The sequence below is a fragment of the Corvus moneduloides genome, chromosome 9 (assembly GCF_009650955.1).
Source record: "Corvus moneduloides isolate bCorMon1 chromosome 9, bCorMon1.pri, whole genome shotgun sequence".
Taxonomy (NCBI): domain Eukaryota; kingdom Metazoa; phylum Chordata; class Aves; order Passeriformes; family Corvidae; genus Corvus; species Corvus moneduloides.
Window position 1 is genome coordinate 8,273,809 of NC_045484.1, and position 144,179 is coordinate 8,417,987.

The following is a 144,179-nucleotide window of genomic DNA, read 5'->3' on the forward strand; positions in this document are numbered from 1 at the left end:
TCTAGTCTCTGTTTGTAGGTGGCCTCTCAAGGCATCACATGTAGCAGGTGGAAAATCTTAGTCTGTTTGTCTGTAGTGGTATTTTCTACATTAGGAAAGATGCGAAGTAAATATTTCAATCAACCAGACTTGCCAACTGCCATCTTCCCCCAAAACCAAATACGATAAATAGATGTAGAAGACATGCTGGCACATAAAGAAGATTGGAAATACAGGAAAACTTAAGCTGTAAACTGACACAGTGTCTGAAAACTGCTTTAGTGCCTTCTGCTGTGAACTGCTTGTTTGCAAAGCCATTAATGCAATGTTCATTTGATTATTCCCAGGACTTCTGTACAGCACCAACACTGACAATCCCTTTTTGTTGGTGGTGGTGGTTTTTTGTGTTTTTTTTTCTACTTGAGCTGGAATTTTAATTAGAATAATCTTGTTTGGAAGAATTGGTGCTGACATGTTGAAGCACAAAATTAGTTTTATATAAACTGTGTAGTATATTTGATAGTGTTGTCAGAACAGCATTTTATGGAGTGTCCTTCATGAGGCAATTTGGCACACTATGCAGCACATGAAAATTTAGTGGGTATTTTATAGCCCACAGGACCCAAGTAAGAAAGGAGGCAGAGATTGTAAGATAGATGGAGCTGCAGAAATAAAAGAATTACTATGAACTGTGGCAAAACAGGGTCAAGGGACAAACAAGGTCAGGTTTGGAGCAGAATTAACGGGTGAGAGAGGAGATGGATCTGAGATCTGACTTACAGTGAAATGTATAACCAGCTGAACAAATTGAAGAATTTTGCAGTGCTCTGTGTGTCAGCAACTTCCTTTTACAAATCTAAGAGCCATTCATTTCTAAGAAACTCAGGTTAAATCCCCTGCTAGGCTGAATAGTGCAGTTCCATTGATTGCAATGGGACTATTCCAGTTTACCCACTGATGATCTGACTTGCAGTTTTTCCTGGTAAAGGGATCACAGACCCTTTTTTTAATATTGAAAATGTCAACAACTTCCGTGCCTCTCTTTCTTTCTTTCTCTCCATTTCACTCTCTCTCCCATATACGCAAACAATGATAAAGAAGGCTGTTCTACTGAACACTTTTCTGTCACCTAATTTACTCTAAAAGATTAAAAGAATTGTCAGAAATCTGAGGTGTGAGAAAAAACAGAACGAGTTTCTGTCTAGAAACAAGGATAGAGTCAGAGCAGGATCAGTCTGGTCCAGCACCTTGTGGTTGTGATGGTGGTGACCAACCTCTGCAGGAACACGGGTAGACTAGAGGTCTGAGCAAGCACACAGCAGTGTGTCCTCTGAACATTCTTCTGCCTTTGAGGGATTTCTCAAAGCTAAAAAAAGTGTGTTAGATATGTCCTGAAGCAGAGATCTTTGTTTTTAGTGGGACTCATGGAATTTCTTTAGTCATTTTTGTCCATTGTTTTTCAACCCATGTAGTATTGTAGCTTCTGCTGACTTCTTTGGAAAGAAATTTGTAACTTAACTACTACATAGCTTAAATACATGTTATATGAAAAAATATCTCACCATTCTACACTGTGCAAAGATGTTTGATCTGATCCCAGCGCTGCAAATTTATTTGGTTTCTTCCCCTCTCTCTTCCTTTCCCCTTTGTATTGGAAGCAGCAGTGAGCAATCAATGTCTATTCACCGTCTCCTCTCCACTCACAATATTACAGGACTCCCTCTATTCAGCCTTCAGTTGTCTCCTTCTCAAACAGAGAAATACTAATCTGCTCAGTTGCTCCTTTTACAAAAGCAATTCCATGCATCTGATTCATGCTCCTATAGCCTTTCCCTGTGCCTTTTCCATCTCCACAGTGTGCTTTTGGAGAGGAAGCAGGCCCTGTTTCATGCACTGGCATTATAGCATTGTCTGTCCCAGTCTTCATTACTTTTCAATAATTTCTAACTTTAAGTTTGCTTTCTAACCATTACTGAGCACTGAGCTGATGTTTTCTCAGAGGTATTACCTGTAATATGAAAACCTCATTCCTATGTGACTGTCAGTTGAAAGACTATAATTCCATAATAATGTTGGGATAGTTTTTCTCCTGGCTGTATCATCTTCACTTACTTGCCCTGAACTTTATCTGTGACTTTGTCACTAAGGAACTTGCCTTCCCAGGGTCCTCTGCAGTTCTTCAGCAGCACTGGCTTGACAACTATCCATTGTTAGACACAGGATAGCAACATCACTCTAATAGGGGCATGCACCATCCTCTGGGCATAAAAATGACTTGAAGGCATCTCCGTTATGGGAACAAACACTGCGTCCTGTTTGCTTTTTCTTTGGAGATTTTTTTTATTTGACTGAAAAACATTAATTTACAATGCAATGAATGTTTACCTGGATGCTCTAATCCAAAAGTGTGACATTCATTTCAGGTGGTGAGGGAAATGTACAGTTTCTCTGTGGACCAGGGCTTCTTGCCTATGATTCTCTAGTCTAGTAGCTAAAGCAAGAGCTGAGGAATTATAAAACCTGCATTTGAATTCTGTACTTCTTTGTTGTCCAAAATGTAGATAAATAATTCTCTCATCCTCTGCTTTCTTCCTGTTTCTGGACTTTAGAAACAGGAGGTCTTTAGAAAAGTCTGAGGTCTTTAGAAAAGCAAGCTTATCTTTGTTATTTTACTATCTAATGAATGCATTTTTATTATTCTGTAAATAATAGGGACTGCTGAAGCAGAAAGGCTGTTTTATATGCATAAATTTTTGTTTTAGAGGTGCATTCTCAACACCATTAAGACACAAAATGATGGAATAAGCAAAAAACATGATCAAGTTCAATAACTAGATCCTTCAAAAATAATACCAAAGTACCTGAATAGTCTCCCTGCCCAAAACTTTGAATTTTTATTCCAAGGTAAATTACAAACAGCAGTTAAAATTCTGAATGTATTTGAAACCAAATTAAAAAAAATAAATAATGGGTTGCTTTTTAAAGGAAGACATTTAACTCAGACCTCCTTAGTCCTGTTGTGACATTACTGGAAGTACTGATTGCTCTGTGGTGATTTTAATAGTATCACTTGATTTTGGCCTGATTTCCTAAGGATATAAGTTAATCATCACTCTGGAAATAATTTTGAACTTACTGTTGACTTTAAAACTATATTTTGAAATGGATTAATTATAATAAATTCCCATAAATTTTGCAAAATACCCTGGCAAACAACCTCTTTAGAGGAATGTATGAAGTTAAAACTCACAGTATGTTTTGCACCACAGAATTCACATTACAGAAAAGTTGAGGAATGCCCAAATCTTGGATAGACCTTCATTTAGGTTGCTATTTTGAAATTTAAATTTTATTCCCTCTATTGATTCCGCAATATTAAACCCACCTCCCATAGCATCCAGTAAATCTATTAATTTTTCGCTCCTGTTAGGATCCCATATTGGTTAATGAGAGGTATCTTCATAATGCTTTCCTTAGTTACAGTCTTCTTATGAAACATAAAGTTAGTCCTCTTATGCTCTGAAAAATCTTTCTCCATTTGTTCCAACACTCATGGAACTGCTTGTTACATTGCATATTTATTAAATATATAAAATATGGGATGATTAAGTCAAAATGAAACATCTTTTAAAAGTGTTTCTGTAGTTAGTCGTGAAAATGACAAATAAACTGCTACTATGCTGAAAGACACTGCAATAAAAATCTCTCCACCAGAAAATTTTCCAACCACATTCTGCAATAACTTTGGCAATACTGGTCTTCTCTGCCCAAATAGAACAATTCTGGGAAGGGCAAATACTCCCCTTGAGTGTCATCAGTGGGTGGGTTAAATGTGGAGAAGAGAGACAGGAAACATAAATTCTTTTTTGGCTCAGGAAGAAGGAGGACTGCAGAAAATTGGAGACGTGGAGGATATTTTTATTAAGTACCCTGAAACCAATTTTCCCTTGGAAGTACAAAAGATTTCTGTTTGCTACATGCTCTAGTGCAGTGGCTCAGATACTGTGCTGCCTGTGACAACAGAGGAGGAGGAAACATAGAAGCAGCAAACTCTTACAGAGGAGACACAAGACACCACTTTGATTTTCTCATTCAAGTTTTAGTAGTTACAAAGACCATGAGACCCATCAAGGTAATGTAAGGAGTCAAATGACACAGGCAGAGTCAACTTCTCCAGATCTTCAGGTATCTGAAGCACCAAAATTTTGTGTCAAATTTCATAACCAGTGGTTTTACTTTCTAAGGTATCGTATTTTTCATATCCTGTGTTGACAATGCGCATTGAGTTTTCTGCTTTTACTTTTCCAGTAGATAAAAATGAAACAAGTTCAGCCTGAGCAGTTTGAATGAGGTCCCATGATAAATTTGCTTTGGGATACACAATTGATACTGAACGTCAGTGATAGGAAAATACCTTACAGATGTAAAAATTGAAGCTAAACAAAACAAGCTTTAATAAACGTTACGTGATTTCTGCTTTTTCCAGCCCTTTGCTTTGTTTACCATCCAGTCCCTAAAGGTTTATAGCCCGGTTCATTAAGCAAAGGTCATGCTAATCCTCCCTCCTCACCTCTCACCAAGCACAAGTGCTGTGCTGCAGCATGAGTGGTAGAAATACCCAGGTTGCCTCAGCAGGCTTGTATTTGGCTTTCAAAATCCTAATCAAAACTGGCGTTCTATTGCCCCCACTGATTATGTCTCTGTTAAAACCCATGCACTCGTGTCTTGAGCCTTTCAAGTGTTTACACCTATCCCTTCTCCTGCCCCAGTACTCAAGAGTGAGTGTGGCTTTGCCAGTTCTTGGGACAGTCAAAAGGCAGTAATGAACTGCAGAGTTAAGTGAATTCATTATTCAGAACCACGTATGCTTGCAAATGTGTTGCATTTTGTGAAACGCATGACAAAAACAGAATTTAGAGAACTTGGTAGAGATGAATCCCATTAAAAAATAGCTTAGAGCATTTAAAAAATGAGAACAGGTCACAGGAAAACATGTTTCTACCCTTCAGCCCCCATGGGGATATCATCGTCCACTCTGCTTTCTTCAGCCCAGTCAAAGGTTTTCTATTAACTTCAGTGAAACTTTGAACATTCCTTTGCTTCTAATTGCTAGATTTTGTTTTCATTTAAATAAACATTGACATTAAATAAGTTCCAGTAAAATTAATTTAGAGTGGCTTCCCTTGAAAGGCCTCTGACAGCCTGAGTGCATTTCAGTCCAGGTGAAAAATAACCAAGAAGTTGCTGGAGCATTTAGACACCACTAGCAAAGATTTTCAGTAAAATATGGGCTGCCTGTTTTGAATAGGCTTTTTTTTTTTTTTCTCCATATAGCAACAGCTGCTTTTCAAGGCTTTGGCAACAAAATACAACTGTAAGAAGCACTTCAACCTTCTCATTTCGCATTAGGAAAGTTTAAGGCAAGAGCTCCCTTCAGGGGCTCTCCAGCTGGATAACCTGATAGAAAAAAACAATACCACCTAAGAAATGCAGAGTTATGGTCAAGCTGAAAAGGACTTGTATTCACAGGAAGGACATCTAAAGAAATTTAACTAGAATTTAGAATGTTTTCAGTTTCCTGCATCCCTTTTTTTTTGACTCGAGAACCTCAAGAGGACTAAGAACGTAATTTCCTTTAAACAAATACCCATGGCTAAATACTATGATCCATTGGCACACTGGTCTTACCTCTCAAAGTACTACAGGCATTTTCTTGCAGAGCAGGACTGTTTTTCACTTGGAAGTCTGCAGATCCTGTGTAGAATGATTACCTGGATACACTGGGGTGCGCTTCTTAAATATGCTGAGTCTAGGGAGATCCTAACTTCTGAGATTCTGTTAGTGTATTATTTTGAAATCAGGAGCTGTGGATTATTTTAGGCTTTCTTGTGCATGGCTAACGAAAACATAAATTGATGTCAACAGATGTGGTGAATAAATTCTTAGTGTATTGTCAGGGTACAGGTGATTACACACCCTGATAGGTTGGAGGGATTAGGTACTTTCTGATTTTTGTGGGTGGTTTTGCAGATGCTGTGGATTTGATTACTTGTCTATGCCTTTCTATAACTCAAGCTGAATTGAATCAGAGGAAGAGTTGATGATGTTTTATAAAGTTATAGCCTGCTGCAGAAATCTTATTAATTTTTTTTTCTAACTCAGATGAGATTTTCCTTTGCACTGGTTCACTGGTTCCTTCATTCCTCGTGTCTTTGGAATCCAGTGTGCAGGGATATTATTCTGGTTATTCCATGCCTAGAAGATGCATGTTCTGCCCATGTACCTGCCATGGTAATTGCTCGTGGTATGGTTAAAATGGATTGATGTCCTAGGATATCACACGGACTGTTTTAAAAGTACTGCCAGCTTTGCACACATTTGAATTATTGTTCAGGTACTTTTGAAGGAAAGAGCTCCATCAGTTCTGACAGAAATTACATTTCTTTCATTTTTGATATTGTTATGACAGACGTGAATTTCTAACTCTTGCTGGATTAGGACCTTGGCAGATTTTTTAGCTGCTGGATCAGGACAAGAACTCACAAGGTGCCTCATCCTTGACCTGAAGGAGTACCTCCAGGGTGAAATAATCCATCTACTCATTCAGTTTTTGGAACTTCATTTGAAACAGCAGAAAAAGCTGCTAATTAGCACTAACAGTGATGGTGCTTTTTCTGTCCTGGAATCCTCTCCTAATGAGATTTCCTTTCAACTTGCTACAGCGCAGTGGCTGCATTAAAGTGTTCAGTGTATGCAGCAGCTTTGAACCTTCATTTTGAAAAGAAAATCTTCATTGAAGTGACAGTCCTCCACCCACCCAAAAATCACAATTTTGAACACTAAGTGAAATATTAATGAGATTTAGTGCAAATTAATTGATACGGAGAGATGAGGAGCTTAAAACCCCACTTATTTTGATGACTGTTTCATTAGTTTGTGAGGGAGGAGGGGTTGCTCTGTTCCTTTCAGAGGAAAATTTCTGGGACTTCTCTTTCATGTGTCACATACGTGCTATTTTCTGTAATATCAATTATACAGAGGATGCTGTTGCAGAACGTTTATTATCATTTGTCTGCAAAGGAAAATAGCCCATAAAGGAACTTTAGTTTGATGACCAAGGTGTTGCAGTGCAGAGCCAACAGTTAATCGTTGGGGTAGAGGGAAGGAGGCAGAAGAGCAGGGAGCAGCAGGTTTGCACAGAGCCTGCCAGGATCACCCCAGCACTCCAGCAGGATGACTTGCAGCGCGGAAGGGAAGGGATGTGTGGCCCCTGTTTGTGCTGCTCTCTGGATCCAGTCAATGGTTCTGTGCCTGAGGAAACCATGGAGGTTTGGGTTTGCAGGTTCTCTCATGTTTGCATATTTACAGCTCTTGGCTACCTAATGGAGCTGGAAATGAAAGGAGAGGTCGAGTCTGTTAAAAGCAATATCAGTGAGAGAAGACTGGGATGATTCTTTCTTTCAAACTTTTCCTTTTCCTAGTTTTCGAGGCTTAGGAGCTGACCTTGTCCTATGTCAGTTTTCTTCAGCATTAAACACTAACATGATTTCATAGTATTGACATAAAAGAACAAACCTTAACCATTTGGTTCTTTCAAGGGAATGAAATTCTTTACAGTCTTTTACATTCTTTACAGTCTTACACTGATATGTTTCACACTTAAAAACTGAATGCTTTTATCCAACCGTTGTAATCTTCATAAGTGATAAAATAATTATATATAATTATAGAATAATATAATAATTATTTAGTTAAGGATATTAGCTGGTGGTAGAACAGAACCTGAACTAGTGACCAGAACAAGAACTTTTTTAAAAGTGAAGTTGACTATATGCTTGTGTCTTAGTAAATATATGTTCAAGGAGAGACAGATTTCAAAAAGTATCCAAAAACATGGTGAAAATTGATAATATGCCATCATGGAAGTAGCACTGTGTTAGAAATATGAACAGATTAGGAAAAGTGTTGATTAGTTGCTAATTTAAGGAATCTTTTTATGGTTTTGGTGGAATTTCATGTTTGACATTTCAAATCTCCTTTTCAGTTGTTTGAAAAACAGTTCAACCATAAAAAGAAGCACGAAAGGGCATGACATATTGACACACAAAGATGTGGATCACTGAGTCTCTTGAATTTCCACACCTTATGTTGGCAAGTTCTCTTGAAAATTGTTCTTTTCCCAAATATCAGGACTTCAAACTCAGCTTAGATCTTTTCAGCCATACTGGGTTCTTTTCCATCATATGCAGCTCACCCCAAACAAGTACTCTGTGGGCTAAATTATGGTCTCAGCTACACTTGCACAGCTTCACTTGTTACAGCTGATGTCTGTAGTGACACCTGTGCAATTCCATTAGCCTTTCAGTGCCACAGGTCACTGTCACCAGGAGCAGCAGCTGGAGCTAATGGGATTTCTCTTAATGGGAGAACAAAAGTTGCATGACAACATTTTTGAAGCTGGTAATCAGGCATTAGATGATCAGGGCTCATCTCAGTTGGCAGTCTGGATACTTTTGTGGTACTCATAGCTGGAGGAAAACATTGTTTATAAACAGCCAGATTCTGAAACGACCACCCAAACTGGGCAGTATCTTGCTTACTTGAGTGAGGTGAGGTACTGCTCCATGCAAATAAAGTGTTAGAAGGTGGCCCAAAGTGGATGCAAGTGATAGAAAGCAGAGATATGCAGTATGTGTGTCATCTCACACGGATTCATTTCCAACAGACTATAGTTAAAGAGTGTAAGCACAAACCTAAACAACATAAAGATCCTGTTAAAGTACTTTATCTATGCTGCTGTAGCATGCCTCTTTTGGCACTTCCAACACTGGATAGTAAAAGGTTGTTAAGGGAATGGTTTACTTTATATCATGAATGCAGCTAGAGAACAAGCAGTGCATTGCTTGTTTTCATAACAAAGGAAACAAAAGTATGAAAAGAATGACACCCCTTCACACTTAATACCTACAGACTTTGTTTCACCAGAGTAAGCTCGAGTGAAAACAATTATAAGAATTCTCTTCTATATGGGTTAGGGACCCTAATAAGTCCCTAATTGCTGATGTCAGGGTACCACTAAAACAATGAATCTGTTTTGGAGCCTGGTTGCCATAAATTCCTTTCCCTCACCCTAGGAACATTCTGCTTCCCCAGCTTTGCTGCTGACATGTCTACAGTAACAGGCCTTTCTTGCTATGGGGGGAGAAGCAGGAATTACAGGAGCTGTATTCTCAAATGGCAATTTCTCTGAAAGTCAAGGCGAGGAGAGGATGCTTACTGCTGAGAAAATCAGGCCTTAACTGCAAAATTTGGAAAGCTTTGAGTGATGAAAAGAAGGTCTGAAGCTTATTCAAGCACTGCTTCCATCACACTCTGGCTGTATTTTGTGGATGAGCCTGTGGTAGTGCTAAGCTGAGTAGGCAATTTAGCATTCACTGACACAGCCCTGAAGGCTGTCATTGCTTTGACCTTCTCAACGCCCTCAACCTGACATGGATGCACCAGGCAATCATTTAAGAAGCCAGGAGAAAGGTAAATCAAGCATGATTTTGAGTCGTTGCAAAAAGGATAATGATACATACTAAAAGTAAACATTAAATAGAAAAGAATAATGCAATGCCTAAAATAAAGCAAATCTCTGAGAGGACAGAAACTGGGGTCATCACAGTTAGATATCCATGGAATTGAAATCATGCTCTGTGAAACAGACAAATCATTTTTGTGAAGTGAGTGGCAGTGATGGGAATCCCTGGCTGCTGCATGAGCAAACTTCACTACTCAGTTCAGTCAATTTATGATTAAATAGTTGTGTGGAGAGCCCCTGTTTTAATTATATTTTATATCTTGAGAAATGTACACACCGTGAGATGTTTCTGTGTACATAGAGCCTATCCAAACCCCTGAGCTAGACATTAGCTGTCAGTGATGTGCCCAGGGAAACATACGTGTGTATCCCACGCAGGAGGAAAATGAGCAACTATCTCTTTTTAACTCTTTTAGTGATCAAAAGTACACATTGGGAAGTAAAACCAATCCAAGACAGCGAGAGGAAAAAAGTGTGAATAGAAACATTTGTACCCTGCCAGTCTGGGACTGAATACTCCCAGCCTGGGCTCCCGAGTGGCTTTGTCTTCACAGCTTCCTCATGAGGTAGTATTTGATATTCTTTGCGGAAAATCAATCTTCTGGCAGAATTTTTCAGGAGAACTTCTATCAGGGAAAAAAGTCATGAGTACTCTGATAATTTATACTGCAATAGTGTATAAGTTATTGCATAAACATGAATTAAATCTATGCTAGAAAGCACAGCATCTAAAACATAAAACAGAATACTGGCTCACATGATTGACAGATTATCCTCAACTGCAGAAACGATCCGTCAAGCCCTGGATTTAGACTCTGGAATTCTTTACCTTTGCTGTCAGCCTTTTGGATAAATCACATCTCTTCGTTTTGCCTTTCTTTTTGCCCTGGAAAATAAAGGTAATTACACTGATTTATCAATGAGAAATGTTATAAAACGATAAATATTTTAGCCAGCAGTGTTTTCATTCATTCATTGTAGTGGGATTTGGTTCTCATTTTTTGCCAGAAGGAACAGAATATTAGCATCAGAGTTAGACCAGAGCCCAAAAGAAACCAGTTCAACAAATACAGGCAGAGTATTGCTGCAGGATAGGCTTCTGGTACTTCCTATGTTATGAGATATATCTTATTTTCCAGCTGAGAGGGTCTTATCCAAACCCATGGAAGTATAGATAATTCTTTTCTGTGTTTCCACTGAGCACTGGATCCAAAGTCACATTAAATAAGATGAATAGAAGGTCCCTGTTAGTGATGACTACCAGGGACTGATAATGGGAAAACCAGACAACTGTATGGTTCTTGTGTGACAAGGAAAAGACAGAGGCCAACAATTTATTTATGGCCACTGTTTCTCTCCATAGAATATCCTCTCTACCACGCAGTCCTGAGGCTGTCTGTTATCCACGCATGATATCCTTTGCATTATGCTCTCATCTCGTAAACTTTAGACGTACACACTGGCAATGGAGGCAAGTTCCCCTGGGGATTCTAACCCACTCTGCAGTGCTGACAGAGCTGTTCCTAGGCTGGGGCTGCTACACTGCTCTGCTCCATAGCACAATTCTAGTTACAGCAAAGAGGAAACTGCAAGGCAGACTAGAAACAGAGAAGAGTTCAAAATTCTTAAGGAGCTGAGGAATGCAGATCAGTGTATAACTCGGGAGGAATCTCAGGAGTCAGGACTGACTTTGCACCTATTTGCAACTTAAGTGGATAAATCTGTTTGTGCAAACTAGGTAGAAAATGGTTATTAAGAGCTGTCTGACTTACAAACGTTCATGTCAACCAATTAAAGAGCATAAAGGGAAAGTCAAAACCAGCAGTATCAATAGAACACTCTGACAAAAAAGGGAAACTATTTCACCAAATTAATTAATCAAACTTATTAAACAATTGGCTAGTCAAAGAAATTTCATCATATTCTTTGTCAACCTGTGTGCTGATTTAAAAAGAAAACTGAACCCTTTCAGCTCTCAATATTATAAAAATCATGGAAAGACATAGAAAACTTCCCTGCTGTCCCCCATTATTGAGCTGTAGCAACACTGGGAATAGAGCTGAAACCTTCAGCCTCCAAGGAGAAACACCTGGAATATAAATCAAGCCATCTTCTCTAAGCCTCTGTGACCTTGGCAACATCAGTAAAAATAAGTAACATTTTATTGCTTTCTCTTTTTTTGTTACATATGTTCAGTTATACACAGTCATATATATAACCTTTTTTTCTTTCATTTTTCATCGTTTGCCCTCTACTCACTCCGTAATCTACTGGTAACAGTTTTTTGGAGGTTTTTTTGAAATGTAGAAAAGGGCATTTCTGTATGGCTGGCAGGAATGATATTTTATAATCCTGCTTTTTAAAACAGGTGTCTTTCTGCCATTCTGTTTGAAATAGTTTAGAACAACTTATGAGCAGCTGATTCACAAAACCAGGGAGAATTAAGTACCTCAGCAAGATTTAACCTCTGGAAAACATCCTCTGAAGTGCATTTGTTTCCTAATTTGCTCATTTCTGCCAGCTTCACGTGTTCTTGTTATCCACGGGCTGTGCACAGTTCCAGTCAGGTACAAAAAAGGCATTTTCCAGTTGTGCAGGTCCTACAATTTAAGGGAAAAAATATGGTGATGTTTTTCTGCCTCCAACAAAAAAGAGGAGAAGGAATAAGCACAGTGTTCTTGTGTAAGTGAGCACATAGCAAGAATCAGAGATCATTAGTTGTGCTGCTACAGCTGATTTGCACAATGTGTGATCTAACTCTACCTGAGTAAGCACATGTGCACACACTCTGCACATCTTTATGCATAAACCCTTTTTACTTGTTCAAAATATCAAGGATTCTGGCTGATATGACATCTTTAAGGGCATTATTAACTTTTTTTCTGTATCTTTTTGATTGCTGTATTGCTTTGATAGTACATCTAAGGAAAAAATAGCTACACTGTCTTTAATTCAAGAGGTAGAAGGGAGGAACTGAAAACCTCTGGGTTTACTCCTGGGTTTTTCAGCACTTTGAAGATCCTCGATTCTCCTTTACAATACTATCAAGGTTAAAAAAAAAGTTTTGAAAAAATGGATTCTCATGGGTATGTACCACATAGGTACTCCAAAGTACAGCTGCAAGAATTTCTGAAGAGGAATTAGAGGACAGTCTTTAAGTTCTGCATTTAAACAGAAAGAGGTAAACTATTTAAAAGGAACTGAACAAGTTTTGAATTGAGTGATCAAAAGAGGGAAATGCACATGGCACTAGTGCTGGGTCTGACAGTGTCAGATTGCTCATGCAGTGCTCATATTCATTCATAGCTTTTTTCAATCGCTCTCAAAACCCCAAGGAAAGAAAAATAATCTCTCTGAATAATTTAAAACTGTTCTCTTTTCAGTCATCAGTCCTTTTGTTCTTGTGTATATCTATAACCTCACACCAGTCACTTTAATTTATCTATAGCTGTGATATAACCATCTCAATGTCTAAAGCAGTGGGAGAGCAAAATGGAAAGGAAGTATTTGTACCATTTTAAGGAAAAGGGAAAAAGAAGGCAAAAATCCCCTAATCTGTCTAGAGATTTACAAAGAGGAGAGTGATGCAAAGACTTCCTTTACAAGAGATCCATTCATTTGCTGCTCAGTACCAACTAAAGAGGGCACCTAAAAAGGCATAAAAGTGAATATATCTTTATTTAAGATGAACATATTTATAAGGCTGGGTTTTTTTCCCCTCATTTGATTTATATTAGGCTTCTAAAATGCCCCATTTCCAGAGACTCACCCAATATGATTAGCATCATTATTTGTATTACGAAGTACCTCAGAAGCCAGCAGTGAAATCAGCAGCCTTTTGTACTAGACATTGCGTGAACTGTCCTTGCCTTGAAGAGCTTACCTAATAAAAAAGAAACTAAAAAGTAACTAAAGACAGGAGAAAAGAAGTAATTCTGTAATAGGAACAGCCACAGAAAGATTATTTTGAAATGCCCAGGAAAAACCCTAAATTCACAGGGAAATCGAGCCACTTTCTGAGGTCCAACTCTTTGCTTTGACCAGAAGATTCTTATTTCTCTGATGTAATTAATGGCTCAATTTACAACCTGTAGTAATTTCTAAAAAACATTCTTTATAGTAGAACTGCTCTGGCATCCATCCCATAGTAATCACTTTTGTAAATTCAGAGCAAAAAATGTGGTGTCAGAAAAGTGAGAGACTGGAGGCAGTACTAGAAGAAACCGATTTTGAGACAGGTAGTCTAAAATCCCAAGAAAGGCCAGATCTCCTGGGTTCTAATCCTGAGCATAAATATATTAAACATGAGAAAATCTTTTGCAGGAAATATTCCATGGTTTGTTTCCTTAATTCCATGTGAGTTTAACAGCAGGACTTCTCAGCTTCCCAAGCAGCAGCTGAGGCACCTCGGCCTGAGGGAGCCTGAGGCCTCCCACCTCTCATTTCAGCCTGTTCTCCAGAAGCCAGGACTCTGAGGAAATGTGCAGAAATCTTCATGCATTGAAGTTGGGCATATGTTGAATTATACCAGAAAATAGGAGAAGTGACAAAAGGGTAAAAGAAAATGATTGTGAATTTAGTCAAGTTAAGCTGAGACTTCAGAACAGACATAAAGAATGAAGATCAAGGGAAGTGGTAATATGAAAGAGAAGATGTTTCAATAAAAGCAGAAGGTCATGTCTATCAGGCTGCTCAGGCTGGTCCACAGGAAGTTGCAAGATCTATATCTGCACAGTTTGGAAAGGATCTGGAATTTTTTATTTTGGTACCATGAAGATATTTCTAATGCTGTTTACACATCTTTTGATTTTACATACTGCATCTTAACATGTGGACAGGGCCAGGCATAATCTGCTCTTTGCAGGGTGATTATCCATGCAGAATATTATCCTTGGACAAAGTGAGGATCAAAGAAAGAAATGATAGGGCCATTTTTGCATATATCTATATATTCATGGCTCTCTATCTCGATAGGGGAACTCATTCTTTTAAGAAAATGAAGGAGGATCTATTTTAATTTTTTTTGGAAGCTTACTAATGAACTGCAGAACAGATGTATCTCGGAGACTGTCATCAACCCCCTGAGTAGCAATGATTTGAAACAGTTTGTCAGATGTACTTGATCATGATTAAAATAAGACAAATTAACAAGTTTCACCTCTCTTGATGGAGAACAGATAACTGTCATTCAGTGGTTCTTCCATTGTGGACTAATTCTTTATTTTATTCCCAAATAGGCTTTTTATAAGCTTATTGATATTCAGCAGTAGGAGAAATGCAACCCTCTTGTCTGACACTTTGATGCTCCTTCTCAGCCGCAGGAAGAGCTCAGCCCCGAGGCCCCCTGGCCCCCCAGCTGCTGCCCCAGAGTGCAGCTCCAGTTAAACTCAGGTGGGAGGGCTCCTCCTCTTGCCGAGCGCTGCCTGCTCCCACCCTGCTCCCTGTGTGTGGGCAGCCTTGGCCCTGAGCTCTTCTGTGCCTGATGGGTGCTGGCCAGAGCTGCTGCTCCTGGGGCCGTCCTGCTCTGGCTGGGGCTCCGAGGGCTGCACCCACCAGTGAGTTCCCCTTGCCCGGGGCAGCCTCGGGCCATCTGCCCTGATGGACACGGCCCTGTGGCCCAGAGTTGCACTGAGTAATACACAGCTTTTATTTACCTCCTAAGGAAACCTCCCTCCTTCTCTTCAGATAAAATGAAATGAAAGGCTTCAAGACTATATATTCCTTAAAGTGTCTGTATAGGAAGAAAGGCAGAGTCTTACATGATTTGTTGTCCAGGTAACAACACAAAACTCGTTTCTGGTTCATAGCTGGAGCCCCCACAGGGTTGTTATTTTTTTAAGGGTGGATTGTTTGGTTAAGAACGGAACAAGGGGGTGTTGTGGTGAAAGGGGCAAGGAATGAGCCCTCAAGAACGGTGGAGGGGTGCCCTCAGGGGTTGGCAGCCAACCTAAACCTCTACCTGCAATGGCAGCCCACAAAGCCAGCCTCTGCTAGCCTATCATACCCAGATAGCTGTGGCAGCACTTGTTTGGTTCCAGCATTCAATTACTGTTTGCTATGAAATGGGACACTCTCTTTTTAAACATTTATGCTATTAATTAATTGCAACAGGAAGGCATAAATGTTTGTTTCTCACTCAGCCACCCACAAGATGGATTATGGCCTGTGTGGAGCCTGAAAAAGACTGAATAGAAATATACTCATTTAAATATATTTTTTGTGAGGAATATAAAATTACATGTTTGCTAAAAATATAGGATTTTTCTCCATCCGTCCTCCCTTTGGTAGTAGGTACCCATCAGAAAAAATGTGACTTGCTAATGTGTAGTAGGAAAACACCTAGTTCTTGATTTAGGCCAAGCTAACTTAGGCTTCAGATCATTAACGAAACTATTTTGAATTGGAGAATATTGGTGCCAATTAGAATAGTTAGGTTAAAATAAGTGGATATTATAATTGTGGTAATATGAACTGAGTAAATGAACATTATGAAAATGAGGTTGCTGTTACTTTGTTCCCCAAGTAGTCTTGTCTAAAGTAACTTACTTTTTGATAGTGTCACACGTCTCTTACTGGTTGAGAAAAGGAAATTTCTGGAAATCAGAAGATGAGAAAGCAGTCTGTAAAATGCTTGAGCGTTAAATATAGTCAGTCTCATGGCTGCCTAACTCTGCAAGAGGTTACTTATTTCCTGTGCTAAATTTGGATGACTGTTTTAAAAGACTATTCTCAAGGAAAATTATGGAAAGACTTATTGTGCAAGCACAGATGTGAGCAGAAAAATATCCCAGGACTTTTCAAAGCATTCCTTTACCAGCACATTCTACTGCAAACAGAAAAATTCAGAGCCCAACAGCTTATGTTATAGTTAGCTTTTATGATCCATTGACATGTCTAGCTTTTGCTCCATCATCTGAACATGGTGTCAGTAAGTGTAAAATCCCTCTTTTGCTGTTTTGGTGTCCTAGGGACTCTAGTTCTAATATAACTTGATTTTTCTAAGGTCAGTAAAAAGCTTCCTGGTCCCAACAGTTCCAATCATGTACAGGAGAGCTTCTTTGTATGGGGAAGCTTGTGACATTCTCTCAACTCCTCAAGAAAATCAGTGTTAGGATGCTTTCAATTTAAAGCACTGTAGGGTTGGGGGTTTTTAACAGAAAAAAGATTGCTCCCACAAGTATTAATCTTCCGTATTTACCTCTTAGGGTTGCGTGTGTGCTAAAATATATTTGGAATAATTGCTAAAGATGTGGTTGATAAGCTTAATCTAAAACAAGCATTGTGAAGTAACGCTAATGAAATTTAGTAGCTGAAGGGGGGAAATATTTCTTTGTTGAAGTCTGGTAATTTTGGAGCTGAAAATGCTTAATGTTCTTTAAGGAAAGGGGGTAAAAAAGGTACTTACTTATTTTAATACTAAGCAGTTGTATTTTTCTAACAGCTAAGTTTAAGTTGACACTGCTACAGTTAATCTCTTACTCCATCTGTGTGTAACCACTTCATGCTTGGGACAATATTTACCAACTTTTCAGAATGAATCACATTTAAGCAACAACAAATCTATTGCAAAGATGAGTTGGTGTCTGCCTCTTACCACAGCCTCAGGAATCCCCAGCATTTTCTGAACCACAATGTGGCAATCAGCAGTTTAGGTATTTCAGGAAAAAAAATTACATGTGTGCTTTGTTGAACCCTATTCAGGAAATGGAGTAAGCTGTTTATTCCTGACTTGTATTTTAGCACAAAATCTGAACCTCTGTAGTATTAAAAGGGGACCAACCTTCCCCTGTCTCTCTCCACAAAGTTCTCCTGCAATTTTCTTTGGATGTGCGTGTGCACGTTCATATTTAAAGGTGTGCTCTCTCTGTTGTTAATACTTGTGCCATTAGACTTCTCATAAATTCAAAATCTGGCTCACTGGGTGGGTCACATGGGGTCCCAGAGATGACAGGGGTGTATCAGCCTCCAGTGCCTCAATTCCAAACGCAGGGAGGAGCAGCTCTGGAGCCAAGCATGGGCAGCACAGCTCTGAGAGGACAGGAGCAGCAGTGACTTCTGTTCTGTTTCAAAAAGCAAAGTAACCAGCTGTGACCCAGCATGCTGCTCTGACTCTGAGCCCTGCAGCCTCGCTGTTTTACCTTACAACTCTTTGTTCTACTATTGTGAGTTTAGGTTTTCACTTCTAGATCAATTAAACAGTTTCAGATTTGAAAGATTTGGTTTTTGTTTTATCCATAAATGAGTAAATCACAATGATGTCTAATCTTAATCCTAATCTTTCCTCAAAAGGACTGAGAAACAAATAGTAAATTTTCATAAGTTTAGAGTTGGAGTTTTTTTAGGTATACGTGAAGTGGACAAACACTCTATGCTTCTATATGTTGAAAAAAATCAGGGGCATTGAGTGGTTTAATTACAACCACCATCCTATTTCTGAGTAACTGCATAATAAGATTTTGTTTGCCTTGTAGTCTTCTCTAAACCCAGGATAACTTTTTTTAAACTTAGAAATCAAATTTTAAGTCATAGTTCCTCTTGGGTGGCATTTGTAATGCAGTCTGATCTCCCTTCCCTGCACATATCAATGCATATTTTATGGAGTCTTATCTTAAAACTAGAGCCACTGCTACTCTGAAGTGAACATCACACTCTTTTTAGCTATAGATAACTAAATCTATTCAAAATATTTCTCTTTTTTTCTGCACTAGTAATTGAGGGGGTTTTAATTAGTCATGTGATAGTTATAATATCAAGCCCGATATTATTAAACCCTCACATTAAGATGTCAAATGAAACCCAGAAACTTCCGTAAGAAACCTGATCTTCAACAAGCACTCTCATTAGTAATACAAAGCAGAATTGCTGTTTACTCAATGACAGCTCTCTTTAACAGACTTATTGGGAAAATTTAACTCTTCTGTAGCATCCAGGACTTGAATTGATTTTGAAGACATTTTTTTCTAAGCCTTTTCTATTGCTTTGCAAGGCTTTGTAGTACTGGGAAGAAATATGAGAGATGTAAAAGCTATATATCACACTTTTAGATTGAATTATGTCTGAGATTCTTAGAGTGGAAAAAGCAAATGAAAAAGGAGTATGTTTTTCTCTTTCATTTTCCTTTCTCTGCACAATCTAACAGCTCCCATTAGCCAGGTCTCTTTAGTACAAATGCACGTTTAAGAAACTGATCTGTGACAGGATGTTAGTCAGGTGATGGCAGTGCATGACACACTGCTGAATTATAAAGCTGGCTTTCAGGAGGGAAACTTTAAGTCTTATTTGGGGATCTTACCAGGGTCTCAGTGTGAGCAGGACTTGAGGGGGTCTAGGAGAGCTGGCTAGTCAAGGACAGCTTCCTTGGAGCACAAAAACTGTCCATTGTAATTGCAGGAGGTCAATGAACGGCCATTCCTGCCGAAAGACATGCTCAGAGTGGCAGATTCAACAAAATTTGGTAAAAATTTTTAAAAACATTGTTTTGTTGTTTTCAGAATTAATTTTGTTCACTGTCAAGCTGATAAAGGAGCATTTAATGTCAGACTGTCTCAGCCCAGGATTTTTTAACAGACTTGAACATTTGTTCTGGTCCATTCAGGACGGCACTACTGTTCCCTGGGTTGGCTTGCCATCCTTGTTGCCCACTTACACGAACCCTTCCCTGCCTCCTCTGAATTGATGACAGTGTTTTAGCAGAACCACTTCCACTTGTGTGCACCAGCAGGTCACAAGGAATGCTGTCATATTAAAATTCTAGGATACTTCTTTATTTTTTTCCCCACTACAGGTTTAAGCCTGCATGCACTGAACTGTGAATATACCTGCACAGATTCAACTCCCATTACCAGTAATGGTATTCCAACGCCAGCAACAGCTCCTACAAAAAATTAATTCCCTACCCCCACAGTCTTTTTGTTTTTATCTCCCTGTGTGTTTCAAAAACCACAGAGTTCTGGAAAAGTGGTGTTCTTCAAGAAGTTGCTGCACTGATAAATTTATGCTGAAACTACCCGGTAGTGCCACACTTTCAATCCCAGTGTTGAACTGCAAACCAACAGCTTATCTGCATCTTATTGAAAGCTATCAGTTTTGAGCTGTGATGCCCTCTAGACTAACAAATAATGTACAAAGCAGGTTTCTTCGCTTTTCTCTTTAGGGAATCTCACAGAAGTATAAGGACTTTTGCCTTCTATTTTCAGTGAAGTCAGGTCTCATTACATTCCTTTGGGTCATGCAAGGAACTGCTGTGTCAAACATATTCAGACAACACTGGGAAATAATACAGTAGGATGACCTGACTAAAAATGATAGTTTTCAGTAAGTGCTTTCAACACTGACTAAAAAAGTAAATTAATCCTCTCTGCTCTCACTCAGCAACATGGGTGAGCTGCTCTGTTTAATTCATACCCTACAAAAAGGCAGCTTTTTTTCTTTGATGAGGCAGGCTCTGGGGGGCGACAAACAGCAGTGGGGTTTCACCTCAGCAATGCAGATGTGTTCCAGTGGAGTTGGTGCTCACCTTATGGACTTCAGAGAAAAGTTTTTTTCCAGTTGATTTCTCTACCTGATGGAAGTGATGCAAAAGGACTGCATCAGATATGCTGTGCAGCATAATTTCAGTCAAATACTTTCTAGCTGAAACCCAAGGTTGAAGGTTTAGGGTACTGCTCGCTGTCCCAAAAGCATGGCTATTGCAGAGCTGGAGCACAGCTTGGTGTGAGTGGCCACATCCTCTGTGTCCAGTTTAATACCTTTGTCTGCCTGTGTAACACTGCAGAATTGGATAAAGCATGTCAGGGGCAAGCTTTACCTCTTACAGCAGCTCCTCTACCTTTCTGCTGTAATTTAGAGCAGGCTTCAGGGAGTTTTTTTAATTATGAAAGTACCTGTATGATGTTTGGCTGTCTAGGCTGGAGGGGATTGAATTATGGCATAGGCTCCCTTTCTCACTTGCTCGACAGGTGTAGTATGGATTCTCATGGCTGAGATTCTGATCCTGAAAGAAGGTTTTTAATCAAGTTAGTGTGAAATTCAATGTTAGTCTCAAATGTGTATTTGTATGGCATAAGGTTAAGGAATAGAGTGATAATTTTGCATGGTGACAACTTCAAAATCATCTTTGAAGTAGAATGGGAGACATGCTGAGTCTCATAGCTTTGCATATGGAAGGGGTAAGAACTGTTTTTATCATTTTTTACCTAAAATTTTAAAGATAGATTAGAATTTAAATGTGTTAGCACAAAACTTGTAGGTTGTTCTGCTCTAAAAAGGTTAAACTCAATGGTTTTAAAAAAGGTTCAACTTCTTTAACAAGAAGTCTTCAAATGCAAGCACTGTGGAGTAGTAGGTAGGAGCTTAGTATATAGAAAATAGTAAGGAAAAAAGTCTTCTTGAATTCCATCCACTTATCACTCCTCACAGCTGTTGCTGTAATTTTCTATAGTCAAGTGACACTTTAAAAATATCCTTTGTCTTCATGATTGCTAACAAATTAGAAAATTCATGAAGTACTGCAGAAAAATAGAGGTATTTTCTGAGCCCCGAATCTGCCACTCTATGTCCCAGTGAGATAGTGCCAGTCTAGAATGTTTAAAACCTGCTTAGAGAGGGATATTTACTGGGCTGTGAGGCATTGGGATGGACTGTCCAGAGAAGCTGTAGCTGCCCCATCCCTAGAAGGGTTCAAGGCCAGTTTGGATGGGGCTCTGAGCAGCCTGGGATACTGGAAGGTTCCCTGCCCATGGCAGGGCACTGGAACGAGATGAGCTTTAAGGTCCCTTCCAACCCAAACCATTCTGTCATTCCATGACATTCCTACTTCACTGCTACAGTCCTCTAATGGAAAGTATTGAGGGAGGAGGGTGGGAAGGATGAGCTGCAGCCCTCCTAGAACAGGAAATGGGTAATCTATCCAGCCATGGTTGTACAACTCTTTCTCATTTTGGATGGTACAGATCAGTCACATGGCATGGGACAGCCAACAGATGACTGGAGATTGATTGCCAGAACTGAAGAAAATGTGAGTATTTAATAGCTTTTTTTGAGCTTTAGATGCAATTCCTGCAGTAATACTGGAGGAGCTTAAATAGAGAATTTTACCAGTTACCAATGTTCGCAAATACGGGAAGATGTACTTGTTTTTATTGAATGCTGCTCTGTAACTCAGACAGAAACTTCTTTCAAAGACTGAAAAGACTTTTAAGTTTATTACTAGATATTTAGGTTTTTAAAAGAATACTATTTTTTTTCCCCCAAGGGAGTTGGATATTTGATAACTGCTGCAACAGAAAGAAGATATTGCAGAGGTGTCTGCTCTGTCTGGAAGGCTTCAAAAGGTAATTTTCTGTGAACTCCAATTTTCCTAAGCCTCTAGACAATATTGCTCTGAAGAATGTCACAGTGAAAACTCCTTGTGACGTAAGAACATTTTAATGTGTGCTGTCTTTTTATGAAATGTATTTGAAAGGTGCAGTTACTGAAGTAGGGCTATGCAGCTGATGAGAGATACATGCTGGAAAGCTGTCACATGAAAATTGGGGAAGAGGATGAGGGAAAAGAGCATGGTCTTAAAAGAGTGGTGATTACAATTCATATTTGAATCAAGAAATATTTGATGAAGAGTGAAATTTAATTTCTCATTATCTGGGAAAAAAACTAAGTTGTTTTTGTGAATCTGGTTAAGTTCCAAAGTCCTAATGGTGATAGGAATGAGTAGGGGAACAAACTTTTTAAGGTACATGTGTGTCTTCTTACTTTTTGTGATCTCCTCATAACCACTATATTTGATGACATTTTGGGAAATATTGTCACCTTTTGAGAACAGGTTCCCCTCTCTGATTTCAGCCTGCGTGTGAAATTGTACATCTCCAGGTTCTAACCCCAACAGAATCTGATAATGAATAAACCACAGCTCTCCTTTCAAGTTCATGGAGTTTTCTTCTAAGTCCTGAACTCCACAACCAAATTCCTTGGCTTCCTCAGTCCTCTTATTTGAGTTGAACTCCTTGGATTGCTTTTTTAACTTCCTATGACTGTGTCTGCTCTCACTTGTTTTCAACTTGTCTCAGCCACATTCTACATGGAAATAAACCCTTTGTTTTGAACTCCAGTTGGTAAATGTGTTGGCCATACCTTTGGCTGCTTTACAGTTGCTGCTCTGGTATGAAATTCTCTGCAAATAATTTGAAATTTAGCATCCTTTGCCATGTGTCTCTTACCATGAGAGGAAGTTTTGAAGAGTAAGGATGGGGGAAGTAATCTTGGTTAAGCAACTGTTTCACAGTATAATAATCAATTTAAAGGTTTGCTATGGACCTGATACAGTGCATGACAGCCTGATGGGTAAGCTTTTCAGAAGTTACCATATGTTGATGGAAGGAACAAACCTGCATATTGACTTAAAATATTTTTTCTTTGCGATGTGTTCAGTGCTACCCGATGATTTTTTCCACTCTCCCTTAGCACGCTTTGCTAAGCAAGGGAAAAATGGAAAGTTTCTGTTGTTACTGCTTTCTATCATAACCAGCTCACAGAACCATGTGCCCTGAGTGGAGAGTCCTCAGTTCTCTCAAGTTATCTCTGCTGTTTGGTTAACTTGTTACTCACACTGAATATCTGTCGCTCCAGCCTTCTCCTGAGGTTACTTTCTCCTGTGCTCTGTTGTGTTCCACACCTGCTGTCAATCTTCTCAGCAGACATTTTGCTAATGTAATTGGTTTTTACTTCCTTTAGTTTCATAGTTTACACATAGGTAGAAGCATCTTAAATCTTCATTATGTGCATCCTTACACACTGGAAAAAGTTATAGTTCTTTAAAATGTTGCATTCTTTGTTGCTAGGGAGACACCAGCATGAAATTGTACTCTTTGTGCTTCCAATTTCTCTGCTAATTATTGTTAAAAGAAGCTGGGAAGAGACAAATCTATGGGAATTTGCTGCTATTAATTTCATTTTATTTTAATGCAGTTTGATCTGTGTTATTTGGTTCAGAATGTTTTTATGTCATTAAGTTTCTTAGAGATTCACTGGTTACTGTGGAGCTCTGAGGTTAATTGAGTAATCATTAGTAGCAAGCATTGTCTGGTAAAAATGAATTAAAATTGATTGGAATCCAAAAGAAACACGCATTCTCTTTTTGTCATATGAAAGGGGACAGTGTGGTTCCTCTAATAAAGACATTTATCAAGTGACCATCTGGTTAGCCTGTATCATGGAGCATGCAGCAATATTTCTTTTCATTTTGAAAAACAAGCCACATATTGCAACTAACTGGAATTTATTTGAACCTCTGATTTATGGAGCCAATTTAGATTTATGTCTGTTTGATGTCCATTTGAAATCAGCTGGTCCTAATTTTCCTGACAGTATTTTTATATGTTCTGTGAATATTTTATATATCACCAGAAATAATACAAAGTCTTAATCACTGTGGAGCAGGTGATAACATTTTTGTCTTTTTGTCCAACTCTGCTTTGGTAATACCATTTATTTTTCCTTTTATGGCTGTTTAGTGAATGTTGATTGCACTGAAAACCACAGTAAGAAAATGATGAAACTTCATCACAACAAGAAAATATTTATCATGTAGGTGGCTTATGGTATCACAGAATGAATAGGGTTGGAAGGCACCACTGGAGGCAATGCATTCCAACTCCCTGCTCCAAGCAGGATCCCCTGGAGTGGATTATTCAAGATCGTGCTTAGAAAGCTTTTGCATATCTCCAAAACCTCTCCATATAGCTGTACTCCATGAAAATATAATTACAATTTGAAAAATTATAGAGGTTGTCCCTGATGGACATAATAAGAAATAATTTTTTAATTAGAATGGGCTGGTCTAGGTTTGAAGAGAATTAATGAAAGTCAGACTGGATATTGAATAATATCAGTTCTTAGGGTAGCTTAAAATAATGTGAAAACCCCTGTAAGAGGGACATAGGAAAGAGGCGGAGTGTGCTCTCTGTCAATCATGACCATGGAACTGGGTGCAGAAATGTTACTGCTTGGACACAATTCTCTGCACAGAAGCTGTTTGCTCCTTGTGCTCTGTTTTCCTGCCAGATTTAATAGCTGAAATCTTAAGACAATCATATTTAATATTCTCAGGGAAACTAATGTGTCTTTTGTAGCAACTAACTAGCCAGCAGCCTTCTAGCCATCATAGTAGCTAGCTAGAGAAAAATGATTTTTAAACTTTGCATATGGCAAGAATGGAATGAAATTGCTTTCTTCCACAAAAAGAGAATATTTAAACTAGACAATACAGAAACTAGGAGATGCTTTTATCTTCAACCATGCCGTATTTATTGCAATGCATATTTTTTATTGTGTCACCATTTTCTGGTCTTTGGTATAAACATACCTAAACAGTATATGTGTCTACATATATATGCAAATATAGTGCAAATATATATTATTCCATATATATTTTTTCTGTATATATGTGTATATAAACATAGTCAGCTATTACTGTTTTTCCTTTCACTTTTATTAATGAGGAAGAGTTATTTTGCATTAAAACCACTAGATTAGATAGATGTTTGATGGGCTAATCTAAAGTCTATGATATTCCATGAAATGTGGGGGTTTTTTCCTGTTAAAAATATTATTTATGGGAAAATGTAAGCCATAAATAGCTCTTGCTTAACCAGGTATGGTTTGCATGAGAAATCGTAAAAGAGCACGGAATGGCTGCTTTAACTTGGAATGGTGGAAATGATGCAAATGCTACCGTGGTGTGCAAGTTGCTGATTTAAAGCTGGGAGACAGCTTGATTTACTCTTGCCTGCAGGCTAGGAATAGCAGTAAGCTTATTTTGACTATAAATGGAAAAAGTACGACATAAAAGTCACACAGTAAAACATTTTGCTTATATCCATTGGAACTTGTTTGGCTGCATAACTCTGGCAGTTTCTTTGAATATATCTTTCCGTGTGTATGCTATCTCTGCCTGTGTTCTGTGCCACTACATTTCGTCTGCACAGTTCTCTCATTTATCTTTTTCTTGTTCCCTTGACTAAACCAGAGCTCTCAATCTACCCTGACAGTGTGTGGATGTAAAAATTACAAGAAATGACCCACACTAGACAAGTTTATCACAGCTCTTTCTGACTGAGTCATGAGGAAGGATCTTATTTTGATTCACCTGCTAGACCCTGTGTCTATTCATTGATTTATGTGTAGCAGGGAATGTTAAGTTCCCCAAAATGAAGTGTCTGATCCTTAGGTTTAAGTAAGGGAAAAGAGGAATACATTTTCCCATTCTCCAGCTATAAGCTGTGTACTACTTCGTTCTAGAGCTCTCAAATGCATGTTACAATTTTACGCTTTATCGAACCTTGAGTAATTGCATTATGCAAAACAATTTGTAAGGTCCTGAGTGAGGGGAAGATCTTGAGTGTGAACGGTCAGAAACAAAGCCATTAAAGGTTGGGATAAGATCAAATGACCTGCTTATAATTGCACTTAGCTAGTGGTAAAAGATGGGAAACTAAGGCACACTTCCTAAAATGGGGCCAGCTCAACTAATCACAGAGCAGTTTTTCCTCTCTCCTTTTATTACAATTACAAAGGACTAGTTGTTACTACATTGGCAGGACATCAATGAAAATAGTTTTTGACCTGAAGTTTGTCTTGTTTGCTATAGCCACAGTCAGTTTGTTCACCAGCTTGTGCAGTGTTACCTAAACCAGATGAATAGCTCTGGTGTGGTTTAGCTAGAAAGTATTTTGAAGCTGGATGTTTCATCTCCTCCAGACACAATGTTTTTAGAAACCCATTGCTGGTTGCATCTGCCATTTTGTATGAAGAATCCATTAGGATTCAGTTTTCTTCTAATTTCTACAGCTTCAGAGCACAATGTATGTCCCTGTAACACATGGTGCAGAGAGCTCCAAACTAGCCAGGACTGGTGTGTCTGTTCCCAAGACCTGACCTAGTACCTACAGTTCGAGCACAGAGAACACTCACCTGTGCCACACTGGTGTTTCAGGTAACATGGGAAGCTCTGTCAAGCGCCTTAAATGCAGCAACAAATGAAGCCATGAAGGCATGTTCCTATCCTCCAAGGCATTAACCCATGTCTGGACTTTGCCATGGCTCCCTCTGGGGAGGTGGTGGATTTCACTAAGGGCAATGAACACCTCTGATGCCTTAGGAGGTCTCCTAGACACAGAGACTGGACAGGAGTAAAAGAATAAAATAGGTCTGTATTTGAAGGGCCTTCAAAGGTACACCCCGGGAGCCACAGGCTAGTGCCAAGATGGATCCCAAGATGGATGACAGGTCACGAGTTCTTCACACTTTTAGAGGTTTGGTTGATTTGCATATCAAGGTTAATTCTCCAATTAAAGCTTCAGTTCAATGATGTAATTTCCCCTCTGCTTGCCCCCCTTAGAAGCTCTTTGGATTATACTTTTTGGGCCTAGGATGGTCTGGGTGATCTTGGAGAGCATGCCCAGAGAGGCTTTTGTTATGTCTACCCAGCCTGAGAGAGCAGAAACCAACAGGCCACAAGAAAATTCAGAGTTACACTCTAAGCAGTACAGGATTTGAAAAACACAAAGGTCAAGATCTAAGGCATCACCTCAATGGAGAATTTTCGTCTTCAGGATTTACAGACTTGGAAGCAGCTTGAGCCCAGAGGACAACAGACTTAATGGAATGTGTATTCTACATGAGCACCTCTGTACAGAGGTGGCTTTCTTGGTCTGCTTTCTCAGGGTGTATGGGTTGCACTTATGCAGTCTGAATTGTATTATTGAAAAAACCTGTTATCCAGCATGCCATGTTGAATTGTCTTGTGCATTCCAGGACTAGGAAGAGGGAGAATCATTTCCTTTGACCTGCTGGTCACAGGAAACTTCTCATGTTCCTTCATTCCTGAGCTTTCCTATGACTTTTTGATCACAGAATGTGTTTATTCAAAATTAAAGTGTATCAACATGTGAGTGTAAGCTCAAGCTGGCATGTCCCTGGTGACTTTATGGCAGATATTGCAGGTACAAAGAGTAGTACCTTTAGCTTTAACAGCACCTGGCAACAAGACAGTCTTGAAAGTATCTGTCCCTCATGAAGCCTACAGTTAGGGCTTAAAATTTATTCCTTCTGTGTGCTACAGGTTCATTTCCATGTCCATAAGGCAGACGCTTTTCAGGTTTTGAAAATCCTGTCTTAACTTCTTGACAGTACTTGCATGAAAAACGATGTGATGTAACTTGTTCCAGGCTATGATCAGTACAGACAAATGAATTTTAAAGCACCACTCATTTACCTAATGTAGTCTGGTATGCTGGAATAATAGTGGTCATGGTTGCTCAGTCGAAATAATTTCTGTGATTATGAATTGGTTTGAAGTTGACATCACATAATTAGTCTTTCAGAGGAATGACAATCCCTTCAGGTGAATGGTACAGCATGAGTGTGAGCTTTATACATTGCTGCTGCTTCTGCTGTTTACCTGGATGAACCTTTCAAGGCAGAAGATTATGTACGTGAGAAAATGGCAAAAAAGTACTGTAGAACACACTGTGCTGGTTTCAGCCAGGAGAGGGTTAACAGACTCTTAGGAACTGAGCCTGTAAGTGCTTACAGTGAAGAGCAGCACTTACTGCTGGGAGTAACCCAATTGATTTCTGTGAAATAATAGAAATCAATGTGGCTGCTCCCAGCTGTAAGCTCTGCAGGCCAGATTCTGGGCTACCTACAACCAACGACAGCGGCTTAGCATTTTAGCCAAACCTTAGTAATGAGCGTTAGTGTGCACTGTTTAGACCTTAATCTACATTTTTGAAAGACTGATTTAATTTTTAAATTTATTTTCATAAAGCATGTGTAGTTTGGGGTTTTTTTTAACCACCTGCATTTTGTCCCATGGGTTTTCCAAGACAAGCTGGAACACATCATTGAAATGTCCTAAGCAAAGGGTGGGATTCATTAAAAACCCCTAAAATATTAGCAGATACTTCATTAGCATGCAGGCATAATGTTCAAATTGCAAGCAAACTTTCATTTTTATTCTTTCTCTCCTGAAGCCCACCAAAAGCCTTGTTTCTGAAAAATAACTACACAATATTTCACAGCAGCTTTCCAAGCAGGTTAACCTTCAAGTGGAGACCAGGCATGGAAATACCTACCCCCAGAGAAGAGTTTTTTGCAAGTAATGAGCTCATGTAAAATTGGGTAAGCTGCAGTACTGATCAGTAATCTCAACCAATGCACAAAGCCAGATGTAATAGCACTCTGAATCTTTTCATCCAAGCCTGTCCACAAAAGGCAGAGGGATTGTTTTACACGAGACAACTGATAGGTGCATGTGTTCAGGACCATGTTATCACTGCCTCCTTTCCAGGCACTTTGGCAGAAGCACAATTACAGCTACACTTATCTCTTTAAAAAACCCCAAAGTTTTACCAATTGCAATATGTTTCTCTAAAATCCAGATACCAAGAGTCTTTAAAACTGGAGAGCACTTCATAAATTCGACTTCAGTGAATGAGATAGTGATATATGTAGGAATATATCAGATATGAGAGAGGCCTGCAGTTTGCTAACAGCAAGCCCCAGACTGTCTGATTCCCTGTACGCACCCTCCTGGCACGGAGTGCACACAGGTTCATAACATCCACACTGGAAATGTAATAACCGCAGCTGTAATGTGCTTTTACAGATCTGATTTTTCATTTTTGTGTGAGAAGGGGTGAAAATGCAGGCTGGAGATTTGCTGGAGACTTTGCACTTGGAATAAAAATATCAGTTTGGACTGAAGCATGAGGTTGTTGATTATAGAGCTAAAAGTTAAACCTGTAGCAATGACATGCTTGAATTACTGACACATTGAAGAAAGCTACTTCTAAATTAAGGACGTTCCATATATTTCCCACTAGAAATTGTTATAAGGACACACAAGATCAGCGGTGGAATTTATATTATCTTCTGATATTTCATGTTGAACTAATAGACATTTATTTTGGTAACTGCAAGCCACACAGCACGCTGGTGTCATATTCCAACTGGCAGATGTAACTTTACACAGTCACAAGTGACAACTTACTAACAATGATTGGGAATATTTTCAGATGCGAGAACCAATAGCAGCATTTAATTTGGACAGCAAACTGAAATGGTTTAAAAAAATAAATAATTTAAAAATTGAAGACCAGTATAAAAGTTATATTTTTAAAATTTTTGTAAAACTTACATTCAACTGGTAACATAGGAAATTATTGTGTGTATGTGAGAGATGCAAACATGTTCTCAGTTTTAGGAGTCTGAAGGTAATTGCCCCCTACTGAGGTCAGCTTTTTGGAGTTGGTGAGATTTAGGTTTGGGAGTTGTGGTGAAAACGGTTGCTTTTCCACCTGGCGGTGTAGTGTTTTCCATGGACATTGACCATGGATAGCTGTGACGTTACTTGTGTTTATCTCATTTCACAATGCCTTATTAAAAGATGATAACAGCAATTAAGCATGAGAGGTTCTACCCTTGAACAGCATGATCAGTTATTACCTATGGTGGATTTGAAGCACCAATTTTACTTTTTACCTCAGGTAACTCATTTTCCTCCTTTTGCTGTAAGTTGACAGATACTGTTGTTAGCTTGAGTTCCAGCTCCAGGATGGTGGGGCCGAAGGAAAAACATCCTAAGCCCAAAAGAGCTAAGTCCAAAGGTCATATTAAGGCCAAAGGTCATATTTTTAACCTTTGTGTCAGGGCCTCTTGAAGCACAAATTTGGGGGCTCTGGCTGGAGTGAGATCTATTCCCCACAACACGGTGTATGAAGAATATCCCCTGTTGGGGAGAGGGAATGGAACACACAGCTCCCCAAACCTGATAGACCAATCTCTACCTCATAACTAATAGCAAAAGTGTTTATATTTAGTAATTTTTTCAAGAAGTGGTTTTTATTAAAAGTTAAGAAAATGGTGAAGTGCTGAAAAAGCAAATGCAGAAATATTGTATATGGTGAACCTGTCACTGGGAAGACATTCATTTATGCATTGTGTGCATGCATTTATTGAAGGGAAAATAATATGCTTGCCACACTTGTCATACAGAAAATAATGAGCTATATTGTTCATTAAAATCCAGTGTAGATTTCTAGAAGCAGTGCATTTATTAAAAAAATTTTAAAAGACCCAAGTCCTTGTAAAATTTTCTTGAATTTAAGTAAGATTGAGTCACAGTTGCTGTAAGAATTTTCTACTTGCTCTAGAACAGCAGAGAGCTGTAAAGAACTTTGGAAAGTTGTAAAAATACATTTATCAGGAAAGTTTTGTGAGAGATCCAGCTATGACCTGTCATGTAATCATTGAAAGAAACTAATCCAAAATGGCATGAATCTGAAATTTCCCAAAGGGACTGAAATGTTGAATGAAGGACTTCAAACAAAGGGTTTGTTTAAAATGGAACATTTCAGTGCTGGCGGCTGTTTTAAGTGAGTTTGGCTGGTTACTCAGATGAAGCAGAAAGTGCTGGAGAAAAGCTGTCATATAGAAATGGTGACAAGAATAAGAAATATCTCTCTTGCATTGAATGATCAACTTTTACCAAGAAAAGTAAAAAGATGTCAGGAAGAGAGTTCTAAGCACACAGTAGCTTCATGCTGCTAGTTTATGTCTTACAGCAACAGCAACAAAAGTACAGACTATTGAGATGAACAACGATATTTGTATCTTTCTTTGTTTAGTGTTTTCTCAGGTACTTTCCATATTTCACAACACTGTTGAATAAACTGAACAACAGAAAACAGTTGTGGGAGGAATATAACTGATGTGTTATTTTCCAGGGAAATGTTGTAAAACAAAGGCAGGAAATGTTGAATATAGCTTAGGTAAGGTTTGAGGTAGAAAGTGAAGATATACTTAGGGAATAAATGCTGTTGAAGTAGTTGAGGCAGTGACAGAATTTCAGAACACTTAAAACCTGTTAAATTCAGAGAGCTAGCTGCTACAGGGAAAAAACCACAGACCTCAGTGGAGATGTGTCCAGGTTTCATCCTCCATGAGGGCAATCTTGCACTGAGCTCCCTCCAAATTTGGTGTGGTCAGTTGATGATCGCTGAAATAGCCCTGATACATCAAGTCAGTGTGTCCTTCCCTAATAAAAAATGCACCCAAATTGGATCTTGTCACAAAATGACACTGAAAGTGTTGTCTTTTGATTACCAGCAGAGAATGTATGTATTAGTTTTCTATGCTGTACAAATTTGGGCTTTTGAAGGGTTTCTAACAAATAAAATAGGAAATCACCTTGAAATTACAGTACAGAAATTACCATTCTAAATCAAAGCAGATGATGTGAAGCAGGACACTGGTTTAAATCCTTTTGCTAGAGAATATTGCCTTGAGAAAACCCTCTCAACAGACATTCAGAAGCACATTTGTGCATGTTTTCTGGACACTTGATTTAATACGAGTTGTGCAGTCTATAGATTTCTGAGTTCATTTATGCAGCAGTTACTGCTTTCAAAGGGCTATGCTGTTGGAACAAATTGTTTTCAATTCTCAGCTAAATTTGAATCTTTTGCAAAGCAAATCAGCTCTGTTGTGCTATTTTTGAGGGGTGTCATAGTATAAAGAATTTGTACGTTTTCCTAACAGTCACATCAACATGATCTTCTTTCCTGGAAAATCAGCATGGCGAGCGCCCAACAACAAAAATCTGGTAATATTTCTCAAGAAAGATGGACTTAGCTGATGGTCTAAATAATTGATTAAGTGCTACTACTTGCAAAATGAAGATTAAAACCAAAGAAAAATCTGTAGCATCTTTGCTCTGTATTTTCTAATTTGAAGGAGTGCATGTTTTTAACACATCCTGCACATAAACTGTGTGATACAAGCAGAGCATAAAAGAGAACATATATCCATTTAATTATTAGTTTTCCTAATGTACACTTTCTGGTATTTTAATTAATTAACCTTTATGTGTCTATTTTTGTTGGGCTCAATATGTAAAGTCTTTTTGAATCAGAAGAAATCCATTAAATCCTGTTTCTAAGCTTCTGAAAATATTTTCTCTCTCCCACAGATCTTGTTTTGTTTCTAAATTCTAGCAGCTATTTCATAGACCATTTTAGACAGCAGATGTCATTTGTTTACCTAATTCACTTCTAGAGGTTTTATGTGTAAATCTATGGCAAATACAGTATTTTTCCCTGGCCTGCCAACTTTGGGCAAAGTGAGTGCATCTGTCACATCTCCCAGCCAGCCAGCACCAGCTTTTAACAATGCCATCATCCACATTGGTAATTTTCCTTTATTGCTTCTACTGCATGGCTTTTCAGCTCTTGACTTCTGTACCTAGAAGTGAGCCAGAGAAACCACATGCTTTGTACTGCTATGGGTGTTATACCCAGGGCAAGAGGAGCCCTCTCTGCACCCTCATGTTGCAGCGCTTCTCTCCTGTTTGGCTGAGAACCTCCATGAGCAATTCTCTCTTGTGGCCTCCAGGAACCCATATTATTCTGGCACAGAACACAAACTAAGGCTCCTAAAGATGACATGTGAATACCTGCTTGATGAGAATTTATCTTACAGATCACTTTATATTTCTCTCAGGGTTCTTCTGCTGCTGGAAAATATCCTTGATGTTGGTTCCTTGTCTTAAAATGAAATTGGTTTGTGAAAATTAGTTTTAGGAAGCATGTTTTCCAGTTCCAACAGGTTCAGATAACTGGCAGTGCCACTCTTGAAATTATTCAGATACACTCTTTTGTCAAAAGCTGGTAGTAAATAAGAACATCCCTTTAGGAACTGGTAGTTCTGCAAAAAAATTGTATCTTCAAATCCAATATGGAGAATTATGCTCTGGGTTTGACCTTTACCTTCTGATTCTGGTACTGAACTCTTCCTCCATGTTGGTACAGCAATTTGTTTACAAATAAATGCTGGCCAACTGCTAGACTGGATTGACAGCAAAAATGATAATATGCTTTGGGTTGGAAAAATCACCTTGTTCTAATCCTCCTGCCATGGGCAAGGACACCTTCCATTATCCCAGGTTGCTCAGAGCTCCATCCAACCTGGCCTTGAACACAGCCAGGGATGGGGCAGTCACAGGTTCCTGGGCAACCTGTGCCAGGGCCTCACCACCCTCACAGGGAAGAATTCCTTCCTTATATCCCATCTCTTTTACTCTCTTTTGGTAAAAAACCATTACCCTGAGTCTGGTCCTAGAGGCCCTGGAAAAATAACATTTAAAAAATTAACTGTCTTAGAAGCACCCTTTATGCATTGAAAAGCTGCAACCCCAGCTCTCACTGCCTTTCTCCACAGGAGAGCTGCTCCATCCCACCCACAGTTTTGTGGGCGTACTCTGCACCTGCTCTAACAGGTCTGTGTCTTCCTAGTACAGGGGGCCAGAACTGGTCACAGTACTCCAGGTGGAGTCTCATGAGAGGCAAGGTTCTTTTTCATTGCCTGGTTATGATTTAACTCTGTCCAGTTGTTACTCTCTAACTTTCAGTACTTTTAGGATCAGGCAACAGCTGACAGTTGTTTTAGGAGAAATTAAAGAAATTGTTGTCCTACATGTGTTTATGAAAAACAAGAAGCCTTTTCAGGGATGCTTAAAGGTGAAAGGGTGGTTTCTGAATGAGGAACATGATAATAGGTCTGTCTCCTTGAGAAAGCAAAAGTCAGAGCAAGGGTCTGGACAAAGGATTTGATTTCAGATAGAACAGCTGTGTGAGCATCCTAAGGCATCTTAGATGGGATGAAAGGGGCGTTTTTGAAACTGAGAGAACAGTGTCAATGAAATGCAGTATTTTATTTTTGTACATGTGCCTCTAAACCAATTAACTGTTGGGCCCTTCTTGCTTGGAGCACTGCAAAACCATTGCTTCTTCAATGCTTATTGTGTCTTGTGATTTCCGCCTCCTGAAACCTTGTTGCTTCATTCCAAAGGAATGGTAATTTACATACGGGGTAGAAGTCAACTTTCAGAATACTCTGTATTCTGATCTGGGCTCTAATGAAGTGAGGAAGTCATTTTTCCACTAGGATCTCTGGTAAGATTTAGGGTATGAATTTGGGAGAGCCATAGTAAAAGGCATTCAATAATTTTTGGCATGGAACAGAATGTGACCAGGAGCTCGAGACCATTAAGGTAACTACAGCACTAATGTTTGTATGCACAGGTCACTCTTAATTCTGAAAGCAACAGTAAGACTTTGGACCTTGCTTATCTGGGAGTAGTGACTTTAGCTACATCCCTTGGTCGTTCTTTTCTCATATCTGCCATGTTGTACTGAAACAATTTTTTAAAGTATATGGCAGACTTACACATTTTGTTTTTCCTTCCTTGGCTGATTTCCTTGTATTTATTTGGCTTCTGGCAGAGAGAATTCTCCTTCTGATTTCCTTCTTAAAATGAGTGTAAAGGTATCTTTCCTGGAGAAGACCCAAGGGTTTAACATTGTCGAGCTGCTAGAGAAAAAGCTATGATGATAATAATTAAACATACCTAAATATGCTTGCAGCTTGGTTTAGAGAGCTGAAACTTGTATAATTATTCTGATTTAGTCTGCCACAGGCAAAATGCTTTTCTTTCATCCTGTACAGCAGCTTTTCTGTTTATGGCATTTAAAATAGAACTGACTATTTTTTTGTGTAAAGCCAAACCTTCTGCTTCTGGTCTTAATTCTTTCTTAAATTTCTGGCACATCATTTTCCAGTTACTTCTGCCTTTGAGTGTTGCAAATCTCTATCTGGTTACCTATATAAAATTCAAGCTGCTGATAATATTCCACATGTCAACCAAATATATGCTTATCAGTTCATTACCAATATATGTAAGAGTAAATTTCTTCCAAAAATCCTTCAGTTTCTTTCAAATTTGGTATACAGCTTAAAAAATTCCAGAGGATTCTTATGCAGCTTTCTCATTTGAACAATTTTTTCATACTAGATTCATCCTTGTTTTAGGGGATGGTTAGTTCAAAGTAATAATAAAGGGATTGGGAAATATTTTTTGTATTATTTATTAGATAACTCACTAGGCATTTTCATACATTAGAATTCAGCTTTGGGTAGCAAAAAAAAGAAATCACTGACTTGCAGTGTAATCAAAGTGTCTGTGATTGTAATTTAGAGACTGTTTAAACCAGGAGAATAACCATTCTGGCAGGGTTTCATTCTAAAACAGGGTTTTGAGGAGATGTTGAAGAAAAAAGAGAAAAAGAAAATTATAGGGATTGAATAAAAGTATTTTCTGTGTAGTGTGTGGGATAAATAATCATCTCATGGATGCCAATAGCATATTTGTAATTAATATTCCAGTACAGCAATTGTAATTTAATTGGCGAATAACAATTGCAAGCCTCAAGGTGAACTTGGAAGCTGCAGCCTTCTGGCTGATACAGAGCCTACAACCAGCTCTGGTAGCATGCCATGATCTTATTCTGGGAGTATATGAACATAAAAAAATATATTTTAAAGCATTTTGAAAGAGCTATTTTAATCATTTAACATTTCTGTATCTGCACATAGTAGCAACGTCCAAAGGCAGTGTTTGTGCTGGATGTTCCACTGTACCAGACTCTTAGAAAACAATTGAGCTCAAAATCTATTGTGTATCATTCTTAAAAATAAAAAAAATTCTTAAAATTCAAAATCTATTATATATAATTCCTAAATCAGTGGGCAGCTGATGGGGGCATTACCCATGGAACCTAAATAGAGGTGGCCCACACTGTACTCGGTGAAAGGATAAATGCTGAGATTTAAACCAATTTGTGAAGTTGTTTCGAATACAAGCAGAATTCACATGCAAACAGGAACTTAGGGTTTGAAAAATTAGTTGGAGATACTTTTCTTCCGTATTTCACTCCCAGCTTTAGAAGAACTTTTCCCTTCCTGGGATACTAAAATGATCCGAAACAATGTTAAAAGTTTCACTCCTTTCTTTCATTGATCCAGTCATGTAAAGAAAATGCAGATCACTATGCTCAGGCTGTGGAAGTTAAGATGTTACTGTGTCCTACACACAAATATAGGAAGAACAGACCTTTTACCCCAACTAGATTTTAATTCAGATTTAAAACAGTCAAATAACATGGAAAATCAAAAGCTGAGCCTTTCCAGGAGAAATCCAATTGCTTCCCCTCTGCTGTGGTCTAAGCAAAATGGTTGCTGTCCCCACATTCATAGGGAAATTATTAGACACTTAACTTTGCCCACTATAGAGAAGGCAACAATATTACAGGATGGCTTTAGCTTAATAGTGAATGATGAATTGGATTTATTGGAAAGAAACCCTTGAAAAGTCTTCAGATAATTGATGCAGTCCAGTGCCTTAATTGTGTCTCCCCTGATGGGCTTTTTAGAGTCTTTGCCAGGAGTCAGAGATGAACGGGACTTTTAGCCTTCTCTTTCTTCTGTAGTTGTTTATTAAGTGTTATCAGCGAAATATGAGCCACTAATGTGACCCAGACATAGCATGAAGTAGAGAATGCAAGAAAAGCCAAATTATCAAGATTACACAGTCTTTTAAAGGTAAATCACCCAATGAAAACTTAAAATGAAAGATATTTTCACTTTTCTTCCAATGTCTAATAAATTATCTGGTCACGTAGACAGGAACTGCAGAATTCTTTATCCAACCATCCCAGACTACTTCTACTGCAGAATATGGAGTAGTAGTAGAAGAAGAAGAAGGTCTGGAGAACAAAAACAATCCTCCATTTTGATGTTTTTTTGCTTTTATCTACTTATTATATTAATAAACCCAAAAACTCTAAGTTTCTCACCCTGTGACAATCTTACCTAGTATTCTATAACCTAGTTCACACCAGTGTAGATTCTAATTTTTCCCAGAGGGTAGGCAATTTTCTCCATGGATGAAGGTCAAAAACAGTGTTGTCCAGGGGGGTAGAACCCTTCAAAACAGGCAGAGAAATATTCTCTGCACTCTGGGTTCCCACAATAATTAACAAAATTCTCATGTAATCTGAAATGTAGCTAAAACTTCTTAAATGTATGGACAGGTTTCTGTGGTGTGTGTCAGCTGTGGGTAAGGGTTTAGGTAAGTTGCACCAAATTTTCACTCTGCCACTCTTGCCTTTATGGTACGTTTTAATTGGATTGAGGTGCCAAGTAATTAAATGAGCCTCCATTGCCTCTGGGTTGCCTGCTGCCTGCTGTACAAAAATGGCATCACCTGGAGCACCTACTCTGTTTTCAAAATTAGAGTGAACACTGCTTTTGAAAGAATCTATTAACTGAGCAGAACACAAGTGACTTGCAGAGGATAAAAGGTCACTCTTAAAATGAGCAGGTTTCCCTCTCATATTTTACCCTGTTGAATCTCAAGTACCGCTAGGGTAAAATTTTGAAAATAACTTGGGATTAAGTGAAATAAACTAATATTCCTAGTCTAATTTAGGACTGTTTTCAAACAAATTGTACCCACATGTGAAAACAGCTTTCCCAAATTATCTAGCTCATATTCAATAAACTGGAAGGCTTGTTTGGTGCTAAACTGTAAATGCCTGACAGTCAGGGACAGACACTGCGTATCAACTTACTCTGACTTTTGATGGAAATGTCAGACAATGCTTTTAAGGCTGAGTTTAGGATCCAAATCTCATAAGTGTGTGTCCTTAGTGACCCAGAGTTGTTCCTTGTTTTATATAGCAATTTCACCTAACATTTACCCACCTGATGAGCAGCTTTTCTTCCTCAGTGTTTACTTTGCTGGCCTAAATAAGCAAAGCCCTCCAGCTCTTCTTATGACATATCTATTTCTCTGACCTGGTCCAGGGTCCAGTCTGAATTAATAATCTTTGAGATGTGTGATAGCTCAGATGAGGTCTCACCTATGTCTTGAAAAAAAGTATTTTTATTTATTCATCTCTTTGTTTGCTGGAAAGGCTGAAAAAGGGTGAGGATTACAATTATTTTTTCTATGCTCCATTATTTTTGGGACTCTTTTGTGTGTTTTGGCTAATATGTTTTTGTCTTACTCTTCCTCAGCAATTCCTCTCAAATTGCTCACTGCAAACATTCTGGTTATTGGTCCTCAAGGCTACGACCTTGCACTTTAATTTTGTTCCATTTCTAGTGCTGTTTTCCTTGAAGTTATCTGAATTGTGTGTCACCACCATCTTGTGATCCTTCTCTTCATTAATCCCTCCCAAATCTGAGTCATCAAGAAATCTTCCACATATTTTTTTGTTACTTTAATGTCTGAATACAAATTTAAGAAATTGAGTAAAATTGGGAAAGTCCCTCTAGTTAATCCCATTGCCATGCCCCCTTTAGGCAATTCTTTAATGAGGTCTTCTCCAGTATATTACTTATGCTGGTTTATAAAGCCAAAATAGACTGGGTTGCATTTGTCTTTACACCTGGGCTGGGCATAAGTCTGCCCTGCCAAACTAATTTGCTATCATTGGTAAATGATTTCCCATTGATTTCATTATTCATTCAGTTCTATGTCTAATTACCCTTCAAGCATTTTGTTTTTACTTGTTATTGAGAGTTTATTGGACCTAAAGATCCCATTCTTGAAGTGTTGTGGTTGTTTTTCACCAATATGGTGTTGGTGTTGACTTTGCAGCTTCGTTAAAGCTGGAGACCATCCTCACTCAGAGTGTGACTAAGTACACAACATTGTTTTACTGTAGTTTCTACTTTACTTTGTCAACCTTGGCTGCTTTTTTCAGTCTTACACTTAACCATTCTCTTCTACTGAAAACAGAGACCCATGTGATTTGCTTCCAGGTCAAACCTAGATTATCTTTCATCTCCAATCCACCCTCTTTTCTTAGCAGCAAGCTGCAGCTTTCTCAGTTTTCAATTTCTTTTTTTCTTTTTTTCTTTTTTTTTTTTTTTTTTTTTTTTACAGGATGTGACTCATCTAGATTTTTGCAGCTTTCAATTTATCCCTATTTCTGGACTTAAGACAGAGTACTATTTTTTTCTTGTTGTTGGTAAATATTCCGTTGAAGCTTTTACTATTTTTGTTTATACTGTTCATTCACTCAGGTATCACTTTGCTATTTGCTTAGTGTTTCCATCCTTAAAGTATCCATTGTTAGATCACATGGTTGAAAGAATATTGTTCTATATTTTTCTATATCTCTAGACAGAAAAAGCAAAGATTTTTTGCTCACTATTTGTAGCTGTTTTCCCATAGGGAATGTCTGGTACGTTGTCGTACAACTGACACTAAATCTTTTCTAAACCATTGATGAGGTTTCTTTCTGTGCTTTAGTCTATCACACAATGCCAAAGGTAAAATTTCTCATTTAATCTTATTACTGGTGCCAGGGGATTAATGTCAGGTGGCACTTGTGGTGACAGTGAAAAGATTAAAAAATAATTCTATTAAACTTGTCTCCTGCATTTGATATTTGAACTATTAATAAGAGGGATTACCTTCTTTGTAGGGTGGGGAAAAATAAGCTCAGCATAATTGTCTTACTAACCAAAGGCCTCCTTACTTCTAATACAGGAAAGATTATATTTCATAAAGATCTCTGATTAAGACATTCACTGAGAGTTTAGTCAGATTAGGCTAATGGGAAAGATCAACATAATAGTTCCTTCATTTTCTGAGGATGAACGTTACAGGTTTTCTGAAAGTACACAAACATACTTAAAACACACTCTCTTTTCAAATTCCCTGTTTCCATATAGTTTGGATTGTTATTTCTTCAGCCCGATTAATCACAAGGGAGAAGTCAAAAATACAAATGAATACAATAAAAGAGAAAAAATTATTTACAAAAAGATTCCTATTGAATTTTTTTCTTTAGTAATTTAGCTACATTCTTATTTTTCCATTGCAAGAAAAAGTAGAGGTTTAAAGATCCTCCAGCAGCTCTCAGACATTACATGCAGGTTGACAGCTGGGAATAATTTATTATCATTTTTGTATATTGAAAATGAAGGAGAGGTGCATGGTTTGTGCAATGAAGTAGGCCCTAGTTTCAGTGTTTTCCTCACATTCATGCTTCTAAAAGAGGAGTAGAAAGATTCTCTCATTTTTAAAGATGTGACCAGCACAATAATATTCTGTATGTGCCCAGTTTTCAAATACTTTGGGCCCAGTTTTGCTGCATATCTCCAACTGAATTGCTCTTCTGGGTTTCCTTCAGTTGACTTCAGGCTCTGATTCATTGAGTCCTAAAGCAGAAGCCCAAGTGAGTAAAGGAGTTCTCACATTTTTATATTCTTATAATTAATCATAATCTATTTAAAAATAGATACTCCCATAGTAATGACCAGTGATAGTAAATACTATTTTTGAAAGTGTCTACATTTCTAAAAATCTCTTCTGTGACAGAATTTTAGAAACAATTAACAAATGCTGAACTTCAATTCTAAATATTTAGTAGTGTATTATATTTATTCCTGAATAAAAGTCAACCCATAACAATTTTTTGATTCATCATTGGAATTTTCTGGAACCCTCATTGCCTGAGGAAGACTTAAATTCATAACAGAGTTAGCACAAGGTTAGCTGCCAGCCTTCTTCCTTTCCTGTTGCAAAGACAATGTTATTTCACCATTGCTTAGGAGAGACTAATGAACTGGCACAGACATTAATTTTTCATCTTTTTTTATACTTCTATTGAAGAATGAGGAAGGAAAAAATAGGGTTTTTTTTTTCATGCAGTATAACACAGGAAAACTTCCAGCAAATAAATTTTGATTATTTTTTTTTTTAATCCATCAGATTCTAGGCAGAGTTTTTAGATAAACATTTCAGCTGTATTTTATCTCTCTTTTACCAGAACATCTGTTTCTGAGTTCTCAGTAGGTGTTTTGTTTACCCTGTGTTCTGGTCCGATTGCCTAGGCAAGAGTCTGCTTCCCAAGGATTTACGTGACTGAAACTTAGACTGATGGGATCATAGAGAAAAATATCACAAACCTTTTATTGTTGGAGACTATTTGTTCCTGTTTGAAAACCAAAATCATTAATTTGCATTTGCAGCTACTTATGTAGCCGTCTTCCTGAAATATGCACTGTCTGAGTTTATTGGAAGGAATGTTTGGGGAAATATCAGCACCACAAATTCAAACCATGAAAGGTGGGGGGAGATGTAAAGGAAAACAATGGAGCCATCCATGTCTAGACAAGGGCAATGGGATCCATGAGGGAGGCTGGAAAAACTGTATAGAGCAGGAAAGTCTCCTGAATACAGGATAAGAAGGGCCAAAATTATTTGCTCTCTGTTGTATGACTCTGTTGGACAACAGTTTACATTAGAAAATAACTAGATCAACTGGAAATACAGTTCTAAAGTGTTTGCCTCTATGAGGAGAAATACACCAAGTAGCTCTTATGTTCAAACCAACTTTGCAATTTGAGATTTCAAGGGCTTTGTAAAACCAACAGTTTATGCCTTTAGAAATTCAATAAGAGGGAATGCATAATGGATAAATTCCTGGCTAATTCTGACTGGGGGAAATGTGAGGGAAAACTGTTGTGCCGTACCTTGCTTCACGTTTGTTCTTATAGTGCAATGTGAAAGCAAGTGCAAGCATATATTGTTTGGGTTTCATTGAAAACAACCCAAGTAGAAAGAAAGTTAAAAAAATGATCATTCTCAGTTTTTCTGAAAATTTGAAAAGCTTGTCTTTGAGGAAGGATGCTGATGGTGTTTCTGGTAATTGTTCATATAAACCTTTTCAGAAATTTAAACAGCTCTTACTTAAACTACTATTAACATTAGGAAAGTGTTCCAGAATTTTATACCTTCTTTAATTTTCAGCATCAGTGTTTCAATGGCTGGTTTCTTATCCTTTGGTGGCAACGTGGACACTGGCATTTACTTGTTCTAGCTGTTATTCCCTCCTTATGCTTCCCCTTCTTGCTCACTTATTTTTATAGAAAATGTTATATTGTCACAACATCAGTCTTGGTTTTGCCAGGTTCTGCAAACCACACTACTTTGATATAATTTGTGAAGTAGATAATGCACTCCTATGCTCATAGCAATTGCTTTTTTCAGTCTGTATTCCAGCTTGAAGCCATATTTTTGAGCACAGGAGACCCAAGCCATATTTCTGACATCCAGATGTGCTGTTTGAATGATATCTCACCTCTCACTTATACAACAGTATTGATCTTTCTTACCTCTTCTAGAAATATTTTTTCTGATAAACTCAATATCCTTTTCCAAAGCAGACTTAGACTGATGATTCACAGTCACATAGACAAAGAAATATGAGTGATTTGCTGCAGATGAGCACTGGCTTTTCTTACAGGAATTTTCTCAGTCCTGAAATGCACTATCATTAGTGTACTCTATATTAATGCTATTTTATTCCATTTTCTATATTCTAAATCAAGTCTTTCAATTGCTCTTGATTTTTTAATCCTCTGTATTGAAAACACTCTCTGAAAACCATTTTTATTATCACCCTTGTCTTTGAAGCATTACTAGAGTAAATATTTAACAAAATTAGGTCCACAGTGACCACTGAATAACCTGTTGAACAATAGTTCTTCAGGCTGAGCAGCTGAACTTTCAGTGCAATGTCTTTTCCCTTGTCCCTTTAACCAGAAATCTCAGTTTTGTTAGGCAAAGCATGTGCTTAGCTTCATGCATTGGGCTCTGTGACTGGTGTCAAATTAAACCTAAACCACTTCAGAATTTTACTAGAACTTAACATCTACTTTGAGTCTGTGTTTCCAGTGTAAAACAATAGCATCGATGAAAGAGAATTTGCTTCAAAAATTTGGTAATAATATTTCGTGGAATAAGAAGACAAGGTAAGGTGAATTATGACAAAAATATGGAAGTACAGATGTCAGGGATTACATGAATCTGAGTTTTGTGCTCAGATAGCTGAAACTCTGAGTGATCTGGTGCTACCCCAGATCTGAGAAGCCTGCTCTGCCTGCACACCCATGGCAAGGTGACCTGCGTAGTGGGTAAGGAAAGGGCTGTGGTTTGGTCTACCCGGACTCTAAGAGAACCTTTGACACTGTTTCTCACACCATTCTCCTGGAGAAGCTGGGAGCCCATGGTTGGGACAGGTGCACTGTTTGCTGGCTAAAAATCTGGCCAGGCCCAGAGAGTGGTGGTAAAGGAAATTAAACCCAGCTGGTGGCCAGTCACAAGTGGGGTTCCCCAGGCCTCAGTACCTGTTTGGCATCTCGACTGATGATCTGCATGAGGGTGTTGAGTGCTGGTCTGCTGGAGGGCAGGAAGGCTCTGCAGAGGGATCTGGACAGGCTGGATCCATGAGCCAAGGCCAGTTTTGAGGTTCAACAAGGCCAAATGCTGGGTCCTGCACCTGACTCTCAACAACCCCATGTAGTGCCCCAGGCTGGGGCAAGAGTGTGTCCAGGTGGCCAAGAAGGCCAAGGGCATCCTGGCCTGTGTCAGCAACAGAGTGGTAGCAGAACCAGGGAAGGGATCATTGCCCTGTCTTAGACACTGGTGAGGCCACACCTCAAATCCTGTGTTCAGTTCTGGGCTCCTCACTACAGAAAGGTTTTAAGGCATTGGAGCATGTCCAGAGAAGGGCAACAGAGCTGGGGAAGGGTCTGGAGCACAAGACTGATGAGGAACAGATGGGCAAACTGGGGATGTTTAGCCTGGAGAAAGGCAGGTTGTAGACAGGTGGGGTCAGTCTCTTCTCCCAGGTAACAAATTATGGAATAGGAAAAAATGGCCTGATGTTTGTATCAGGGGAGATTTGTACTGGATATTAGGAAAAATGTCTTGACCTAAAAGGTTGTCAGCCATTGGAACAGGCTGCCCAGGGAAGTGGTGGAGTCACCATTCTTGGAGGTATTTAAAAGACGTGTAGTTGTGGCATGTGGGGACGTGGTTTTAAGTGGTGGACCTGGCAGTGACAGGTAAAGAGCTGGACTCAGTGATCTTAGAGGTTTCTTCCAACCTAAATGATTCTATTCTATTCTATTATCTTTTGGTCATATTTACAGAAAGTATATTTCTGAGCTTTGTCAGCCTGTTTATTAGAAGTTCATATTTCTCCAACACTAATAAAAGTTTATTTTCTAGATGTTGTGCAGTGTATTGATTAGTCTGCAAGAGCAGTTATTTCTTTCATTAGCTAGAGTAGAAGGAAGTGATATATAGAAATGTTATTCACTGAGACTAGTCTTGTAAGCTTAATATTGTTTTTTTACAGATGATCTCTTCTTTGTTTTTAAGTCCATTGAGTTTGATATGTTTGACTGTGTTGTTTTGTTGTATTTCATGTAAATAGAAATAACTAATATAAGTCATTATAATTACATACACAGCATGGTAAAGAGGGAAAAAGAAGATAGTCAGCAGGTAATGAGCCTTTCATAAGGTGTGGTGACCTGAGGTTGCTTAATTCAGGCCAGAAGTGTGCCTGTGCACCGGGCAGGTGTGTGTGACCTGAAGTCACACTGCCCCTGGATCTGGTTTGCCTGTATAAATTTCCACTGAGCTTCTGCTGTGCCACTGCTCACTGCAGGCTGCCAAACATCGGGAAATATCAAAAAAGAGAAGTGCATTCATTGCAAAAGAGATGCTCCTAGGAATGTAAACTTTAAAAAGGCATCCATAGTAAGCCAGCTTCATCTAGCCAAATATCCCACATCTGGCTGCAGCCCAGGGAAAAGTACAAAAGTAAGGAAGCAGCATGATGTTTTGCCCAAATATTCCATCATCAGACTCTAAATTTTCCTAATCCAACAGCAATCAATTTGTAGCCTTTTGTTTGTTTGCTGAATGGAGGCTGTAGACTCCCTTGAAACATCCTGGCAGCATGAGATACTCTCAAGTTCTCTTACCTTCCTGTGACAACTTCTCTTGCAATTCAGGAATTGACATTCCTAAACAAGCTCATCTGCAAGGTACGGCAAAACTAAAAATAGCTGCAAGAGAAATTCAGCCTTGGCTCTCATAATCCTGTTTGTACAGTTTCTTCAAAGTCTGATGTGGATCACCACTGAGTGTTTTGTTGGGGAAGATCTACAGGGGATAAAAATCAAGAGAAGGCATGGTGGAAATCTCATGCAGTGCAGGAAGATAGCTTTCCAAACTATTCTTAAGCTCCAGTAATTTCATGTTGTGAAGTTGAAACTAAGTGAAGATGAGAGCTGAGGTTTTACGGATACCCTTGATTCAAGGTCTCAGATCTTCAAATTAGAAGACATAACAGCTATTGCTTCGCACTATTGCTGCCAAGAGTCTGAACCTGATTAACTTCCTTTTAATGTAAATGGTTTTCTTTTTAGGAATAAAAATCTGCAAGGCTATGGCTGAAATTCTGAAAAGAAAAATAATTTTAACTTAAGGAGCTAAATTCCTAGTGAAGAAGATAGAGTTTTGACCTTTGAAAGAAAGAGCTGGCTACTTTTTTTGCAGTGCCCAAGCTTCGATATTATTTCTCTAAGGCCATCTGTATCCATACGTTTTGCTACTACTAGTACTACTACTACTACTACTACTAATCATCCTCATCATCATCATAACAACAATAATTTAAAAATCTATTTGTTTGACATATTAATTTAGAATTTTTGATCTAAAAGTTAAAAAGTACTTTCAGAAAAGTAAAAAGGAATTTTTTGGTGCCTATTTCTTCAACTTTTCCAGAATTATTCTACAATTTTCCTGTCATGAAGAAAAAAGACAGTGACACCAGAAATGAACTTTAGGGAGTCTCTTCATTTCGTGGGAACTGTCATTTCCTGTCCTTACCCAAACTTTCTAGAGGCCAGCTTGATTCTGCTCTGATGAAAGAGCAATTATAACTTTTAAAAAATATTTGGAATCCATTTTTTTTACCATCTCAAATTATGCCTCACTCTTCTCAGGTAGTATGGGATAACAGTTTCCACATTTTAGGCAATTGAAGATAAAGTACTTTTTCTAAGCACTCCTGGATTTTGGGGTATTTTCTCAGTTATTAGTACAAAAACAGCCTGTTGGTTTAATGCCAGTAGCCAAAATCAAAGCTACTCCTGTTTCAAGGTGTTGATGCACCTGTGCTGCTTGCACGTGCCAGTGAGTTCATCCTCTCAGGACTGCCAAACAGAACCTAAGCATGCTCCTGATTCTTTGAGGTGGAAAAATGAAGTTTTGAGAAATTGGAGACAACAGTGTGCATTTTCCATGCTTTTGTCTATTAGGGATGATTTGAAAGCTGTGTTGTTACCGTGTCTCTCTTAGTTGTCTCATATGCAAGGTTTAACACTTCGATTGGCACAGAGGCTCTAAGTTAAGAAACTTAGAAGCTAAGTAGGAAAGATTATGCTGTTCCATGAATAACAAATGAAGTGTGACAGGGATGCACACTGTATTTTAAATTGCATGTAGTTAATTTGTTAATTACAGTCAGAAACAATGTTGCTAACTTAGTTTAAAATCCCCAAATAAATCTGGGATTTGCAGCTAAAATTTAATGTATGATATTCATAAACATCCCGCTGACAAGAAAATCTGCAGGATGTGGCCCAGAATTGAAGTAGGACTTGTTTCCCAGCCTGTGTGGAATAGTTGTTAGCAATTACACAGAAGATGACACCTCGAGTTCATCCAAGAACAGTTTACCATCACACTAGGGGTGGTCAGATGAGGGAGTGAATTTTCCACAAGCAGTTTAGAGTCTAATACAGGTAAAACCTCACACAGGTGTAATGTGAAATAATTTAAAATAAAAAAAGAGTAAAGAAAAAGAAAAGCTTTCTAACTCCATGTTAATCTCAGTTTAACCCTGCTTCAGAATTGATCAAGTAACAGAGGAGCTGATCTTTCTCATCTTTCTCCTGGCTCATGGAACTGCATGGGGAGTCAGGTCTGCAGGCAGCACTATACTGTTGTAATGAATTTAACCTGATGCACGCAAATAAAGATACCTGAAGACCACCTAATGACTCTAAATTTGGATTTATTTCTGAATTGATACAATACTGCCTAGCCCTCGGAGAAGTTTTCAATTATTTCTTTACTCTGCTCTTACTGTACCTTTGTTCTTAGCAATCCTAAGGAAAGAGCACTCACTCTTGTGTGACCTCAGCTCTCAATTAAGTCATCCCTGACTTTGCTGGATAATTTCTACAGGAAGTATTGAGTTTTTCTTACTTTCTGATTGTTAGTACATATATCTTTCAGCAACTTTTTTTTTTTGTTGGAGATCAAACTGTGAAGGAATAATAAAAGCCTGCAGCAGCAGAAGAAAGTATTACATCTTGCCATGTAGTAATTTGGGAAGAGAATCATGAGCACTGTTATTTGAGATTCCTATGATTCCACTTTACAATTCCACAACCTAATGAAACAATCTTTCTCTTATGTGTCATTTACATTTACCAGTTCCCCTGGTTCTTTCATGCTCTCTCTCCTGCAGTCCCCTTTGTCATGGGAAAAATTTCCAGAAAGTGTCTGCATGATTGTCATATTTACCATCTAAGAGTTCTGTGTCAAGATGTCTTAAACACTTTGACTTCCATTAGTGAACTTGTGCACAGTGACTACAGCTTAGTATTTTAATAGCTGCCCTGCTGTTCTAGAACCTACTCGTGCAATGGTTGTATTGTCAGCTTTTTTAATAATGAATTAATGATATTATTAACTTTAAATCCACTTTTGTTTTTCATATTTGAGTTTGACCACACAGAGGTGTAGCCTTTTGCTCAATTTATTAAAATATTGTAGCATAATTGTAAGGGTTTTAAATAAATAGTAAAAGAAGCTTTAAAAACTGTTGGATACTTTTGAAGTACAGAAATATTAAATGAATCAAAATTAAATGCATCACTACTACACCCTGCAAGTGAACTAATGAAAGCAGGATTGTACTTTGTATGAAATCATCACTACCGAAGTAAAAGCTGTTATGAGAACATCCAGAGAACAGCTACTTCAAGAGAGGTACAATGAGATATGCAGAGAACTGTTCAGTTAGGCAGGATTTTCCTATGTACTGGAAACCAGGACCAAGATAAATGTGGCTTTTCTGCGTACAAGACCGACCTAAATTTATTGCCTTTCCATTCAGGGATTAGAAAAGGGTTTCTGCCTTGAAGTTTACTGATATTTCAAAATTAGAAAAATGTTCATACCACAAGAACTCCAATTTCAGGCAGACATTTGAAAGAGTTACATGACTTATGTCAGCCAAACCCTGTTTCTTCTCCAAAGCCAGATCCTAGGCAAAGACGAATATATTTCCTGCAACAGATTGAATAAAATATGTTACTTTTGGTTAACACAAATTCAGTGGTCTTGCTTCACCAAAGTTTCCTAATGACCTGCTTTTGACTTGAAAAAAAAAAATCTAAGCTGATTTATTCTTTGTGAAGACTGGCTTGTTGTCAAAGCTCAGATGCAGATGCTGAATTGCCGCAAACCGGGCCAAGAGACACTTCAGAGACAGAGCCCAAGAAGCAGATATTTGCTTTATTCGGTGCTGGGTGCGTGGGGGATCGCTCCTCCACACACACACACACACACACACACACACACACACACACACACACACACACGGCACTTCCTACAACACAGTATTATGGGTAAAAGTCATGAATAGTCATCACATCCCTTGGGATAGGAGGGGTTATACAAATTAGTTCTTGGAAGTCATAAATTCATTAGCATATGTGTCACACATGCGTGGTGTGTCCTGGTGGTCACACTGAGGAAGGCCCCTCTGCTTCCTCGGGGGTCTTTCTGGTGAAGATCAGTAGTCTTCATCACAGTGCACTTTTCACCTTTCTTCCTGGGGCATGAGTGGTCCTTTGTAGAATGATTCAACGGTTTCTGTCTTGGTTTCAAGTAAATTCTTGCTCTTCTTATCTTGACAAGATTAAGGCGAATCCTGCTTCTCAGGTTTTGTGATCAACATTTGCTGTCTCCCAATAGTTAACTGTGCTTACATGAGTTAACTATTGATCAGTCTTATCAATGCTGCCACTGTCTTCTCAGTAAAAGGCAGGCTTACAACCCTTAATTTCAAATATATTAATTGCCAATATTAAAAGAGGCCTATTTCCAAGTGATTTGGGGGATTTTTATATTTATTCTTTTATTATAATCTGTTGAGGTGATTCAGTGAGCACAGTGAAGAAATTAAAGAACACACTAAAATTAAGCCTATGCAGTGAATAATTTATTTCTTGGTTTTGGTAAGAGCAAAATGAATTTTCAAACTAATCAAGACTATGTGATCTGGGACTAGAGAAATGAGGGAAGGGATTTTCTTAAGCAATATACTTAGTAAAAGGTTAGAGATGAAGTAGTAGAATGAAATTCCAGAGCTGAACAGCAATGACTTTTATGGTAGATCAACAAAAATTACTGTTAATTAGGAAGAGGAGAACTCCATGAAAACAACATTACTTTAATCTGTTTTCATATTCAGAGTTATGGTAGAATGTTATAAATTCTCATTACAGTTTTATTTCTTTGCCATTATACCTGTACTTCAATTATCATTCCTTGCTGCTGTTTAGACATCCAACTTGAGCACTGCTGTGCTGCATAGCTACTGCTCATGCTTCCATGTTTTCCCATGTGAAAGAGCATTCTTTCTAATTAAAAATAAGGTTCTGAAATTGCTGTAAAACTTAAAACATTTTTCTTGGGTACAGCCAACAGTGCCTATGTCCGAGGTCTTGTGCATTTGAAACTGAGAAACCACAAACGGCACAATGAGTATTTCAGGAAGAGAAGTCGTTCAGATTTTCTTCCTTTAAAAGACGTGTGTCCTGTAGAAGAGATGGCATTTGTGGTGTGCTCTTTGGCTGCCCTTTTCACTGCGAGGGTGAGAAACGACCCCTCTGAGTGTTTAAATAAGCTTTTGTGGACTCTGCTGTGTCATTTTATTGCACTATTTACCAAACACGAGGTGGCTGCAGCTGCCTGTCTCTTTAGATGGCTCCCTTGGAGATTGGCCTTCATTACCTGAGCCGGGGGGAGAGGGGGACAAAAGGGCGTGCTGAACTTCATTGTTATTATTATTGACTGTGGTCAAAAGGGGCAGCTCAGCTAAAAAAAGACATCAAGAAGGTCAAGAGCAGTGTTTTTCCTGCTTAAAGGCAGGGGAAGCAGAAAGTAAGGCTGGGGGCCGGGAGTGCCGTGCAGTGGAGAGGGACGATGAGGACAACTCCGTGAGGGGGACGGGCCGGCCCTATGGCTCCCGGAGGGCTTCACCTTTCCTAAAATGCAGCCCCAAATGCCACGTGCCTGGTTTTTAACTTCCCCCTCTTTTTTTTTTTTTTTTTTTTTTAATGCTAGTTATGGTTTTGAGAACTTCCCATGGAAAACAACACAAAAAACGCAAGATACTTCCCCTTCCCATAAGAAGTTTAACTTTTGTGTCTGAGTTGTTGTGTGGAAAATTCAGCATTTTCTGTTACTGCTGCTCCCATCTGCCCTTTTCTCCTCTTTAGCAAACTTCCAACGGAAGTTGGATGCTTGCATTCTTCAGAAAATGCTGAAATTTGTGATCATCAAAAAGATCTTTATAGCCTGCTAAGGGTTTAAAGTAGCTTTAGTCTAGTGTTTAAAGTAGGTTTAATTTGTGGTAAATATTTGGACCTTACAAAAGTTAAGAAGTGTTAAAATATTTACTTGGTTGTATTTAACGACCTAATTTATATTTTAATTCATTAAGTCCAAGTTCTTGTGTTATTCATTACAATTATTTAAATAAAATGAGTGCTCAGGAAAATCTCAGGGCAGGTTTCTGCAGCTTGCTCTGTAATCCTGAAGCTGCTTGGTTTGAATCATCCATGACAGAGTCAAAAGCTGCTTTAACTTACCTGCAGGGTTAATTCTCTGGAAGAGACACCTGAGCCAGCCCCAGCACTGGAGATGGTGCTCACCCTGCCCTGTGCGACCCAGGGCTTACTCCCTCTCCACAACCAGGTTTAGAGAAACAGCTTTATGAGTATAAAGTGACCAGCTTTGCTTACTGACAATTAGATAATGCTCAGCAGTGCCAATTTTCTCTCTTGAAAATGTTATGCTCTATTCTAGTGCAGCTGAAATTAAATGAGAGAAGGGTCCATTGGGCTTCTTTGCCTGTTTTTATTCCAAAGAGCAAAGAGGGCAATGCCATTTGCAGAGCTTTGATCTGGGATCCTGTCTATGGTTGTGCAGGGTTGGACTAGACTCTATGGTTATTTTAGCTCTCAGCTGAGATAATATCTGTAGTACTTCATCAGAGGAGGGGAAATGTGAAAGTCTATGATCCATGAGGACCTTGGAAGGGAATATTCAATTCCTTTATCATTTTGAAGGTTTCCTTTGCACATGCACCCTTCCACTCCCTCCACTCCTGTGGTTTTTGGTGTTTATCAAGCTTGGGTCTGTTTTCCATATCCAGATTTCTTTTTCCTTGGTGCTGAATATATTTGTTGTACTGATGATTCTCATGCTTACTCTATGCTAATTTTTTCTTTTAAGAAGCAGAAACATGTCCTGATCTTTATTAATTATTTTAGTGTTATTCTAGTGGTCGTATAGAGATCTTGAGCTTCTGATGTATTGTGTTCTGCTGGAAGCTCAGCTGCAATACATTTTTCTGCTCCCCCACATCTTGAACTGTTCTGTGGGCATGCTGGCCTCTGTGTCTGAGGGGCTGAGTAGCTGAAAGAATTTCCTGAACGAAGTCAGGTCATAAGTATCTCTGGGGAACCCCTTTCTGGCATATTAGATTGTCAGGGACAGAAGTGTGTTACTTCCTCTTTGCTAGTGAAATATTTGCAAGCAAGATTTGCTGCTTGATTTGCTGCCTTTTATTTTGGTGAGAGAGTGATTTTAGTCTCTAAATCTAATCCTGTGGGTTTTTTTAATTTGCAGTCAATGTAAGCTTGCTTGTCCTCTTTCTTGCAAGTCTATTTAAAGCCAAAGTCTATTTAAAGCCGAAGAAGGTCAATAATGTGGTTTGGGATGTGAGAATAGGTGTTTTAGTCTAAAAAAAAGCCAGCTCTCTAATTCAAATAGTGCCTGGGGATAGACTTCTCGCAACACATGTTACTCTAAAGAGAATGTGCACCATTAGTAGCTTTAGTGGTTGAGTTAGTAGACTGACTGTATTTCCCATGCAGTGAACTCAATAATGTGCTGGAATGTGCATGATGCTTTGAAAGCGAATTTGGTTCTACAGTAAAATAGTTTGAAACAGATATGTTTCACTTGCATCCAGTTTCTTTGTGCTGCCATATATACATTTTAAGATTCCTTTTTTATTTTCTTAGCCCAACCAGTGTAAATTAATTTAGTTCCACTACAGTTGCCACAACTGTATAGAATCCCACTCTTTAGAGCTTCACTGCTGTCACGGAGGCCCTGCAAGGGGAACCTTGACAATTTAGAGAACAGAACTCTGTGTCTACAAATCACAGATTTTCTGCTGTGTGTCAAAGTAGTGGATGGACCTTTAAAAGCATCATGGTTATTATAGGTGCTCTGCAAGGTTTCTGATTAATTTAGATGTGGTGGGTCAAAAACATTACTTGCAAACTTTCTGAGACAACAAAGCAATAAGGACAGTAGTTTATGAATATTCAGATGTTAGTTCTATTATGTTGTTACTCAGACAAAAGGATTAGATATTGTTTAGCAAATTTTGAAGCATTTATACTTGGAATGTATTTATAAACATGCAGTTTTCTGACATCTGTTCAAAGGAACAGTTAATTTTTATAGCAAAAATTGCATAATACAGACGTAAAGCTCACAAAAAGTGGCTCCTTGTTTGCTGAAACTCATCAAGTCAGCTATGAAAATGGCCTGAAACTAATCAGCTGCACTGTTTTGGACATCCCCAAGCATGTTATCTTCCAAGAGCACTCAGTTTCTTCTGTTGTGTAGATTTGGTTGCTAAATCACAGTTCTTTCGTGGATACCTTGTCTGGTAAAGCAAATGAGATCTCAGACTGTAAACTTTATGCTATCACTCAACTCCTACCTTTGTCTCAAGTAGCTTTTCCTCTCCTAAAGCACCAGTTACTCATCCATGTTCCAGTGTTTCCCTGGCTGGCCCTTCAGCTTTGTGAAGTGTCTTGCCCAGGCAATGCTGTCCCTCATTGAGAATCTGGGCATCACTTACAGACCATCACTTAACACAGCTCAAGAGACAAGGGTATTTATTGAAAGTTTGGCTTGGATTCAGTCACCCCAATATGTGGCTGAGTTTTCAAGATAATCTGTTAGGGCTTGGTTTTGTAACCTGGAGCCAAGTGTGTGACTGCTCTCCTGTGCTGGCACACAACCTTCTAGTAATCCCTGTTTTTTCCTGGTGTGATAGAAAAGAAGGAAATACTGGTCTAAACTTGAGTCTGTCCATGTCTGTGATGACACTGCACACTGAATTCTTTGGATGATAAATCTTCACTTGTGTGTCTAAACGAGCTGTGAATTCTTTTGAAAATGTGACTGCAGATTCTGGTGTTCAACAAAAGTGTGTAACACTTCCAGTGTTACTGATCACTTCCACACAGCCAGTGCTGCATAACTGACTTTTGGCAAAAGACTTCACAATGAACCCTTTGACTATTAAGGAGGATTAAATATTAGATTACTACATATTGTAGAATATTGTGGTAAAGTAAAAGCATGCCTTTCACAAGTAAATGGCTGAATGTAGGACAGTTTTCCTGGTAGTATTTCTATGACTGTGGGACATAGAGAAAAATTTTCAGCTGTGCACTGAAATGACTGGGACACTTCCAGTGCATTGGAAATCACAGTTTGTTCATCTCAATATAATAATAAAAGCTGGAGCAATCACTGAGAAGCAGATTTATATGGTTCATGGCAGGGGGGTGGGGGAGTGAGGTGTATTTGTTTTCCTTAAGAAATGGAGGTACCAATCTCTCACATGTGAAGTCCCTCTATATCAATTTGATGGGTTACTTTTTATCATGATTGAAACTGTGACAAGAATCTTGAACAGAGATAAACATTATGCTTAATTTTATATTTTTAAAAGCTATTTTAATTACCTAATCTGCATAATTTAGTCTATATAGTAAGTCTTTTCAAATTATGTAGACATCATCTATGTGTTTTGAAAGACGACTGAGGTTTTATCTTCAAAAGAACTCAGATATTTAATACCTATTTTCCTGTTTACTGCCTTTTCTGACATAACTTGCCTTGGAATGTCTTTAGAGAGCAATGACATCTATATCCAGTCAGTTCTGTCATCTTTGTACTGCTTTTTCAACAAAACTCTCAGGTGGAAACATTTTCCTATGAAACAGTTGAGAAGTGGTTTCTGTATAAAGGACACAGCTCATCTGTGTAGAGTTGGAATCCTGCTTGTTCTTGCATTTCATAGATTAATGGTACCACTTTAAAGATTTGTGTTTTAGAAAGAAATTACATATAAATCTAAAAAACCTGAGTCCCTCCGAAACCTCAAATGAATTAGGAAAGAGTTCAACTGTATATAACCATTTGCTGTGCAGATAGATATTCAGTTCTAATTATGAAATATTAGCTTAATCCTGTGCAGATCAAATTTGGCAGTTAATTTCCCTAGTACAACATTAGAAAAAAACCCCAGCAAATCCATACAAATGAGTTTTCTTTTAAGTAAGCAGTTTTTCACTACTTGAGGTAAAATTTAATTAAATCCATTCTTGAATTTTATGTACCAGTGTGGCTAAGGGTTTTTCACCCCTAAGGTTTGCCTCGGTATAACTGTCCTTCACCTGTACCATGTAGGTGTGCAGTGATGTTAGAAGTTTTGTCCTTGTTCTGGAGTCTGCTTTATTTCAGTATAAAATCTACTCCTGGGACTCTGGTGCAGTACTGACCTGGCTGTGTCAAGTTAATGGTTGGACTCAATGATCTTTGAGGTCTTTTGCCAACTCAAACATTTCTATGATAAAAAGTATTTAAATATAAAACATATTTTAATAGCAATTGTAGTGGTAGAAGGCAAAACGGCCTAAATTTTTCATCCATGCCTGCTTTTCTTTTCTCCCAAATGAAAAAGCAAGACTCTGTGGAGCTTTTCTTCTCGAAAAACAGTGACAGATCCAGTAATACAGATAAAATGTTTACACAATATGACTTGCTTATCAAAAGCACAGGCATTTATGAAAAGTAAGAGTCTTAAGATCTGTGTTGGCCCTGGGTCTAAACCTTCTCAGTAATTTTCTTCAAGTTTTCTCTTTTAGAAGCCTTCCCTATGGCTAGAAAGAACTATTTTCTTTCCTTGATTCTTAAGGAATATTCATCATGCCTTGCATATTTCTGTTTACTGCCATGCCAGGCATTTTTCTTTTTTAGAGGGAAGCCATATGTTTCTTGTTTATGTAGCTCCTATGCAAATATCAGAAAAATAGTTAAAATATTGCCTTCCATATTCTTACACCCTTGAATTAAGATTTACATTAGCTCACTAAAAAATAAAGAGCTTAAGACATAATTTTTTCCTATGGATCTTCCCAGTATTATTTTGTTTCATCATCTGTGGTGCAGGCTTAGTACAATGGATATGGCTGAGATCAAAGTCCTGGTAAAACCTCCACATCAGGACATTCTTTATCATTATGGCAAGGAAAATTCTTAGTGATAGTCCCACTGAAACCAGTATTATTGAGTCACAGAAAAAGGTACTAATTTATAAAGAGGTCAGCCTCTAACCTTTGCTAGAAAGATGCTTTTCCCAGTTAATTCCTGATGTAAAAGCCTTGGCTTTGTGAGGGGCTTGGTTCCTGCAAGGAACTCCCCCACCATCTGTCACCATAAAAATTAATGGGAGTTATGTCTCCACTGTAGAAAGTCTATTAGATTCTTCCTGTGTCAGGTGGAAACATGGTTACTTTGGAAGAAATTTGATCATTTTTTAAAAAACATTTTGAGACATATTTTCTATATGAATTAACTTCCTACAATAATTTCTATAAAATTCTGTTGATTTACTTCATCTTCTTTCAAACACTTTTAAAGGAATTCCTTCCTGGCACCAGTGTTTTCCTGGTCAAGAGGAATAAAAATATACTTGCATTCAAACACAAAGACTATTGCTTATTTTGTTGGAAATGTTTTAATCTGTAGCCTGCTTTTCTCAAGTACCTGACAAAGCCCATTCTTTACAAGCCAACTCTTCTTGCAAAGTTAAGTAGCCACTGTAGTTGTAGGTATTTCCATATGAGAATCATTTCCTGAAGAAGCCAGAAGTGAACTGTCTGTGCTGGAGACAGAATTCCCATTATGCTGCACAGCTGATCTCAGAGTCAATAACATTGGTTGTACAATAAAGAGCAAATAGCTCTTCATGCATTATTACTGTTGAGGCTGCCATTCTGGGCAAAACTGGAGACTTTTTAGCATAAACTGCATCTAGATCGGTACTCTCTGTTTGGTTTTCATCTTCACTGCAAGTATCCAATTTGTCAATTTGGCATTTTGTTCAGAAAAGAGGCATAAAGACGTGCTTTATGTGCTTCCATACTTCCTTCTTCGCTTCCCCCAGCCTCAATATTCCAAGTAAGGCGGGGAGAAGTATCCAAAATGGAAGTTAGATCTTCCCCCAAAACATTATACTGAGTTTCATGACCATCACATGAGGTCAAGTTCAAAAGTTCTTTTAAAGGTTGGTTGTTTGGGTTTTTCTCTATTGAAAGGAATTACATGCTCAGGTCCTAATAGTCTAATTTACTTTGCACCAAAACACTTCTGCAACTACAGAAACCCAAAGACTGGGTGCTGTGTGGGTGTGATGATCTCCCAAATTATGATCAGGTCTTGCTTTTATGAGAACCTCACTTGCCTTTGTTTTGTTTTGTTTCTAAAGATAGTTAATTCTGTAGTCTAATAAATAATCGATTGTATGAACCAGGAGCAATTCTGTTGAAGATTATGGGATTTTTACAGTAAAAGTTATTGAAGGAAGAGTGCTCTGAGAGGTTGTTGCCCACAAATATTGAATACTGAAGCCATTACAGCACATCTGGCTGAGGATACAAAATGGTTTTAATTTTGAAATAAGTGATAGCAGAAAAGGAAGGTAAAACTGAAAGATACCAGCCAGGAAATCACTGTAAAGAATAATGCCTGAAGTTCAGCTGTGTTGGTTTTTTCTTTAATGCTTCAGTTTGTAATTGCTTTTCATTTAGCAGATAAATATGTTAGAGAAGAATACTTCAGAATGTAGCCCATGGTAGAGCTTTTAAATTTCTCCTGTACATTCTGTTGTACCTTACAATATTTATCTCATCTCAGCGGTCATCAGAAAGGTTGCACAGTCTAAAGCCAGAAGGTGAAATTGCTCATGACTTTTCTGCTGGTCATTAAAAGTTTCTCCTAATGTTGTTCTTTTGGAGATGTCTTTATCTCTCTTACTTGCCTGAGTCAACCATCACAAATTTTAGCCAGAGATATTTTCACTAGTACTATTCAAGCTAATACAACAACCCTTCTCCCTGTGTTTATAGAGAAATTATTGATGGCTTTTCCCTTATAGCTCGGAGATCTATAAAGGCAGGAAGGTAAATAAAAAGTCTGATTGCATTAAAGATCCTTAGCATTAGATTTTGTGCAAGGGTCTGCACTCTGTTAACAAAGAACATGAATAAAAAATTAAGTTGTGCTCTACAACAGCTCTATAGAAGCAGCAGCAAGCTGCTTGAGCAGTTCCTTAAAATGTCATGTAATACATAGTTGTATGGTTTTTCAGCCTGGGTACTATCTCCTTTACGGATTCAAAGTGGCTTTGCAATCTCTCAGTGGTGTTCTTGCTTGTTAGTGAGGTCAGGATGTCTAACATCTAGATGGGTAATAGATTTTGATTTTTATTGAATCAGAAATGTGCTTCTTTCAGTTATTCTCTTTCCATTGTTCCATTAATTTAGGTGTCCACTCACTTTAATCTGTGTGTAACTGTCCCACTTCCAACCTCAGCTGTTATTTTTACATGAGATTGAGAACGGAAGGGTGTTACTGGTACCTCTTCTGATTGTCACTGTGGATTTCATCTACGTTACTTTGTCAAAAAGAGACTGAATAATTTCACAGGTACCCTCTAAAAAGTTTTAATTGGTGGCAATGTCTGTTAAAATAGTTGAAGTCAGGGCACAGAGTGTCCCCTGATATGTGACTTTATAAGACAGCAAGACTAACAAGAGCTATTTTTATGACAATGATATAATTGCTGTCAACTTTTCACACATTTATCAGTGAAATGCTTTCAGCAAGAGATGTAACTTATCTATTGCCACTGATTATGCCTTTAAAAATAATTAGCAGATAAAATTTTCACTGATTTTCAGTGAGAATATTTATGTCCAGCTCCTGTGAGGTTTTGCATCTCCTGCTGACCTAAAGGGATACTGTAAAGTTACTCCCTACAGAGATATTCTTACATTTCACAACTGTACTACTGATTTCTGATTTACATGAAAAAATACCTCTTGATGTCCTTGATCTGTACATCAACCTCCTGCTCTGCTGAACAAGGATGTGCAGTCCAGCTTTTCTGATTTCCCAGAGTTTGCCTTCACTTCTGTGTTACTGTGAATGAGGAACTATTGTTCCTGAAATAAGAAATAGAATGGGAAATAAGATGACAGCCCATTATGCTGCTCAAAATGTTGAATTTGTAAAATTTGTACTCCTCTGGAAAAGAATATAAACCCGAGATTGTAAGGGAAGGGCAGGAAAAAAAACATCTTTACCCATAATTTTACAATACCCTGCTTAATTCAAATGCATTTTTATGTCTTGTACTAGTTATTTCCTTGTCTGATTCTCTCTGTCTGTTATGGCAAAGAATATCAGCATTTGCTGGCTACAGCTCTGAAGAACAAGAGACAAAGTCTTGAGTCTTGGTATTTTGGAGTAGTACCAACTATGGACAGAAGTAGTAGTAGAATTTAACAGCACTTATAGGAGGAAGGGAACCTTGTACATAATCCAAAATGGAATTTAAATATTTAAATTTAAATTTATTTTTTTTTGGAAATAAGGTAGATAGCATGTACTGTCTAATAGTGAGTAGTTTCTGGTCAAGCTATTCAAGCAAAATTAAAAATTGTCTTCTCAAAAAAAAAAAAAATCAGGCTTTTAAAAAGCCCCATTATTTGTACAACTTGGTCAGGTAAAAAATTCAGGACTTTTCTTTAAGAATAGTTTTGTCAAAGTGTCTTTGAGAAACCTACCAATTTGTGATTATTTTAAAGCTATTCACATACAAATTACATTACTTAAATCCACCTGTAAAATTAGGTCTTGGTGTCAAACCAAGCTTTTACTTTACATCATCTATATCACTTCTAGAAATTTTTCTGTTGCAATAAACTTCAGGATGTCATCTTCCTACCTTCCTGAAATCAACTTTGAACTGCTAGAATTTCCTTAAGGGCAGAAATACTGGGGGTTTAAAACAAGGTTTTCATATTCCTATGTGCATTTTTTTCATGTAAATAAGTGATGAAGTAAAATGATAAAAATTTGTGGGAAATTGTAACTTTTGAGAAGAATCCTTCTAAAAGTAAGGTTTAAACATGAACATTTTGACTATTGTGTTTATTTCTGCATGTCTGATTTGAATGGAGGTTATGATGTTTTATAAACACATCTGCAGCCACTTATGACACACCTGACTTTTAGACCTTCACTGTAGTGTTTGTCAAACTGTTTCATTCTAACATTTCACTCTTAAATTCCGCTAATTTAAAAATACTTAGATATGAAAATTCAGTGTCCCAGATGACTTTAAAATGCATTAAGAAAACCCTTAGCAGAAAATGTTGTATGAATTGTCTAGAAAATGACACCACTGTGGTTGTAATAACACAACTTAATATGCCTTTGGAAGCAGTTAGTTCTGTTGGAGAGAGAAGAACAAAAAACCCAGCAAATGTGAGCTGCTTTTGAAGACAAAAGTCTTTTCATAGAAAATTCTGGTGAGTACAGGATGATAAATGATTTCAGTCTCTCTTCTGATATATGCTTATCTCTAGTCGTACAGAAAAATCTTGACTCTAGGAACAAGCAGGGAAAGCTCAGTATTTGAAGGAAGGGACGGGAGTAGCTGAATTGCAGTGCTTGTTAAGCACTCCTGATACGTTTGCCCTAAAGCTAAAGCAAACTTCCACTGACACTAATGGTATTCGGTCAGCAAGGGTCTACAAGATAAAAGGTGCTGAGTACAAGACGGTTGTTTGCTGTTATTTAAATCGGTTCCTGGTGTTGGGCAGACCTGGGACTTTAACATGGCTCTTGTGAAAACAGCATAATTAAAGCCATTAGCATCTCTCAGAGGTGCAAGTAGCTCATTTTTCATAAAATGGCAAATTGTCATGAATGTACCCCATAACCAATGAGTTCTTTTTTTAATTGGCTCTACAGCTTACCAGAGAGTGAGGCGAATTTTTCAGGAGTACATTTTAAAATACCAGAAGGAAAAAAGAAACCTCGGTTTTCCCTCCATGGGAATAATCTGGATTTTTACAAATTTGTATTTCTGCATGCTTGGTGTTCAGTGTGTTTTGACTCTAAGTGTGTTATAGATAGAATTAGTGTCTTGCAGAAGAATGTGGGAGAATTTTTTCTTAAACTTGGTGCATCCAGCTCAGGAACCTGTTTCAGTGACACCCAGTTTTGCTCTTCTTCACTTGCTTTTCTTTTTTAATAAACAAATTTAATATTATCCAATGTCTTAAAATGTAATTGACAGTACTTCAAGAACATAGCCTTGTTCCTTTTAGTCATAAACTTGGCTAGATCAAAAACTGTCGTTTGGGATTGCTGGAGTATGAAACAACATTGAAATGTGAAGAGCAGAATGATTAAGTTGTCTCTGGTGCCAAGCAACAATATTGTTGTTGTTGTTTTCTGATATGTATACAACTCCTGCAGCATTTTATTTTGTCAAGGTTTTTGAAAAGTACAATATTTTGAAAATGCTTGTTCCCCAACAAATGAAAACATTTAAGAATATTTGTTTAAATAAGCTCTGGAGGAAATGTTTGTTCCAAAGCCGCCTTGCTGCTTCTTGTTCTCTTCTGTGAAAAGAGCTGTGATGCTTTTAAGACTTGTCTCTGGTAAACTAAAACCATCTTTCAAAAGCCACAGATGTATAATTGATATGCTTGGATAAGTAATAATGAATGTCCTCTTCGATAATAGAGTGATCAACAAAATGGTCACTGCTCTTTTCACTTGATGTAAACCAAGAAAGCAGCAGCCAAGGAAGGTGCCCAAGGGACTTTCAGAATTGCTGGTGACATAGATAAAACCTCAGGATAGAACCTCAGTAAACCTAATTAAAAGCATTTTCTGAAAGAAAGGGTTTTCTACCTGCTCAGATTTTTTGCAAGACTTTTGAAGCATTGCTAACATTTTCAGATTTCCTTACCATGCCTGTGGAGAATGACACTTGTGATTTGCATCCTTTTGTTTCAGTGCTGCTCACAGCTGCACCCTCAACAATTACCTTTGGTAGGTGTTTAAACTGTGAAGGGCTGCAGCAGCAGCCCCAGCCTTGCCTTCAGCGAGGAAGGAAGGAAGGCAGGTTGAGAAGGTGAACCCAGCACATCAAGAGCACCTTCTTAAAGAAACTGATCCGAGTCAAAGCAGAAACCTCTGACATTTTGTCCTTGTTCATGGAGGTGCCACTTTGCTATGGAATGCAACTAAATCTAATTTCCATTGCCCAGCGTGTTATATCCTCTTAGTTTCCCACACTGTTATCTGGAAAATCACAGGAAAAGGCAGTGGTTTGGGAAGAGTACAGCTGTCAGTCAAAATCCTTTTCTCTGATCTGTTCCATGATTAGGAACTGAGCATGAAGGAGAGAAACACAGTCAGTAGAAAAGGACTTTGTGTGACTCGTGGTATGTACAGGGCTGGTACTAAGCTCTGGGAGCAGTATCCTGCTGCTGGGCCAACGTTTGGCACAAGGTTTGGAAGCCACACTGCACAGTAATCCAGGAATTTTCCCTAGAGGAATCAAAGCAGGCTTCCAAAGACTTCTGCTTGGGCTTTAGCTAGGCCTACACAAATCATTTTTGTTTTGACAGAACAGCCTTTCGTGAAAGAAAGAAAACCAACATTACTGATTCTGCACTTTGGTCACAACCACCCCATGCAGTGCTCCAGGCTGGGGCAGAGAGGCTGGGAAGCTGCCCAGTGGAAAAGGACCTGGAGGTGCTGGTCAAGAGTGGGCGAGCAAGAGCCAGCTGTGCCCAGGTGGGCAAGAAGGCCAAGGGCATCCTGGCCTGGATCAGGAATAGTGTGGCAGCAGGCCCAGGGCAGGGATTGTTCCCCCTGTACTGGGCATTGGTGAGGCTGAACCTTGAGTGCTGTGTAGTCCCTCACTCCAAGGAAGTCCTTGAGGTGCTGGAGCATGCCCAGAGAAGGACAATGAAGCAGGAGAAGTATCTGGAGCAGAAGCCTGATGAAGAAAGGCTGAGGGAGTTGAGGGGGCTCAGCCTGGAGAAAAGGAGGCTCAGGGGAGACCTTATCACTCTCTACAACTCCCTGAAAGGAGGGTGCAACCAGGTGCTGGTTGGCATCTTATCCCAAGTACAAAATTCAGGATGAGAGGAAATCACAGCCTCAAGCTGTGCCAGGGAGGCTTACCATGGATATTAGAAAAAAAAAATCTTCACTGAAGGGGTTGCTGAGCACTGGAACAGGCTGCCCAGGGAAGTAGGTGTCTTGCCATCCCTGGAGGTATTAAAAACCATGTAGATATGGTGTTTAAGGACATGGTTGAGTGATGAATTTGGCAGTGTTAAGCTTATGCTTTGACTCAATGCTCAAAAAGGTATTTTCTGACTTAAATTAATTCAATGATTATGACTAAGTTCTGAATTCATGTTATGATTGGGTCAGATGAGATAATATTTTGATTTTTTCCAGTGCAGTAGTTGCTTTCATGGAAGATTTGCTTTTGATTGTGCTAAAGAAACCTTCAGCAAACATTTGGGGAAGAATTTTGCCAAACTTCAGCAGCATCTGGACACAGTGATTGCCATCTACAAAGTCTGTTATTTTCTGTTCACCAACTAGATTCTGTCCTTCTCTCCTGTTTTCTTCCTGTACACTGATTATTCCACTTCTTTTGCCCATTCTTTACTACCATTTCTCTCCCTCTCTGCCCAAACACTTCTTTTTCATAGCAGGCCAATATTTTCTGCTGCTTCTGCTTCTGCCTAGTGGAGGAATTCCCAGAGTGCTCTTCTGACATGAGATATTCCATCAATGAGCCTCTGAACCTTAAATATTTAAGTGTTTACAGCACTATCTTTCCAGGCATGATACAAAGTATTTCCAGGCCACAACTGAGTGTACAGAACCATCCTTCATCTCACCTCGTACAATGCAGGCACTCCAAATCAACTACCACTTCCCCAGTGGCCAAAAAAAAAAAAAAAAATTGTTTGAACAAAGCAACTCTGTGGATCCACAGGTCCTCAGAGCTGGGAGTGGTGCACAGCCCAGCTCTCCTCTGGGATGGTGGACAGTGCACTGAGGCATCATTTGCCTTTAGTTTTTCATTACCCAGACCAGATCCTTTATTCTTCAAAGATTTTCAAGGGAAAAATAATCTTTTAGAGAAGATGTGTACTTCGTTTCCCTTCATATCCACTTCTCCAGTCACAGACACTCTCCAGTTGCCTTGTGCAGCTCTGCCCCTGCTCTACTTACTGCCAACAAACCCACCCATTTCAGAACACCTTTAGGGCTGCTGTCCTTAACAGTACTTTAATTAAAATCATCCTCTTTCTCCCTTCTGCTCTGTTCTGTTACCTCACTAGTTTTCAGGAGCACTTACTGGGGGGTCACTCCTGCTTTAAGTGCTGTTTTTGCATTTGATTGTTTTCCCTCTCAGTGCCTCAGTGTGCTTTTGTGGTTTTTTCTCGTCTTTCATGCTGAAGTGCTGCAGGATGACATTGCTCTGTAAGTCAAGGCACACAAAACCATGTTCTTTGACGTAAGGAAAACATTCTAGCCCATGCACTTGACTGGAATTACGGGACATGTCACTTACGAGCCTGATAGATGTTGGTGCCAGAGCTGCTGGGACACTTGTGTATTCTCAACATCAAAACAAAATATGGTTCTGTCTTATTAAGGTGGCTGCAATTTTCAGTACAGTCTTTCAGAAAGCCCCTGAAACTTCTCAAGTAATTTAGCAATGGAAATTTGGTGTTGAAAAAGAGAAGGCAGTCACATTTTCTTGCTCTGCTGGGGATAATGTCAAGTAGATGTTGTTAAAGCAACTATCTGGTAATAAAAGTAAACATCATGAAAAAATAGAGTTCAATGAATGCACTTCCTGCAGATTGAGGAAGTCTGTGCTGCTACTCTTGGAAATTGTGCTTGATGAAGGCAAGGCTCTATAGTGAGTACTTACCCACTGATTGTAATCTGTTTGTTTTTCAGATTTGAAATCTCTCTTTGTGTCTGAGGTTCTGTCCACTGTTGTACTGTCAATAATTTCCATTGCTCAATTGATAGGTTGTCTCTTTTTCTTTCAAAAATAAGGGTAAAGACTTTCTCCCAGCATCAAAAAGACAGAGCTGGCTTTAAAGATGCTTGCAGTGTTCAGTTGGTTTGACTGTGGGCCAAATTTTTCAATACTCTTTTCCATCAGCAATAGTAGTTCTTAGCCATAAAGCACTAGTTCGGTTTGTTTGGGTTTTTGTTGTTGCTTTGTTTGTTTGTTTCTTGTTTTGTTTGGGTTTGTTTTTTTTTTTTTGTTATAAATATTAATAAAGATGATTTAAAAGTCTTTAATATTAGGGGTTTTAGTAAAAGGTCTATCTTTACACATATAAAGAAGTAAACCAGAAGCACGATTTCTGGTAAGTATATTATTTCTGTAGAGTTTGTCCTGAGCTGCTTGGTGTTAACTGAAGTAAGCCACTGAGGTTATACAAATTATCTGTCACACCCTAATTTCAGCTGGTTCTGACCTGTGGGCTTCACATACTTATCCATAGCCTCCTGCTGTTTATTTTACTCCTTCTAACCCCAGAAGATGTTGTTCTGTCAGTTTAACTCTGCCTCCAAAATGTGATTGAACTTGAAACACAAAACAAATTCAGGCATTCAGTTTTGAAAGTCTTTATTAAAGGAAGCAAACCCAGTGCAAATTATTTCAGCTTTATACAGGAAGTTACACTATGCAGACTTGTGTATCTGAAGAATGTTACTATTCTGTAAAGCCCCAAATGCTTCTGTAAATTGGGAGATTTTCACCTTGAACTCTTCCTCCTCCCTCAAAAATGTCAGTTCTCTCCAGTTTTGTGCATTCCTAATTCTGAGGATAGGAATTGAGGAAAATTGCATCAAAACCAGGAGTAATCTTATTTTTTCAAATGGATGTAGACTGTGACTTCTGATGGCTTCAATGAATATTTTTTTACTGCCATTCTTACACGGCCCATTTTGCAGGGTAAGCCTTCAGAGCTGGTTTCCAAATTCTGCACTGGGATATGAACTAGCCAGGCAGTGGGTAGGCAGCTAGGAGGAGTCTATTTTTGGTATTAAATAAGTTGTCAACAGAAAAATACAGTCATGTGGGCTACTGGATTGTGCTCAGTGCCACAGCTGCCGGGTTTGTTTGGCAGTCTTACTCATCTGCAGCAGAATAGGTGTCACCTTAATCAAATGACTGCAGGATTCTGTCTGCCACAAAGGGGAAGCCTGCAGAGTTTCCTCCTTCATCAGATTTAAAGCCCAGAGATAAAGAAAACCCAAAAGAGAAAAATCCAAGCAAGATCGTCAGCTCTATGTTTTCTAGCAGAAAAACCTGCTGCTCTGCCAGAAGAGAAATGATTTTCACTTCAGCAGACTACCGTGTTCAAGAGTGGAGAAAGGGAAGACATCAAAGTTGCATGTAGCTGGCTGTTTCACATGCTGCTTTCTCAGTATTTCTCACTGAAATTATTTGTGTGTGCTGCTGGTTTAGACAAAAGATCTGTAAAAGAAGCAAATTTTGAGGGCTTCATATTGTCAAATGTGCTTTTCAGGTAACTAGCTGGAGGAAAAAAAATTGGGCTGACCAAAAAGATTAGTTTCTTATCCTTTGGGAAGGCTATTTTTTTTTATACATTCTGTGCTACCCCCTCTGGCAACCCAATTTAACTCTGCAAAAAGCCAAATAAATGTTACTTAATCTCTTTACCTCTTAGTTGTTTTGTAATACCATAGAACCAATACTTTACTGGACAAGTGGGGGAAGGAGGTGCATTCTTTCTTAACTCTTCAAGGCATTTGGGCAAAGGCTTGTGCTGCTGTAGCTGCAGTTTCCACCAGCAGGATCAGGAGGCCACCTCTGCACTGGAGGCTTGCCCAGGGCTGGTGAAGTCAGCGTGGGTTGCCCTCTGCCTTTCCTGCTTTCTCCCAAGAAATTGAGGTTTAGTTCCAGCTGGGTCCAAGCCTCAGTGAGAGTGAGCGGATGGAACAAAGGCTGTCTGCTAAACAGGGGCTGGATGTGGGAGCAGAAGGCAGCAGGATCCACCTTTCCTATTCAGGCAAGAAGATTTCTGGGTCTCACATGAAGAAGAGACTCAAGACTCTCCAGCTAAGGTGAAAACAGCTTCTGTGAGAGTGAGGGAAAGGTGCCTCACAGGCAGTTTTTAGCATGTAGGTCACGAACCATCTGTGTTTTAAATAACTAATTCACCAAGCTGAGTCACCATCTCTCCTTCCATTCCTGACCCTTCTGCACTGCTTAGATTGCTTTTGTCATCCGTTATTTTTCTTGTCTAACTCTATGAACAACAGGGGAAAAAATACTCTTCTGTCTCCAAAACTTGGGGATTCCTCTCTGTTGAATGAAAAGGACAGTTGACAGTGTTATAAGCATTTAATTGCCCCAGGAAAAAAATGCTACTGGACATTTTACTGGAGTAATACCAGGAACAGGAGCATTCACAGTTCCTATCTTGCACTAGTCATGCTTTTTAAAGGTTTTGCATTTTTGAGACTGCTTTGATCCCTTTATTCCATTGACCATCAACGCGAGTAAAGGAAAAATTCTATGTATTACCAACTGTGTTGATTTAAGCTGGCAACCCGGCCAGCAAGACTCTGTTTAGTATCTTGATAGTAAATATGACATTCAGTCCTAAGTAGTGCTGAAGTTTTTCTATTTTCTGTGACTTCTTTAGAAAACAGGGACCTTCAGAGAACATAAAAAAACTACTTTTTGGATTAGCTCCACTCTGAATTAAATTTAATTACAGGGTAGTCTTCATTTCTAGATATTAATGGAATATATATGTCCAATACAAAATATATCCTGTTTTCACTTTAGTGAAAGAGTTGAGACACAAAATAAACAATGTGTTATTGCAGTCAGAGAACCTGGCTAACAGAAATATAGTTAAGTGCAGCTAAAATGCAGAAAACATATCATGTCTGTGAGAGAAAGTTTTATAGGTGAAAATAAATTGATTTCAAACTTATGACATTGTCTGATTGAAAATGGAGGTAGGTTATTAGTTATTACATAGCTAACAAATAGTTATGTTATATTAACATACTTCATATAAGAAGTGTTTTTGAAATTGAAGCCTAATATCTCATATCGATACTACATAAGCAATATTAAAGTTACAATACTTAATATGAAACATAAAATCATTTCTGTACTCCTTTTATTTGCACTATTCACTTAAGCAACTATTAAAAAAGTATGGAAGTAACTTGGACAGTTGCCGACCCAACATAGACAAAGTTAGTAGAATTTCATGCAGTATTAATAGAGCAAAATTTGTAATAGGACTCTGCTTTTTCATGTGCAGTGTATTTTCCTCTGTAACGGACATGACTGCTCAATATTCTGAACTGTGGCTCTCAGAGGAATGCTGCTGTCACTGGAGGAAAAATGTATCCTGAAAAGTGACAGATGTCAGCAGGTAATAATTATGGCAGCTTAAATATTTATAAATTTGTGTGTTATTGTAAAAATGTATTTCTTCATATGAAAGATTGTGATGTTAGGAATTGTATTCCAGCCTTTTCCAGGCTGTATGTTATAATTTATGGGTCTGGATTTAGAAAAGTTGTGTTTTCACTATCTTGAGTCATTCCGAGAATTACAAAACTGTAAGAAGTTAAAATCTTATTTGAGGTTCAGGAACATACAACAAACATCTCATCTAAAAAGGTGCATTCATATTTTTTTTTTCTGAGTCTTTTACAACTTGTTTTACAATAACTTTGCTTTTCCACTTCAATATTGTACTTTGTAGTTTTGCAGTGAGCAACATCTGCAGTTCTTCCATTATTTGGCTCTTTAACATTTTTTGTCCTATATTCAGTGTTCTGAGTGTATGGGGAAGCAGCAGCCCTATATAAAATATTCCAAAAGCCAACAGAGGGCTGAGACTGAGGCCGTGCCAGTGTGGAACAACAGAGGGAAGAGTTTGCCTTTTCTTCTGTTCACATCCAGCACTGCCTTTGGAAAAGCAGGACAAAATCTGGTATGCAAAAGACAGCATAGCCTTCAGTCAAAGGCCACAAGGCTGCTGCCTGCTCCTCGTTGTGCTTGGAGAGGTACAATGAGTGCTAAATAATTCAGTGTTGTTCCAGCAGCATCTCCAGGAGCACCAGCCCCTGCAAAGTGCTGACTGGGGCAGCTTTGGAAGACAATTCCATCAGCACTGGAGAGGTGCCACAGGATGGGAGGGGGCTGCAAGGTGAATGCCCTCACACTGCCTAGGGTGAGCACTCTGCTACTTAGAGTCCTAGTAGCTTCAGATGTGAAATTCCAAATAGAGGGTGAAGATTTAAAGGTTTTTATATTTTTATTTCTTTTTTGTTTTCGAATGCCTTGTGTTAAGTGTTGCTTATTAAGCTAAATCCCCCCTTAATAAGAAGGTATCTGTTTAAATTTGGTAGAGGTTTGCACTAAGAAATCATTTGCCACTGGAGATAGAAAACTTAGTTCAAACCCAATAGTTGTATTTCTTCAAGTAAATCTCAAAATCTTGATTCAGAACATTAGAGTTTTTTTACTGTCTCCTTCAATTCTGATGTTGGTTCATTAATTTTTGGCAGCTGAAATAACTCTACGATCCTGTGTACTCAGACACAGCAAAAAAGACAAATCTTAGCAATATTCTCAAAATAGAGGATTAAACTAATTTTATTATTTTCATTTAAAATCCTTTAAATTTTTTAGAATTTGAAAGAGGGAGGTAACAGAAAATGCAGTTGTGTAAATAGTTTGTGAAGAACATACAGCTATGGGTTTCTGGATTTTGCACAGTAATTGGCTGCTGCTTTTATTTTTGTCATGTGGGCAGAGATGAAAGGGTGAGCTTGGAAGTTTTCCTCTCTGGAAACCGAGTTTTTCTCCGTATTATATGTAATAACAGATGTTCCTATAGCCAATATGAGAACAAGGAAATTAACACTGTGATCGTTACAGAGATTTTATAAAAATAAGGGAGTTTATCAAAGTTATTTTTAAATACTGTAGTTGAGTTGTGGTTTTCTCCAGGCATCCATATTTCTCTTAAGCTAAACAACTCCACCCTCAGAGATGCATTTTTTTGCTTCCTTCCCCAGTCTGTTACCCAAATGAAATGCGTATGAAGTGCTGGTGGCTGTGTGTATTCATACCCACACGTATCAAGGTTGTTGCACTGCTCTGTAGTACTGCAGCACCTTGACAGCCCCACATGAGATCAAAACTTGTTGAGCTTGGTCCTTTGTGAACAAACAATGTGAGGCTGCCCCAGTACAGGTTTAAAATAAAATCTTGCAAGAGAGACCTGGGAAAACAGCTGCATTGATTTGCTGCAGGTAAAGGTCATGGCCAGAATTGGAACACAGTGTGTTACAGGAACACCTGAAATGAGATTTTCCTGCCTGTAAGCTTGTTGTGCTTTAGTGGGCCACAGTGCTCTTGAGCAACAGTTTATTTCTCCAGTTATCCCTCAAGGAAAAAAAAAACCCATGGGAAATTGTAGTTATGAATAAGGCAGTTGTTCTAAAGTACTGCCATAAATTGTCATCTTAATCTTACTTTGTGTTTAACACTGTTACATTATTCTCCAACTGTTTCTTTTTTTGTTCACTTTCTGAAAAAACCAGAGGTGCAGGGTAGAGACAAGCAAGAGTGGGTAAAGTAATCAGTAACCCAAAGAACGAGTCCAGTGAACGTAAGATGAAAATGTAAATCTAAATCAGAATTTTACAGGTAAACAGTTTTGTGATACATTTCATGTCACAGCCTCAGGCTTCAACATTAACTCCTGTTCTTTTAATTCTTGGGGATTTTTTTCTTTCCCCTCTGGCTCCCAAACTAATTTTCCACTGAATGGAAATTGTCCAGCCTTGCCCAGATGATAGAAATCAGAACTAACATAGGGGAGAAATTCTTCCAGTTTTCATAATTCTGGATTGTAAACACTTAAAAATAATTAGCATCCCAAAATGAAGCTGATATTTTTTCAAGCCTGAAGAACCTTGTCCTAATCTCTGGTAAAACACTGGTGAATATCTTTTGTTTTTTACTCCAAAGCCTATCTTCGGACATTTCTTTTTTTTTTTTGTGTCCTTTGTGAACATTTGCCTGTGAAGGAAATCGACTGTCCTAGGAGACTTCTAAAATATAAATAAATGGAATCCATACATACCCCTACTCACCACCACCATCCCTCTATTATGTTGAGCCATGGATAAATTTTGCTTGCAGAGGAGTCTTTAATGAAGCATTTCTACCCTATTCCTGTTAGTGAAGGGTAAGGAGCTGCTTTGTGTCACACTTCCTTCTTGCCTTCATCTTCCAGGGCAAGACAGAAGTTACAGCAGTGTGCAGTGAATAACAGTTGGACTGTTACGATGAGAGTGATTCAGAAGTTATTAAATAAGATCTTTGTACTTGACAATTCATGCTTACATTCCAAACAAGGAAATGTTTTGGTCTACCTGAATATCTGAAATGGAGGTATTGTGCTAATTGTATAACATTTAATCCCTGTTGTCAAGAAAATTTTCCTGTTCTGTGTGGAAATCTTTATTTCTTGTAAATGAATGTTTTAGATATGTCTACTGAAGATACTCATATTAAATCCACACTGAAGCAGTTTGGGGGTTTTTTAATTCTCACCCCTACTCCACCTCCAAAATATGATGCATTAGGAAATGCTTCTTTTCCTCTATCAAAGCCTTTATTGTCACATGGGAATGAATTCTGTAATAAAACCTGAGTACCAGGAGAATCCTACTGTAGAACGAATTTAAAGTCTAGTTCAGGTCAAAATCTGAACAAATTTTTTTTATGTGTTCATTCTAGTTCTGATTTAAGATGTGAGCTTGTTTATGTTTATGTCCTGCAGTCCATTAGCTTCCCTCCTTCATTGTCACTGATAATTTGATAGCAGAAAAGCCTTACCACTGGCACACTAAAGGATATAAATGCCTGTTGTGTCAGCAGCACAGCAGTCCTTAGGCCACACACAGTTGTTCCCTCTGCCCTCAGCTGCTAAGACCTCATTTTCTGCCTGTTCATGGAGGTGTTAAATTTGTTCCTCCTTAAACATACAGAAAAATGAGACTGTGACACATTTCTGTGGCAGGGAATGAACAGGTCAGAAAAGCTCAAGGGCTGATGGAGTATGAATAGAGGCAGTCAGGGAAGCAGCTCTGAATTTGTTGTGGGGAGGTGAGGAAGAGCATGCCAATAAAAAAAAACCCATTCTGGAAATGCTTGCTATGAAAAATATGCTGTCCTAAAAGCAGAGAACTCAAAGAATGAGGATGGGCACCTCTGGAACATTTTTCTGAGCCACTGACAATATTTTGAAGTGAGGTAAAGAAGTGTAACTGCAATTTTTGTTTTCTTAATTAAAGAAGTACTTTAGCTTACAGCAGCTTTAATGAACAGTTATGTGGCAGTGCAGGTGGCTGCAGCCACCCTGACCCCAGGGGGAACACCAGCATTGACAGTTTGGTGGTCAGGCACCAATGTTTAGAGACTGCCTCAGCAGTGAGGGTGAGATGCTGTCACCCCTTGGCTTGGTGATTTGCCTATTCTAAACTGGTTGGTTCTTGCTCTCCCGTTCCTGTTTTATGTATAAGTTTGTAAATATTCATTTTCCTTAGTTAAATATGTATCAGTTCTAGAAGCGTCTCTGTTACTCGGTACCCCATTGGCTCTCCCCTGCAATCCCTCCTCTGAGTTATCCCCATTGGTTACCTCATTGTCAGTCCTGCCTCCTTAGCCTTACCCTATTGGCTGTTATCCTTATCCCCGCCTTTCCTTCCCGGTATAAAATCCCTGAACCCTCTACTGAGAGCGCTTTTCATCCCTGGAATTTTCAGTGTTCTAATTCTGCTCGTGGTATCCACATGGAGAGTTCCCTCCTTCCTTCTTTGCCTCCGCTGGCGTGTCCTGACAGCTCAGCTCGGGATAAGCTCCTTTGGGCGAGGAGCTCACCCTCCCCTTCCCTTTTGTGTGGAGAGCCGCAGGTTTAGAGGGTGCATCCAGACCTCTGGGCTTCTTGTTTCCTGGTTTAGTGCACCCTCACGGTTAACCATGCATCTTTTTAGTAGAATGCAGAAAACTGCTTGCAATGGTCAGCAGTCTTTTACTAGTACATGTTTTAAAAGTTTATGTCAAAACCTCTTGGTTGTTGTTGCTGTGATTATGCAGTGCAGTGGGGTTCCAACTTCTTGGGGATTTTTTCGTTGGAATTACAGCTGCACTGGTGGAATCCCTCCAGTCCAGTAAAGATGTGGAAAATCTATGTCCGTAAACATGTGGAAAATCCAATCCACAGTATATTTTCTGCTTCAATACAAATTCATGGCTGTATTTGAATTATTTTTCTGTCTTATTCCTGTTCCCTCCACCTCTGGGACAGAAGTAAGGAGAGAAAAGAAAAAACCCAAAAAATAGGCAGTCATGACACTAAGATTCAGTATTAGCTCTTCTGCTTCTGGAATAATAATCCAATGTCTTTAGCATTGTTTCAGTGCAATACCAGCCTAAAGTTAATTTCCGAGTGTTCTGTTTTGTGGTAAAGCAAATTAGACCTAACCCCAGAGAATTTTAATCCAACATCTTAGAAAGGTAAAAAAGGCACTCAGAGAAATGTCCCAACCCCCCTACATTCATAAGACTTGTATTTATTACTTGAAACCAATTTTAGCTGAAGGGAAAATGTAAACAATGCTCAATGATAAATGTTAGTGTACTACAGGAAGCCACAGAATGATCAACTGTAGTATTTAAATCTACTAATAGAACATGTCGCTCTAAATACTTTAACATATGCTGTTTTATTAGGGTGACAACATGAGTGTATACATGAAGTTATCAGGAATTTGTTTGGGACAAATATAACTGATCAAAGATTTGGTAATGCTCCGTGACTGTCTTCCTCTTCAGTAAGTTTTCTCTGATTTTTAATGTGTGTTTTCTTTTTTTTTGCAAGTTTGTTGGTATGTACAGCCTTTCCAAGTTCCTAGATCTTGGAGTAAAAATTCTTTTGGCACCTCACATCTTATTCAGTAAAATTATTTTACAGTATATGACAACAGCTTCCATAAATAAGTTGATAGGCAAATGAAGCACAAGCCATGTGATCCAACACAGCAATTACAAGGGTAATGGTTGTCTTTATGTGAAGTAGCGGAATACTGAATCATTTAATAAAATGAAATTTGTAATTTATTAGTCAGTTATATTCAAGTTGCTATAAATATGTTAAAGATGTCAAACTAGATTTTTTCAGTGGTATCTCGGTAAGAATGATTGCTGCTGCTTGAATATGTGTGTAAGCAGAGTTCCTTTCCTTTTGATCTGACCCTGATTTGCTTTTGATACATTTCACTGTTAAATACTGGCCATAATTTTTATGTTAGAAAAGCTGGTGTTTCTACAGAGATGCAACAGGCACAACCTGAGGCTTTGTTTCCCAGCACAGTCTCCTCCAAAGGACCTGCAGTAAGAGGAGCCACTCTGGGTGTTTTCTATAGAAAGAATTGTTTGTTCAGAAACAGTAATAGAGATTTTTTTTTTTTTTTCCACTCTTGCTCAAGTATCATCGAAAGTATTTATCAAAATAATGATTGTTTTTTTGTTTGAAGTTTGCTTTGCTTAGGTCAAGCTACCTACAGCTGTTGTTTTAGCAGAAGTACTGAATCAATGTCTGTCTCTTCTGTTGCTCACAGCAATGTAAATACCGGTGTGTTTGTTCTCCTTCATCATGAACTGCTTTGAGAACTCACTTAATGTGGCACGTTGAGCAGAACTTAAAATCCCATTATTGTGTTAGGCAGTTTCTTAAGTGACGGTTGTGCACAGCCTTTTATCTGGCAAGGCTTGTTTAGCTGCTGCTTGTGCTCTCCTGAGCTCTGTAGGCTCTGTCATGTGATGTAAGGACATGATAAGGCAAGCCTGCATGTATATTTGACATATAGCTGTGCATGCTGTAATGTGAGGGAATCAGATCCTTGCAGGCTGCCATGGGTGCAGCCATCCCAGGGAGCGACCACTGGGCTCCTCTGTGCAAACCAGGCAGCCCATGGCTTTGTGCCTGGTGTGTGTGCACCCTTTACACCTCTCAATAATCCATCCCAGCCCTTAACGCTGCTCAGACACCTGATGGGCACTTTGGCAGAGCAGGGACCACAGATCCCAGGCTGGATCTGAGACATGAGTTGTTGCTGTAGGCAGAATCCACCTCACTGCTTATGGTCTAAATCAAACTTGTTTAAACAACTGAAATGGGAAACTTGACTCAATCCACTGAAGGGCTTTAACAGAATTGATTTTTTACTGGGAGTTAAGAAAAATCCAAACTGGCAGCAGTTATTTAAAGTTATTTTTGTGCTGCCACTGTCATCATCAACATTATAGAAAGGAAGAAGATGAAATTTTATATGTATGAATTGGGTTCTTGTGTTCATATATTTTAAGAGGTGTATATCCAATACAACCAGTTCCTTATTTTGGATACACTTCTCTGGCAGCATCAATATAGTGGACCTCCTCCTGGGATGTGTTTTTCTGATGGTTCTGAATAGTACTCAATAAAAGGGCAGAATGAGGAAGACTTCCTTATGTGCATACACATGTATTTGTTAATGTTTTCCATAAAGGATAATTTCTGTAGCAGCTTACCTAGCTTTAAGGAAAAGGCACTGGGAAAGAAATTACCAGCTTGGTATTCCTGAACATCCTCTATCAATAGTGTCTTTCTCAACTATATATGACCTCTCAGATTCTATGTTCTTTGAAGCAGAAATTTGGATCCCAGTTTTTAGTGACACCAAATGATTCCAGCAAGCAGCTGGATGTAGGAAAGCCACTGTTTGGAGAATTGCCAGCTCTGACAAAGCAACACTGTGTTGCTACTTTGCCCATGAAATTGGCAGAATGATGAGGTCCAGGCGTGATAAGCAGAACTTTGCTACAGTCAGCTCATTTCCTTGAGTGGCTGTGATTGCTGGCAGGATGCAGGCCTCAGACAGCCCTGGGAGTGTGGTATGATACGGCCAGAGAGGCTCTGAGAGGTTCTGGCTCGTCAGGCAAGAACCCAAGTGTTAAAACATTATGTGTAGCTTTGCACTTGTTATTTGTGAGCTATTATCTTTGTGTGTAGCCAAAGCACAAGGATGTAAAACCTCATCTGTTTTTTTCATACCATATAGCTGTGAGCTGATAATGTATGCTATCTATAGGATTCAGAGGAACCTGATGTTGTGGTTGTCATTTTTTTAATCACTTGGATCAATCACTTCAGTCTGTCCAAATAATGGCTTTTCTTCAGCTGAGTCTGTTGAATGGAATTTCCATTTTCATTGTGGGCTCTCAGTCGAGACTTTTCTCATACTTTTATTCCTATGGGTTTTTTTCACTATGTATGGAGAGATGGCATTTTCTCTCACAGAAAGTTTTGTGCCAAGTCGTTATAAAGACTCCCATTTTTAATGTGAAAAATAGCTCTGGATAAAAATCTGTTGTTGATTTATTCCCTTGTCTTGTTTTTGGCTCCTATCTCTGACTAGAGCAATAGGCTTGTTTAGTGCAGTTTTCTTCAATTTTTTAAAACAGACAAGTGGTGCTGGTATTGTCTAATTTTAATTTTGCTCTGTAACTTTGCATTGATTATGACCAACATATAAAATGTGTTTTGACTCAATTAAGCTTTCAGTTCAAATTTTTGGGTTTGTTTGGTTTTTTTTTTTAACCCATGGAAAGAAATCATAATAACAGAATTTCAGACTCGGTAGGGAGTTTAATTATTTTTGTCTTATTCGGTAATTTATTCACCAGTTGGAGTCTTTTCTGCAAAGAATCTTAATTGAAATACTGCCTAATTTCCTAGCTGGAATTTAGAAAATGAAATATGTACCAGGGAAGAGCAGGAAAAACAAAAAAGATTGATTTTAGGTAAACACTTGTCAAGTAATGTGATCAAAGGACATGTATTGGAATTTCGATTCTTCCATCAGCTTTAGTTTTATTTGTGGCAGTATACAGAGGAATGAAAGGGCAAACTGAGCTTCCCAGATTTGCTGAGAATATTTCAGCAGGTTTTCTCATTTATTTTGTTCCATTTGTTTTGTTCCTGTCATCTGCAGGCTTCGAGGGGTGCCATCTTGTAGCCATGCCTTCCTCCAGTTTCCAGTGGGAGAGATAAAAGATAGAAAATGGCAACAATCTGAGCCCTGTGGTCCTGCTCCTGTTCCCACCATCCAGGTGGAGCAGGAGCCACTAAATCTCCCTCCCCTCTAAACCCAGTCTTCCTGCCAGCTTTTTACCTGTTTGGCTGCCCACCGAGGTGGACCATGACAGCCTAACTTAAACAACAGGGGTACTGGGGCAGTAGCACCGAAAGCCTTGCTAAATTTGGGATAAATTATGTTCACTGCTCTCCCCAGCTACAAAAATTCAGTCATTTCATCATAAAAGGAAACCAGATTGATCAGGCATGACTTACCCTTTACAGGCCCATTCCAGTCCCCAGCCATCACACTGGCTGTGGGCCCAGAGATGTGGTTTCAAGGACTGAAATCAGGCTGACTTGTTAACAGTTCTCTGGGTTGATCTTTCATAAATTGCTCCCAAATCTCAGGTAACTCAGTCCTCAATAACTGAAAGTGAAACATGTCAACAAATGTACTTACTGATGTTTTGGTTTTTATAAGGGAATATTAAAAAAGATTTCTCGATGCAATATTTTTACCATCTCCTTCTGAAAATGATGCTGTTTTAAATGCACTGTACAGGATAATATATGATAATCTTGGGGGTAATTGGGAATTCTCTCTCCATTACTTTTACCTGTGGGATATGCAACCAGGTGCTTTTATTTGGCCAGGTATTCATTATAAACACATACAATACTTTTGCATTTATTCATTCTGCTGTGCTTTGCCTTTGTTCGTTAGTCTAGCAAAGGGCTTTCAAGTAATACCCTGATCTCAGAGGAAGGTGTCAGTCTCTGCAGTAGCTGTTCCTCAAGCACTTGGGTTTGTTAGAATTTTCGGAAGCAAATACTTTTAATGAGAAAAGTGAATTGATTTTGTATCCTGTTTCTGATACATGCATTTTCTTAACTTGTGTTGCTGTAGCTATATTCTTGCTGCAATATTACTAGTCCGTGCTTGAATCAAGGCCTTTAAAAGGTAATTTGGAGAAGGTTTAATTTATTTCTCCATAGTTTTAATGAATTTATGCAACTCTGAGTGAAAATAAAAGGTTTTCACATATCAGTGTGTTTGCGAGAGGGCACAAAAAGCTTCCTTCTGGTATTTAAACTGCAATCAATTTCTTGTTGCTGACTGAAGTTCAAGCTCTTCATCAAGGGGATGAGAAATGGACATGTTCTTAGCATTCATTTGCAGCATGTTGGTCAAGCTGTGAATCAGTTTCTGAGGAGCTGAAGGATGGCTCAGCATTTTGTATTTCAAGTAGCTCATTTTCTACATCCACGCATTGTGTTCATGGCATGAGATGATGATGGGGAAAGTGACAAATTCTAAGAATAAACAAGTATCTTTAACATCTCATCCTGGAAGTTTCTCTGCTTCTACTGTTGCAGTGTGTTCTAGAGAAGAGCACGGGTTCTTCTGCCTTAGTTGTATTATCTTGTGTCCTTAAGAGGAGTGAGTCTTATGCTGTAAGATGCACACCAGGAGAAGATCCAGTTCAGTGCAGCAATCTAAGCAGTTACTTGGGCTCTCGCACACAGCGCTTTGTGATGGTCTGAATCCCTGTATGTCTGTTGCAGAAAAGCCACAGGCTTATTCTACTTCAAACCACATTTCAAGTGGCAAATAACTTTATTGCAATTCTTCTTAGGCCAGTGAGCCTTAAGATCTGCTTTTTAAAAAATTCTTCCTGAGTTTTCAGTGCCATATGGTGCAGTAACATTTTTTGACCTGATCTTGAAATCAGCTGACCTGATTTGAAATCAGCCCAAATATGTCAGTGGTGGTGAAAAAGAAATTCAGAGAGAGAATTCCATTACATGCTTCTGGTTTTTACTGTCTTGAACTTCTACTTGAGGATTTAAGTCACTTGTGAAAAATTAATTAAAACTGTTATTTCTGATACATCTTAAAGAATAAGTCTCTGAGATAGTAGAATAGGAAATATTTGGGTTGTTGGTTTGGGGCACAAGATCTTGTTGTTGGGAACATTTAAGAGTAGAAACATAGTATGTCATGATAATGCTTTTGTAAGGATTGTGTGTTGTAACTCTGGGTTCTGTCTCCAAAACTGTCTCAGGCATGAATGATAAAATTGCAGTAAAGTTATGTTGCTATAAATTAGTATTAATTCTTTAATACAACCCAGTATACAAATATTACTCAGCTATAATGCTACTTGGGGCAGCCAATTCAATGCTTTGTCCTTCATATTCTTCTCATGTTTGGATAAGGAAGAAATCTAGAAACACACTTGCTATAGGTCACAATCTGATCTCAGTTATTTTGGCATAAAACTGGAATAAATCTTGTTTGTACAAACAGAATTACTGAAATTTTGTATTGCTGTGAGTTGAATTTCACCAAAAATTCTTACTAAAGATTGAAAGGCATTAAATAAAATAAGTAGGTCACACAAGTGAGACGATACTGCCCCTTATCTTTAAACAATATTCTAATTTGACTCTAGTGCACTGAAAAGAAATGAATGCTGTATGTGCTCCCATGTGAGCTGTCAGAAAGATAAAACTGAATATTCTCTAAATCAGCTTTTCCATGGACAACTGCTTCATCATCATTAGTATGTATATTCTTGTTAATATCTAGGCCACCCAGTTACGAGATCCTAGACTGCAGCTTTTCATAATTTACAACTACTATCATTTTCAGCAGGATGGTATGCATGACCTATCACAGAATGAACACTTGATATATCTCTCTGTGTCTTCTCAAAGTGTTATTTTGAAATAAGGGCTAAGAATAAATGCATACATCTGTTGAGGAAGTTGCATTTCTGCACAGTGTGGTGATCCTTGCCAACTGCTCTGCTGTGTGTGAGAGGACCGGTCACTGGAGGTGTCTGACAGTTTGGAATTAAGACAGTTTGGCAGATGAGGGCAGACACAGGAACCTTCTAGACCAATATGCAAGAGCTGGGATCTGAATATAAATAAATTAAAAATTCTGTAACTCCCCAGGGGTATAAATGAGAGTGGAGTAGAAATGACTGTAGCCAGGCTTGCAGGCTGAAGCTGGGGAGCCAGTATAGAGGTGACTGTTGTAAACACAAGGGACCTATGCAAAGAATAATTTAGAAATATATAAGATACAGTGCTGGTCTGACTGCAGTGACAGCCACTGTGAATGGGGGATTCAGCTCATTGTTCAATGCCAGGCAGAATTTGAGATAGAGATTTCTGGGATGGGATTGGCTGCTGAAATTTTCATTATATTCAAAATCCCAAGTGATTCCTTTTATTCCAAAAATTTCTATCATCCATTTTCCATAGTAATAAGGATTGCTACTTATTTGCCTTAATAATTCCATTATTATCTATAACTGTCAAGGAAAGCAGGAGGTAGGGTGGGGGTAAATGAAAACCAGCCAAGCAGTAACAGTAAATGCTGCTTATTAAGAAGCACTTTCACTAGTGGCATCTCTGGAGACATCTTGATGAAGTTTTTGTGGTGAAAGAACTTTTCTGTAAGTGAAATAAAACCAAATTATGCTGTTGCTCAAACCAGCAGCACATCCCACTTTTGTGTAACTGAGCTTGTTTATTGGTAAAGCAGAGTAACATGTCCAAGAAAAGGTGAAACCTCTTTGCATTCCATTGGCTGACATAAAATGTATGAGAATAGAAAAAAGTAGATGTTCCTAAGCAGGTTTTTGGAAAAAAAAGAAAACAAGTTAATCTCTGGAGTTTCAAGTGAGTCAAAGCACTAGTCTGGAGAAAAGCATGTCAAATTTGAAACTAAAATTAAACTTTCCAGCTCTGTGTTTATCACCATTAGCCAATATGCACTTTCTAGGCTAAACTGTTGAAATCATGATGGAAATATTCTATAGAATATTACAATTTTAAAAGGATTTTTAAAAAATCAGGCTTTGTGTAGATGATTATTTCAAACTCTTACATTCCTCAAATTTCTTGATACAACCTGCTTGAAGGTCTCTTGGTGTCATTTCTGGTTAGGTGCCATCATCCTGTGTTAAACAGCTTGTTCTAAAGCACAGCTATTCTTAAATAAACATATTGAGCTTCATGGGATGAGTCAAATACACTCATGAGACAGAACGTTCTGTTACTGAGTCACAGCTGAAGAAGACATGAGGATGGTTAATACAAAAACCTTAATTGTTAGAATTCTGCAAAACATGAAATAAAGAAGCTGTGACACTGGTTTGAGAAATAATTCTGTTTTCAGCACAGCCTCAACTGTAAATGCTGTTCAGGTTATGGGATGGCACATTCCTTTGGAGCAAGCACTTCCATTCAGGACACAAAACTCACTCTTTTATTCTGAAAGTGACCAGGATTTGTCAGTTTTATTCTTTTCACAGCATTTTGCTCCTTAATGATTTTTCTTCGTTGTATGGATATGTTTATGTAGTTACACTACTAATCTTCAGCCTCAGCATCCCACGTATATGCACTTTTCCATGGATTTGGTCTCTCCTGGCTGGTGCTGGTTTTAGTATTTACTTTACACAGAAGTGCATCCATAATTTTTTCTCTTTTATTTTTTTGGGGGTTTTTTGGGGGGGTTTTTTTTTGGTTTTTTTTGTGGTGGCTGCAGTTCTCTCATATGCTGGTGGTGTTTGCACCGTTCCCACAAGGCAGGAATCAGTCTCTTTGATGCAATAAGGTGTGTGCATACAGCTTGTGAGCCAATCATCAAATAACATTCTGTCACTTTGAGACAGAGCTACAGCAATGTTAGAGGTGTGTTCAACAATTGAGCACTTCAGTCAGGAGCACAAGGAGAGCTGGCCTAGGACTCCTGGTACATTGGCAGCTGATCTCAGAGAGGTTATAGAGAGAGCTATGGAGAAACAGAATTACATCAAGGACAACAGCTATACTGTTCCTAGCAAGCTCTTCCACCTTCCTTACCATCCTCAGCAATTTCAAAAACATCGCTGTCTCTTGAAAAGCCATCATTTTCTTCCTGTGTGAACATTTAGTAGTAGGACTGATAGATTATTTTTAAAGACACCATCATGATTTTAATTATGTATATTGTACCTTAGGATAGTCAGACACTACAGCCTCTGAGTTTTCAATCTATTTACAAACTCTGATTTTCTGCGGCATATTTTCTCTTGCAAGTCTCATCTGTTGAAGTAATTTTTTTCCCTGATCATTAAATGTATTGTATGTTCACAGAAAGCAATCCTAGAATGTGTCAGCAAGAAAATAAAGAGGAAAATTGTTACAGAAACATCTAGTAAGTAAACCAAGCTCAAATGCATTGAATCAGCAGTAATATCAAACACAAAAACAAAATAGTTATCAGACATGGAACTACTGTTGTTATTGGGTTCGCTCCTTAATTATGTGCAATCTGCCTAATTACCTGTGCTTTTCCATGAAATGTATACTTCCACAGGAGTGTATGAGGTAAATTATGTTCATTCCTGGTTAGCGTTCAGCCACATCAGCACTGGCAGGTGCTTTTCTAGCGCTGAAGAGGCAGTTCCTGCACCAGGAGGCTGTTCCATGTATGCATGAGCACTATCTGCTATCTGCTCGCCACCTTGAAAGATGCATTTAAAAGATGGTTTCCAAAGGTACTGGGCATGAAGGTGTTCATGAACTGTGTGTGAGTCCTCGGTCAGTGTGTACAGAGCTAGCAGGAGCTGAGAGAGGAAAATAGCCTCTGCATGAAGAGAGCTGAAGGGTGGAAAATGTGGGAGTGCAGAGAATGGATGTGTTCTCCCAGTTCTGCTCCCTTCTAGGGAAACGCAGGTAGCGTGGAAGGGTGTGTGAAATCAATGTGCTGGGTCAAGAGTGGATTTATCCTCTTGGTGGGAACTGATTGCCATGATACCTTTTTTGAAAGGCTGATGCCTTCAGATGAGACTGAAACTGCAAACAGGCTCTTCTCAATTATCCCCTTCAGGTAGGTGAGGGCTGAATCTCAATCCAATTACCTGCTCCTTCAACCAGGAGCCCGTTCTTATTCTGAGTAGTCCCTCTGACTTTGGAGAAGCTATTGATGTTGTGATACAGGAGAAAAGTTTGGCTTATTTTTCATGAACTTTACAGCACAATGAAAGATTTGGCAGGAGCAGAACTATAATATTTAGTGTAAAATGTAGGTGTTTAGTGTAAAATATCTGTTTTGTGAATGCTTTGCCCAGTGACATCTGAGAATTTCAGAACTGTTACTTTCACTCAAATATTCCTCTTCGTAGTTAGTTCATATGATGGTAGATGTACCGAGCATAAAGCCTTCATATGTGATTATTATATTTTGAATTATGAAATTTACTCCCACTACATTTTCAAGGCATTTTGCAATGCAGTATTCTCTAGCTTTTATGGAGGCTAACAAAAGAAAAGTGAGTTCTCACAAAACCAATAGTCACTGCTTTCTCTGATCTGCATTTTTTGAGAATACAAATTTTGTGGCTTTTTATTTAAAGGAAAGGGACATGTATTTCTATTAAAAAATGCTCTAGGGCGTGTTACTGTGTCCCACAGCCGTAGGGAGGGGGAGAGAAGATCCAGCAGGCAGGAATTGTGCAGCAAGATTGATTTATTTAATTATTTTACAAACTCTTTTATAGGCTTTTTTCTTCATCGTCTAATTGGACAAGGATCAGCCACCCCTTGGGGGTGTTTGGCTAAAATCCTAAAACATCCATTGTCAAAGTATTTTTCTACTATACTATAAACAAGACTTTTCAAGGTTGCAGATGTTTCATTGTTTACAGAACTCTGCTGCCTCTTCTGTGAGAGAGAAAAGTCTCTCACAGGCTTAGAAAATAGCAAGAAAATCCTTGCTAGCAGCATTTTTGTATCTACATATTTCCTACGTGATTTTTGTGTTAACATAGAAGTTTTTTCACCAGATCTGTACAGAAAAGGTAATATACTCTACGAATCAGCAACGTAAACATCTTGCCGTGAAAGAGCAGTAAGACTGTGCTGTTGAGAAGTTGGAGTTGCAGTTTGCATTTCCAGGACCATTTAGACCAGGAAATGGTAGCACTGCTCTCTTTGCTTTACCTAAATGAGGTTGCAGAGTACCACACACATTTCCTGGTGTGTTTTTGAAGCTCCCAGTGATGACGGCCCAGGATTCCTTTGGGGACATCCAAACCTTTTAACCTGCCTTTCTCTTTTGTTGGTGTTGATTAAAACTTAACTGTCCCTCAACAGCTTTTAAAGTTGCTATTAGATAGAGTTTAAGTGCCTGTAACTCAGGGTTTAAAACCCACAATAATCTAAGGATCAGCTGGGAAGGAAGAAATATGACTTGACCAATTAAATAAACATGAAAGACTTTCCCAGAAAACACAACCCCAGCACAAATCCAGGCAACTTTACTGAAGCTATTTCCAGACCAGAAAGCTGTGTCCCTCTCTTTTAGTCTAATGATCTCCCTGTATGCAGATTCTGTTCTGCAAAACTCCACAACTTAAACATTGTTTAGAAGCAGCAATTGAGTATGACTGTTAATACCTAGATTTTTGTTCAAGTAACGTAAAATTGGGGTGATTTTCGTTCTAGGGCACCCATCTAATTAGGGCACACTCAGTGCATGTGAGAACAGAGAAATGCTGGTATTTATTTGCCATTTCTCTGTCTCACTGAATTTCCCAGCAGTATAGCTTAATGTTTTTAGGGTCTGTAAAGATATGTGAGAATACCTGAATAACTTGCAGCCATTGAAAATTTGATTTGGACTCAGGACCAAGAGATAAACTGATACTGTAGTTCTCAAAGCAGGTATAAAAGCATTAGGAAATCATGCATGGAGATGGTTTCCTTGGTTGTAGCCAAGAGGAATATATTATTTTAAAAGAAAATAATATAGAAAAGCTAGTAAAGTTAAAATCAAATAATGTGCAGAGATGACTGCTTTCAATCAAAACTTAATGCAGCCTAGAATATTAACTAATGGCAGAAGAGCTACTAATAGACCTTAAAAAACAACCCCAAACCTCACAAAGCTTGGGACTAGAGGCCTGAAATGGCCAATGGGTTTTGAAATGTTATGAGACGCAGATTCCTATGGTCCTGATGGAGACAGTAAGTTTGGAGTCTTATTACAAAAACTGAGGCTGTTTGCTTCAAAGACATGGACAATATAGGTATACTCAAAGTGGAAAACAACTTTTAGGAAGGCAATACAATAATATTATCTTTTTAATATCAACTCTTCAAATTTTTTGGAAATATTTCCTGTACCTCAACGTCCTCCTGCAAGCAGATCTGTATTGTGGGCCTGCACAGCCCTTTGCTGAGTCAGGGCAGTTGGTTTATAGATCCAGGCATGGAAGCTTGCATGGCATTGAGATAACACCATCCAAGTTAAATTAGCACCTCCAGCAAAATCAGGATGTTGTTTTGGCCACCTGTAGGCAGACAGCAAATCTGATTACATGTCCCAGACAAAAATAAAATGGGTTCTGCTTGAAAACCTGATAAACCACTACTCTCTTATACTGCCACAAGGTAAAACTGTTGCTGCTGACTTGGTTAATTTAATACTATCATTTAAATTATCATCTCTCTAAATTAGCCACCACCTTTTGAAAAAGCAGTCAGGATTTCCTTTTGAATAGTTCGAAAATGTCCTGAGTTCTTTTGATCCGAAATAGGGATAGCAGAAACCATCAAATTCATCAAGCAAAACCTCATCTACTGAATTTACATGAGAATGTAGATAATTTTTCATTTTCCTGCATGATAAGCTGATTCTTAAATGAATAATTATTTGTCCTTTGCCCTTATCATTTAGCACAGCTAGGAAACTGGATTATTGATGAGGAAAGATAAGATAATGTAATTGCCCTTAAAACACAATGAAATCCTTTAGGACATATTCAGTAAGTGGTATTACATAATGAGTGATTTTGAGAATGGAATTTGAGGCTTTTTGCATTAAATTTACCATGTAGCAGCACTTCTTGTCTGGTAGAGCATATTATCAACAAAAACTCTTAGATGGATTGAATTTAACAATTTTATTAGTAGTATGATATATTCTGAATGGCCTAGGGTCAGTTCTTTATAATGAGCAGTGGTGATTAGAATGTATTTTGCATAATTTTCCATTAGTCCTCAATGGTTTCACTTTATATCCTTTTACAATCAAAAAATCAAACTCATTTGGCTGAACAAATGTTCCGTTAGTTTTTATAGACTTACAAAGGCTTGTGGAGAGACTTACACAGTAGGTGTCAGAGTGTTAATTACTAACAAACCTTCAACAATAGGAGATCCTCAGCTCTTCATGTAAGGATTTTAATAAATGTTTCTGAGGGAAGCAAATACTTGAGGTTCAGGGTGTTTATGTAAAGATTACAGAGTTAACTCTGATTTTGAGGGTGTGTCTTGACTATTGTGACAGCAGACTGCTCTCTGTAGAAGAAAGCTCACCAGGCAATCTAAGTCTGATCTACCGATGATATAAAAACCACCTTATACTGTTAAAAAATACTTTTATACTACTGATCCTTTCACAACCTCCTCAGAAATCAAATGTAACCAGCAATTATATAAACCCTGTCAGATCCATGCCTTAGCAGGGTTGGAGCAGCCCTGTCTTAGCAGCATCTACAGAGAGCAAAGCAGGAAAAGTCATTTTCCAAAGCAGAGTATCTTCCCTCGTCGTCACAGGGAGCCCATGCACAGCGTGCTATGTGCTATGCACAGTTTGGTGAGGGAATCAAAATAAATTGACTGCTAAGAACCATGCATCCCACATTGATCCACCTGAACTGAACTAAGTCCCTTAAGCCACATAAATTCGTGGGATGAGTTAGAAAGAGAAATGGGAGAGAGATTTCAGCCCCGTAAGAAATTTAAGGGCCTGTTTCTCATTGTTTTTCTTCTTGCTGAATCCTCATTTCATATTTTTGGTTTATAATGATTCTTTTAAAGTTTTGTACCTTCATTATTTATTTTTATCTCACTGTCAGTCACCTGTAATTCCCATTGAATTATCCTCTGTTCTCTGCTGACTGCCACGTTCTACTGCTGATTTGTGGACACAAGGTATACCTTGATAATTTGTAATTCACATGAGTTTTATGATATTTGGTTTAGCTTTGTTTTCTCCATAACCTGCAATTTGTAAAAATGATGGAAATTATTTCTTTCTACTGTTTTAAGCATGCATTTTAATTTCCCCAAATGCTTAAATTAAAAAAAAAAAATAGGTTTTATGGAATGTTCTGCAGAAAATTAAGATTCCCTCGTGCACAGAACTCAAGTACATTTTGTTTTTCCAAGACAAAAAAATTAAATGAGAATTTTATATGGAAGTAAATTGACATATCAAACCTGTTAATTTATTGCTGATTTGATACAAATAAAAAACAGGTTTGGATTTTTCTTTAAGCGGGGATTGGAAAATCTCTGAACAACCATTCTGGCTTGACAGAGAATCTCAGAAGAGTAGCTTTGCTACAAATTAAAGAAAACTTCCATTTACCTTGCAAAATGCTCTAACTCATTATGTTTTGGGATTCAGCCTAATGTTTCTACAAATTAAAATGATGAATTCCTATCAAAGGGAAATAAAAAGGTTAATTGTAATGTGCATTCCTCTTTCTTCTTTTATAACCAATTTATTACTGGGCTATATCTATGTCAGAAGTGAATCTTGAACGTCTCGATACTAGTCTTTGAAAAACTGCAGTCATTGATAAGCCCTACTGTTCATTATAAAATTGAGGAGTTTTTAATTTGAAAAATTGCAAAGAGACTTCCTAGCAGTTTTGAACTGAATCTTAATGCTCTTATTGTGGGAATCAGCAGCATTGCTTTTGATGCATCTCATTAATAACAAAGAGCCTCGTTCCTGTTATTAAAATACTTTTGCACATTCTGTACTGATCATTTTTCAGTTTTTACAGTTTGTTGCTTGCATAACTCCCTAGTGACATTGTATGTGTAGATTGTTCTCCGAGTATGTACAACTGAATAATAATATTAAAAACTAATAACTTCCTTCGAGTGCACTGCAGAATTAAGAGAGGAGAACAGTTTTAAGCCTTTAATATAATGAAAAATTATATTGGGGCTTTCATGTTGTTTTGCTTATGCTTCAGTTATTGCTTTCATTAAAGTTTTAATTTCCAGAGATATTGCTTTGATAAAATTACATCTTTGGTTAGTATCTGTGTTCACGCTGAAAATTATGGGCCTTTTCTGTCATTTATTGCCATCTCTTTTCTGTTTTAGTTACTTTCCCTAATGCATACAAATAATAGAGCGAAATTGAATTAAAATACTTCATCTATATAATCAGGGAAAATTGTGTGAGGACAGAGATTATAATCTTCAAACTGAAGCACTACAGTAAAAGAAGAGCCAGTGAGATCTTTGGTTTTTTCATAATAGTGCTCTGTTTTTCCATTGATGCAATGAGTGCAAGTATTAAAATACAATTGATGGGGAGAATACTGTTAGAGGTTTTACTGTACTTTTAAAGAAGAATCTAATTCTCCAATTACAGTTGTTCTGTAAGATAGTTGTGATCATTATCCTAAGTGATGCAGATGAGATCCCTGAAACCAGGGGAGGTTGGATCAAAACCTCCGTTTGCTGAAGTACTGGAGACACAGAGTAATTGAAACAAAAGGTGGTGGTGACCAATATATGCAGCATGAGTGAGGTGGAAAGAGTTCAGACCATCCCAAACAGATCTCAGTAAAATATTTCTTTGTATTGTGTGGTGTTACTTATAAAGATTAAAGCAATGGATGTATCATTTATGAAGATAAAATGATACAGCATGTGAGGAAAAATGTAATTGCCTGTTTTGGTCAGTTGTCATGACTGATTTAGTAAAACATTTTTTGCCATAAACTTCCTATTATGATAATATTTCTCCTGAGAAATGAAACAGCATTCCTGCAGGCACCTGCATGAGCTGATCCTCAGGGCATGTTGAGTTTCAGGGACCCTCAGTGCTGGGCTATTTCGGAGCTTATCTTTATGTCACTGTAATTATGGCATTGGCCTGGTACCACACTTGAAGGGCTCCAGCTGGCTGATGTTCAGAGAAAAGTGTACCATATAGATATCTTAGGGTTCCTCAGTTTCTTCTAAATGATGATTAAGACAGTATCAGATATGTAGAAGTGCAGCTGAAGGAGTGAAGTAAAGAAGGAACTTGGTATTTGTAAAAGAATGAGTTGATAAAATTTAATCTGGTAAACTCTTCACAAACCAGATATGATTTCATTTTTTGCCACTTGTGTTCCCAGTGAAGAACTGTAATAATTATAGTACATTAAAGCTTAGTTCTTACCCTAGTTTCCTTTTTTTAAAACCTCACTTTAAGTTTCATGATCACACCTGTTCTTTTTTTCACAGGAAGAAGGGCTAGCTTTCTCTGGTAAAGGCCTTAATGAGCTGAAAAAAAAGACAGATTCTGGGAAGTAAAGAAAGCGAAACAGTGAATTGATCCTTACTAGTGTTGTGGCTTAAAGACAAAGTTTTCATTGCAGTCACAAAAATGAGGGGGAGATTATCTTGTATGGATATCCATGCTGCATGATTTTGGATAGCAGCAGCTAAATTAAACTGAAACAGCCAGATTTAATCTGGTTATCATGTACTAAGTGTATAGTGAGAGTGTTGTGAGAGGAGTGCATTGGGAAATCTCTTACAAGCAGGGCTGAATATGCCAATGCCACTGAAAATTCCAGTTCTCTCTGTTAGGCTGGTGTTGACCCTTGCTACTCTTTCTAATTCAGGTGACACCAGACGTGCCCTGCTGAAGTGCCCTGCTGAAGTTCCCTGCAGCATTCAGGGTCTGTCTGCTGGTAGCAGCTGCACTGGTGGCATGAGCAGTAGAAGCTAATCTTACTCTGAACATGTCTAATCTAAAATCTCCATCTCTCTGTCTTCATTAGCAACATCCACTTGATCCTGTAGTTATGGTTACGGTGTTGTATTAAATGTAGGAACTAATTTGGTTTGGAAAAACATTCACACCAGTTTATATCATGTTGAAAGACCCAGTGTATGATAAATCATCCTATATTAAAAACTTCTCCCCTTATCAAAAAGATAAAAACCTGGTACAAGCTGTATGGAAGAGTGCTCTCAAATAAATGATTTCAAGGGGGATGTTATTCAAGAGAAATTAAATGTTTGAGTGCTGTGCCTTTGAGATGAATAAAAATTGCTTCATGTGTTGCTGCTTTATAGAGAAAAGACTCGGATTTCCAAAGGATTCTGAGAGATCAGGACTCTATCTTCCATTTCTAGCTTTTATACTTCTTTTGAAAACTAGGTCAAAGTGCTTATTGCTATTACTGTCACTTAAAAGGGATTTGCTTCAATATTCATCCTAGTGGGCTTTGGAGAAACTTCATCCTGCTCATTGCAGCAGGGATTCAGATTTAGGACCTGGCTGTTGTCTTTATATCACTAACTGTAAAAATTGAGGATGGTGGTAGGAGATGGTTCCATGCAACATGGAGAGCACTACAAAAGGGAGCCTTGTCCATTTGGGTTTGTTGAGCCATTGATATTTGGGATAGTTTGCAGGGGAACAACAGATGGAATATTTAGCAATATCCTGTTAAAGCAATGCAATTTCTCCAGTGACTGGTCCACAATACTTGGTTGAGATTACCAACAAAGGTGTTTTTATACTGTTCTCACCTAGATTTGCTGTCCTTCCTTTAGAAGTCCAGGAGAAATGCTGGAGAAAAAAGTATAGATTTCTCTTATTGTATCTGAGATCATGGGGTGGGTGGGAGTTGCCTAAAGCAGAACCAGAAGGCAACATCAAATGGTGCAGAGAAAGCTCTAATTATTGTCCCAAATGGAGCTAAAGAATAAGAGATATTTAATTAAACCCTTACATTTTTTTCTGTTCAGGTTAAGCCTTTGAATATGTGGATGTTGAAATAACATCTAACAATTATGTGTGCATTTCTGAGAATGAGCCATTTGCTAAACAGGCCTCAGGTATCTTTGGAAATCTCTCCATTTTAATATTGGAACTCTGCGAACGGATTTTGTTCTCACTGGGATGATTTTATAATGTTAGTTCTTGCAGATTCAGCGTTAAATCTGTTTCAAATACAAGTACAGGCATTATTCATAACCAGGTCAGATATTTTGAAAGCTTTATTCTGTAAAGTAGGGTCAAGTTTTATTTCTCTGTATTCTGACTTTTTATTACATTTTCTGGCTGATAAATGCAATTTTCTATTTTGTGCAACAAGTAATTATTATGGTTTTAATTTTGCATCAACCAGTTGAGCTTTACATGATGTTTTTTATTGTAAACAACTGGCTATAGCATTAAACAGTTTGTTTCAGTTATATTAGCAACATCCTGACTGGATATTGTCAAATACTTTTGCTATGTATAAAATAGAGTTGACTTTGTTTAGTAGATGTTCTGTACAAAAAAAAAAAAAAGACAGAATTCTTAATTTCTTGATGTTTAAAAATTTGGCAAAAACAAAGGAATACTTCAGAGTAAAAGTATGAAACTTCATCTGGTTGCTCAGCACTTTGTGCACCTGTTGCATTTGTTTAATCTAATGGAAATGATATTGTATGGTGCTGGTAATCTAAACTGATTGATTAGAATCTGATTCTGCAGTAAGAAAAGCAGTCAGCTGAGGGAAGTGATCTTATCAACGTAAATGGATACCTGGAGGGAGAGTTTAAAGAAGATGGACACAGGCCTGTTTTTTGGTGTCCAGTGACAGTTTTTATTCCCCTAATACAGCAAAGACAAGGAGAAATGAAGTGAGTTGAGGAGTTCAGCTGAGAGCCACCAGAATTTTCAAAGCAGGAGCTGCGAGCCTGTGGTGGGAAGGTGAGGGAACAACTTGTCCTACCTGGGGAAGAGATGCCTTCCCCTAAGGGCAGCCCCTCAGTTTCTGCAGGTTTATCTGCAATGCAGCCTAACAGGGTTTAGTTTTCTCTATCAAACAAATTTTCAGACATCTCAGTATGTTTCAAGAGTTAAATTTAGTGCTCTCTAATTGTCTTTTATTTTGAAGCAGCAGATGAGAAGCGAAGTTTTTGGCAGAGCCAACCATTACCTTCTATTTGAGCCTTATTTTTAAAAGGTGCTTGAATGTTCTGTTGAAGAGAAGAATGAAAGTAATCAACACTGAGTTTCAAACAGAACCTTTTGTGCAGTCTTTTAAGCACCACTTATTCCCTGATGTCTTGTTTGTTTACAAAATAGCTTGGATGAAAATGGCATTCCAAAGGCAAGGGTTTATTATGAATACAGGGGAAAATTGTATTTCTCTCCTGTAACTAAGGGCGGTTCAGATATGCAGGTCAACGCATGCTCCTGGAGAATATTTTTTATGGTAAATAATCTCCATGTGTGTCCCAGGTTTCAGCTTTATGGACTAGCTGCACACAGAGACCTTGTCAGACATAGGAACACAAGGCCAACAGATGGACTGGAAAAGGGTAAGTTGTGCCTTCTGACTATTGCACTAATCAGTCATCTTCACAGATGAATTTTTTCTATTCGAAAGGCACTTCAAGAAGTAAAGTATTCTTAAAAGATAGTAAGATTTTGATAAAATTTCTCTGGTACCCTATGTTTTAAAAGTGCATCATCTTCTCTCTATGTAGAGACAGAATTCTGTACTTAGTAAACATGAATAATTAGCTGAGCCCTTCAAACTTTTGAGAGATGAAATCTTGATTTCATTACCTTCTGTTTTGTATAGGTCAAATGGACGTTTGCATAGAACAAGGGAATAAGTTTAAAGGCATAGGAAATTAAAATTTTATGAGTGTCTGCCCACCAGGGTTGATGAATCAGACTGACTTCAAAGAGAAATGAGGTTTTCATGTCATCTGCTGTTTTGAGTTTTTCTAATGTTTAAAGGGGAGGGAGCTTTCATGTATCTCTCTCTCTCATACGCCACATCTGATCCGAAGCCGATCAAAGTCTTTTAGTTAATTTCAGTAGGTCTTCAGTAGATGTTAAAATCAGTTTTACTAATTGCCAGAGGGGAAAGATGGGATTTTGAACCACCTGAAAAGTGTGTAACTTCCATCAAGGTCTTATGGAGATCAACACCGAGCTATGCAGTTGTGCCCCAGTTCCACCAACAGCTGGCAGAGTGAATGGCTTGTGAAGGGACGTAGCTGCAGAAGGACTAAACGAGTTCCATGCTGGTGTTACCTGTGTTGTCTAAGGCCACTTTCTATCAGAATCTGTAGCTGTACAACTGAAGAGTGTCTTCAGCATGTCTTTTTGGCAAAGAAAAATCAAATTTTAAATCTTTTAACCCTGTATTAAACCCTTTCTCCTGCACTGAGTATGCCATTTGGTTTCTTTGCTGTCTGAGTCCACACACCACATGATTTTTAGGTTAGCTTATGACAAATGACTGTGTGAACTATAGAAAGTAGAGAGGGCAAGCCATAGAGCTCAGGTTCATACAAGCCTGTCATCACGGTAGGAAAGAAGTCTTGCAGTTGAAAAGCCAGTTGCGACTCCCTTCAGCACAAGTGACCCCTCCAGGCTGTCTCTGCTTGTTGTAAGATCAGTCTTTATTTGTCCCAGGGGACAGACATGGTGTGTGTGTTCCAACAGCCGCTCCTATGAGCAACACAAGGCATTGCAAGAAGGGGAAAGTATTTTCTTTGTTGTGGTGGATTAAAAACTTGATCTAGAAAAGAATCAGTTATTAAAAAATACCTTGATGGACATTGGTGGTAAAGGAAGAAGAATACATCCATATACCGTGTTTTCAGCCACATGGGTGTTACTTTCTGCTACAACCGAATTTAGAGCATAACTCAATAGTGTCCTTTGACCGTGACTAATAGGGGATCATGTTTACTCAGGACCTCTGCAGCCTCTGTCCAAAGGGATTATAAATGTGCCATCTGTGAGAGGAATTTTGTGATGTATACATATATGTGTCCAGGGAACTGCAAGCATAATAATAATGGTGGCTTTTGCATAGATTCGAGAATATGCTTTCGATGGCAGGGTGACTCTCTGCTGCTGTCAAATTGAAATGAAGTCAAGCCTGATGTCTGGATGACTCTCTGGGCTGTTAACACTTCCCTGAGGTACTGCAACCTGTTCTGGTTTGGAATTTGGAGCAGTTCACAGATGGCTCTACTAGTTGCATGTTAATGATTTCCGGACCCAGGTCTGAATAGGGAGATTCAGATGGAATAGAGATTGTAATTGGAAACAGGTAGATGGAAGTGCTCCTGAATGACACCTACAGAGTATTTTTCATGGTTTTGATTTACTTGTGTCTGTTTCATTGGATACTAAATCTGTTCTCCCATAAAAGATGAATGTAGTTCCTTCCACTTGAAACTATCCCATTGTCACACCATTAAAAAAATTATGTGTAAATATGCAGTATATCAGAATGTTTCAGAGCACAGGTGAAATATCAAAGTAGAATACAAAAGAAAGTGTGCAATAGGGACATAGAAATGGAAAATTAGATAGCATTTAGGGAAATTATTTTTGTTGTTTGGGGTTTGGCTTTTTTATCTGGTTGTTTCTAAAGAAAAGGATTGTTACTATTAGTCACACAGTTAATGTGAAAGTCTGTGGGGTAATAAGGCAAAAGTAACCTGAGGGTTTTTTGCTCTTAGAACAAAAAAATTTGTTGTGTATATGAAAAAATGAGTCAGAAATTACCAAAGCAATGCTGATGTCAACACAGTGTTCATAAAATCAGGTTCTTTCATTACTGCTCACTTTAGAACAAGACTGCAGATGGAGAAGTTTGGGCACTTTTAAGAGTTTGAAATACATGGTTTGGGTTCTCTTGCTTGACTGCAAGTTCCTTCTGTGATTCTAACACATCATCTCCACTAGCAATGTGATTCCTTCAAGTAGCTGCAGACCAGTTTTGATTTTTTTTATAAAACTACATTAACCAGTTATATGAATTACTGTTTCACTTCCTGCCTAAATCAAGCAGACTTACACCACATCCAGGTGTAGGGAAAACAGGCAGCATTTCAAATAGACCCTCATGCTGCACAATTTAGCCTTCAACACAACAATGTGTCCAAACGCTGGCCGAAATCAAAGGCAGCGATTGATGTAGCTCTCTGTAAGGTCCAGTGCTCTCTGCAGGATCACCAAAAAAAGAATTTTTCTCCTCTCTGAATTCTTATCTTTTCCAAAATAAGGCACACGCACAAAATTTAACGTGAGCAGGCAAAGGACGTACTGAGCTTTGCAAGGCTGCTAAAACGATCATGATCTCTTTCTGTGAACTGTGCTAAAAATAGGCATTATTTTCTCTTAGGTTCATAAAACTTGGTTTCCCATCTCTCTGTGGCTGAGATGGAACATGAATAATGCACATGAGCTCAGAGTCTGCCCTCTCTCTGAACAGTGCAAAGGGGTGGCACCTCTGCTCTAAGGCACAGCTCCTCATCTCCCTCTGCAGCAGAGATGTTCCCATTGTTGTGTGCAGCTTCCCCAGCCTCTCACCTTTCCAGCCAGCCAGAGCTTTGCATTTGATCACTCTGGCAATTTCCACGTTGATAACTTCCACAGCTGAGTTTGTACAGCAGTATTTCCACAGTACAACTCCCCATTCTCATCCTCTCTGAGGATACAACTCATACTGAGTTATATTCTAACCAGATTCAAGTTAACCTGGTTAGACTCCGTGTTTTCCGCTTCTGGAAGCATTTCCCTTTTCTGGTCTAATAGCAGTGCAGTGGGCTGTTAGTGACGGTTACAACAGCCCTTTTCTCCCCTTGTATTTAGCAGATCTATTTCCTGAAGAAAACCATGCCAGAAATTACTCTTTAGGCAAATTTTTCCTATTTTAGCCCTGTTACAGTACCTATTCCTACCTTCTTGGAGGGCTGCAGTTCAAGTGGTAACATTTCAGCTGGCTCTCCCCTAAGGGGTTGACACGTCATCTGTGGAATCACTGAACAGGTCTAAGAATATCTGTAGCTTCTTTCCAGGCAGATTTCCGTGTTCTGCCACTGCCTAACTCTGCATGTCTTAGTCAGAAGGACTTGAAACTCAGCAGAATTCCTGTGTTCACGCTGCCAGCTGACCACTTCCAAGGACAGTCTGAAGCAGTGGAAGCCCCTGTTTCCATCAGCACATACAGCACACCTCTATGGGCTCCCCACCCCCCACGTTGTTTATCGGATTTTTTGGTTGTTTTTCTGCCACATTTATGGATGGTGTCTGTCATTCTTGTGACTTTTCCTGGTGATAGCAGTAGTGAACAAAAGTTTTGGTATAATCCTGGTTTATAAATCCCAAAACCCCTATCTATCCAGCTCACAGAACTGCTGCACATGGGACTCACTGTTGAGCACCAGCAATTGCTGGCCTTGCTTCACCCCTGTGGAAGCTGGTAGGAAAGCCTCAGAGATGCCTGAGAAATTCATGTCTGGCCCTCTCAGTAAAACCTCCCTTTTTCCACAGGAAATTATTCTTTAACATTAACTATACCGTTTCAGTGGTTGATTTTCTAGGAGCAAAATTTGAAATAGGTGTTTTTATCATGAGTTATCAAAATTTGGATTAGGCTGGAAACATTTACAGCCAATGTTATTGATGCTTATAAAAAGGCAGCTGCTCAGTATCTGAAAAACCTGGATTATGGTATGCAGTGCCTAGCTTTTATTGCCTGACTCTGGAAACGGGACATTATGGGATCACATTCCATGAAACTTTATCAAGTTATAGAAAGAATCAGGGTCACTCCCAGAGTCCTCAAAGTCATTTGTCTGGTTTATTTACTCCTGCTTTTCACATGGCTGATTGTCCACTCATGACTGGAAATCTAAGTGTTACTGAGTAGCTGAGGACTCTCTCTGGGTATAGTTATTGTGGGTGCCACCTATAAGACCCCAGAAATCCTCCTCACCCCTCCATGACACCGCCCCAAAACTGAACCCAGAAGACCTTTCAAAAATCACTGCAGTTATGGTGATAATTCTTGCGCTTTCAGGTGAGACTGGAATTGTGACTCACATATTGAGAAATAGTGACAAGCTTATCCATTCACAAAGATTAATGAAAAGAAAGACATTGAAAGAAATTTTCTAGTGGAAAGATTTTGCTTCCTTTTCAGGCCAAATAGGAATGTTTTGTCAGCGATGTTTTGTTGCATGTTGAGCAAACAGCATTTGATTATATTGTCTAAGCAGACAGAACAAAGCATTGCCAGATGACTGCTAGCCTTAAGAAGAAAAATTATCCATCTAAAATCCTCCTTTAGGCTGATGCTGCTACTCTCACATGCAGAATTCCTAATCTACATAGTTGTAATTAGAGAGAATATGGTTTTGGTGAGAATGAGACAGGCACAGAAGATCCAGTGTTTGCACATAGAATACCTGCTGCAAGAGCCACTCAGGGTTGCACAATCACTTGGTGGAACAGTAAGATTAAAGGAAAGTGCATCCTCAGTGACATTTTAGAAGAACCATATGATTTTTCACACATGCACCCCAAGCTTAGTTCTACTAAACCCATTTTATGTCCCTCAGTATTTGATGACAGTTGTCTCGTGCTCCAAAAATTGATCAAGAGGCAAACAACTGCAAGGAATGCTTTTGTGTCTTCTGCTTAGTGGAAAGTGAATCACTGAACAGAAATCAGAGTTTTGTTGCAGTCATGCTGTGGCACTGCTCTGTGCATCACAGCCCGTGTGGCAACGCCCAGCTGTGGTCACTGCTCCAGCAGCACTCCCGTGCTTGCCCTCAGCCCGATATTCTCCCTGTGTTAATTAGCTGCAGTGGGAACTCAGCAGTGTTAGGTTCATGGTTGGACTGGCTGATCTTCAAGGTCCTTTCCAACCTAAATGAGTCTATGGTTCTGAGAGCCCAGCTGATGTCATCGGCCCCACTCCTTTCCTGAACATTGCCTCAACACTCCTGTAAGTCTTCTGTGGTGTTTTGATGTCACATATGGAGCAAGAATGGGAGTCTTCTCTTAGGAAAGGTGACAATTTGGATTTGTGGCAATCTCTGATAAAATCAGACAGCTGTTTTTCCAGCGGTGTTCATAAGTTATACACTTTTAAATAATCTAAAGAAGATTTGAGGATAACTTAAAACTTTTGGAGCTGTGAAGGGGCTGACCCCCACCCAGTGCAGAGCTGAGATTGTCAAAGCAACACTTGTTTCAAATTCAGTAAATGCTGATGGCTTTGAAATCCACAATCAAAGTCAGTCTTGCCCAGCTCTTTCTGTTTTGTTAGACTGAAATGATACAAGAGCACTTTGGGTAAGAAACCATTCAGAAAGAGCACTTTATGTGTTTCTCATTGAATAGGAGTCTTTAGTTATCTACATCAAAACAGCTGATAGCAACTTTACAAAAAACTCAGTCTTTTTTATTCACTTTTCTCTAATTATATATGAACTGAATTACGATATATCAACCACATGACATTCTTACTTGATCATCAAAAAGTTTTATCTTTGTCATAATTAGTTTTAAAATCTGTGCTTCTTGTTCTATAGGGATATTTTAAGCGCCAAAGCTACTTCTCTGAAACTATCAGGATCACTCCTTCACGTCTGTGACCTTGTCCTCTTGAGATTTTTCTTAATCCTGCTGCTCTTCCATCAGGCAGTCAAATGTGTGTCTGATTTTGTGTATTTCATCAATATGTCGTTCTCCCAAGTGATTGCTGGCTTTTGGAATAGATGGAAAAGTACTAAAAGCTAAATACTCTGAGAGAGACAGGCACTGCTCATTCTTTGCATCCTTCAAACACTTTAGTGGTTTTTTTGAGAACACTTTTTGTTTGCTTTTTGTGTGAACCAAATCTTTGGAATTTTACCACATTTAATATTAATCCATGTTAGAGCATCTTGTTAGCACTGTCGTAGTTACAGACAAGTTTTATTTTAATTTCTGGGTTTGGTGCCTGATGTTTTCGGAAAAATTATCTTGCAGATGGAATTTCCTTCTGTAAATCTTCAGGGCAGAAGTGAAATTGGTTTTATATGTTTCTTTTTATTTACTGTGCTGCCCTTGAGGAAAAAAGTTTTGGATACAACAGACCTGACCTTATCTTTGTAGTCTGATAATCAGGAAACCTTATTTAAAACCGGTCATGATCTTTGTTCTCTGGCTATTGGAATCTTTCAGATGCATGAGGTTCATTTTGGAGAAATTGAATTCATAAGGACTTTTCTGAACATATGATGGAATTGCAGCTTTTTTATGAGTTGTACTTTGGATATGAACCCTTCTTAGCTCCAGGTTTACAGCAAGGGGAGAGGAATGGTATTATTGCTTTTCGTACTAGACCCCATTGTAATGGGAGCCAGCAGACAGGTAGGGAAGGGGTCCCAGCGTGAGGTGGGTGAGGAATTTAACAGGAAGGGAGAGGGATAAGAAACAAAAGAGTAAAGAGACTTGGTGGAGAACTACTCTGCAGGTTGATAACAAAAATGGTAATTTGTTTTATCCTTCATGCCTCCAACTCACTCTTTACCCACAAAATCACAGAATCACTGAATGAACTAGGCTGGAAAAGACCTTGGAGATCATCAAGTCCAACCTATGACCTAACATGACTTTATCAACTAAACCATGGCACTGAGTGCCACATCCAGTCTTTCATTTTTAAGCACCTTCAGGGATGCTAAAAAGCAGGAGCACAGGAATTTTCCAGCTGCTGAAGCATTTTGTGAAGTTTTCCTTTTTCATGCTTTAGCTGAGAAACAGTGAAAGATGGTTTCGTAAACTAACTCTCTATCTTGCACCTGCACAGTCTTGTTTTGGTTCACTGAAGAAAATATTTTGAAATAGGTGTCGAAGCATTCAGCCAATCACTCTGGGAGGTGTATGGTCAAGCACCCAATAATGTCATTTCTCTGTTGCGAATCAAGTTCTATAAACGAGGTGGTAATTAATTAAATAACTCCATTTATCCTGGACCTGAATTCTGTGTCATGATTCTCGCCGTCCCTGGGGACAACAGTGACAACGGTGACTCCACCACCTCCCTGGGCAGCCCATTCCAATGCCCAGCTACTCTTTCTGTAAAGAATTTTTTTCTAATGTCCAGCCTGAATTTCCCCTGGCGCAGCTTGAGGCTTTGTCCTCTCATCCTGTTGCTGCTTGCCTGGGAGAAGAGACCGACCCGAGACGTGCCTGACAGTGTGGGCAGTTGCAGAGCCTGGTGCCCATCACTGGCCCTGCCCTGTCTGCCTTGCTGGGGTCCTGCAGGATCACGCCTTTGCTGCTGAGGGCACAACCCTTCTACTTTGCTGTGACTCTGGCTCCTGCCTCACTTTCCCTTACAAAACAGCCTCCTTTTGCTGCTCCTTGGGACTGTCTTCCTTTTTGTAGGTGATTGTATCTGAGATGCAAAACCAGCAAAAATACCCTGCTGGAGACAACTTCAAATGCATGTGTATTTTTCTTTCTCTGTTTAGTTATTAGCTTATGTTGTGATACAGAGGATTCTAAATTTCAGTTATCTTTGTTTATTGCCTTCTTGCTTTATTTTGCTTCCCCTGCTTTTTCTTTAAGGGAGATGCTGTCTCTGTGTCTGTCTCTTCACTGCCAGCCTGGAAAGCTTTTGAGCAGACTGCAAAAGCAGACAGAGATTTTAAAGGTCTATTAATAGTTTATCCCTCGAATATTTTTTGATACTGCTAATTTAAGAGCATTGAGGAATGTAATTGATGATCAAGAGATTGTTAAACCAGATCAGACGTAGGTTGGATTGCATTTGTATGCCTGTGGTTTATGCTCCCTCTGTTATGGAAGCAGTCACAGAGTTTGGAGTGAAAAAGGAGTGCATAATTTTGTAGTATCAGATGAGCATAGTAATCTTATATTCGGCTGCTAAACAAAATCCTTTTAAAATCTTGTTTGAATTTCGGATTCTGTGTTAGTGAGAAAAGCAGCATCTAATTTGGTAAAAAGAAAAGGTGGTTGAAGACAGCTTCCTCTGCAAAGAAACTGGGGCACTCTAATCTGCATGCACTAGTTTTCCTACATGAGAAATGTATAAAGGATTTTCCACTTTCTGAACTGTCACTTAGATCCACACTGAAACATTTTGGCAGTCACTTCCTGTATAGTTCGTCATATGTCTCCTTGATGTTTTCTCACTCTGTGGAGGAAGGAGGTGAGTGAGGAGGAACTAACAAATGATAATCTAAAAAAAAATTCTCAGTGTATGTAATTTAGAAATGTCGCATACACCTTGCAAAGAGTATGAGGCCTTCTAAGTCAGGATCCTGTGAGGCAGTGTGGGTGGCAGTGGAGATTCTGCCACTGCTATATAAATGTACTTGCAAGGAAGAATTTGTATTGATTGTAATCATTCTCTGAAAAGAAAAAAAAATGAAAATAAGCTTTTGAGGCTGAATATAAGTAACAGGAATGCCAGTCTGTTGATGCTTCTGAGTGATACCCCTGAAGGACAAAATATAGAGCAGAAAGCTGCCAGGAAAGGACATCACTGAGGTACCTTAAGTTGGCAAAGTTGTTCTTATGCCACCTCCTCCCCTATGAAACCCTGTCAGGGACACCAGAGTGTATGTGCAGAGTGGTTCCTGTCAGTGTTACTGTGTGCTCCCAATAATGTTAGTTAGTGATGCAGTTTCTGAAAGACCAGCTGGCATTGACCGATTTGTAGAGGAAGCTGAAGTTCCCTATGGATCTCATCTTTATTTCCATTTTTTACAGACTAATGCAGTTACCAAATAATGGTCACAGAATGGGTCAGAACTGCTTAAAACTTGTGGCTTCTGCTTTGTGTTAATAGACACAAACCTAATACATTAGTTAGGGGTTTTTTTGTTTATATTTATGCGAGAATTTGCAATGAGTATGAAGCAGACACAGCAAATAACTAGTTCAAGATGCATCAATATTTTTCATTCTTCATGCTGGAGAAAACGAATGCAGCAGCACAACTGAAAGGTTCCTCTGTCTGCAGAAAGTCTTCAAACATCATATAAATATCTTTTCAAAATGAAAAATATCTAGATTTCAGAGTAATGCTTTCAATCTGCTCATTTTAAACTGCTTTCCACAAATACCTAAAAGGAGGGTCTTTTTTTCCCCTGAGAGATACCAGAACTTCAGAGCTCAAATTAACAGCCAGAGATAGCAGTAGAAGCAAAAACTTCTGATCTCCAGTCTTACACTTTCTCCAAATCTGCCATTCTATTAGCTAAAAACAGGGTTGCATTTTCTGCACTGCCTGAGCTTGTGCTGTTTTACAGTCAAAAGTCTGTGTAAGTCCTTCTAAGGGGCTTTGTCTGGCTTCCCTGGGTCTGTATCTGTTCTTAAATTGCAGCAGTATTCAGCCTCCCTGAGCTCCAAGGAGGCTGTACAACAGAGGAAGCCACCACGTTTTTAATGAAATCAAATTATTTCTGTAAAATGGCATTGACTCACCAGCCTACTGAGAACTGTGTTTTGAAGTAATTTCAGTTTTACTGAAACAATATCATCTTTTCCTACCAATGCCTGTATCCAGCAATGGCCTTGGAGCCAATTTTTGGAAGCGTTGTTATTAGACTATTGAACAAAATTATATTGCACTTAGACTGAAATGCTGGAAGACAGAGTTCTATAGTAAGTTGCAAAACCTAGTCTGAAAATCTTAGAACAAAGTGAGGAAGGGGCAGCTTCAGTCCTGCTTTTGTCTAACTGGTGGTTGGTCAAAAGCATAAATCTGAGCTGCAGGTTTAGAATGTCACTGGCTTAACAAATACCTCCCTTTGTCACGCATCCTGTCAAGATAATAAAGATTTAAGCTGCAAGAATGCTCTCTGTGTGTATGAGAAACAAATTTAACAGAGCTACAATTTCCATTCTTTCAAGACATTCTGCCTGCAGTTCAGTATGGATCTTTAGGGATTATATTATTTCAAGGGTAGTTTTACTCAGCACCTCTGAGACCAACTGCTGTGAAATCAAGTACCTGTATGAAGAAATCTGTCTCCTAATCACATTTTTCTTGCCTCTGTTAACTTGCAGTTCATTCCTTGAAGAAGGATCTTCCTCTGCTCTGAAGCCACAGTATGCAGCTCACACAGCCCTCCCCTGCCTGTTGAGTGATGTTATTTTAGCAGTGCCATGGTATCTCCAAAGGCCCATTAAAATCTATTGCCTGTTAGGCTGCATTCTCCAGGAAGGCTCAAAATAGGAAGAGGAGAGGCCTTGGAAATCTCTACCAGATTCTGAGGGAATTGCAATACTTCCAGATGAATGTTTGTGCAGCCAGAAGTGAAGGATGGCAGAAAGCTTACATTCAACTCCTCTGGGCTTTAATGCATATATATCTGAAATTTAAACACCACGTGATTCAGGTATTTGTTCTCCAGCAACAGATTATTTGTGTCAAAACAAGGAAACCACCTCAAGATGACAGTCAGTTGTAAAAAAAGAACAGATATTCTCCAAGAAATGTCTAGTGTGAGCTGAAGGGGAGAATTTTAACTCATCATTTGGCATTTTTCGATGGCCTTACTGGAATTCTGATTGTGTTATGAGCGAATTGAAATGATCTGGTGTTATTACTCTGGGAGGTTTTGTTAGAATAGCAGATACCAATGGTCACAAGAATTGGAAGGGGAATCGCCCTTTAAATAAACTTTGATTTGGTCTCAAAGTACTCGTAATTTTTCTAAAACAAGTGTTTTCTCCTACCATCAATCATAAGTAACTTTCTTCACATTTTAAAAATTGAGCCAATTCCACTGATTTGTCTGGTATGAATCTAAAGACTTTTTGAACTGGATTTTAGGGGATTCCACACTTTCTGATTCTCAGCAGAATATCTCAAAACTAATTAAGGCTTCAGTATTTTTATTTCTCTTAAATGGACATTGTGGACTTGCCCATTTTGAGACACATTTTGGAGTAAATGTTTTAGTAATGAAAACTTTTTTCTGACAACTTCCTCTTGAACTTTCACAATTTCTCACATGATTTTTCATAAAAATAGGTTTTGTGATTTGTAACCTGCCATCTTAATCATTCCTTTTATCTTTGTCTTCTCAGCATTACCTCTCAGGTGAATATATGTTTCACTAGCAGGGAGAATAAATAAAAATAGTGCTTTAGAAGAAAACCAAATATCCCAATCTTCTGTTCTCTCAGGTAGGATTGAGGTACTTTATAGTTTATGAATGGAGGGCTTGCTTCCCTTATCTAAAATTCACGGGATTATGATTGTCATGTTGCAAGGGCAAGCAGAAATGAAATTTATAATTCTGGTAAACTCAAATGACAAATTTTTGTGTGATTGTTTCAATGTTAGACATTTTCAGAGAATCACAGAATATTCTGAGCTGGAAGAGACACACAAGGACCATCCAGTCCAACTGTTCATTGAATGGCCCATATAGAGATCGAATACGCGACCTTGGTGTTGTCAGCACCATGCTCTTAAAAGCCAACACTGAAAACTCTATTTTGCCAAGATTTTCGATGTGGTTCTGATTCTCAGGAACCTAACCAAGAAATTGGGCATGAAAACTGCAGGGGTTAGTTATTTCAACTGGTAAAATTCATGGTCAGGGTTTTCTTTGGGTTTTTAATAGAAATAGCACCATTTCAAACTTAACAGATTTTTACAGTGTATCTTGGCTAATTTTGTGAATGTCCATAAAGAACAGATTATCACTTTCACAAAAGCAACTTTTTAAACTTAAGATATGGAAGGAAATCTCATTTTCAGTTTTAAGGCCCTGACCTTGCTCTTTTAACCCAAGTTGTTGACTTTTTTATTTAAATTTTTTTTCTCTGTGTGTGCTTCATTGTTGCAGCAGTGTTAATTAGAAATGAATCAACCATGGAGGGCAGGCAGTCAATACCTGATTTAATTATATTATGTTTAAAGAACAGAAATAGGTAGGTGTCGTGCAGGATTCTGTGAGAGCTCCCTGAGGGACCCACACCCAGAGTACTCAGTGTTATTTTGAAGTGATCCTCAGTAAGTTAGTGTTTAGTAAAACCTTTGGTGGGGTGAGGTATTTGTTCCCTCACCTTCCCTTCCCTCAGTGATGATTACAAAGAGAATTCAAATGCTGTTAGTTTTCATTCATAATTACTTTTTTTCATAGTGAATTTGGTCCAATGCCTAGGGTGTAACCTGTGTGAAAGTCAGTTTAATTTCCTGCCTGCCATGTGTTACTCATGGGGGCTTTAGATTGCTAAAGATGAGATGCCCTCAGATTCAGCAGGGATGACCCTTGTTATTTTTCCCAAACTGGAAACTATAATTGTGTGCACGTTCTGGGTGCAGACTCAGACATTAATGTTAATAAGATGACACTGGATATTTAACATTCCAGGATGTTTGCTGTTGTTTTCAGACATCTAAAGAAGATGACTTGGACTGCTTGAGTTTAGGACTGAAGCATTACTTTGTGCTCAGACAAGTATGTTTGTAGAGCAATTCAAACCAGAGAACTGGCAGGCAACTAATGTGAATGCCAGCTCTCACATTCCTGGTTCTTACTGGTTTATCCCAACCAAAAAAGTTCAAATAACTTTCATGTTACTACTCAATAAAAGAATTGTTCAGTTTTTGTACTGAAAGGAACTTTGTTTAATAATGCCTTTTCATTTACATTTTAAATCTTACAACCCAGAATATTTTGATGTACAGTAATGAGGCCTTGGAGGGTTGTGAAGGTTTCCTTTTGTTGGCAGCTGATATTTCAAGGGGAATTTAATTTCTGATGAACCAGTAGCCAAGTGTGTTGTATTAACATGAACACATGTGGCAATTAGTTGGTACCAGTTGAGGCTCCTGTGCCTTATGGCTGCCCAGCTGCTCTGTACAGGGTGAGGTTAGGAAACAGAGCTTTGTCTTCTAGGTTTGAGCAACCACATCTGCCCAAGCAAGCTGCTGAGCCAAACAAAAGTGAATCTGTTTGAATGGAAACATTTAAAGACAGAGTAAGTCCTGCTGTCATGACCAAAGCTATCGGGTGATCCCTTTGTAAAGCTGTTTTATCTTCATGTTTAATTCTGTGGGGCAGGCAGGTAGAACAGTGGAGTTTTTGTTAAGTACCTTGCACTTTCATAGCTCTGTGGTAACAATTATGGAGTTATGGAGTAAAGAAAAAAAAGGAAAAAACCCACAAAGATAAAATCCCACCAAAAACCCACCATAAACAAAACAACCCTTGACAAAAACCACCCAGGATTAAATATGTGTGGTATTGCAGATGGCTTTGTGTTTGACACCTGGACAACTGTTTCTACAGTCAGAACACTGGTTATATTCCCAGAATTGACTATTTGAATGGTTTTTATTTGGGATTATTTTCAGTAATTGAATTATGCCATTCTTTTGATGGTAAAAAGGAAGGCAGGGAGAGAACTTCCTGCGCTCCCCAAACTGCATTTTGGAGAGCAGAAATTTAGATTTTGGAGAAAGGTAAAAAAAGTAAAAAGGTTTTTATTGACCAAGCACTTAATCCCTGTTGATAACTGTCAGCACATTAGTCATCAGGAGAATGAGCACCTACCTTCTCTGACATTCTTGAGAAAGGTTGAGATTTTAGTGTTAATGATGAACATAGTAATACAGTTCCTTTTTGGTAACAATTTTATAGCTCAGTGTCCTCGACAGCTTTTAAAATTGTAGTTTGAGTGCAAGCTCTTTGTCTTGAAACAGTGTTAATGCCGTATCAAAGAGACATTTGTTCTTTTGATGACAGAATTTCTTACTGCACTTGTCCATGGTATTAATCCAATTCAGCTGTGTACTTTGTCAGGTTTTTCATTATCTCTCCTGCTTTTTAGATAAAGCTGATATATCCATTAAAAGAAGCCAGAAGTTAAAAAACCCCCATGTATTTATGATCACCTCACAGGTTTTACCCCAGGAGAATAAAGAAGAATGTTTTTAGTGGACTTCAATGAATTTAGGCGAATGTTTATCCTGCCTCCAAAAGGATTGTCAGAAAGATTTAAATCAGGAAGTGTACTTAGGATATTGACAATACTTGTGCTTTACTACTCATTGTTCAGCAAGACATTTGGCTCTTTCTGTGTGCTCTTCAAATAATTGCAAGAATTATCCCAGAAAAAAGAAGCATATATATAAATATATATGAATATATAAACTGAATACATATAACTGAATATATAAACTAGAAACATGATCATATTTAAGGCCTCAAATTGTCAATTTTAAGTAAACCTGATCAGGATTAGTTTGGGATCCCTCCTTATGTTCTCATATGTTCTGTATTGGTTCCTCCAGTCCCCTGTACCAGGTATTTCTCTATGGTGATTTTTCAGTGCTTGGGTTTTGAATGTCTTGACTGTGGTAAGAAAATGCAGCTGGGGCACAGGTGAGCAGAGCTCGCTGGCACTCACACAGTCTGAGTGTTGGATATCAGCCCTGGTGGCACTGCAGCCCAAAATGCAGAGCTATTGGCTTTCCAGAAAAAATTCCATAAGAGCTCTGTGTGCATTTTGCATACATACATTTTGTGAGATGGGGTGGGGTCTGCATTTATAACAGTGTAGAAAGATTAGAGGTTTTAGAACTTCAGCTGATCTTGGTTCTAATTGATGAAAACTATACTTCTCTTTAGATAGGGTTAGTTTTTGTTTCCAGTTCAGCTTCTTTCTGGGATGTTTTGTATATGCTCAGATTATGGGGTTTCTAATTATTATTTCGGGTTCTTTTTTGCCCTTCAGAAAAATTTTTTGTTTGTTTTGGCTTCTAATGTATATCAAAGTACTTTAGTGCTTTACAGATTCTTCCCTTCACTGCTCTTTTTTCTGCAAGTTCAACAAAATAGTTGTAGAATAAATACTTAAATGAATAAATTTGATAATAATTTGTTTCTGCACCTTAAAATAACAACATATCTATATAAAGAATTTGTAAGTAGTCTAAGAAAATTAACCAAATTTCTCATTTTCTTTGAGAATACTCACCTTCACCCTGAAGTGTTTTGTTCCTCATAAACCCTGACCAGGACCTCACTTCTGAACTGATCTGGAAACCCTTCATGAGAATGACCCAAATAAACCCAGAGTGCTTTGTGACTTTGGGGAGATTCTCCTGAAATCACCAAGGCTGAACACAATTCAAGATGCATGAGGGGCTGGATACAGTAATGATCTACAGGAGGTTCCTTAAGTGCAGCTCCTGACAGCACCTCACCAACCAAGACAAAAGTTGTTAACTTGGCAATAGTAGATTATTAATAATTGGCTCAAGCTTTTAAGTTTAGCTATTTCATTAGCAATTAAAGGCACAGAAGCTATTTTTCAACATACGTAAGCTTATGTTGATTAGTTTGAGTGTTTTCTCACTGAAGGGGGGAGCAGACATTTGCTTTTAAGATACTGAGCTCCCTTGCAGTTTCTGATGTACTAATTACTGTGTTTAATACTTCCTATTTATTAACTCTTTATCATTTTCTATTAGTCATCATTTGAATGTTACATTCGGGTTTTAATTATGTTGTATAGTTTGATTTATCCAAGCTGCACACTTCCTGCCATGTCATAAAAGAAATACAATATATTAGCATATTTTTAATTTGCTTCTCTTTCATGTGCTGCTCCTCAGCATATTCATAACTTCCAAAGAGAGAAAGGTAGGCAATAAAAGTTTTCTCTTTGATTTTTAAACTTGTTACTATTCTTGTCACCTGGCAAAAACTGATTTGCCTTTTCAAGATTGGATGAATCTCATTCACGTAGAAATTGAAATGCAAAGGATTCCTTTCAAGAAGATAGTATGAAAGTTTCAGATCAGGCAACACTTGACATGCTAAGCTTAATTTCAGAAAAGCTTTGCCTTTAATTTTGTTAAACAAATCCAACACAATCCACATGCAGGCACAGTGGTCAGCTTCAAAGATTTGTGCTTTTCACAGCTGTCAAGACTCCTACCCTGCAGTAAATGTGGGAGAGCTTTTGTGACTGTGTTTCTTTCCCCTGTCCTGTTTTAGCTCTGATGTTTACCTCAGTTGCCTTTCTCCCGTGTAGCAAGAGCAAGGAAATTCTTCATTTCTGCTACACGAGGCTTTGTATAGAGAGCTTGGGAAAACAGTTTGTACTGTATGGAAACCTCCCCCCAAAAGAGACCAGCTGAGGGAGTTGGGGTTGTTCAGCCTGGAGAAGAAGCACCCTCCAGTACCAAAAGGAGTTACATGAGAGCTGGAAAGGGTCTTTTGACAAGGGCTTGGAGTGGAAGGACAAAAGGGAAGGCTTCCCATTGACAGAAGGGAGGTTTAGAGCAGACATTATGAATAAATTCTTCCCTGTGAGGGTGGACAGGCCCTGGCACAGGCTGCCCAGAGAAGCTGTGGCTGCACCACTGGCTGTGGCAATGTCCAAAGGCCAGGCTGGATGGGGCTCTGAGCAGCCTGGGATAGTGGAAGGTGTTCCTGCCCATGGCAGGGGATGGAGCTAGACAAGCTTTAAGGTGCCTTCCAACCCAACCCATTCTCTGATTCTCTGAAAATGTAGAACCCCACACCTTCACCTTGATAACACATACATGCACGTGTACATAAAAAATATTTTTGTGTGGAAAATTTCTTTAGAAGTTGTCATTTTTTAATGGGGAAATATATGTGGGAGATGTCTTCAGAGACTTTCACGAAGTTTCATTAATATTGCCAGGTTAATTTATACAATTTAATAAATACATTGTCCATGGTGGTTTCATTATGGAATTGTTTCGTACATTAGTAAGAATAAAGTGATTTGAAATGTTTCACATGTACCACGTAAATTGATTTTGCACGAGGGAAAAATAGGAGCTCAGTTGTCTTGAATAAAGCAAGGAGTAATGGTACTTAAAATGGTGAAGTTTTTGTCAGTCAAATATACAAACCTGACATTCCATCTGATTTTCTACTTACATGGAGGACTTAATATCTCACATGATTTTACATTTTAACAAACAAGAACAATTATTTTAATTTTTTTTTCCACTTTTCAGAGTGTCAGAATTTTGATAGATACTTCCATTTTAAAAGTTTTCTTAAGTACAATACTGCATGCTATTGACACCTACAAGTTTAGCCTACCTAAATTGGATTTCGAACAGAGGATCATTCTTTCCACATTATTAATTCTTTGACTGTGATTAAAGCTTCTTCAATGCAAAACAGAAGTATGAAATGGTGAGCCATGTTATCTTCCTTTCATTTATCCATTCCTTCAAGGACGATGATTGCAAAATTAATTTTGTGTTGAAGATATGGACTGTGAATTTGGGCACAGCCCTAGGCAGAAGTCCTTAGGGCCATGGTGGTGGTCTCTGATGTGTGGTAGCTGTAAGACAATATTTCTCCATCTACCATTAGTTTAATCCTGGCCTGAGGACTAAAGTAATTTTCAGCTATAACTTGCTAACTTTTTAAATGGGGAATACCTTCAGATGCACTTTGAGATATAAACAGCTCTGATCTGCTTGAAAAGACTATTCCATTTCTCTGTGATCCCTTGAGAAGGCCAAATATACTTGCGGACCAAACTAAAACACCTTCCCGTATCTAAACATCTGTTTGTTCAGCAGGGCTGTGTGTTCTGGCTGAGCTAGGACTGTTTACCCAACAGCTCAGCATCCACAGATTTTCCTTTATGATATAGGCTGGTGGCACATCAGAGACCAAACAGATCATCATCTCTCTGAGTGAACTGCTGAGGGGTGACAAAAGATGAGGAAAGGTCTTTTTCTCCACAAATCTTTCACCTGACTTGGAATAATGTTGTCTGCTCTATGGACAAACACAGCTGGAGTTGTGTTTGGTGTAATGAGGTCTCCCACAGGCATCGAGGGATAATCGCAATTTCCCAGTGTTACTAGCACACTGCACTTGGGCAGCTCTGCGCTCACTCTTCTGTGGGGCTGGTTGGTAGAAAAGAGCTAAGAAAGGCAGTTAGAACAGAAAGGTGTCTGAAGTACAGACACCATTGCAAGTGTTTGGATTACAAGGGTAGAACGCGTGATAGATAAATGAGAGATCACTGCTGTGTAAGTTGCATCCTTTGAGGTTTAATTTGGAGTAAAAGATGCTATACTTTGCTTAGAAAGATGTATTTTTCCCTGATTCATTCTCTTGAAATTAAAATGTCCTGACTCTTGTAAAGTAAGGCAGTTCCTGAGAAATTTTAAAAGTCATTGATGGCTTTTCCAAGTCCATGATTCACTTCAACTTTTTTATTATACTGACAATGTACAAAAGGAAGGAATAAAGCAAGCAGAAGTTGTGTAACAAAGGAGAATATTATAGACAGCTAGAATATACTCCTATCTGTATTACAAAGATTATTTTCCAGTGATGGGGAATATTAGGGCTCTTAAATGGTTTAATATTCATTATCCGTAAAAAAAAATATAGTGTCTTGATGGGCTTTGATACAAAAGTACAAAGCACACAGGAGAGGATTTACCTATGGAAAGAAAATCGTAATTCTAAGCACAATTCTGCTTTCTGAACTGTGCTAACCCAAAATGATTTCCCACCACTTCCTTTCACTAGACACTTGCAGTTCCATTTTATCTTCTTCTTAGGTGTACTAATTTAAAGAAGGTACTAGAGATGAAGTCCTCCTCACTTCTTGCTCATGTTCTCTCCTAGGAGGTAATTTAAGCACTTCTGGGGATGCAAGAAAACAGTTCCTGTATCTATATTTAAACATCCAGCTGGTATCTAAGAGATTGTGGTCTCCTAGGCCACCTCAGACAGGCAGTGAAGAGACAGAGGATACTCTGAATTACCCTCTGGAGGACATAAGGTTAAGAGAACTTGCCTTTGAGGAGTTCTGTTCCACTGTGGTGATAGAGAGAGCCACAGGAGGCTGAGACTGCCACAGCTTGGAAAGCCTAAATACAGCTCAGGGCACTGATTATCCCACTGAGCTCAAATTGCAGGGAAAAATACTTTGTGGTATTAGCAGAGTAAATATTTACAATTTAGTTGGTAATCTGGTTATACAGCCAAGAAATTTATCTAGTATTAGAGCATTATATCCCTGTGTTAAAATTCTGGGGGTTTAATCACTGGTCTTCTTACTTTTTTTCTCCTTACTTTAGGACTTCCTCTTTTCTTAATTAATTTATTATTTTTTGACAATTTTTTATTGTAAGCCAATTAATACTATCTAAATTTGTCTTGTAATATCAGTCTGGACAATCAGTAGCCATTGGGAACCTTATTCCCAGTAATTTTCACAAGGAATAAGTAGGAGAAGGTCACACTCTGTTTAGTACAAGCATTTTTAAATTTGAAAATAGAAATGAAATTTTGAGATCCTACAGTTTATCAAACCAAGCATCTCTTGCTTATTAATCCTTTAGGGATGTCCAAGAAGGAAAAGACTGATTATATGCATGGCAGTATTCTAATATTATCAAGGTGTACTAGTTTGAAAACAAACCAGTGGGAGGCACCAAGTCAGAATAACAATTTAATGGGGAAGTTAAAGAAAAGGAAAAAACTAAAAGAAAACACTGGTTTAAACTGACAGAGTCAAGATACAACCTGAGTCCCTGTTAGGCAGGGTGGTGGCTGCAGTCCTCTGAAGCAGTGATCCTGTAGAAAAGGGTCTGCTCCTCCTCAGGTCCAGTGGTGGCTGTGTAGTTCCTGTCCTCTGGAAATCCAGTGGAAGGGTTGTCTCTGGTGTTCAGCATCTCAGCTTATATCCACGATGGGATGCTTGGTTCCTCCCTCTGGGTGGAGCATCTCACAATGGGGTAACGAGTCATGAGGCCAAGTGTTGATTAGGCTCATTAACAGAAGATAGTCCGGAGGGAGTTATCTCTGAGTCAGGCGGCAGGACAATGATGGGCAATTAACAGAAAGATAGTCTGGGGGCAGGAGGCAAGGAAACACTGCCCCACCTGATTTCAACAGCTCATGAGGATGGTAATAGAATACACTGCAACCCAGGACACAAGGGTTTTGGATTTTTTCTTCATTTTTAAATTGATAAGGTACTGATAAGGTACCTTATGCTAAAAGCGCCATATGGTGAGATAGTTTTGCTCTCTCTCTCTCTCTCTTTATAGTTACACATATCTGTACAAATTCCGATGTAAAGACAGGAGAAAAGAATCCTCTCATGTATTACTCTCAAGTATGCCAACACAACCATTACACATATTAGTTTCACCAGTAGTGGTGTGGGCTGGATAAGCAGTAGCAGCTTTTAAATTATGCAAGTAACTTATGAACCAGAGAGATGTTTTGTCAAATGACTCACTCCCTTAGATAATTAGGCTGGGACAGATCCTGGGGTTTGAAAAGTCTTAATGGATTTTGGGAACTTAAGACCCTCAGGAAATAAAAGTTCATCGGCTGCCTATCAGCTTATATCTAGTTAAGTCAGATCCTTGAGTTTACTACAGAGAGACTCTGAAATTCAGCTTTTGTTTGAAAAAGAAATCTGGTTGCATATTATTTTACAAGTGACTTGTTGTTCAGCTGTTTGAATCTGTTGAGACAGAATACTTTATCTTCAAATGGCAAGGAACTTAATGAAATACCCAGTTACTAAATTGTTTTCATCTGCTTTCCATTGACCCCAGGCTCATCTTTGGTTACCCCAGGGGATCAGTGTTCGCTGTCATACTCAAGAATGAGCAGAAATCACTGGCAGTGATATTTGCACAATATTACAGAGAGTAACTTTGCAAAAATAAAACTCTTCAGTGTGTCATCAGTCATGCGAGAAGTACCAGACACATGCAAATGAATGCAAAATCTCTTAACTTTTGCTAGTAAAACAATTTGGAACAGTGTTCTCTGTGTGGGAAGATGCCAGTCTGTGAAGTACTGGGAGGAACTGCTAGATTGAGTTATTCCATAAGGAACCCAACAATGGAGGAAATGATTCAAGATTTGATAAATATTGTTGAGGTTTAATTACTTCCTTAGGATATGTCACTCTCAGGATTTCCAGACTGCTATTTATCTTTCTCTTTTAAACTCAGGCCATTAGATGTTTTTAATAGTTCATGATATGGCTTAGAATTCAGATGGAACTTAGAGGCACACAGTTAAAAGTTCTTCACATCCTTCCTAAGGGTTAAAGGAAAAAACCCCACACTGCTGTGATGTATGGCTGTAGCACCTACAGCTCAAGTGCTTCTCTTTCCAGAGAGCAATAAGGCACAAGCTTCTTGAATTTCCCAGGTAGTTTCCAAGGTTCCAGATTTATTTCTGTTTTCTCCCCTTTAAAAAGTGTATTGATATTTTACTTACGTTGCTCTTGTTTTTAGTGGCTTTTAACAAATATTTCAGTGAATCCTATCTATCGTTGCTCTTGAAATTCTCTCTGCCTGTCTTATATTTTCATTAATTTACGGATTAATGGCAATATGGATAATCAGTGATGTGACAATACCTAGACCTTTGAAATAGAGTGCTGATTTTCTTGCTGCCTTTTTTTTGCCTGACCCTTCTAGTTCTCTTGCTTTCCCCCTCTCTTTTGTGTTTAATAGTGTATTTACTGTGGGTGGCAGTTTGGGTTTTCTTTTGGTAAGTGCAGGGTTTATTCCTACACCTTCTTCATTATGTCAGATACATCTTTGCAAAAGTATTGCTTTCACCCATGTATTTATACCTGAAAATATGGAAAGAGCATGCCTCATTGCTATCTAAAAAAGAGGCCCTGTAAGCACTCTCATTCTTTTGAGTAATTACCTTCTTTTACTTTCCAGATGGCAACCTTTTAAATTGGACTCCTTGTTTGAGGGACTTTCTGAAATCAGGCCAGTGACAGAAGTTGAATTGCAAGAAACTGAAAAATGAGTCTGATAGTCTGTGTTTTTCAAACTTATGCCATCAAAAAAAACTTAATTTTTTGGTGATACACCCACAAGTATGAAAGCATCTTTGCACTTTTGTAGAGAAATAGGTTTTCGATAGTCCTGAAATAACAGGGAACACTTTTTGTAATTAAAGCAATAAATTCTCAGATGTGAAGAGCTTATTCAAGCAGTGATAAAACAATAAGGCTTTTTGCCTCTAAATGAGCTATTGAAGAGGTGATATTAGCAGTACTGGAAGTGTTTTATTCCCAACAGCCTTATAATTATTGATGAGTTGACAAGGTGAGGATGGCTTTGGTTTCAGAGGTGGGTTGCTGATTTAACAATTGGGATATGTTTTTATGGCAGTATTTTCCTTCAAACAACAGAAATGTCTTATGTGATTAAGAATTTTATTGTTGCACTCTATAAGCTCATACATAAAATATTATGCAAAACTGATGCTACAATAACCCTTTATTAACATGATTTCAAAGGAAGATTTTCCGATATTAATTCAATTGGCTTCAGTAGTATACAACAGAACAGCATTATTTTATTGCCTTGCCATTTTAGTCCAGGCAACTAAAATCCATATGCTGTGTGTGGATGGAGAGCCATTTTTGTTTATTGACTCATTTAAGTTAGAAAACTGAACTTTGTTTTCATTTCTGTTTTGTCTGTGTTTTGAAGAAGTGGAATGCTATGAACTTAAAACACAACTGTGAAACAAATCTGTGAGCTGTGTATCTTCACCCAGCAGTCAGGAGCTAGCAGAAATGCATGTTTTGGTGATGCCTCTTTAGGTGAAAAGTGATCTAAAGCCTGTTCCCTGCAATGGCAGCTTTCCCCCCTGAGCAGCTCCTGACAATGTTTTTGGCGTCCTCAGTCCTAAGAGCACACGAGGGTGTTTCATGTTTCATTCCTTTGCTCTGTGGGGGAGCTAGGCAGAGTTGTGGCCACACTCCAGAAGGGCAGCTTTCCCCTCATTTTACTTCATCTCTGCTACAATACTCAGGGTGACCTTTCCTGATACCAGAAATTCAATTTCTGGGGTTCCATCATCATCAGAACTAAGTCCAGGTGAAATGGTAATTGCTGCACTGTGATGTTTCTCAGAACACCATACACATAAAAAATGGAGGAGTCATTGCTCTATTTCTAAACTGGAATTCATAATTAGTTTTTTGGGGTATTTGGTTGGTGGCAGTGAACTTCGGATCTCTGACTTAATCACCTCAGTGTGGCAGGGGCTCTTTGGTACATGTGATCATTTCTTGATGTTGCTCAGTGACACATTAAAGAAATACTTTAGCATCAGGAAGAAGTTCTGACCTGTTACCCAGCATGAGGCTGGGGTCTGTGGAGCCATGTGTTGCTCAGAAAAATGGTGGGAAGCTTCCAGTTACAACATTTCATCCAGTTTAGAGACGTGCCAAGTCATTCACCTACTTAGCAAATGGACTAAAAGTTGGAGTCTTTCTGTCAGGAGCATACTTAACCCTGAATATCAGCCTGGGAGAACTGGAGAAAAAGAATAAATGGCATTTGTCAGTTTGTTTAGAGATTGCCAACTGTATTGACAATAGGCAAGTTTATAACTTACGGTCACATGGAGGATAAATGAGATTTGGAGGAATAACTGTAGCAGTTGTGAGCAAAAATATTTTGATCTTATCAAAGGGTGTTCTGTTCATAGTCTTTATACATGGTAAAGGTAGGAATTTCTGTCTGCAGCAAACAGTCCTACTAAGGCAAAAATTAAAAGCATCTTTTCCTAGGCCCACATATTTATTTTTTTATTGCGTTTTATATTTTCTTAAAGAGTTTTCCATGAACTTACTGCTTTCCAGAGCAGCACTTTTCCAAGCAACCACCAGTTCTGGAGTCAAGTCGTGGCATTTGAATGATTCTCCCATTCCTGCAAGAGCCACTCCTGAAGTTACCCTAAGAGGGGACAGATACAGAGAATGAGATGTGCTTCCTAAGAACTGCTCCAGTAGGTAGGTTAAGTCCATTTTGTTCTAAGGGTGGAATATTTCCACAACTCCTTCAAAAATGAAGTACTTATTTCCCAGTAAGTTCTGCTATAAAAGTTGTAACACCTAGTTAAAACCCATTTTTCTTAATTCTTATGGATGGAGTGGAAATCAGAACTCCTTATGGAAACATCAGGGGGAAAAAAGGAATCTGTCACAGGGTACCTATTCCTGGCAAAGGTTTCTAAAACCTCTGAGATATTTTTCTATTTTAGAGCAGTTATTGCACTTTCTGTTCAAGTGATTGGAAGTGTTGGTGGCATTGTCTTGTTTTACTGGTCAGGTTAGCCAAATAGGACATCTGGAAAAGGGAATTTTGGGCTCAGGTATGTCTGGATTAGGGCCCAAAAGCCGTTTCAGTATTCACCTCCCCTCAGATCCCCAGCTGGCTCCTCTAAGTACCTGTACTTGCAGCAGGTTGCCCCCTTGGAATTCTGCTGCAATTTATGCAAATGCATGAGGAATTTAAGTGGTGCATAGTTTCTGACTTTTAGCTCTTACAGCTAAATTTAGAAATGGAAGTTATCTTTTTATTCTTTAAATTCTGTCGTTTTCCATCCTTCCTGTCATTTGCACACTGAAGGTAGTGATTTTCTTTGAAATGCCCCAATTTTACATGTATATTCTAGTTGTCTGTGAATATTTGTAGAATTCCAGAGGAGAATGTCTGGTGTAGAATGTGCTTTTATGATATGCAGAAAAGCCACCAGAAAAGTGTCAGAGTGTATTCACTCAACAGCAGAATTGCTCACCTTACATCTGCCATTAGAACACGCTACCTAAGTGAAAGTACCTTCATCTGTTTATCAATAGGAATTTCCACAGGTACAGTATGGTGTTTTAACATCCAAACCAAGTGGACATAAATTTTAGGCTATATTTCTGGATAAATTGTGTTTTCCTTCTCTGTTGAAGTAATTTTTTAATGAGAAGTGTGTGATAAAAAGCTAAGTTAAATCTATTCATGCATTTTTCAGTGGTTTACAGACCTGTCTTTCCCTTTTATCTATCTTATGAATTAGATGTTTCTTAGACAAGCACAGCCCACCTACTGAATAAATATCTATATTTCTGAATGATGATGAATAAATTCACGAGTATACATGGTTCTAGTAGGCTGAGAAGAATCAGTAGTTTCTTGCTATTCTAAAGTTTCTGTCTCATTCCTTTTAATCTTTGTATATTTTACAAAAAGAGAACTGGAAAGTTGGAAGTATAATCTGGATAGCTTGGATGAATTCAGTCTGCAGATTTTTTTCTTGTTCTGAAATGCTGGGTGCTGGCTGAGTTTTGCAAGTGTTATAGGAGTTCATTTTCCACCTTTAAATATGCGGTTATTATGTTTGATTATGTGTTAGACCTGCTTTATTGTGCTTTTATTGCACTCTGAAGAGATTTGATTTGTATTTTTAAGATACTTAAATGTACTTTAGAATATATTAAAAGAGGAAAGATTGTTTGTAAGGTATTGAATTAGCTGAAAATAACGTGGGTGGTAACTCAAGTAGTGTATTCAGTACACACATAAAGACTAAATTAGAGCTCTGTGTATCCCATTTATCCAGAGCCAAATGTACTTGAAAATGATATTAGCGAAGGATCCAAGCCCTGAATGCACATGACATTTTTTCAGGCTGCATTTCCACACTACAGTTCAGGTTAGCTCAGTTCCTAAGCAGAGGAAGCCAGAATTTTCCTGCCTCTGCTCTTGTTTTCTGTGTTTTCCATTTCCATTATTTACCCAACTGCAAATGTGTGTTTGCACATATGTACAGTCTGCCTTTGTAATACAGTTTGATAAACCTCCTTAATCTGTTTATGCAGTGTTTCAGTGACAATTTCAGCACATCCTCAGATGCTAGAGCAGGACAGAAAAGCAGCAGGTTTTGGACTTTTCCCCTCCTGCCCCAGGGGAAGTCCTTGCTGTTCCAGTGGAGTGGGAAACAGCTGTGTGTGCCCCCCTGAGAGTGGGAGCAGGAGCCATCTCAGATATGCTTTTTCATGATACTTTATATGTGGCAAATGATGGAATATGGTGATGTCTTTCTTCTGCTCTCAGTTAGCCTGTAACAAGTAACAAGATGTACAGCACAACCCCAGAGAACCCCGTGTAGTTTGTCCTTCATTCATGGTCCTTTACTGAGCATTTTGGTCTCACTTGAAGCCATCTGTAGAGTCAGAGTTCTTGGAGGATTTGCTTCAAGGATTTCTCTGCCATTTCTAGGTCTTCTGTGCCTTGAGGACTAATTGGAAACCTTGAGGTTTCCTAAAGATGGCCATACATATCTCTCTGAACTGTTAATCACGAATATCTGCATGCAGGTATTTAGGTAGATAATTTTGGTTGATGAGATCCATTCATTAAGCACTGCGAGGTGTTTAACTACTCTCTCCATGTTAATGTGCTGTTCTCCAAGCAAAAATAGAACATTCATGCTTGATTGATGTTTAAATAATCTCATTATCAAGGAGAATAATAGGATGGACATTGACAGCTTGACAGAAAGCCAGTGCTGATTAGAATTACAAATTTGTTAAAAGAAGTTATTACACTCTTTGTAATTAGCATACATGCCTCAGTTGAAACAGCTTGAATAACTACAACATTGCCCTTTAAATTTTGTGTTTATAAGGGGAGGGGAATTATCTGTCCTTTTTAGAATTGAGTTAAGTAAGTATATTATCCTAAACCAGCATTTTTCTGATAGGGCTCTTGTAATGTGTGTAAGAATTTTAAGTGGAGCAAATTCTATTTTAAAAAGCCATTTTATTTGCTTTGTTAAGGAATTTACTATTTTATTAGCTATCTATTTCTAAATTAAAGTGAAGTAGGAGTAGCATAGACTTACAGCTATATCTATACTTCCCAGAATTGCCCCCTAAAACTTTGGTATTAAGTGCTTAAACAGTTCCTTCAAAATCTCTTCTAGCTAAATTCTATAATTGAGTGGAAAAGAAGATACCACTAATCTTTAGCATGTGCTCTCTAGGGAGCTGCTGAAAATGTTCATACACTTTCCTTTAATGCTTCTAGTCCTAAAAGGAACTGAGAAAGGACGAGCACCTGAAGCTTCCTCTTCCCCTCTGAAGACAACATCAGAAAAAGGAGCACTTGGCAACAACTTGGCGACTTCCATACGTGCATCTTTAGGGGAATGAGCAATCACACTGATTTCAGTGTGACTGCTGAGATGTCAGTATTTGTAAAGTAGACAAAAAGGGCTGACTCTTAAAGGCTTTTTAAAATTTGTGTGCTTGTGGAGGAAGTAACAGCACGGCAAAGAAATCCAGACCAGCTCATGTATCAATAAATACTAGGTTGCTTTTGTAAATATGATTAATGGTAGGGGCACAGCTCAGGTATGCTGACAGTGGTCAAAATGAGTTGCAGCTCTTGCTCTTGCATCCAGAATTTGAATTTTAAATAGACAACCCTGTCACACACAAAAATTTAGTTCAGTCTACTCTAGAGACACCAGTCCAGATTCAATTCTCCGTAAATAGCTCCTGGTATTTTGTATCTGGATGAGGATGCAGTGTTTAGCAGTGAAAATTCCTAAGCTGCAGATAAGTGAAGAGTGAAAAGTTCTTTTCACTTTTCACAGGGTTCTCTTGGACAACTCTCTGAACATGGGTCTGGCCAAGAGTCCAGTTTAGGCCAAACCAGTAACACTTTTCTGGCACGGCCTGGTCACAGAAATCCACTGCAGGTTCCAGCCACAGCTGAGCTTTTCCTTTGCTGCCTTTCCATATGCACAGCAGTATGGGATAACACATATATTCCATTTCCCTATTCTCATTTCCTCTGTGTTTCTGCTGCAGCCCCTACTGCACAGATTTAGTGCCTCCTAGAATGGAGCAGTTTTTTACACTGTTGTCACCCCTCCAAATCATAACAACAGTAGAGGGCTGACTTGTGTAGCATCGCTGTGTCTGTGACACACCCGGTGTCTTTGGCTGCTGATGACTGGGTAATTGTTTTCAAATGGATATTTTTTTCTCCCCTGTGCATTTAAAATTGTGATTGCAGTAAGTAGGACAGTAAAAGACAATGAGAGGGAAGAAAGAAACCCAGAATACACTGCTGGAGAGTATATCTTGATCAAAGGCTTCTGAATAGATACAAAGCAATTTTTGTTATTCAGAGTAAAAGAAGCCAATTTCACATCAGTTTTATTTTCATAACCATTCCAATGTAAACAAGATTTTTACTGATCTCCTACTCTAGCAGAGAAATGAGACCACTGATGTTACCTGCAAGTTTCATTGTTTGTTTCGTGAATAATTTGAATTAACTGTGTGTGTAACTTTCCCTTTGCCTTTATCTCTAACCATATGTTCTGCCCATAACTGAGAGGAGGTGTTTTACAGCAGTCACAAAAACAAGAGTTGAGCCGATGATTCCCCCTATAAGAATGCAAGGCAACAAGGCAATTAATTTTCTTTGAAAGTCAATCAGATACTTTGGGAACCTCTTGATGTTTCACAAGGATAGTCTTTCAGCTGGGAGTATCGATAGTTTTTGCAGAAATACCAAAGAATTCCTGCAAAGAATTTAAATCTGTAGCCTCACTCTTCTAAAACAAAATCAACTGAAGGGAACAATCAAGCAGCATTTGTAAGTAAAAATAACTCTGTACTTAGTTTGACACTGCCAGCTCTTCACAGAATACTTGGGAAATAAATGATTCTACTGCATCTTTGCGATCCTGATGCAGTTAAATTTATCATTATTCCTCTTTACTAAATTTTCCTATCCTTTTACAAAACAAGGGATATAGTCTTTCCTCAGCTCCAGAAGCTTCAGTGAAGCTTAAAATTGGTTCAGCTCCATTTATCCCAATAAAGTTACACCTATTTACTCTAGCAGGCTTCAGTGAGTATGGCTGAGACACACTTTTACCCAGGGTAGATCAGTGCTTTCCTTCATTTTTTGTCAGTAATATATTTAAAAGAAAATAAATACCTGGCCAGGAATGGGATTTCAGTAATAAAAAGTAGTTAAATATTTTGCTTAACCCTGTTTATTCTTGTACTCAAAGCAAATGGCATAGAAGATGTTTGTTAGAAGCAATAATCAGTGCCATGCAAGACCTTAGTTACTTGCAGAGAAGGTGTTTTTCCTGTAAGCTGCACATTTACCCCCATATTTTATTCACTCCTAAACCAAGCCATTGCTTTGCATTTTGTCTTTGCTCATGTTAATAAGGGTTTCACTGAGTGCACCTACTCTTTGTGTAGCTATGCTCTAGTTGCTCTACCAGAGTTGGTAATGCTGCCTTTCCAATTTTAATTTTTTCCCAGCTGCTAAATAACCCGTCTGCATTCTGCAAATCGTCAGTTCAAAACAGCTGTTACAGTGACATAGTCAATTAGCTGTTCTTCAAATGAGGAGATACCACTCAAAGAAGGTTTATGCTATAATGCTGTTATTTATTATGTCTTTACTGCTTCTGTTCTTTAAATGCAGCAAACTATTCAGGTCAGCATTCTATCTTTAACTGGAAAGTATTTGCTTATCATGTCACAGAAAAGGAAAGAGAAGCATCTGTTCTACCACCTTGTAAATTGTCTGCTAAAGGGCAGCGACTTAGAAAGTTGTACCAATCCAGTGTACAGAAGAATGTCAAGGGTAAAAAGTGATAGGTGAGATGTTAATTGGTGTTTTAGCATCTACAGAATGCACAGTGGTCGTCACTGGGGGAGAGGCTGAACTGGGTGGGAACAGTGACCTGAAACAGTCCTGGGTGGTGCAGGTACAGCCCCTTTCCCTCTCTTCTCACATTCACTTGGTCCTTGTTCTGACATCCCTTCCTTAAATAATTTTACTGATGTGTGTATTTTATCCTTCACATATAAGTTTTAGACATCTTCCACTGTAAGTAAATTAATCTCTGCACAAAAAAGAAATATCATTTTATAACCTACTAGAAATCATTTGCAAGACTAATGTAGAAGAAGAGTAAATAAGGATACACACATGCACAGAGTGTTTGACAAAAAATAATTTGTTTCTCCAGTTCCAAGCCTGCAAAATCCTCTTTGACTTTGCAGCCAGTTTTTGTGGGTTGCAGGCAAAACTCTTAAGCGAAATATAAGTAGATTCTGGTTTTGTGCTTTACAATTTGTGTTTGCTGGGAAAAACAGGGGAAGCAATTCATGCGCTTCAGCTCCCTAACTGCAAAGAAGATTATTTTCTTTTTCCAACAAAAAGGCCTGAGAAGTAAAAACATTCTCTCCAGTTGGTCACAATGGGTGGAGAACAAGCAGTGAAGTCTGTTTGGAGGGAACAGGGACTGAGGGGAAGCCCTTTGTAGAGGGAAGAAAATTTCCCCAATATGGAGAAAGGGATTTTGGGGACCAAATGTTAAAATACTGATCCTGCTCACTTATATGTATGGCCACAGAAGAAAAACAGTGTATTTTGCTAAAAATTTTTGTGTTTTATTTCATTAAATAAGGAATTGTATTCTCTTAGCATCAGGGTATAGAATAAAAGTAATTCTGTCATGGTTGTCCTGGTGGAAGGTTTAAATCACTTTCACTTATCACTGATCACATTCCCAGAACTGTAAAAATGCGGTTTTTGAGGATGCTGTTAAAACTCCCTTTTATTCCTCTATCATTTTGGACCATTAAATAATACTGAAAGTTCTCATTTGGGAAGATAATAGGCAAGAAGGAACAACCATGAATATTGTAGGATTTGGCAGAATCACACGTTTCTTTCTATGCAAGACTTGTCTACGTGTTTTTTGGGTTTTTTTGGTAGGGTCACTTTGTATGCTAATACTCTATTTAGGAGAATTTTTATTATTTATAGATCTGTTAAATGCAGATTCTTGCAGATTAATGTTCTACAGTGACTGCAAATAAAAGGAACAAACTGCAGCAAAGTCAGAAAAACTCATCAAAGCTTCTGACATAAAATACCCATGGCTTCCAATATGAGGTTTTGGAGGAAAACTTTGCCATGTCTTTCATGAAAGGCTCTGTAAACTGATATTTGCTGTGTAAATATCAGAGGTTTTGAGATCTGGTCAATTTAAGGTATTCTTCTTTTGAAGAGTTCAGCATGCAACAGTTATCTCATAGGTAGTGAGAGAGCAGCCTCTGAGAAACTTGTAGCTGAAGAATCACAATTACTTCTCTTTAAGTGGAAATTTAGTGAACGTGCAACATCAGCTTGAAATACGCTGTGTATAATCAATTATCATTTCACTGACAGAGTGACTGGTACTGTGTAAGCTACAAAGGAGAGTCTTTGTCCTGGACAGTCACTAAAAATCTTTCCTACAGTTTGTGTATTTTCTTGTAACAACAGCTTTAATTATGCACATCTCCAGCTCTCTAATATCTGTACATCACCTTTCACTAATGCAGACCTGCTGACAGTCTTTAGTTGGTCAAAGTATCCTGTTCCTCTCAACCCCTCCATTTACACTGATTTTCTGTGAAGCTGTAAATTGTTTTTGCTCAAAATTCATTGCTAATGTAAGAAAATGCCACTGTACCTAAAACATGGCTATAACTTAGACACAGTACGGTCCCCACGGCTTTGTGGCTTCCAGGGCTCCTCTGTTGGAAGCACACATATCCTTTCTTTTTAGTGCCGGGCAAGGCAGGAATCTCCAGCCATTGTGACAAACCCTGGGATGTAAGTCTCACCTCACCCGAGCCTCTGGCTAGAAAAGAGAGAATTCACATGTGGTATTATAGCAGTGGGCTTCTAATTATAATTTAGGAAATTATTATTTTTTATGAAATGGTGACATTTCTCTCAAAAAGCAAATAATCTCTCAGAAAAAATAATCATGCTGTTGAAAGTATAATTTTCTTTTAAGATACTTAGAATAACTTCTAAGTGAAAATGTTTTCAAGCAGCCATTAAGAGTCATTAGAGTTAACAGGGGTGTGATCTTGTATCCCAGTAGCTGAATTCAATGGTAACACCTTTTATTGCTGACAGTAAGTTACAAGACAATTACATGACTGATATTCTCAAAGTCACCTGCAAAGTGCAAGGAAGAATAGAGCTGTTTGTACGGTTCCAAAACAAAGGGTAAGATTTCACAGAAGCTGATGCTTATCCTGCTCAGTCTCATGTATAATATTTATTATCATAAAAATAGACTCTACTGACTCATGGTTATTGAGGATACAATCACACAGATACCAACAAAATACCTGTGGGCCACATGGAGTTTTTATTTTAGTAGCAAGTTGTAAACATCACAAGGTATTTACACTGACAAACAGACACTTATAATAGACACTGTTCACTCACTGCATGCTCGTTCTTGAAAAGAATATTTTGGAGAATGATAAAGAGTCATTTATCACATGTTTTCCTTGGAATAAATGATAAAGCATATGGGAATGTTATAAAGGGATTATCAGTGGTAAATTTGATTTGAAATCTCTTGGGTGAGTGGAATGACCTTTCAGCTAGTGGAAATAACAGACTTTCAAAGAGCACATTTTTCTTATTATTGTAAGAAAAAACACCGTAGCTTATTTGACGGTTCTACTTAAAGCACCTTTTTACAGCTAAACTTCTGAATTCTTAGTAACTAAAAGTACAGAAAATCTCTACGGAATTCCTTCCGATTTCTACAAATTAACTTTATATAATTTAGGTCCACACCACAGGTATGAACCAGCCATGAAGAAATTATTGGGAAAACTTCAGTGAAAGACTGAATTTACACCCAACCAGTGGCTATATTAGCACTTTCTTTCACCAAATATAGCTATTTTTGAAACAAAACCACTCTCAGTCAAATCTTTGTTACATCTCTAGACAATTTCACTGATGAGATTTCTCATTCTCTTTTCCTGTAGAGAGATTGTTTATAAACATTTATTAGATGCAAGTAGCACAAAACTGTAGGCATGAAACATTCCTGCTCACAGTGGAAACTTAAGCCAAAATAATATTTCAGCACCAAGCAATAACACTTAAGAACATTAAGGATACCATTAAATAGAACCAGGCAGCACCTGCTAATTCAAGCTTGGGGAAAGAAAGCAGGGCCCTGGGCTGCATGTCATTTTCTTCACTCTTTAGAGAGTTACTATCTTTATTATCAAAGCATCCTGTGGTTCACCTAAGGGCAGTACAGAACTAGAAGCACTGTTTCCCAGTTAATTTTTTTAATGTAAAAAAGCACTAGGATAAAAGTACTTTCCCATGCAAAAGGCTGGAATTATACTGGTTTTCTGTGGGACAGATTTTTAAAAGGCCTTTCATGCCTTGGGAAAATTCACTTGTTCAGCCATCATTTATATTTTCAAATTTGTACAGCCTGATCTGTTATGAAAACAACCTAAGGGGGGAATTTTTCCCCCTTTATGCTTGCATGGTAGTTGGTGCAATGTGATATACCGTGGCTTTGGGGGACTGAAATGCAATTCAAATTGTAATAAAACCCCTCCACCTAAGCTGAATGCAGGTCTGCATGTGGTATGAATCTCTTTACCCTCAATGGAAATAGCCTGGATATGCAATCTGTACTCACCTCTCCTCAAGGATTATCAACATTTTTAATCTGATCGGTTGAAAAGAATAAATTACGTCAGGTTCCATTTCTCTCGCTGAGTCACTTAAGTAGTTATTTGTAATGTTAGCAAGATTTTCTTTAACCTGTTGCTGTATGAATGTCACACAGAAGTTCTACCCCTGCTTCCTCTCTTGTAGTAATTCCAGGCACTGAGTTGTAAAACCAGCAAATTCCAGTTTGTAAAGGTACAAGGTACTTTGGGGGCATCCAAGTTGGGTTTTGCACTTCTCTTCATTGGTTTCTTACCTAGCTACTCCTGGTTATGAATTGTGGCATGTTAAATCTCAGCAGTGTATTTACAAAATGAATTTACTGAGCATTCACCTGGGGTGGATAAAACATAAATTGAAAGCTGTAATAAGTGATAGCTTTCCTGTTCTGAAGTTTAATCAAATTGCTTCCTGAATCTTAAAAATACAGAGGTATCTTCTCAAAAGCTTCATGTGTTAAAAAGAGTTAGGATAAATCAGAAAAGAGTGAGTGGATCATGTACATTTCACAAGCCCTCTCTTGTAGTGCCTTATGTTTCTTTTTGTTTTCTGTGGAAATAAATTAGGTTTTTTTCTTCTTACAGAGGAATTTAAAAATTGAACTGTAAGCTCTATCCATCTTTGAAAGTGGTATGAGTGACTTGCAGAGAAAAGAAAGTACTGTTAAAGATTAAATCATTACTTTAGTACACAGATAATACATTGCAAATTTTATCCATACCATATTTTTGCTTTTGATATTCCCTGTCATAATGTATAGGTTGGTCATGTGTTCTTCATGTATTAAAAGCAGTCGGTTTACCAGTGAGGCATATGTCTTTTTGAGTTTCTGGTTGATGTTTGGGTGATGGGGTTGTACACCATCATTTGAATGCAAGGGGAGTTTGATGGACTTAAGTTTGGTCAGCAAGAAAGATTTTTTCCCCTTCTTCTTTTGCCCTTATTTCTTTCTTCTCCATACTTGGAAGTGTTTGGTTTTTACCTTACCAAAATTGCCTTTTTATGTTACCTTTTAATGTTGCTGAGTACTGATTGGTGGGGCATGTCTGGGTTTTGCCAGTTTGTATCTCAGGAGCATTGGTTGTGCAGCTCTCTAAATGTCTGTGAAGTTGGCACTGCAGAAGGAGCACAAGGAGAGAGCAAGAACCTTGTTTGTAACTGTTTTTCTGATTTTCTTATCTGTCCTATGCAAACACAGAGATTTTTATTAATGACATAATTTACTGAGTGCTCTTTAAATTCGAACAATAACAGGCTTTGGAAGAACCCGTATTTTTGGGGGTTTTTGATCATTAATAAAACCAAGTTCTAATCTTTCACTCAGTCCTTTGGGTCCAAGGATATGCTTGGGCATTGCTGAAGGAAAGCAGCATAGCAGTCACTGAAATCCATCCAGGTGTTCCCACTCCAGCTCAAGATGCCTATATATAGTGTCCCACGTGCACTCAATAAATAGAAATCCAGCTAACTGTGATAAATGCACAGACTCTGATTGGAGTGAGAGCAGCATTGGGCTCGATGAGAATGTTGTTCCAAATTGCTGATGCCTCGCTGTGTTTTCTTATTATAACTGATATTTTAGGTAATAATGAAGTTTTTAAAGGCAAGTCAAAAATATTCTTTGAGGTATCAGAGAAAATCACCTGTAATAGCTGTTGAGACTTAAAGCTGTCAGCTAGCTGTGTAATAAATTTCTAGGTATTATGTGAATATAGGAATTTCTATATTTCTGCTACTGCTGGATTGGACAGTTCCTACTGTCCACCTGAATTACAGTTTCAGTGTTATTCTGGAATTATGCTACTACTGTGGGCTAATCCAAAAGTCACAAAGTTATGTGGAATGGTTGTTTTTCCATTAGTACTATGTATGAGATAAATGCTCAGTTTTCAAATGTATTTAATTGCTGTTTTAAATGGGCCTTGGACAAAAATTTAGCTTATTAAATACAGCATTGATAAGTACTGCATGAAGTAAATCAACCACTCTTTCATATTTTGTATTAAGGTTTCTGAGTTCTATCCCAGTCTTCTTTCTGGGGAATTGAGAAACTTGACACAACCCCCCTCACCATAACCAGGCTTTTTGTGAATTTGATAATTCCATACATTATTTTATTTTAATGGAAACAGGTTGATCTCACACTTAAGTGTTACTACATCTAACCATGCAAAGTAAGGAGATAATCTGAGTAGTACTGACTTGAATTTGCTGTAGCCTGAGGGCTTGCACTCGGGCTGGGCTTTGGGAAGTGTGGGATAACCAGGTTAAGCCATGATATATGGTCCCAGAGAGAAGGGCAGGGACTGCTGCACGAGTCAGATCATGTGTCTTAAACCGCTACAGCTCTGCCCTCAGTTTCTCAAGGTAGATTCAATTTATGGTCCAAACTCTTATTTATATTGCTTATGTCTGTGGTTTCTAAGGATTACCTAAAAGTCTGTTTGGAACAGATAGAATTTAGGGCAGTTTTATGTGTGGTCTTCTAATCATATATGTATTATTTATTTTAATATCTCAGCATGTTAAATCAGGTTTAAAGCAAGCATGTTTTTCTGTTTGTCAAACTTATCTAAAATTTATAGCATTAATTAGACAGAGGAAGGTTGTGATTCATGCAGCTTTTTATTTTATGTGACATTACAAAAGTGCTGTGCACCCAGGAGCCATTGCTAACATTCGAGGATGAACTGCTCAGGAGCCTTCTTGAAAGCTACTTATGTGTTTGTCTGAAATGAGTGTGAGCCTGATCTCCAGCAGCTGCTACATTCCAAGAATATCCAGAGCATTCTCCAGTTTCATATTTAATTTATGAGGATAAGGCAGAAATCTATATCATCCTATATATTTAAGACATTTTCTGTGATTTTTTCTTGAGGAGAAATATTTCAATTAGAATTGAAGTTGTTCATGTCTAAGGAAAATGAAGACAACCAAAGAGGGATGGGTGGATGGGGCCTGATCCAGTGAGATCAGAGGGGTTGGAATTAGACCATCCTCAAGGTCCCTTCCAGCCCAGGATTCTCTGATTCTATGCAAACACCTGGTTTCTGCTGCTGCCATTCCACACAAGAAACTCTTGAAATACATTTTGGTCAAAGAATCAAAGACAAAATACAAACCTTGGACTGATAAATAGTTGAAATTAATGATTGCATTAAATCATTTTTGGAAAGAAAATGAATTTCATAAAAAGCATGATGTCCTACCTAGATTCAGTTTAACCTGTCAGAAATATTGAGAGCTGCTTTCCTGAGTTCCTGAGGTTTTATTTCTCAATCACAGAGCTAATCCAAATCTTTGTGTTGGGGTTTTTTGGTATATTCAGGATCTTGCTATTTTTTGTTTATTTTAAAATGTTGTTCCAGACAGCAATGACACAAGCATGTCTAGAGAGTCTGTTACATTTTTTTACTCTCCCAACTTATTGCAGAGATGCACCTCACTGTTAATGAGGGTGATTTATCTACTCAGGAACACAAGGCATGAATGGCACTTTACACCATGGGTTACTATAGAAACACTTCTGTAGTATTATGCTCATATCCCAGTATATCTTATTTTTCAAATGCTCTCTGTGAACATTTTTAAATTAGCTTATCGCTTGAAAACATTTGTGAAGGACATTTTTACCTCAATATTATTTAATATGGTTGTTATGGCAACTGTATATTTCTCTGATAATTTACCTATGAAAAGACAGTGCCTGTACCTCAAGCAAATGAGAGGAAAAAATCTTAATTTGCTTTTATTCCTACACATGTGGCACCATAGAACAGCGAGTTAAGTATGAAGCATAAAAGGGGTTTGGGCTGTGCTTTGCTCCTCTGAGGCTTTACACTGACACACACAAAATCTTGATCGATAAGATTGATTAAAGCACATGATGCTGCTGCTGTTGCAGGATTTGCAGTGAGATAATTAGCTGAAATGAGGTACTTTGAGTCAAAAGCTTGAGGAATGGGCCCAGGTGAACCTAATGAGGTTCCACAGGCAAAAGTGCAAGGTGCTGCTCCTGGGCTGGGGCAATTCTAGACCTGAGCACAAGAGCAGCCCTGCAAAAGAGCACTGAATTTTGCAGGTAGACAAGTCTCCCTTATCTTGATTAGGAAGTAAATCTTAAATGGTAGGATCTCACAGTCTCTAGCATGGCTGTCTAGCACCCTAAAAATGTTCATATCAAAACACTTTTCTGGACGAAAATGAGAGAAATTACTTTGTCAAAGCAAATTCTTAAATCCTTGGTACATCATATCTGTTTACCAGGCACCAATGTGTGTATATACACAATCCTCCACTCAGGTGATTCAAAAATAATTAGATCCTGGGATTAAAATTAATCATTTGTGTTTGAGAAATAAGAGTGTTTTATGGGTACAAATCCCTTGCCCTCACATACGTGCAATTACGGAACTGCATGTGTTGGTATTGAAATGTAGGTAATACTTTTTAGATAAGAGATGTTTCAAATAATTTCATAACTGATACTTATGTTATCTACTTCAAATGCATATTTCAGATTAAAATTGCCATTACAGTGGAAGTATCAATCAGTGCCCCTTCACGGTTTAAACCCCAGTGTTACAGCCAAGGCTCACATAAAGCATCATTTAGGTTACTCGTCCTGAGTAATGACGAGGCATTTTCTGTTTATCAGCAGGTGCATGCTCTTTAATTAAAATGAACAGAACTGCAATATTAAGGACAACCTAGTATTTCTCAGCCTGAGAAGTATAATAAAGTGTTGCAATAATTATTTCTAATGTGTATCAGGGTATTACAAACTAAGCTTTTGGATTCCTTACCCTGAGAATTAATCACTGCTAGCTAATTGAATTTGTGATCTGACAAAGCCCTATCTCCATCATCAAACAGTCTCTAAACCAATACTGACATTCAGCTAAAATTTAACCTCTTACACCAGTCAGTGGCACAAGAGTCTATTCCCTGTATCTTTGCTGAGCAAAGTGGTTATTGAAACTTGTGATAATTCAAGTTTTATAAGACTGCACAAAGAATGTTTTCATTGAAAGGAAGCATATAGCTTAGAGAGAAAATTTGATATAATACTTAAAAGGTGTCTAGGAAATAGAATTAGTAACAGAGCTCTGTCTGTAAGACAAGGTAAAAGTTGTTTACTAAAAAGCTGTTACTGGTTTGTACTATTTTTTAATGGGCTCTGAATTAAGCATTTGCCTCTTTGGAAAATAAATTCAAAATTGAATAACACAGAAAGCCCAATAATTTAGGATAAATCATTAATGGACAAATCTAGAGTCAGTAGGAATTCGTGCTCTGCTGTGATGTCCCTCAAGAAGCAGCCCCATCAATCTTTGTTGATAATCTTGCAGGTGTTCCTGAGACCTGTGCTTTGGGTCTTCAGCAGTGGCTAATTTGTGTAAACCTTGCCCCAGTTTGGGTGCTCTGAGAGTAAATGCTCAAGTATTGGAATTATTTTGGGGAAATGGATTAGCACTGTTTATAAACAAACGATGTACTCTAAGATATGTGTCTAATTCATGATCTTTCAAGGATGAGCTCATTTTCTGGCAATGAGATACATACACTGAAGAGCTGCCTGTGCCATGTCCAAGAAGCAAGAGAGATTTTAAAGAAGATGGAAAACATCTAGGGCTCACTTCTGCATGATACGCTCTTCTTTATCCACAAAACAGGGCCTTTAATCGTATTCCTGCATCAGGAATAGTGCTGGCCTCTAGGATCAAGCACAAGGATCTTGGAGAAGTCCTGGTGGTAATTTTAGTGGAACTACATTGGAGGGTGTGGTATCAAGATGCTAATCTGTGATATGGGAGGGTTATCAGGATGCTAATCTCTGTGCTGATTCAACAGCGCGCAGCAGCTCACAAACATTTCTACTGTACCCTTTTCTTTGAAAATTGAAGCTTCTGCTTTATTTTGAAAGAATAATAAGCCAAGAAAAAATTGTGTTGATTATTTTCTGACTCTGCTGAGGAAATTGGATTTTTGCTTCAGGGAGTTTGACGTTTGTTGTTTATTTTCTTTTTTTTCCCTTTGTAATCTAATGCTTATGTCAAACTGGGGTCACTCTGAGGGTCCCAGGCTACAGCAGAGTCTGTTCCATTCAATGTCAATCAGTCAGAACCAAGAGGTCACTTGTAGATCATTCTGGAATCCCCATCTTTTCTAAACTCAAAGCACTCATCTGGTTCATTGCAGGAAAAGAATACAAAATAGGGGAGTTTACCGTGAGCTGGTTTCAAACTTTGGTTTGTCTGCATTATTTCCTGGGTGTTGACTGCTGTGAAGTCTAAAGCCTGTTAGACTGCTCTGTTACAGTTGGCTTTTTAGGCCAGTTTATCACCCATGTTGAACATTTCTCTCATGAGCAGGGGCTGCTTGAATCAGGATATCTGTTTAGGCTGCGTGAACTCCCAGAGCTTAAGTGAGCAAAGGCTTGATGCTTTGATCCAGAGAACTCCTGCTAAAAATATTACTCCATCATGTGTGACTTTTGTTAAATTACAGTAAATGGCTGACTTCTAATCATGTGTTATAATATACATTCACTTTTGGTATTCTGAGAAAAAAAAAACCACTTTTTCATAGGAAGAATGTAAATGTTTGAACTGCAGCATAATTAGCATTTGTATGGCAAACCTTTTTCATGGGGATTTGTCATACCAAATATTTAATTAAATTGAGGTGAAATTGTGTTATTCATGCAAACCGGTTTTGTTAGAATAATTAAATTGCTTCAAAAAGCTTGTCCTGGACTTTCTTTCCACATCAAGTACAGGTTTATTTGGGAACCCTTCAGCCAAGAGTGGGTTCAGTTTCTAGAGGTCACTAATGAACACTGGTCTATGTATCCTACTTGATACATACTTGATAGCTTGATAAACAATTTATAATGTGTAAGTGCTCCCTGAATGACAATTTCTGATAAATGTTTTGTTTAAAGACAAGGAAAAAAAAAAAAAAAGGATAACATAGGAAAAGGATAATATAGGAAAACTAACTCTGCTTTCCTAAATACAAAAGTAATGCCAAGTCTTTGACTTCATCTTGAGACTGCTAAACAAGTGGCTGCTTGCTGCCTTCTGCAGGAACACTTTGTTTACGGGTTAGCCCCTTGCAGCTCCCAGGCTGTACTGCATCTTTTCCTGGGCAAGAGACCTCCCGAAGGCTGAAGCTGTGTGTGAACTGCTGGCATTTGCAGCTGCCCTGCCTGGTCTGGAGTGGTTCCTGCTCTTTAGCAGCAGCACTACACCCACCCCTACTGCCCAAAAGAGGGTTTGAGAAAGTCTCTTCTCTCAGGTTTCAAGCCACTATTCATTAATGTGAGTGCTTACCCCAGGGACACTTCAGCTGCCTTGCCAGGCTCTCACAGTGCCTGATTTCCCTCCCTGGATGACATGACAGGTTCTTAACAGGAATATGAGAAAATACACATTCAGCTTTCCCTCTTAGCTTCCCTTGTTTCCTGGCTCTCTCTCGGTGTGGCTCTCTGCCTGGGGGACCTGGGCAGCAGGTTGGCAGATATTCCAGTGTCAGAGGGAAGCACCAGTTTGTACAGGGTGGATATAAGTGATTCCACACCATCAACTTTATAAACAAAATATTTTCAAGATTTATGTAATAGTGTCTCTCACAGCTGACCAACATAGGGTTTTCCAGGGAAATAATGCAGTGCCAGCAGTTCACACACAGCTTCAGCTTTCAGGAGGTCTCTCCTGCCCAGGAAAACCCTGTGGTACAGCCTGGGAGCTGCAAGGGGCTAACCTGTAAACAAAGTGTTCCTGCAGAAGGCAGCAAGCAGCCACTTGTTTAGCAGTCTCAAGATGAAGTCAAAGACTTGACATTACTTTTGTATTTAGGAAAGCAGAGTTAGTTTTCCCGTGTTACCCTTTTTTTTTTTTTTCCATAAAAGAGAAAGCCAAGTGATTTAGAAAGATCACTTTACCAGAGAAAAAGCTAGAAGTCCTCTTCAGTATAAAGTAAAAACCTTTTGTTCATGTGAAAATGGCATTCAGCAGTGGACAGAAGCATATTTTTGGATCTGAAAACTGCTTCAGAAAAAAAAATTCTCTATATCACCAGAGTATTTCTCAATCAAATTCATTCAGTAACCTTGCTGGTTATTTCCAAAGACAACACCAGAAATTTGTCTCTGCATGTCAGAATATTGAGATGTGAGATCTCTTTGGGCTTTAGGTATTTTAAGCATTTAGTGCATGCACAACAGAAAAAACTGCTGCCTTGAACTGACTGAAAACCCAAAAATGTGTTGCTCTTTGTTGTGGTTCCTGCCTATAATGGCTGCGCCAGTGACAACCTGATCTCCAACCACAGATCTCCCTTCCCTTCCCTTCCCTTCCCTTCCCTTCCCTTCCCTTCCCTTCCCTTCCCTTCCCTTCCCTTCCCTTCCCTTCCCTTCCCTTCCCTTCCCTTCCCTTCCCTTCCCTTCCCTTCCCTTCCCTTCCCTTCCCTTCCCTTCCCTTCCCTTCCCTTCCTTTCCCGTCTGCTCCGGGGATCATGTGGGCACAGGGTCATTAAATCACCCCTGACGTGGCTGGCACCTGGAGGGGTTACAGCTGCCCATTAGGGACAGCCTGCAATTACACTGGATTAATTTTAGTGGGGAGGGGAACTCCTGGTCTGTGTTACAGCAGTGTGTTTGGCCCCAAGAAGGAGAATAATTTGCTTGGTGATGCAATAAATAAACTTTACAGATGCTGATCTGCAGGTAACACGGTGTTCAGGCTTCAGGTGTTAGGTGCAAATTTAACTGAATTTGGGTGCCTTTAGTGTGTTGGAGATAAACACAAAACCTTCCCAGGGAATTTGATACTGTCAAATTGTCACAACACTGACTTTTGCTGGGACGATATTGAGATATGAGAAAAAATATCTCATGTATGAAAAACTGAGCTCTGTGTTCAGTGTTCTGTGCAAAACTGATGTATAGTATCAGCTAGTGGAGCTCCAGAGGCAAGTAAAGAAAGAAAGCACTTTTTAAAATATTGTGTTGGTTATCTGGAATCAGTATGGTTCATTCTGTCATCCCTTTACTTTTTAAAAAAGTTATGACCTGCTGCTTTAGCAGATGGCGTTGGTGAAAATACAACTGCTTCCATGTTTCTGTTTATGACTGTATTGCATCCAGTTTTATCAGAAAATTATTTCCCTGGAAAACCATATGTTGGTCAGCTGTGAGAGGAACTATTACATAAATCTTGAAAATATTTTGTTTATAAAACAAAATATTCATAGACAGCAATTAAAACTAGAAAAAAAGCCAAACTTTTGGAGCATGGAAAATTCTGGACTCAGCACTTATTGGCAGTTTAAGAATGAACAGATGCACATCCAAAAAAGATGGGCCTTGTCTGTCTGTCTGTAATAGTGGTAGTTTTCAAATAGGTATGTAAGTCCTAAATGAACATGTTTTTAGTACCTTTGCTTATGGTCAGAAGAGAAAATAATACAGGATCTGCTGTAAGAAGTGTGATTCAGAAGTGGACAGGCACTGCAGGCGGGTGAATTCAGTGCAGTGGTAAAATAAGTTAGGTTTCTTTCCCCTTTATCTGTTTTTCTGCAGCTGTTTTTTCCTTCACAAGTTTGTTGTCTCACTGTGCACAAGCTTGTTGCTACAGCAGGGAAGAGAACAGCGAGGCAGCTCTGGAGTTGCTTCACCATCTGTTTCTCAGCTCTTTGTTCAAAATCCGTGAGCAGACACTTCGAACCCACATTGTCTTCCTTCACAGGTGAGGTTATTGGGGCCTTTCCTGTTATGTCACTGTTGCTTTACTTCTAATATGTTTGCCATTTTTGTCAGTGAATTATTGCTCAGTAGAAACAGCAATTCATCAGTACAAACTGCATAAGAAAGAACAAGGGTTGCTTGAAGCCTGAGTAAAAATCAAGTTTGTGTGTTTGTTTTAAGTTTCTACTAAGGTCAGTTATGTCATTTTTTATGTTTAATAGAGAAAAGGGCTGGTATTTGTTAAATACACTATTTGTATTTAACCAGTCTGACCAGTCAAAAAATCATTATAGACTTGCTGATTAATAAAAATTGTAAAACTTTATCTTTTAATATAGTATATCCACTTCGGCTTTGTTTTTTGCCTTACATTTTTAGATGTTTGTTTAGGAGTTCTTTTATGCCTTCAGGCTTTTCACAGCTTGGAATAATCCTTTGTGTGTAACAGAGGATGAGAGTCAAATTATTGTTTGGTCCTAGGAAAAAATATGCCTGGTAAAATCATGACTTTCTCATTTGGTGTTAGTTCAACACAGGAAATCAGGATTTGCTGATTCCAGCCCACAGCTCATTTTTAATTCAGTTCAAAGTAAGATCTATTCCATGGCTTGATCTCCATCCTTTTCTAACGATTGTGCTGGTGCTGTGCTACAAAGACTTAAAACTTGTGCTGAAGATGTTTCAGAGGTATTTGTTGGGTTGTGTAAGGCTGTCCAGGGAATGTGTGAGAACAGGGGACTGATGGGGCAGCTCAAAACATGAAGATGAAAGTAAACAGAATTAGAATTAGACAAAGAAGGAATCCATTGTTGGATAGTCTGAAGGAAAAGGGAAGTGTTTGAAGGCACAGGTGATGAGAAACTATAGAGATTCTTTCCCAGCTCCTGTGGATTAGCTATGGGATGATTTTATGGAAAAAAAAATTGCAGTAATCTGTTGTAGACATCTGATGCCTTTCTAACACTGATTGTCCAAACATGGCAAAGATGGTATCAGGCACTTTAGAAGGGTTAGAGAGATCCTTTTGTGCACAATACTCATGATTTAAAAGGATATGTCCTTTTTTTCAGTCAGATGATTTCTGCTTACAAACCTGCATTGAATAAGGAATGATGAAATGTAGGAGATACATCTGTTCTGTCCTGCTTTGTTTTCACTTGAGACTGTTAAAGTTATGTTTATTGTATTCTTACCCTGTGTCTTGAGAACGAAGGCATAAATTGAGCTGACTGTATTATCCTTCAAAATGCTGTGAAAGGAGATGCAAAATAAATGCAGGTGTCATTGGCAGAGCAAGAGATATTAGAGATGAAAAGCTGGCGTCTTTTGTACAGTGCTGAATGCCATGGAAATAATCAGTTTCCTGATAAAGTTTATAAGCAAGAAAGGAAATTAAACACAACACCTATTCAATGTGATGGACCTTTCTTAAAGTCACAGGTTCTGCATCAGTTGGAAGGAGATATTTAGTAAAATAAAGTAGTAAACAAGTAGCACAGAGGTCTAAAGAGGGTGAATTTGTTTCATTTTGGGTGAGAAGAAGAATCTCAGGCAGACAGATAAAATGATATATGTTGCCTTGAGCTCTTTAATTCAGTCCTGCTGTGGTAGGTTGAGTGTGCTTTGCTGTTATTAGCATATGCCAGTTATTTCATTAACTGACCTTGCTAAATGCCTGGAGACATCCTGTGACACTTAATGAAGTCAAACATGGCAAACCTTCCTTATAGCTGTATAAAACAAGTGTAGTTAAGAAAGATATTTGCATACTATAATTGTTGGAGAACATTAGAACAAAGCCTTTGAAAGCACAGACCCTACTGGTTATTGGTCTGGGGATGTGAATGGCAGCTCTGAAGCTGAAGGACTGTGTAGCTTTATGAAAAGTGAGTGAAAAATAAATGTAGTTGGTTTTATAGTCTTCTGCATATATAACATTCAGCTTTGTTTAATACTAATATTTTTCATCTGCCATTTGTGGATTTAGTTGACTGAGTTCTGTGAATATTAGTGTACCATGCATTTAAATCAACTTTAAAAATCTAAGCTTTTATTTGCTATTCAGCTTTTTAGGTTAAAGTCCAGAAAGAACATGAGGGTCACATCCAGACTGGGTTGTTTCAGCCTTCCATCATTCCAAGGCAGCTCAAATAAAACTTCCTGTGGTTTACCTAAGAACCTGCTAATTGATGTCCTTGCATTGTTGACAGGTGGGGTTTACAGAGTAGAAGCAGAACAGAAGCAGAGTGCACACACACGCAGCTTACTGACCATGCACTCACTGCAGAGGAACTCTAAAGAGATTCATTTTATTTTTTTCCCCTGTTGGCGAATTTTAATAATGTTCTGCTAGAGCAGAAATGAGCATATAGAATTAGCAGAAGTCCCTAGAGCCTAAAGAATACTATTTGAAGACTAACTAGTTTATCTTCCTTGCATAGTGGCTTTCTGTACATAGAATTTTCAGGAATGGGATGGCAATGGTAGTACTTACATAGGGGAGATGCTGAGGAGCAACTGAGTCAGAGAGGGAAGAGCAAATGTGCACATAGAACTGCAAAATGTTGTCACCATATTAGGGTGTTCTCACCACAGCTGTTTGGTTAACACAAGAGGGAATGGAATCCCTGGGAAGACGGGTGAACAGTTTTGATATTGGTATTTCTTCCCTGTGGTCACAAGAATGATTAAATTCAGCAATACACTAATGGGCTCCAAAATAGAATAGAATGGAACTGGAAGTTAGAAATTTGGGCTGGTTTGGGATGAATTAGGAAATTTTCTCCATTCCTTCAATTTGGCTCAGTTGGGAAGGAGTTAGATTTTACTTGGAGTCAATCCTCACTTCTTGCTCAAGATTCCTTAGTTAATTCACTTGGGGAAGTTCACACCAATAAAAAGAGTACAAAACATTATTTGCTCCCTGAATCTGAAGCCATGAAGGGTCAGGCAGTTGGAACTGGACAATTATTGGATGTCCCTTCCAGCTGAACTGTTCTACTCCCTCTCTGTGAAGGTCAGCAGGGATGTAGGCGTTGAACATGGACCCTGCTGGCCTCCTGTATAGGTGCTTCTCCCAAATATCAGTGATCTTTGATGAGTGATTGAACTACAGCTCAAATAGAAGGGTGTGGCACTACTTGGAATACACAGATTTGCATAGAAAACCCCAAAGCAAAACAATTTGGTGCAAGATCATTGTTCAGGGAATACAACCTTCCTAATACAGCATTCTGCACAAGCTTAGTTTATGTATCTGAATTCATATTTGAAGGGAATAGCTCATTTTGAAAAAGCCTTGAAGAAACTGAGTGGGTGATATGAAAAGGATAAGGTACTGACAACTCTTCTCATTGTTAGGAGAAGGATTTAAGGATTTTAGCTGGGACAGATTCCTCTTACAAATTCCATGTAGAAAACTGCACCAAATAGAGCTGTTGGATAACATGTGGAATAATGTTTTCCTCCATTTTGCTTTCTCTGACTTCTTGCCTTTGCAGAAAGGAGAATTGTCACCAAAAAAGTATCTTGTAGCAAACTTCATGTTTAGCCTGGAAGTGTTACTTTAAAAAAATATATACAAATTAACATAACAGTTAAGAATGGCAGAGCCTACTTAGTTCTGCTGAACTCCTAGAGAATTCTCTCACAGAGAATTTATACTGGGTGCTACATTTCCCCAAACAAGGATAATGTCTGTGTCTCAGTGTTTACAGTCTTGCTGCTGCTCTACATCAGTGCCTTGCAGTTCAAAGTGCATTGTTCACGTTTGCACGTTTCTTCCAATAAATTTGCTTTTTGTGATTGAATTGTTGAGCAGTTCTTAAGAAATTTCTGTGTCAGGCCATCTCTTAATTCACTGCCAACTACCCACTGACAAAGTGGTTCATTTCCATTTGCATTATTGTTTCCTACATATTTTCTGACCTGTTCCTTTATGGTTGGCTGCTTATCTGCTGTGACTGAATCTTGTATCGTTTCTCAGCAATCCTCAGTTCTCTCCCAGCCTCTTCATTCTTCAAGAAAATTTACAGCAGTACTGAATAAAATGATGTCAACTTAGGTCATGCTCTTTCTTTCATGTTACTATTTTTATTCTAGTCCTCTGATCCTTTATGGATTGCTTTTATAGGATCTGTTTTGAAAAAACCCTAATACCTTTTCTAGTCTTATTTTCTCATTTTTGACTCTAGCAGTAAACCCTTTGTGGTTTACTCATACATTTTCTAAGGCAGAAGAATTTGAATACAATAAAACTTGAACTACTTGTTGCATTCTCCTGCCATCTCCCACCCGCCAAAACGTTACTTTGCTACTCCTTCACTTCTCACTTCTTTGTTCCCTGTAATCTGCCTGTATTCACATATCTATGTTTTAAAGATACCTTCTGCATTCAGATCCTGCCCTTTTGTACACAGCCTTTCAAAATGAAATATTTGTTTCTATCTGTACTGCGAAATGTTTCTGTGTAAGTCATTGTTTCCTTTCTTTTTAACCTGTAACCACCTCTCTGATAATCAGGTTTTATATTCTGCAAAGCATAAATGTAAATTCATCTTCCTCATTTGTCATCCTACCATGTCTCTTGTGTCTCTCCTGTCTCTCTGTAGGTTACTCTGTGGGTTTTTTTTCCTTCATGCCAGAATTTCATCCACTGTTATCCCTCAGCACAGTCCTGCAGCTCTTCTTTGTGCCTCCACATGTAATGCACTTGCTGAACTCAATCACAGAGTTGTTGTTGCAGCTGATGTCAGCATAGCGCTTGGGATCCAAAAAGGCCTTCTGAGTTTTGTTTGGAATCTGAGGCAAAATTTAAAGTAAACCTGTCCTTATGTTTAATGTTTTCTTGACATTATTTGTTGCTAGCCTTTTTTTGGGAAGTTATTTAGCAAATAAACTTCAATTTGCCAAATGTCACTTCTGTCCATTGTGATTGAACTCTGGCAAATATTTGTTCAGTTTGCAGCTTTGCTCCTGCCAGAGACTGATGGAACTTTTCTGGTGCAAAGATGAAACTTCTGGTATGCTCATATGTTCTCAGACAAGTTACAGGTTGTCAGCTGAGGCATGTTAACCCACCCCATATGCATGCTACCTGCTCAGTGCCAAGACAAAATAGATTGAATTTTCTGAAAGCATCAGGGAAAGGCTGTGATAATGAATCTGAGCATTTTCACCAGCAACAGCTTAGCCTCTTATCAGCTTTGAAGGTAACCAGCAGATCTCCAAGCCTGGGGTGGTGATCTCGCTGTTTGCCTTCCTTCCTCCTCAGGATCCTGAACCGAGCAGTCCCATGGCCTTTTTGGCAGCATCTCCTTCAGCCAACAACACCAAATGTGTCCTGACTCTTGTCATGTGTCTGGCCATAACCAGACCAGTCATCTCAAAGGGGTATTTTATAGCCATCCCTCTACCACCTCTAACTATCACTGTTTTATATATACACGTATATATATGTGCTTTTGGCTGTGTCACAGGGGATGTATCTGGAAAGAAGTACAGACTTCATCTAAACTCAAATATTTCTTTGAATGTTTTATTGTTTAAAATGGCTTGTATATCAACATTTTTCTGCACACTATTCACATCTGAATTCCTCAATATATCAAGCTTTAAAAAGAATCCCTCTGGAGCAGTGCTTGTTGGTGTGTTTGGCGTTCGTTCATGAAGACAGTCCCCAGATTTAATGAATTCATATTAATGGAGCACAAAAATGTGGATTAAAATTAGAAAATCCTCACCTTGAAGAGAATTTCATTAGTGCTCTTTGTCAGTGGTGGGTATGTTATTGTCAGACAAGTTCAATATCATACTGGAGATACTGCAGCAGCTGGCAGCTACTGGTGCAGCAAGTTGTTACCAGAGTACTGTGTTTCCATGTGTCTGTATTCAAATATATCATACTTTGAAGACTGAACTATTACTGCCCTTGAGCAAAGATATACGTATGATTAGCCTGTGCTAATAAAACCTTACTTATCACAAACCCACAGCTTGCAGCAGAGGTTACTGAAATGCACAAATACAGAATGATAGCACAGGTCTTGAAAGTACAGACACAGCATGATACGGCAGGTATCAGAGGTATAAATAACTCATCAATGGTCATTAAATTAGTGTGACCTTGAGAGATGTTAAAATCAGTTTTAGGGATAGCAGAGATACCATTAAAATACAGAGCTGTATACAGTAAATTCACACATAATATGGGATTGTGAACCCATGACAAGGGAGGCAGTAGGTGCTGTGTTAAAAATAATGCTAAACCTGACCCCATGCGCACCCAGGAGTGAGGTGGAATAGATGATGAACATCATACTCCTGACAGAGGATGTGGGATGCTGATAAATTGTTGTCCCTCTTTCTCCTTGAAGTAACCCAGCCCCATAAGTTGTGAACCTAGGAGGGTACAGAAAGAAAAGCAAAGAAAGAAGAGGACTGTAGAAACCTAGAGTGAGCAGAGAAATATCAGAGAAAAAGATATACATTAGAAAGTTTGTAAATGCTAGGTTTAACTCTCTTTATTAGAAACAAGTTGTGTGACTAATAACAGTCATCAGTTCAACTAATAAGACTTTAATTAGACTTCTAATAGATTCCTGCCTTCACTTAGAAGCATGTTCCTTTAGCTTACATAAATGGCACGGATTGTTTGGTGTGACACCACGTGCCCCTGAGGCTTGGAGGTTAAATTTGGAAGCAGCAGGGCACGATAAAGATGTCAGTTGTCACAGTGGTTCTTTAGCCCAAGCTCTGTAAAAGTTTTTAGACACTTCTTTCCAACAGTATCTCTGAGAGCTGGCTCTCTTTCACAGTAATTTTCCCCAGGGTGAACAAAGGAAGAAGTGAAGAATTTCTTTCAGTCTTTTGTACTGAAGGATGGGATCTTGTTATGGCAGTCCCTCACTGGGGAGAGCATGAGTCTGCTGAACTTTTCTCATTAAAGCAAGGTGATCAGTTTGGTTATGATGCTGCACCCTCAGGAGAATTTATTCAAGTGGCTTGGATTAGGTCTGGATAAACAGATATGACTGGATTTTGAACAGGATTGCATTCACAATAAATAAACTAATTCCTGTTAGGCTCCTGTAGTGGCAGATACTATTTTGACAAGCTTAGTGTTAGTAAAAAACAAGCTATCAAAAGATCCATATGAATTACAGTTTCAGGGGGACACTGTGTTACTGACAGACAACTGGCATTTAGGATTTTGGCCTAAAATATTACTTAAGATTGATGGTCTAATCCAAAATGAGAAGTGCTGAATTAGGATTAGCTGAATTCCTTCTATCCCACAGTGATTACCCCGACATTCACGTGGACATTGCCTGGTGTAGGACTTTGTGCTGGGTAAAGGCAAGCAAACAGTTTGTTGATAATGAAAGGTCTGCCTACAGAGGTGCAAAATCCAGGCTGCTCCTTCAGTCAAGTGATGCAGTTTTTTGTATCTGGTAGGGAACTGGCTTTTAAATAGTAGAAACTCTAGTTCTACCTGGCTTCTAAGTCAGTGTGATTTAGGTAACTTCCTAAGTAACTATTTTAAAAGAGGATGAATCACTGCAAAATGATTTATTCATCATCTCTTCTAACCCCGCTCAACACAGGGCACACTTCAAACTCGGCAGCTTTCTCAGCCCCTCATCTGTGAGTCTTTAAGCATCTCCAAACACAGCCATTTCACAGCCTGACTGAAATCCAGGTTCTGACTGCCCCCACTCCTCTCAGCCCCCTACTTTGTGGCCTTTCCATGGATTTCCTGCAGCATTTCAATGCCTGTCTTGTTCCAGGGAGCCCTAGGGTGGACTTATTTCTACACATGAGGCTTTATGAGTGCAGCAGAGCCAAAGGAACATTTTTGCTCAGCCTACTGCTTTGTTCAGCAGCCTTATTAATGCAACCCAGTGTGCAGGTGACCTTTATTGTCTCAAGGACACAATTCTGAGGCACTTTTAACTTGGCCACCATAGAAGAATTT